Source organism: Rhinopithecus roxellana, chromosome 3 (genome assembly GCF_007565055.1).
Source record: "Rhinopithecus roxellana isolate Shanxi Qingling chromosome 3, ASM756505v1, whole genome shotgun sequence".
In the NCBI taxonomy this organism is placed as follows: Eukaryota; Metazoa; Chordata; class Mammalia; order Primates; family Cercopithecidae; genus Rhinopithecus; species Rhinopithecus roxellana.
The window spans coordinates 171851260-171995020 of record NC_044551.1 but is presented as its reverse complement, the minus strand read 5'-3'; the positions used below and the strand labels follow the sequence as shown (position 1 = coordinate 171995020).

General features: G+C 45.9%; 1 protein-coding gene, 2 long non-coding RNA genes and 1 pseudogene across 4 annotated transcripts in view; all 4 read left to right on the top strand.

Annotated features, from left to right (window-relative positions):
• Positions 1–5451: 5451 nt before the first annotated feature.
• On the top strand, positions 5452–6702 carry LOC104681933 (annotated as a pseudogene).
• A 53875-nt stretch (positions 6703–60577) lies between these two features.
• On the top strand, positions 60578–69057 carry LOC104681932. Of its 2 annotated transcripts, none has more exons than XR_004056422.1 (4): positions 60578–60640; positions 65499–65613; positions 65776–65949; positions 68344–69057. It is a non-coding gene; the product is annotated as an uncharacterized LOC104681932 (long non-coding RNA). The 2 variants fall into 2 exon arrangements; XR_004056423.1 differs by lacking the exon at positions 60578–60640 and adding an exon at positions 64854–64912.
• A 6937-nt stretch (positions 69058–75994) lies between these two features.
• FAM153B (family with sequence similarity 153 member B) lies at positions 75995–134167 on the top strand. Its single transcript, XM_030927833.1, has 40 exons — positions 75995–76143; positions 78278–78415; positions 81502–81560; positions 82700–82724; positions 84727–84797; positions 85238–85268; positions 86911–86978; positions 87447–87471; positions 90500–90570; positions 91035–91059; positions 92910–92980; positions 93445–93469; positions 95656–95726; positions 96485–96515; positions 98151–98215; positions 98684–98708; positions 101728–101798; positions 102284–102308; positions 104499–104569; positions 105327–105357; positions 107556–107626; positions 108386–108416; positions 110054–110121; positions 110587–110611; positions 113656–113726; positions 114184–114208; positions 115157–115227; positions 115666–115696; positions 117350–117411; positions 117879–117903; positions 121444–121514; positions 121973–121997; positions 123982–124052; positions 124482–124512; positions 126486–126553; positions 127023–127047; positions 131583–131620; positions 132036–132103; positions 132192–132288; positions 133701–134167. Exons 1-39 carry the CDS (start codon positions 76113–76115, stop codon positions 132274–132276), a joined length of 1992 nt encoding a protein of 663 aa, XP_030783693.1. The 5' UTR covers positions 75995–76112; the 3' UTR covers positions 132277–132288; positions 133701–134167.
• A 3162-nt stretch (positions 134168–137329) lies between these two features.
• LOC115896539 overlaps positions 137330–143761 on the top strand; it is a 10609-nt gene continuing 4177 nt past the window's right edge. The window contains exons 1-3 of the long non-coding RNA XR_004056448.1: positions 137330–137463; positions 138618–138751; positions 139499–139569. This is a non-coding gene — a long non-coding RNA (uncharacterized LOC115896539). The remainder of the gene's footprint in view (positions 137464–138617; positions 138752–139498; positions 139570–143761) is intronic.

The window sequence follows — 143761 nt, the reverse complement described above, 5'->3', positions numbered from 1 at the left end:
TTCCCATGACTACTGCTCATGAATTTCCAACCCGTCTCAATTCTCCCCACACCTTCTTGGCTTTAAACAGCATTATCAACTGTGAGTCTAGTTAGCGCTTCCTGGATGGCAGAGTCTGGTCCCTGTTCTCTACTACTTGACTTTGCAATGGAAGTAGCTACAGATGTCCCTTAAGAATTTACACTCAGGTCATGGTGGCTTACACCTGTAATCCCAGCACTCTGGGAGGCCGAGGCAGGAGGACTGCTTGGAACCAGAGCTCAATACCAGCTTGGGCAAAACAGTAAGACCCAATCTCTACCAAAAATAAAAATAAAAAATTAATGGGGCATAGTGGTGCATGCCTGTAGTCCCAGATACTCAGGAGGCTGAGGCAGGAGGATTGCTTGAGCCCAGGAGTTGGAGGCTGCAGTGAGCTATGATTGTGCCACTGTACTCCAGTGTGAGTTACAGAGTAAGACCCTGTTTCAAAAAAAAGGAAAGAAAAGAAAAGAATTCACACTCTATGGTGCCAGTCAAATCCCACACTAAAAAAGCATAATTACAACACAAATTCCCTATAGAACATAATACCAAAAACTGCTTGGTGATCCAGTTGTTTCAAGTAATTTCTCTTGCTTTAAAATTCACCTATGTGGCACGATCTCAGCTCATTGTAACCTCCACCTCCCGGGTTCAAGTGATCCTCCTGCCTCAGTCTCCCAAGTAGCTGGAATTATAGGTGACTGCCACCATACCTGGCTTTTTTTTTTTTTTTTTTAATTTTTAGTAGAGATGGGGTTTCAACATGTTGGCCAGGCTCAGGTGATCAGCCCGCCTCAGCCTCCCAAAGTGCTGGGATTACAGGCATAAGCCACCACGCCCTGCCTATGTCTTTAACATTTATCATAACAAGACAAAAACTAGTCTTGAGAAATCGTATCTAAAACAAGATTTTAGTTGAAAACATCATTCAAAGCAAAATAGGTCAATAAACTACTGTGACATGAAGAACTGCCTTGTGGGGCAGGAGGGCAGGAGGGAGGGAGGGGATGGGACAGAATGCTGACAGCAGTAGGTTAAGGTTCCAAGTGGATGTTTTGTTTTGTTTTGTTTTGTTTTTTGAGATGGAGTCTCGCTCTGTCCCGCTGGCTGGAGTGCAGAGGCGCAGTCTCGGCTCACTGCAAGCTCCGCCTCCCGGGATCATGCCATTCTCCTGCCTCAGCCTCCTGAGTAGCTGGGACTACAGGCGCCCGCCACCGCGCCCGGCTAATTTTTTGTATTTTTAGTAGAGACGGGGTTTCACCGTGGTCTTGATCTCCTGACCTTGTGATCCGCCCACCTCGGCCTCCCAAAGTGCTGTGTTTTGTTTTGCTTAAAATTGTAGACATGAACAACTCTGTGTCTAAAGTCAAAGTAAGCTTTCCCTAACCTACTGAATTCTACAAATTCTTCATTTTAGCTTTGAAAAATCTTTCAGAGGCCGGGCGCGGTGGCTCAAGCCTGTAATCCCAGCACTTTGGGAGGCCGAGACGGGCGGATCACGAGGTCAGGAGATCCAGACCATCCTGGCTAACACGGTGAAACCCCGTCTCTACTAAAAAATACAAAAAACTAGCCGGGCGACGTGGCGGGCGCCTGTAGTCCCAGCTACCCTGGAGGCTGAGGCAGGAGAATGGCCTAAACCCAGGAGGCGGAGCTTGCAGTGAGCTGAGATCCGGCCACTGCACTCTAGCCTGGGTGGCAGAGCGAGACTCCGTCTCAAAAAAAAAAAAAAGAAAAGAAAAATCTTTCAGAGTTTAGACTTTCTGGGGATAAGGAAATTTCAAGAAATCATGATAGTTTCCAGTAGACCCCAGAAAGGAAACCACATGGAATGTGAGTCAACTTTTCCCAGGTGATTCCTGGGGCCAGAACAGACAGCAAACACTTTGATAAAAATCTGCCAGCACAGGGCAGCCTGGAGAGGCGGTCCGCAGCTCTGCCACCCCAGGGGAGTCCCTGGACTCTGCTGTGCCTCCCCTGCCTCAAGCAAAATGAGGACATCACAAACCTCCCACAGAGGCCGGCTCTAAGGGATACACCGGGACTCCACACAGAGCTAAGCCCAGGGCTTGTGTTTTGCATAGTGAGTGTTCAGTGAGTATTTTCCAACTGATTTGCAGTGCTGCAAGGACAGGAGTCCAGTGTTACTAGGTCTGCCTATTTACCAAGAACCAGAAATGCAGATTTTATCTGGAATCTTTGTTTTTTAAAATGTCAGCCCATGTGAAATGTTTTGTAAAACATGAAGTGTCCAAACTAAATACACCTGCAGGCCAGGTCTGGCTCATAGGAGCTAGTGTGCCTCTCCGGTCTACACGAGTCACAGGTCCTGGATCATACGCAGGCCACACAGTCATCCTTCCCACAGATGTAGCTGAGGAAGCTCCTGTTGACATGCAACCGTGGACCTTCCCACACTGACACTGACTCGACACTGCCTCCCTCTCCTCCGCTCACTTAGAAAGGCCTGCACTTCATGCTTTAAGTGATCATTTTATTTCTTAAACGTATTCCAAACTTTTTTTTTTTTTTGAGACGGAGTCTCGCTCTGTCGCCCAGGCTGGAGTGCAATGGCACAATCTCAGCTCACTGCAACCTCCACCTCCTGGTGACTCTCCTGCCTCAGCCTTCCAAGTAGCTGGTACTACATGTGCCCGCCACGATGCCCTCCAGCTAATTTTTGTATTTTTAGTAGAGACAGGTTTCACTACGTTGGCCAAGCTGGTCTTGAACTCCTGACCTCAGGTAATCTGGCCGCCTCGGCCTCCCAAAGGGCTGGAATTACAGGCACGAGCCACTGCACCTGGCCCCAAACATTTCTCATCAAACACCATGTCTGCACTTTACACAAGTAGATTTTGATGTACAATGCCTTTGTAATAGTTTATTCTTTTATTTGATGAATATATTGAGCACCTACCATGTGCCAGGTATTGTTCCTGTCACTGAGGACACAACAGCGAGTGAGACAGATGCAACCCTGTTCTCAGGAGAGCACAGCCTCATAGGGGAAACAGGCCATAAAAGAGTCAGTGAACAGGACCACCTTGCACAGAGATATATGCTGCAAACACAATAAAGCAGGATTCAGAGAGACTTATGGAAGGAGGGGCTACTCAAAATTGCACAGAGAGGACCTTCCAAGGAGGTGCTATTTGAGTGAAAGCAGAGATGGCAAGAGGGCACCAGCCCCATGAAGGTCCAGGCAGAGAGAATGCCAGCTGGGAAAAGTCCAGTGCAAAGGCCCAGGGGCAGGGTAGTCCTGAGTGGCTGGCAGGAGATACAGTCAGAAGAGTCATGGGAACAAGCCAAGAAGGGACAGATAGGCTGAGGTCAGGAGGCTGGGCCTTAGTCTGAGTGTGATGAGCTTCTACTGGGGAGTTTTGAGCAGAAGAGTGTTAGGATCCCTTTGCGGCTTTTGTTGTTTTGTTCTGAGATGAAGTCTCACTCTGTTGCCCAGGCTGGAGTGCAGTAGCATGATCTCAGCTCACTGCAACCTCCACCTCCTGGGTTCAAGAGATTCTTGTGCCTCAGCCTCCTGAGTAGCTGGGATTACAGGCTTGCATCACCACACTGGGCTAATTTTTGTATTTTTAGTACAGAAGGGGTTTCACCATGTTGGCTGGGCTGGTCTCAAACTCCTGACCTCAAGTGATCCACCCACTTCAGCCTCCCGAAGTGCTGGGATTACAGGTGTAAGCCACCATGCCCGGCCACCTTTGTGTTTTTAGCAGCTTATTCCTGCTGCTGAAGGGAGGAAAGCCAGTATCCTGGCATGGGTGGAAACAATGTCTGTAGTGTCCTGGGTGAGAGATGCTGGTATCATGCACCAGGATGGATGGATGTAATTCTGGGCTTTCTCAAAACTCTACTATGTAAGACGAGGGTCATGCAAGGTTGGTTGGTTGGGTTTCATAGGATGGAATCTTGAAAGTGTGAAGGCCTGGCCCTTTAGGGACTTTTGAGGTCACTGTATACAAAGCCTTTGCAGACAACACAGTGAGGCCCACAGCAGAGAAGGAGCAGTACAAGATCACACAGCTGGTCAGTGGGGAAGGCCAGGCTGGGAACAGCATCTCCAGGCTCTGAAAACATACATTTTCTTTCCTCCCCCTCACCCCCTTTTTTTTTTTTGAGATAGAGTCTCATTCTGTCATCCAGGCTGGAGTGCAGTGGTGTGATCTCGACTCAGTGCAATCTCCGCCTCCCTGATTCAAGCAATTCTCCTGCCTAAGACTCCCGCATAGCTGGGATTACAGTGCGGCACCACGCCAGCTAATTTTTGTATTTTTAGGAGAGACAGGGTTTCCCTACGTTGGTCATGCTGATCTTGAACTCCTGACCTTGTGATCCGCCTGCCTTGGCCTCCCAAAGTGCTGGGATTACAGGCATGAGCCACCGCACCCAACCCTGAACATACATTTTCTAGTGGCCAAAACCCGGACAGTCTAGAAGAGACTCTTATATAGAACTGGACACCATGGTCTGCAGGTTTCTAGTCAGTAAAGCCTGCTCCAGGCCTTCATATGCTCATCACATCTTCCACTGTCACATTTTGGGAGTGTTTACCAACATCTTTCCACACTAGGCTCTGCCTATCTAACTGTCAGCGCTTTTAGACGTGGGCCCATCTCTAATTGCCATGGACTCCCCTCCACTCACAGTTATGTGATGAGGACATGCTGGCTGAATTAAGGTCAAAGACAGGGATGCTGCCTTCAGCCCCAGCGTCTGAGAACAAAGCAGGCTGGCCCTCTGCAGCATGATGACTGAGGCACAGGCTCAGGATTCAACAGAGTAAGGCTTTTCAGCAGATGAAGTAACTGAGCAAATCATTTACTCTGATTTGCTCAGTTACTTCATCTGAAAAATGGGGATAAATTACCTATTTTATAAGGCAGGGATTAAAAGCAATAGTGTATGTAAAGTCCTTCACATGATGGCACTCAAAAAACACTGAGTTGGCCGGCCATGGTGGCTCACGCCTGTAATCCCAGCACTTTGGGTGGCTGAGTGGGTGGATCACCTGAGGTCAGGAGTTCGAGACCAGCCTGGCCAACATGGTGAAACCCTGTCTCTAGTAAAAATACAAAAATTAGCCAGGCATAGTGGCAAGTGCCTGTAATCCCAGCTGCTTGGAAGGCTGAGGCAGGAGAATCGCTTGAACCTGGGAGGCAGAGGTTGCAGTGAGCCTGAGACTGTGTTGCTGTACTCCAGCCTGGGGAATAAGAGCAAAATTCCATCTCAAAAAAAAAAAAAAAAAAGCACTGAGTAAAAAGTGACAGTTGTTACAGACTGAAGCTCTGTTCATTTATCTAATTGCAAATGAACTGCAATCTAATTCTGAACATAAAGCAAGCCCAGGCTCTGCTGAGTGCCTTTCCCCCGTGGTCTGTGCAGCCTGCTACCTCCCTGAGCTGCAGTGAGATGTCCAGGGGTAAGGGGAATGAGACAAGAGTCGGCGAGTTCCCCTTGCTCGGCATCACCAGTGACTCAGGGCAGCAGCAGGCCCTCTTCTGGCTCTTCCTGTGTATGTACTTAGTCACACCCTCATCATCCTGGGCATCAGCTCCAACCCTCGCCTGCACACATGTACTTCTTCACCCATCTCTCCTTTGTCAACATCTGCTTCATCACCAACCTGATCCCCAAGCTCCTGGCCAACCATGTGGCAGGAACACGGATGATCTCTTTTTTTTTGTTTTTTTTTTTTTTTTTTGAGACGGAGTCTCACTCTGTCACCCAGACTGGAATGCAGTGGCCTGATCTGAGCTCACTGCAAGCTCCGCCTCCTGGGTTCACGCCATTCTCCTGCCTCAGCCTCCCGAGTAGCTGGGACTACAGGCACCCACCACCACGCCTGGCTAATTTTTTGTATTTTTAGTAGAGACAGGGTTTCATCATGTTAGCCAGGATGGTCTCAATCTCCTGACCTCGTGATCCACCCTTCTCAGCCTCCCAAAGTGCTGGGATTACAGGCGTGAGCCACCACACCCAGCCTATGGACACTCTTTTATCCCCAGTGCCTGACTCAGATGTGCTTCCTCATCTCCTTTGCCAACGTGGGGACACCTTTCTGCTGGCCATCATGGCGCTGGACTGCTATGTGGCCATCTGCAGCCCCTGCAGGACTGCTCCATCATCACCCCTGGCTCAGTCAGGGGCTGGCCACGCTAGTGTGGGCGGGCTCCAGCCTCATCTCCCTGGTCCACACGGTCTTCATGAGCAGACTGGCCTTCTGCTCCTCTACCCAGGAGATTTCACACTTCTACTGCGATGCCTACCCGCTCATGAAGATCGCCTGCTCACAAACACGTCAATCGGCGTGTATTCCTGGAGGCTGTGGTCCTGTTCCTGGCTCCTTGTGTACCCATCTTGATCTCCTACATCCGCATTGCTGCAGCCATCCCCCAGACTCCATCTTCCACAGGAAGGCGCAAGGCATGTTCCACATGTAGCTCCCACCTGTCTGTGGTCACCCTGTTCTATGGAACTGTCCTGGGGATCTGCATATGACCCCCAGACTCCTTTTCAGCCCAGGACACCATAGCAACCATCATGTACACTGTGGTGACCCCTATGCTAAACCCCTTCACCTACAGCCTGAGGAACAAGGAGGTTCAGGAGGCCGTGAGAAGCCTCTTTAGTGGGGGCTCACACCCATCACGGTGCTGGTGAGTGCTGGGCCGATGTCTGGGGAGGTTCAAGATAGGAGGAAACAGAACCTGACTCTGAACGTCACTTCAGCACCACTTCTTTCCACACACCAATTTAGACTATTTTTAGAGAAAGAGAAAACAAAACTGAAAAGAAGAAGAAGAATTAGAAGAGAATTTGACTATTGTTAGAAGAGCTATGCCTTTCTCTGGGAATCTAAATCAGCTGCAGGTAACAGAAAATCCCAATTACATCTGTTTAAACAAGACAGGGGTTTATTTTTGTCTTCCATAATGACAATTCCAGAATGGAAAGTCCAAGGCCAGAAACGTGGCTCCTTCTAGATCCCTCCTCCACCAGCCACAGAGTGAGGCTTTCAGCCCTGTGTTTCCAAAATGGCTGCTGGGGATCCCACCATCTCGTCCTGTCCCAGCGACAGGATGAGGAGAGGAAGGGCAAAAGGAGTTTATCACTTTCAAGGGGTTTCCCAGAATCCCCACTCAGCATCTTCTTTGCACATCTCAATGACCTCCTGCCTGCCAAGCAGGCTGGGGAAGGTCGTTGTCATATGCTGCTGTTGTTTGTTCACTTGTTTGTTAGGGCTAGACACGTCACCACTTCCAATGAAATAGAGATTCTCTTAGAAAGGAAAAGAATTAAGTGGATAATGGACAAAGGGAAGACATGTTGCAATACCTGACTTATTTTGCCACGTTCACAGATGTGAGGTCATATAGTTATTATAGAAGTTTTGTACATGGATTCCCTCTGGACTAATTGTGTATTAGGAGACAAACCAGATGGGTTTCCACACTCCTGAGGCTAGAGAATCTGAAGACAAATCCCACAGTTTTCCTAAACATCAGAGTGAGGAGACAAGCAGTGTGAGGAAAAGTGATGGGGAGATTTTGTGGCATTAACTTATTGTGAGACTACAAGTTTTTTAAGGAGGAGTAGATTTTATTTGAGATTTGTTTTTCCTCTGTGGGAATTTTTGTGGGTTTTCTGTTTGTTTGTTTGTTTGTTTGAGATGGAGTTTCACTCCTGTTGCCCAGGCTGGAGTGCAGTGACGTGATCTTGCACTCTGCCTCCTGGGTTCAAGTGATTCTCCTGCCTCAGCCTCCCAAGTAGCTGGGATTACAGTTGCACGCCACCATGCCCAACTAATTTTTGTGCTTTTAGTAGAGATGAGGCTTCACCATGTTGGCCAGGCTGGTTGCAAACTCCTGACCTCAGATGATCTACCCGCCTTGGCCTCCCAAAGTGCTGGGATTACAGGCGTGAGCCACCATGCCCGGCCCCTCCGTGGGAACTTAATATGGGGAAGAACTTATACTGTTCAAATTTTGCACGTTGTAATATTGATATAAACTGCTCTTAAAATAAAGCACCACAACACTCCAAATGTAATAAAGGAGACAATGAAGCATACAGTCAAATATCAAATATTTCACAAGGCTTTGTGGAACATGTATTTCTAGGTTCAATATCAAGAGCTAAATCAATACAATTTGTACAAAATCAGCTGCATGAGACTTTGTAATTGCTATGCCTTCTTAGTTTTTGTATTTTCTGATGTTTTGACATTGAGGGCCTCTATAATGGGAGAGGGACTGCCTCTCCCAGAGTTAGGTAATTCCTAGAGATAGAGATAGCACACAACTCAACTAGGGTGGTGCCTTTGACATGCAAGCTCATCATTCCAGAACCCAGACCACCCCCAGCTTCTCACTCTGGGCCAACACTTCCCTTCCACAATCATCCCAGGTCTAGGTATCAGGCCACTAGGTACAGATCCTACGCCCAGAGCTCACTGAAATTACTCAAACCAGCCAATCCTAAACCTGTGTAGCCTGCCTCTCCCATTCCTAACTGCAGAAACCATAACAAAGGCTCTTCCCCATGTTTTCTTCTTGCTTCCTCTACCTCCTGACCAATGCTAGCACTTCCCATGTGGCCCACCGTGGTGGCATGCTGTGCCTCCTGTTTCTAGCAATCTGTGACATAAAATCTTCTTCCTTCAAGACAGTCATTTCTGTGTCTGTGTGTCTTACCATACCTGATTAAAACAAACCGTGGGAATATTTTTATCCCAGTGTGATAGTTTGTTTGTTTGTTTTTGTATTTTTAGTAGAGACAGAGTTTCACCATGTTAACCAGGCTGGTCTCAAACTCCTGACCTCAACTGATCGTCCCACCTCGGCCTCCCAAAGTGCTGGGATTACAGGGGTGAGCCACCTCACCCAGCCCCGATGTGATAGTTTTAAAACTGAGAATATCCAGTATGCTTGGAGTGGTGAAGCAGGCACTTAAGGTGTGAATCAAAGATAAATCAAACTGTGACTGATGGTGATACAAACAGGAGACAGGGAAATACTGGGTAGAAGAGGGCGGCTCCCTGGAAAAGGCCCCACCCTCAAGCCTGAAGACCTGAAGCCCTAAGTGAGGACAGGCATTTCTGTTTTCCTGCCCAAAAAGTTGCCTTTGGGTCCACCATGCCCCCCACCCTGCACCCATATAAACCCAAGACCTTAGCGGGCACAGACACAAGTGGCTGAATGTCAAGAGGAGCAGAGGAACAGACCAGCAGACACCAGCAGACCAGCAATGGTGGAATGACACAGCAGAGAAAAGGAGAAGAGGAAGGATGTCTAGACACCAAGAGCAGTTCAGCTGGGGACAGTCGGGCTGACTCCAGGGGAAGACCACCTTCTCACTCCATCCCCATCCATCTCACTGAGAGCCACCTCTGCTACGCAATAAAACCTTGTAGTCATCCTTTCAGCCCACGTGTGATCTGATTTTTCTGGTACACTGGGCAAGAACTCAGGCTGTCACACTGGTCCCCTGCCCTTGCATTAAGGCAGAGGGTTTACTGAGCTGATTAACACAAGCCGTCTGCAGATGGCAAAGCTGAAAGAACACACTGTAACATATGCCCACATGGGCTTCAGGAGTTGTAGACACCCCACCCTAGGCACCACCATGGGGCTGGAGCCCAAAAGCACTCCCCACACCCTCTGCACCTGCCCATCTGCATGCTCCCACTTGGGGCTCCAGCAGCCACATCCCTGTTGCATGTCCTGCCAGGGGGATAAGGGACCTCCCCAGTTTCAATGGGAGAGTAAACTGGGACAAACTTTCTGTAAGAAAATGTAGCAATTTTTACCAAATCCATAAAAACCTGGCTCAACAAATCATATTTTAGGAATTTATCATTAAGAAAGAAATTTATCATTTCTCATTAAATAACAAGTTGTTATGATGTTCATTATACTATTTTGATAATAAAAAGATTCAGATGTCCATTGGTTTGAGAAATGTTAAATAAATTATTATTTTGTTCTTAAAAATCATGACAATCTATACTTACTAACACGGAAAGATGTCAAAGATACGCTCAGTTTTTTTAAAAAGCAAGTAAAAGGACAGAATAAACCACTCTTTGTACACATAATCATGCACAGAAAAATGTTCTTAATAGATATATATATAAAACATCTTAAGGATGAGTATCTCTTAGCAAAGGGTAATTTTCATATAGTTTCTGCATCCAAATATTTTAAGGGAGTGTTTTTTTCTCTTATAATCAGAAAAACAGCAGTTTCATTTATTCAAAAACATACAAAAATATTGAGGGTAGCACAGAGAAGCCTGTCACTTACATGGCTTGCCTGTAGTTTGCCTGACCCAGGAGGAAGGCCCAGTCGTGATAGGTGATGGAGCAGCACGTTAGTGGTGGGCTTGAGGAAGCAGTTCTACAAGGCAAGCCAGAATGGAGAGAGGGGTATCATGCAAAAGGTCAGAGGAGGGAGCTCCAGGATCAGCACCCCGCCAAAGCAATGCCTCACCTTGAAAGAGCAAATGGAATCAACGATTTTGGAACCCTGGAACCTGATTGGACCCTTAGAACAACCAGTGGAGTGCTTCACGAAGGGGGAGGCTACTGCACTTTGGTATGAAAGCAGCAAGTATAATCGGCTACCACCCCTCCTCCCAACATTTCTCAGCCCCACTGGAGGGTCAGGTTGCTGCCAGATCAGAAAGCCAGGACCTTGTCTTTCAAATCTAGGGGTTGTATAATACGTATTGGGTGATCTGAATAGTATTCTGAGGGACCAAAGCAGACATCAGCCTTGGTTTCATCCTGAGGAGAGAAGCCATTTCTCTTACTGTCTCCTGTCTCTGAAGAGGAGGAGGAAGTAAAAGTTGAAAAACAACAGGAATGAAGTCAGTGGCAAGACCAGCTGGTGCCACTGATGACCAGGCCTGAAGCTAAAAGATTAACCCCCCCCCCCACTCTAACCACATGTGCTCTCAATCTATCACGACCCTTTCACGTGGAACACCTTAGAGTTGTAAGCCCTTAAAAGGGCCAGGAACTCTGTCTTCAGGGAGCTTGGCTCTTCAGACGTGATTCTGCTGATGCTCCTGGCTGAATAAAAACCTCTTCCTTCTTTAATCCGGTGTCTGAGGCGTTTTGTCTGCGGCTCGTCCTGCTACATTTCTTGGTTCCCTGACGCGGAAGCGAGGTGGTTAACAGACGGTGGTCGAGGCAGCCCCTTAGACAGCTTAGGCCTGTCCCGTGAAACATCCCTGCGGGGGACTCTGGCCAGCTTGAGCGACATGGATTCTGAGTGCGCTCCCAGATAGGCAATTGCCCCAGTGGAAAGTCTCGTCACAGCAGTGCACAGCAGGACCCCGCAGAGGATTAACACAGTGGCTGAACACCGGGAAAGAACTGGCACTTTAAGTCTGGGCATCTGAAACTTGGTTAGACTGGTCTTTGGAACTTGCCCACTCCGTTTGAGTGGAAGCGTGGCCTGATCACCCACGGCGCGCCTGTACCGGCACTTTGGTTTTTGACTTGACTTGAATTGCTTGATACTTTGGTTTTGGTTTTGACCTGGCTTGGATTTCTGGATACTCTGATTTTGGTTTTGACTCTGGTTTGGTGTAAACTGAAAAAGTGTGTGTGTGCCCTTTTCATCCGTTCTTTATTCTGTGGTGTGCGTGTGGTGTAAGCGTGGTGTTCTGTCTCGAGGAAACGGGTCAGACACAAAGTGAGCCCACTCCACTAGGAACTATGTTGAAAAATTTCAAGGAAGGATTTAGTGGAGACTATGGGGTTCCTGACACCAGGAAAACTTAGAACTTTGTGTGAAATAGATTGGCCAACGTTAGAAGTGGGCTGGCCATGAGAAGAAAGCCTGGACAGGTCCCTTGTTTCTATGGACTGGTAAGTCAGGACACTCAGACCAGTTCCCATACATACTTGGTTACACTTGGTTACAGCTGGTGCTAGACCCCCCACAGTGGCTAAGAGGGCAGGCAGCAGCAGTGCTAGTAGCAAAGGGACAGACAGCCAAGGAAGGATCCTGCTCCACCCGACAAGGGAAATCAACTCCCGAAGTTCTGTTTGACCCAACATCAGAAGATCCATTGCAGGAGATGGCACCAGTGATCCCAGTGGTGCCCTCCCCTTACCAGGGAGAGAGGCTCCCCGCTCTTGAGCCCACAGTGCTTGAGCCTGTGCAAGACAAACATACCCCTAGGCCACCCAGAGTAGACAAGAGAGGAGGTGAAGACTCGGGAGAAACCCCTCCCTTGGCAGCTCGTTTACAACCCAAAACTGGGATACAAATGCCCGTGAGAGAGCAGCGGTATCCTGGGATAGATGAGGATGGGCACATGGTGGAGACGCGGGTTTTTGTGTACCAGCCCTTCACCTCTGCCGACCTTCTCAACTGGAAAAACAATACCCTGTCCTATACTGAAAAGCCACAAGCTCGAATTGATTTGCTCCAAACTATTATCCAGACCCATAACCCCACTTGGGCTGACTGCCACCAGTTGCTCATGTTCCTCTTTAACACAGATGAAAGGGAGAGAGTGCTCTAAGCAGCAACTAAGTGGCTGGAGGAACATGCGCCAGCTGACTACCAAAACTCCCGAGGGTATGTAGGGACCCAGTTCCCAGGAACCGACCCCCAGTGGGACCCAGATGAAAGAGAGGATATGCAAAGGCTGAACCGCTACAGGGAAGCTCTCCTGGAAGGATTAAAGAGGGAGCCCAGAAGGCCACAAACGTTAACAAGGTCTCTGAGGTCATTCAGGGAAAAGAAGAAAGTCCAGCACAATTCTACGAGAGACTGTGTGAGGCCTATCGTATGTATACTCCCTTCGATCCCAACAGCCCTGAAAATCAGCGCATGATTTAGTTAGTCAAAGCGCAGAAGGCATTAGAAGAAAACTGCAGAAACAGGCTGGGTTTGCAGGGATGAATACATCAGTTATTAGAAATAGCTAACCAGGTGTTTGTAAACAGGGACGCAGTAAGCCGTAAGGAAAACCTCAAAGAGAATGAACGCCAGGCCCGGTGAAACACTGACCTGTTAGCTGCAGCCATCAGAGGGGTCCCCCCAAAGAGGCAAGGGAAGGGGGGTCCTGCCCCTCCACACCTGTGGGTGTTTCTCGTCAGGTGGAACGAGAGACTTGAGAAAAGAAATGAGACACAAAGTATAGCGAAAGAAAAAGTGGGCCCAGGGGACCAGGCGCTTAGCATTCAGAGGACCCATGCCAGCACCGGTCTCTGAGTTTCCTCAGTATTTATTTATTGATCATTATCTTTACCATCTTGGAAAAAGGGGAAGTGGCAGGACAACAGGGTCATAGCAGGGAGAAGGTCAGTAGAAAAACATGAATAAAGATCTCCGTGACATGAATAAGTTTAAGGAAAAGTGCTGTGCTTTGATGTGCATATATGCAAACATCCTCATAAACATTTTCAGTGCACAAAGAGCAGCACTGTCGCTAGCACGTCCCACCTCCAGTCCTAAGGCAGGTTTCTCCTATCTCAGTAAATAGAACATACAATCGGGTTTTACACCAGGACATTCCATCGCCCAGGGACGGGCAGGAGACAGATGCCTTTCTCTAGCTCAACTGCCAAGAGGCCTTCTTTCCTCTTTTGCTAATTCTCCTCAGCACAGACCCTTTACAGGGGTGTCGGGCTGGGGGATGATCGGGTCTTTCCCTTCCCACAGGCCATATTTCAGACTATCACATGGGGAGAAACCTTGGACAATACCTAGCTTTCCTAGGCAAAAGTCCCTGCCGGCTTTCCTCAGTGTTTGTGTCCCTGGGTACTTGAGATTAAGAGAATGGTGATGACTTTTAACAAGCATGCTGCCTTCAGGCACTTGTTTAACAAAGCACAGCCTGCATAGCCCAAAATCTATTAAACCTTGAGTCACCACAGCACATGTCTCTGCAAGGACAGGGTTGGGGGTAGGATTACAGATTAACAGCATCTCAAGGCAGAAGAATTTTTCTTAGTACAGAACAAAATGGAGTCTCTTGTGTCTACTTCTTTCTACATAGACACAGTAACAGTCTGCTCTCTCTTTTCCCCACAGAAAGAAACTCAGCCTGGCTGTCAGAGTTTGCAGAGTAACCAGTGTGCTTATTGTAAAGAAATAGGACATTGGAAGAACAAATGCCCTCAGCTAAAAGGAAAACAAGATGACTCAGAGCAGGAGGCCCCAGACAAGGAGGAACGGGCCCCGCTCAACCTGGCAGAAGCGTTATTAGACTGAGGGGGACCGGGCTCAAGTGCCCCCAAAGAGCCTATGGTCAGGATGTCAGGATGACAGTCGGGGGTAAAGACATCGATTTTCTTGTAGATACCGGTGCTGAACATTCAGTAGTAACAGCCCCGGTCGCCCCCTTATCCAAAAAGACCATTGACATAATCGGAGCCACGGGGGTTTCAGCAAAGCAAGCTTTCTGTTTGCCCCAGACTTGTACTGTAGGAGGACATAAAATGATTCATCAGTTTTTGTACATGTCTGACTGTCCCTCACCCTTGCTGGGAAGGGACTTGCTTAGCAAGCTGAGAGCCACTATCTTTTTTACAGAGCACGGCTCTTTGCTGTTTAAGTTACCTGGAATGGGAGTCATTATGACCCTTTCAGTACCCCGGGAGGAGGAATGGAGACTTTTCTTAACTGAGCTGGGGAAAGAGATAAGACCAGCTCTGGCCTAAGTGGTGGCCAAGAGTGTGGGCAGAAGACAACCCTCCAGGGTTGGCAGTCAACCAAGTCCCCGTGCTTATAGAAGTTAAAGACTGGGGCCCACCCGGTTAGGCAAAAACAGTCCCCAGTCCCCAGAGAAGCTCTTGAAGGTATCCAGGTCCATCTCAAGCACCGAAGAACCTTTGGCATTATAGTTACTTGTCAGTCTCCATGGAACACTCCCCTCCTGCCTGTTTCCAAGCCAGGGACTAAGGACTACACGCTGGTACAGGATTTGCGCTTGGTCAATCAAGCTACAGTGACTTTACATCCGACAGTACCTAACCTGTACACATTGTTGGGGTTGCTGCCAACAATGCTGCAAACAGCTGGTTCACCTGCTTGGACCTGAAAGATGCTTTCGCTAGCATCAGATTAGCCCCTGAGAGCCAGAAGCTGTTTGCCTTTCAGTGGGAAGATCCGGAGTCAGGTGTCACTACTCAGTACACTTGGACCTGGCTTCCCCAAGGGTTCAAGAACTCCCCCACCATCTTCGGGGAGGTGTTGGCTCAAGACCTCCAGAAGTTTCCCACCAGAGTCCTAGGGTATGCGTTGCTCCAGTACGTTGATGACCTTCTGCTGGGACACCCCACAGCAGTCAGGTGCACCAAGGGAACGGATGCCCTACTCTGGCACCTGGAGGACTGTAGGTATAAGGTGTCCAAGAAAAAAGCTAAGATCTGCCGACAGCAGGTACATCACTTGGGATCTACTATCTGACAGGGAGAGCACAGCCTGGGATTAGAAAGAAAGCAGGTCATTTGCAATCTACCGGAGCCTAAGAGCAGAAGGCAGGTGAGAGAATTCTTAGGAGCTGTGGGGTTTTGCAGACTGTGGATCCCAAACTTTGCAGTATTAGCCAAGCCTTTGTATGAGGTCACAAAGTGGGGTGGGGGCAGGAACCTTTTGAACGGGGACCCCAACAACAGCAAGCCTTTCACGAGTTTAAAGAAAAAGCTTATGTCAGCCCCAGCCCTGGGGCTACCCGATCTGACAGTCTTTTACGCTGTATGTGTCAGAGAGAGAAAAGATGGCAGTTGGAGTTTTAACCCAAACTGTGGGGCCCTGGCCGAGGCCGGTGGCCTACCTCTCTAAACAACTAGACGGGGTTTCTAAAGGATGGCCCCTGTGTTTGAGGGCCTTGGCAGCAACTGCCCTGCTAGTATAAGAAGCAGATAAGCTGACTCTTGGGCAAAACCTGAACATAAAGGCCCCCCGTGCTGTAGTGACTTTAATGAATACTAAAAAATATCATTGGCTAACGAACGCTAGACTCACCAAGTACCAAAGTTTGCTCTGTGAAAATCCCTGTATAACCAACATTGAAGTTTGTAACACCCTGAACCCTGCCACCTTGCTCCCGGTATCAGAGGGCCCTGTCAAGCATGACTGTGTAGGAGTGTTGGACTCAGTTTACTCTAGCAGACCTGACCTCCAGAACCAGCCTTGGGCATCGGTAGACTGGGAATTATACATGGATGGGAGCAGCTTCATCAACCCACAAGGAGAGAGAGGTGCAGGGTATGCAGTGGTAACCCTGGACACTGTTGTTGAAGCCAGATCATTGCCCCAGGGCACTTCAGCCCAGAAAGCTGAACTCATTGCTTTAATTCGGGCCTTAGAACTCAGTGAAGGTAAGACTGTAAACATTTACACTGATTCTCGGTATGCCTTTTTAACCCTTCAAGTGCATGGAACATCACATAAAAAAAGGGCCTGCTGAACTCTGGGGGAAAGGACATAAAAGATCAACGAGAAATCTTGCAATTATTAGAAGCAGTATGGAAACCCCACAAGGTGGCAGTTATGCATTGCAGAGGACACCAGCGAGCTTCCACCTTGGTGGGTTTGGGGAATTCCTGCGCTGACTCAGAGGCTCGAAAAGCAGCATCTGCCCCCTTCCGGGCATCAGTCACAGCCCCCCTGCTCCCTCAAGCACCTGATCTTGTACCTATTTATTCTAAAGAAGAAAAGGACTTTCTCCAGGCAGAGGGAGGACAAGTGATGAAGGATAGATTCGGTTACCAGATGGGAGAGTAGCTGTGCCGCAGCTGCTAGGAGCCGCAGTTGTACTGGCTGTGCATGAAACCACCCATCTAGATCAGGAGTCACTTAAGAAGTTGTTAGGTTGGTATTTCTACATCTCACATTTGTCAGCCCTTGCCAAAACGGTGACACAGCGGTGTGTTACCTGCCAACAGCATAATGGGAGGCAAGGTCCAGCCGCTCCGCCCGGCATACAAGCTTATGAAGCAGCCCCCTTTGAAGATCTCCAGGTGGACTTCATAGAGATGCCAAAATGTGGAGGTAACAAGTGTTTACTAGTTCTCGTGTGTACCTACTCTGGGTGAGTGGAGGCTTATCCAATATGAACCGAGAAAGCTCATGAAGTAACCCGTGTGCTTCTTCGAGATCTTATTCCTAGATTTGGACTGCCCCTACTGATCAGCTCAGATAACAGGCCAGTGTTTGTGACTGACTTGGTATTGAGGATACCTTACCTTGTGGCAAAGGTATTGGGGATCACATGGAAACTGCTTGCCACCTACTGGTCTCAGAGTTCTGAAAAGGTGGAGCAGATGAATCGGACCATCAAAAATAGTTTAGGGAAAGTATGTCAGGAAACAGGATTAAAATGGATATAGGCTCTCCCTATGGTATTTACAATTACATGTACCCTTTCTAAAAGAACAGGATATTCCCCTTATGAAATATTATGTCATAGGCCCCCTCCCATATTGCGGGGACTTCCAGGCACTCCCTGAGAGTTAGGTGAAATTGAATTACAGCGACAGCTATAGGCTTTAGGAAAAATTACACAAACAATCTCAGCCTGGGTAAATGAGAGATGCCCTGTTAGCTTATTCTCCCCAGTTCACCCTTTCTCCCCAGGCGATCGAGTGTGGATCAAGGACTGGAACGTAGCCTCTTTGTGCCCACGGTGGAAAGGACCCCAGACTGTCGTCCTGATCACTCCCACCGCTGTGAAGGTAGAGGGAATCCCAGCCCAGATCCACCACAGCCGTGTAAAACCTGCAGCGCCTGAAACCTAGGAGGCAAGACCAAGCCCGGACAACCCCTGCAGAGTGACCCTGAAGAAGACGACAAGCCCTGCTCCAGTCACACCCGGAAGCTGACTGGTCCACGCACAGCCGAAGCATGAGGAAGCTCATCACAGGATTCATCTTTCTTAAATTTTGGACTTATACAGTAAGGGCTTCAACGGACCTTACTCAAACTGGGGACTGTTCCCAGTGTATTCATCAGGTCACTGAGGTAGGAAGCAAATTAAAACAATCTTTCTGTTCTACAGTTATTATGAATATATGGAAATGTTAAAAGAAACGTGTGTGTATAATGCCACCCAGTACAAGGTATGCAGCTCAGTTAGTGACCAGCCTGATGTGTGCTATAACCCATTAGAACTACTTGATCCTTGTTAGAAAACGGAGTATGTAACTCTAGGAAACAATGGAACTGGATTGGCAGGAAGACCTGGGTAGTGAAGCTGACAGTGAGAACTCCCACTAGTGAGTGAGGTTCTCAAAGGGGAGGAAGGAGGAGGGAAGTAATTTCTCTTACTGTCTCCTATCTCTGAAGAGGAGGAGGAAGTAAAAGTTGAAAAACAACAATAATGAAGTCAGTGGCAAGACCAGCCGGTGCCACTGATGACCAGGCCTGAGGTTAAAAGATTAACCCCCCACTGTAACCATATGTGCTCTCAATCTATCACGACCCTTTCACGTGGAACACCTTAGAATTGTAAGCCCTTAAAAGGGCCAGGAACTCTGTCTTCAGGGAGCTTGGTTAAGACGCGAGTCTGCGGATGCTCCCGGCCAAATAAAAACCTCTTCCTTCTTTAATCCGGTGTCTAAGGAGTTTTGTCTGCGGCTCGTCCTGCTACAATCCCACTTGGCTACAATAGCTTCTTCAAACCCCAATGGCATTTATCAGATGATTTCAAGAGATAAAGCCCGCTTTTGTCCTCTTTTTGGAGCCAGGCATTTAAGGGACTCTCATCAATTGATGCAGGTGGAGGGCCTACTGCGTTTATTTCCTTTTTCTCAGAGATTACTGTCCTTTACCTTTTGATGCCCAGTGTCCTGAAACCATCAAGTCATATATTCTGTCCATTTTCAGCCAGAAGATAAGTTCACTGTCTGTTACTCCATTTTAGCCAGAAGTGGACATCCAAATAATTTTTATTTTTTTGAGACAGAATCTCACTTTGTTGCCCAGGCTGGAGTGCAATAGCATGATCTCAGCTCATTGCAACCTCTGCCTCCTGGCTTCAAGTGATTCTCCTGCCTTGGCCTCCCAAGTAGCTGGAACTACAGGCATGTGCCACCAAGCCCAGCTAATTTTTCTTTTTGTGTATATGTATGTGTGTGTGTGTGTGTGTGTGCGTATATAGGTATGTATTTTTTTTTTTTTTTCAAGAGGAGACAGGGTTTCACCATGTTGGCCACGCTGATCTCAAACTCCTGACCTTAAGTGATCCACCGGCCTTGGCCTCCCAAAGTGCTGGGATTACAGGCATGATCCACCGTGCCCAGCCTAGATAATTTATTTTTGACAAATACCTCAATGCAATTAATTGAGGAAAATGGCAGTCATTGCAACAAATGGTGCTGGAACAACTGGATTTCACAAAGGAAAAAAGTGAACTTCAATCCCCACCTCATGTCATACACAAACATTACCTTGAAATGGATCACATGTAAGGGGCAAAACTATAAAGGTTCTAGAAGAAAACAAAGGAGAAAATCTTCACAACCTTAGTGGATGTAAAGGTTTCCTAAATAGGACACATAACTAATTTCTTCTATCAAACAAAAAAATGATACATTGGACTCTATCAAAATTAAAAATTTCTTTTCACCAAAAGATATCCTTGGCCTGGCATGGTGGCTCACACCCGTAATCCCAGCACTTTGGGAGGCCAAGGTGGGCAGATCACTTGAGGTCAGGAGTTAAAGACCAGCCTGGCCAACATGGTGAAACCCTGTCTCTACTTAAAATACAAAAATTAGCTGGGCGTGGTGGCAGGTGCCTCTAATCCCAGCTACTTGGGAGGCTGAGGCAGGAGAATTGCTTGAACTCAGGAGGGAGAGGTTGCAGGGTTGCAGTGAGCCAAGATCGCACCATTGCACTCCAGCCTGGGGGACAAGAGTGAGACTTCGTCTGGCAATAAAATAAAAAAAGGATATCCTTAAGAAAATGAAAAGGCAAAAAGCAAGCCACAGATCAGTAGAACGAATGCAAGTATATATGTGTATATATATATATATATAAAAAATACATATAATATAAAAATTGTTTATATAATGTATTCTAGGAGGATTTTTACTCAGAATATATAAACAATTCACATAAATAATTAAACAATGTAATAAAAATGGGCAAAGGACTCATTGCGATTTGGGTCCCTGAAGGACGTGAAGCTATGCCAACACTGGATATACACAGCGCCTGCTCACAGTCAACGATTGCTAGTAAAAGTTCACAAACAACATGAAATATTCAGTAACAGTGCACATACACCTGCTAATGTATGCAATCCAAACAGGCATTTCAGAGCAATGCTTATCTGTGATGCCCAGAAAAGACAAATATACTTGTCAAGAAAAAGTTAAGGAAAGTTTAACTATAAGTAAATCTGCCCAAAAGGTAGTTTAAGTTCATAGACTATCATGAGGTTCGGTTAAGCTGAATTGATGGCTGGGGAAATAGAAAGCCACAACTCTAACTAATTGGGGCCTCTAGCATCGGCAAACTCCTGACTCTCTTTAGATAGGCTGGTACCCTTTGCTGTCAACTAACCCACATTTGTAGAAATATTTGAAATTGATTTTTTTTTTTTTTTTTTTTTTTTTTGATAAGGAGTCTCACTCTGTCGCCCAAGCTGGAGTACAGGCGCGATCTCAGCCCACTGCAACCTCCACCTTCCGGGTTCAAGCAATTCTTCTGCATCAGCCTCCCAAAGTGCTGGGATTACAGGCGTGAGGCACCGTGCCTGGCCTGGAATTGATATTATTTTGATATTCTATTCTGGGACCCATAGAGTAGCAAGGTGAGTTCCACACTGATCCCACAGTCCGTCCCATTAGCCCCACGCCAATCCCACAGTCCGTCCGATTAGAACCACAGCTATCCCACAGTCTGTCCCATTAGCCCCACGCCGATCCCACAGTCCGTCCGATTAGCTCCACGCTGATCCCACAGTTCCTCCCATTAGTGGGTGAGATCAGATAGTGGCCAGGGGTGCAAAGCATGTAATCTTTGATGATCAGAGGACAAATAATTATTGCCTCATTAGTAGTGTAAAGGCTATATCATGGGCCAGGCAAGGTGCCTCACACCTGTAATCCCAGCACTTTGGGAGGCCAAGGCAGGTGTATCACCCAGGTCAGGAGTTTGAGACCAGCCTGGCCAACACAATGAAACCCTGTCTCTACTAAAAATACAAAAATTAGCCAGGGATTGTGGTGGGCGCCTGTAATCCTAGTTACCCAGGAGTCTGAGGCAGGAGAATTGCTTGAGCTTGGGAGGCGGAGGTTGCAGTGAGCCGAGATCACACCACTGCACTCCAGCTTGGGTGACAGAGCAAGACTCCATCTCAAAAAAAAAAAAAAAAGGAGGGGAGTGGCAACCACAAGGTGGTGGTTCCAGTCACACTTGGGCTCATCCCCATGTGAAAGTCTCAGAGAGTGGCACCTGGCAACTACATCTTACCCCCATCATTCCCACCCTGTAATGTGCAAGCCCAGAGGACCAGGCATGAGGACGAAGAGGAAGGAGGGCAGGAGGCCTAGGACACCATCGTGTGATGTGCTATATATGAAATGGCCGGGTCCTCTCTAACCTGCAATCCACTAGGAGAAGCACCCAAGAAGTCAAGAACTCTCCATGCAGGGCACACAGGAGAGAAACAGCAGACGTCTGCCGGCTGCACACAGTGCTGGGTGGGCTGCAGAATGGCTGACTCAAAGACCAACAGCTGCTCAGGGTGATGTGGCCCTGGCGTCACAGGTGGGAACCTGGCAAAGGTGCCTGAGCTTCTGTGGATGGGGGTAACCTGAACAGCCCAGCAAGAAGTCTGGCGAAGTTGGCTGGAATCTAACCAATGATCTGTGCTGCCAGTGTAAGGAAAAATGTTGCTGATGCAAACTAAGCAAAGTTTTCCTGAAGTAGTAATTAAAATAGGGTTTTGAGAGACTATAAAAATATTGACTGTATATTTTAATAATATGAACCAGAAAGATGTGAACACAACTTTGTTCTTTTCGGACTGGGGAGAGTTGTGCTTCCAGATTTGGAAACATCCTACTTTATTGCTGGATCAACATGGAGTATGAAAAAGAGTGATACCAGGGAGAATCTCAAATTTCTGACCCGACTAGCTGAAAGGACGGAGTTGTCATTAACTGAGATTTTTTTAAAAAGTAAGCCAACACCGGGCGCGGTGGCTCATGCCTGTAATTCTAGCACTTTGAGAGGCCAAGGCGGGCACATCACGAGGTCAGGAGATCGAGACCATCCCGCCAACGTGGAGAAACCCTCTCTATTTAAAAATGCAAAAATTATCTGGGTATGGTGGCACGTGCCTGTAGTCCCAGCTACTAGGGAGGCTGAAGCAGGAGAATCGCTTGAACCCGGGAAGGCGGTGCTTGCAGTGAGCCGAGATCGTGCCACTGCACTCCAGCCTGGTGACACAGAGACTCCGTCTCAGAAAAACAAAAACAAAACAAAAAAGAGTAAGCCAACACCAAGTCCTGGCCTAACATCAACAGGACTTCGGGTGATACTGACATGTCAATGTTGGTTATTCAGTTGTAACAAATGTACTTCTTTCTTTTTCTTCCTCCCTCCCTGCCTCCCTCCCTTCCTACCTTCCCTTCCCTCCCTCCTTTTTCTTTCTTCCTTTCCTTTCCTTTTCTTTCTTCCTTTCTTCCTTTCCTTTCCTTCCTTTCTTTTCTTTCATTTTCTTTCTTTTCTTTCTTTTTCTCTTTCTGTTCTTTCTTTTTCTTTTCCTTACCTTTCTTTCTCTTTCTTTCTTTCCCTTTATTTTTTTTTCTCTCTCTCTATTTTTCCTGGGTCTTGCTCTGTCACCCAGGCTGGAATGCAGTGATTTGATCACAGCTGTCACAGCGCTGATCTTCCACTGCTCAAGCAATCCTCCCGCGTCAGCCTCCTGAATACCTGGGACGACAAGCACATGGGGTCTCGCCATTTTGTCCAGCTGGTCGCAAACTCCTGGGCTCAAGTGAGCCTCCTGTCTTCGGCATCCTAAAGTGCTGGGATTACAGGCATGAACCACGACGCCTGGCCACTCAAACGTACCAATCTTGCAGGATGTTAATGGGTAGGCTGTGAGTGTGTGGGACGGGACTATGAGAACTCTGTACTTCTGGCTCCATTTTACTGTAAACCTAAAAACAGCTCTAAAAAATAAGATCTATTTTTTAAAATATGGGTAAAACTGATTTGGGAGACAAGACAAACTATCCTATTTTAAAAACATGTTCATTTTGAGATACCTAAAAGAGACACTTGTTAAAGTATGAAAGTGATCAAGGAAATGGGGAGATGTGAGTCAAAGGACACAAAATAGCAGATACGTGGGATGAAGGAGTCTAGACATCTAATGTACAACAGGAGGGCTAAGGTTAATACAATTGTACTGTACTAGGGATTTGTGTTCAACAGATTCTAGCTGCTCTTGTCACAAAAAAGTAACTGAGATGTGAAATGATAGATATGTTAATCAGTTTCGCTACAGTAACTGCTGTACTAGCTATATGTATACCATAACATGTTGTAATCCTCAAATGTACACAATAACAGTTATTTTTAGAAAACAAGTGATACTGTACTCTGGTTTGATATTTCTGTCAATTAATACTACATTTTGCATGTTAGGCACTGTCATACTGTTAGATAACACTGCTTACAAAAATATTATGGAAACTATGGAATTATTTTGACCCAAACAATGACCTAATTTTATTTATTTATTTATTTTTTGAAATGGAGTGTCCCTGTCTGTCACCCAGACTGGAATGCAGTGATGTGATCTCAGCTCACTGCAACATCTGCCTCTGGGCTCAAGTGATTCTCCTGCCTCAGCCTCGCGAGTAGCTGGGACTACAGGCATGCGCCACCATGCCTGGCTGAATTTTTTATGTATTTTTATTTATTTATTTATTTTTGAAGTGGATTCTCGCTCTGTTGCCCAGACAGGCTAGAGTACAGTGGCACAATCTCGGCTCACTTGCAACCTCTGCCTCCCAGGTTCAAGCGATTCTCCTGCCTCAGCCTCCCAAGTAGCTGGGATTACAGGCACACATCACCATGCCTGGCTAATTTTTGTATTTTTAGTAGAGATTGGGTTTTACCATGTTAGCCAGGCTGGTCTCGAACTCCTGGCCTCAAGTAATCCTCCCACCTCAGCCACCCAAAGTGCTGGGATTATGGACGTGAGGCACTGCACCTGGCCACAATGACCTAATTATTTAAGGAATAAATGGGATGTTAATGGCCCATTTTATAATTCAAATCCTGGTGATGGTGAGTATATTAACTTATATTCCTTTCTATGTTAAAAAAAAAAAACAACCAAGCAGTGTTATTATACTATAGTTTTGCAAGGTGTTGCAATTGCAGAAGCTGGGTGAAGCATACATAGGATGTCTTTGATTATTTATTATATCAGCATGTGAACCAACAATTATCTCAACATCAAAGTTTAATTAAAAAAAATTAACCAAAGATCAAGGGGATAGATGATAGGGACAGGTAATGAGTTAACAAAATCTTTTATCCATCTCTGTAAAACAATTTGACCTTCGGTTAGCTTACTATCCCAGTTCCCCTACCTACCAAGAAAGCATGTCAACTTGTTCCTCAGCAACTTATTTATAGCTCTGATTGCCTTGGTAACCCGCTAAAAACACTCATCAGTTTCACTACTAGGCAACACTGTTTATGACAAACCTGACTCCTGATTGGTGAACTCTATCTGAACTGGTCAAGTTCCTTGCAGGAACACTGAAAACCGCACTCACTATCTCACTATATTCATAGGTTATTATAAGATAGTGGGTCTGGTAGGGCTTAGGGCTTCAAAGCCAGTGTGAGTTCTTCTTACCTGAGCTGTCACTTGACACATCAGAAGAAAGAGCTGCTGAATACCTGTATGTGCTTTCTTTTCTTTTCTTTTTTTTTTTTTTAGACAGAGTCTCACTCTGTCACCTAGGCTGGAGCACAGTGGAGTGATCTTGGCTCACTGCAACCTCCACCTACTAGGTTCAAGCGATTCTCTTGCCTCAGCCTCCTGAGTAGCTGACATTACAGGTGTGTGCCACCACACCTGGCTAATTTTTGTATTTTTAGTGTAGGCAGGGTTTCACCATGTCGACCAGACTGGTCTGAAACTTCTGACCTCAAGTGATCCACCCGCCTCTGCCTCCCAAAGTGCTAGGATTACCGGCTAAGACACCACGCTTAGCTGTTTTGTTTTTTTTTTTAACTTAGATTTTCTTTTTTTGGAATCAGGGTCTGTCTCCATCACCCAGGCTGGAGTACAGTGGCACAATCATGGCTCACTGCAGGCTCCAACTCTTGGGCTCAAGCAATCCTTCCACTCAGCCTCCTGCATAGCTGGGACTACAGACACACGCCAACCCCACATCCAGCTAATTTTTAGGGGTGTGTGTATGTGTATATGTGTGTGTGTTTTAAAGACAGGTTCTCATTATGTTGCCCAGGCTGGTCCCGAGCTCCTAGGCCCAAGTGATCCTCCCTCCTCAGCCTCCCAAAGTGCTGGGATTACAGGTGGGATCCACAAGCCCAGTCTGTATGTGCTTCTTAAAAGACTACTCTCACTGATGGACAATGCCTGACACAGACAGTCTCACATGCTGTGTTCCCTGCATTTAATCCAAACATCATTGAAGCAATGTAATAGTATGAGGCAAAGTAATAGGTGAAATTGTGGCTGCTGAGCCACAAGATATTTCTGAACACTCAGTCAGGAGGATGATCACCCAAAAGTTGCACCTATCTAATCTTAGAAGGTCTAATCCATCATCTAAGCTCTTCATGTTAAGATGCATGGGTATATTTATTAACCATATTTATTAACCTCTCCCTCTTGGGACAGAAAACGCTTGCCTCAACTTAAAGACTGTTGTTCAGATTTGTCCTTCTTTGGAGGTCATAGCTGCCTGGTGTCTGGAAACCTTGGGAACATCCTGGCTTTGTTCCTGTAACACAGAATCCAGCGTTTTGTGAATGTGCTGCTTTAGGCATTCAGCTGCAGGGGAAGACTTTTAAAGGTTATCTTGAAATCTTTGCAGAGGATATTCTGTGGTTGCAAGACATTAACATAACACAATTTGCTGCTACTTGGTCTCTGCTAAACAAGCTATTGCTACTTGGTCTTTGTTAATGAAGGGAGCTCTTAACTCTTGTGAATTTGTCCTGCTTAAAATATAATTATGTTGCGCCGGGCATGGTGGCTCATGCCTGTAATCCCAGCACTTTGGGAGGCTGAGGTGGGCAGATCACCGGGTCAGGAGACCATCCTGGCTAAAACAGTGAAACCCCGTCTCTACTAAAAATACAAAAAATTAGCTGGGCGTGGTGGCACGCGCCTATAGTCCTAGCTACTCGGGAGGCGGAGGCAGGAGAATTGCTTGAACCCAGAAGGCGGAGGTTGCAGTAAGCCAAGATCGCGCCACTGCACTCCAGCCTGGGTGACAGACCGAGACTCCATCTCAAAAGAAAAAAAAAAGTCATATTATATCAAACTGGCAGCTAAGATTGAAATGTTGCAACCTATAGGAATCTTCACTGGAGGTGACTAAGACCAGCATGAGTCCGGGTTATTTGTACCACTAAGTCATATTTCTCAGACTGATGTATTGCCGAACCAAGAAATGGAAAGTATTAAGATAACGTCAATGATAACGTGAATGAGAGTAGAGTAAGTGTGGACCACTTGTTAGAATTGGCTTGATTATAAATGTGTTGCTCAAACCTAATAGCTTTAGTCTTCCTGAACATGATTAGATTTGGATTTCAATTAGTTATTAACTGGCATAAGTATAATGAAGTGCTGCACTGATTACAGGTTCAGGTTGTTTTTTGTTATATTATTAGACAATTCCTGTTAAATGTCATATAAGAAAAATGTAAAAGATAATTTCAGAATCGGAACCGTGGGATGATGTGGAATGTGACACACTGAGGTCTTAACTAGGACCATCTGAAGGCACAAGGCTGTGCCCGAGCTCAGGTTCACAGCCAAACAATGACAAACATATCAGAAGAATGCAGAGCCTCTCCTCTCGTAAATTACTTGAGATGAAAGTTCTTAACCAACATGAAATTACTGAACTGAGTTTGATAAAATTCAGCTGGGCCTTTCAGGGGCATTTCCCACCAGTAGAACCCTCATTTGGGAAAAGTAAATTTGCCAGCAGAAAGCTAAGAGAGGCTAAGTTGAGTTAACTTGAACAAGGGGCTAAGGGACAGTTTAAGTTTACATGGCATCTAGAGGTTTGATGAAATTTAATTTATAGCTGGGAGAATAAGAAATTGCTCTGTCTACTTGGGACATCCAGCATCACTGCAATTCTCGACTGTCTTCAGACCTGCTTGTATCCTTTGCTACCAGATAACCGTGTTTCACAGAGACTTCTAAGACTGAGTTGCTAATTTGCAAGAGATGAGCAGACACTTTGCAAAGGAATATATACAAATGGCCCGTAAGCACATGAAAAGGTGCTCAGCATCATCTGTCTTCCAGGAAATGCAAATTAAAACTACAGTGAGATACCACTATATAGTTAGGCTAAAATGAAAAAGATGACACTAGGATGTGCTGGTGAGTATATGAGCAGTCGGAACCCTCATACGCTGCTCTTGGGCCTGTACAGTGATACAGCCACCTTGGAAAACTATAGCAGTCTGGAATACAGTTAAACATCACCTAAAGCTACAGACAGAATGTTTGTGTCCCCTCATAAATTCTTATCTTGAAGCCCCAACTTCCACTGTGATGGTTTTGGAGACAGGTCTTGTGGGAGATAATTAGGGTTAAATAACGGAGGTCATGAAGATGGGGCCCTTGCAATGGGATTAGCCTCCTTATAAAAAGGAGACTCCAGAGAACTTGCCCTCTCTCTTCCTGTGTTGTAATTTCTTTCTAATGTGGTCTTGAGGTGTCTCTCTTTGGAGAGTAGCTATAAACGATAACCCTGCCCTCACAGGGCACCAAGGATGTTGCTCATAAATGTTTACAGTTTGCCCTTCATAGGATCCTTCTTGATCCTGGCAGATGGCCTCATGCCCAAGTGCCCAACCTGTGACAGATGCCCCCCTTTCACAGGAAGCTTGTATAAAGGGGAAGATGCTCTTGTAACTGGTGTCTGACCTGTGTTCAATTTATTCCTAACGAGACAGCCACTCTCTAGGGGAGCCCTAATGAGGGGGGTTGGGTTTGGGTGTGTCGGTCAGGTGAGACACAGAGTGTGTGCAATAAAACACATGAAATAGCAGGAGTAGCTGATTCCTCACAGATCCCAGAGACAGGAGGATACCGTGCCTTGCAGGGCCAGCAGGAACTGGGGAGCCATTCAGGATACCCATGTTTAGCCAGCAGGTGGGGACTGAGAGAGGACCTCTAGGACTAAAGCCTTTATTGGGGTCCAGGGTGTGACCCCAGAAAGTTTCCCGTAGGAAGCTCTAACTGATGTGTTTAGAGCAAGCAGGCACGAGCTCCATGTGGTCATGCTGTGACTGGAAAGTGGGCACTGTGGCATATCTGGGCAGACCACTCAGGGTGAGGGGTCAGAGGGTGAGTCAAATACGTTGTATCCAGGTGCCCTCCAGAGAGGTGGTCCCCAGGAGGCGGCTGGACATGGCAGATACCTGAGGTGACCACTTTGAGGAACTGGAAGGAGTTAAAGAACTGGAAACTGAGTTAAGGGTAATTATGCCATGCTTCTGGTATGGGGAAGCCCAACTTAAATTCAAAATGGGGGCTGGGCGTGGAGGCTCATGACTGTAATCCCAGCACTTTGGGAGGCTGAGGTGGATAGATCACTTGAGGTCAGGAGTTCAACACCAGTGGCCAATATGGTGAAATGCTGTCTACTAAAAATGTAAAAATTAGCCAGGCATGGTGGTGCACACTTGTAATCCCAGCTACTCGGGAGGCTGAGGCAGGAGAATCACTTGAACTCAGGAGGCAGAGGTTGTAGTGTGCCGAGATCGCATCACTGACTTCCAGGGTAGGTGACAGAATGAGACTCTGTCTCAAACAACAACAACAAAATGGATTCCATGGCAACATAAAATTGTAGGAATTCACTACACCATGCACCTACACAAAGAAGTCATGTGTACACACACAGGGAGACAACTTGTAGGCACAAACCAAGAGAAGAGGCCTCAGAATGAAATCCACCTTGCCAGCACCTTGACCTTGGAATGCCCAGACCAGAACTATGAGAAATTTCTGTTGTTTAAGTTACCTAGTCTATGGCATTCTGTTATGACCATGCAAGCAGATCAATATACCTAACCAACAACCAGCAATTCTGTCTTCGGTATTTGTCCAAAAGCGATGAAATCCATGTCCACTATAAGACTTGTACACTAATGTTCACAGCAGCCTTACTCACAACAACTTCAAAACAATGCAAATATCCATCAGTAAGTAACTGGAGAAACAAATTGTGTGTGCAGTGCAATATTCCACAGCAATGAGAATGAAACTACCGCTACACAGGGCAGCACGCATGAATCTCATGAGTGATATAATTTCATGAAAGACGCCAGACACAAATAAAGCACTGACTATATGATTCCATTCATAGGAAGTTTTAGAACTAGCGACATTAACCTATGGGGGAAGAAGTCAGTCACTGATTCAAGAAGTACCTTCTTGGAGAGCACCAATGTCCCCACGGAGAGCCGCCAAGAGTCACCAAGCAAAAAAGAGAAAGAGATGGATGGAAAGCTCCCAAACTGCAGGGCTCTTCCCACACAGAACCAGAACACAAAGGAAATGTGTGGACACCATAGAAAAGGAACCAACGCAGCAGATGTGGACAGGGGCCGGGAGGAGGAGGAACAGGGGTCCTGAGTGGGAATCGCTCCTCCAGGGATGCACGCAGTGGCCGTGCTGTGAGCACTCTCCCCAGGCCCCGCCACTGGACAGATTGTTTTCAAGATGTTGAAAGAACTTTTCTTAAAACAGAGAGAATGATCTATGGGTTTCAAAGTCAATGGTATCACATATTTCAACATTCTCCAGAAACCCGCCTCTCCTGGTAAATCCTGTCTCTGGTTATACCTCACAGACTCAGCCGGCCCCCAGGCAATGTCAAAGTCGGCTACCCCCGGGGAACTCAGTGAGTGTCTGCTCCCATCTTCTCCTTAATGAACAGCCAGTCTGCAGGCTTTAAATACAGCCTGCCACTGTCTGTTTAAATTGTTGCGTGTGTGCATTCACACACACACGTGCACACATACACACAATAGCTTCTGTCAGCTTGCAGGGACACCCATTTTGTAAGCAATGCAAATTAAAGCTGTGATCCAATCTGGGTGAACCTCCACCTCCCCGACTTAAAATCGAAGCAGAGTGTACTGCAGCCAGGAGCTGGGGGACGACGACACAACCTTTGAAGACCTGCCTGTAAAAAGAGTCAAGTCTTGTCTGTATTGGCAGAACTTAAAATTAAAAGGCAAGAGCCACAGCTCCCAGCAGCTCTTTAAAAAGTTAAAATTGGCTGGGTGCAGGCTGGATGTGGTGGCTCACGCCTGTAATCTCAGCACTTTGGGAGGCCGAGGTGGGCATATCACGAGGTCAGGAGTTCGAGACCAGCCTGGCCAAGATGGTGAAACCCTGTCTCTACTAAAAATATAAAAATTAGCTGGGCACGATGGCAGATTCCTAATTTTTAAAAATTAGCCAGGCATGGTGGCATGCACCTGGAGTCCTAGCTACTCAGGTGGCTGAGGTGGGAAGATTCCTTGAGCCCAGAAGTTCGAGGCTGCAGTGAACCTAGACCGTGCCAGTGCACTCCAGCCTGGGTAACAAAGTGAGACTTTGTCTCTAAATAAATAAATAAAGTGTCTGGAAATTGTCCTAAGGGCATACAGCAAATGAAGAAACATTTATTCAAGAAAATCTACAAAAATTCAGACAGAACCATGAGTATCTGTGATATTGAGCTACAACCCACTCCCTTCTCCTCTCTCCCCCAGCTCAGAGTGATGGAGGCTCCGCTCCAGGTAGGTAGGGTTAAGAGTATGTGGTTCCCTCCTTGCTCAGCTGCCACTCAAGGATAACCATGTCACACTGGGAGGCATGGGCTGCCAGCATTTCTTATCCCCTCCCTGAGGAGCCACAAAAATAAAGAACTGAAAAATACAGTTAAAGAATCATTAAAATAACTAAAATGTTACACTGGAAAATATTTACTGAGTGCAAAAGAAAGTAGTAAATAAGAGGGGAGAGAACAAAGAAAGACATGAGACATAGAAAACAAGAATGACAGACACAGATCCGACCATATAATAAAATCCTTGAATGAGAACAGATTAAACAATCCAGTTAGAAGGCAGACATGTCAGGCTTGGTTAAAAAACAAACTATATGCTGTCTACAGGAAACACACTTTAGATTCAAAGATACAAACAGGCTGAAAGTAAAAAGATGGGAAAAAGACATACCATGTAAACAGCAACCATAGCAAGCTGGAATGGCTATATCGATATGAGACAAAATAGACTTTTAAAATGTTACAAGAGGCCGGACGTGGGCCTGTAATCCCAGCACTTTGGGAGGTGGAGGTGGGTGGATCACTGGTCAGGAGTTCCAGACCAGCCTGGCCAACATGGTGAAACCCCATCTCTACCAAAAATACAAAAATTAGCTGGGTGCAGTGGTGGGTGCCTGTAATCTCAGCTACTAGGGAGGCTGAGGCAGGAGAATCACTTGAACCTGGGAGGCAGAGCTTGCAGTGAGCAGAGATGGCACCACTGCACTCCAGCCTGAGTGACAGAGCGAGACCCCATCTCAAAAAAGAAAAAAAAAAAAGAAAAAAAAGAAAAAAGAAAAATGTTACAAGTGATAAAGACAGACATTTTATAATGAATAAAGTGTCAATTCATCAGGAAGATATAATGGTTATAAACATATGCAACTAACAAAAGAGACCCAAAATATGATACAAAAATGAACCACAGAACTGAAAAGAGAAATGGACAATTGAACAGAATTGAGCAGTAATAGTTGGAGACTTCCATATCCAACTTTCTTTTTTTTCTCGAGATGGAGTCCTGCTCTGTCGCCCAGGCTGGAGTGCAGTGGCGCGCTATCTTGGCTCACTGCAAGCTCCACCTCCGGGGTTCATGCCATTCTCCTGCCTCAGCCTCCCAAGTACCTGGGACTACAGGTGCCCGACACCAGGCTCGGCTGATTTTTTGTATTTTTAGTAGAGACGGGGTTTCACCGTGTTAGCCTGGATGATCTCGATCTGCTGACCTCATGATCCGCCCACCTCGGCCTCCCAGAGTGCTGGGATTACAGGCATGAGCCACCATGCACGGCCTTCCATACCCAACTTTCAAGAACAGATACAACAGCTAGATGAAAGATCAACAGAGATATAGAAGATGTGAACACTGTTAATCCAACCAGACTAATAGATATCTACAGAACACTCCAACCAACAGTAGCAGAACACATGTTCTTCTCCAGCATGCATAGTACATTCTCCAAAATATACTAGGTGCTAGGCCGTAAAACAAACCTCAATAAATTTAGAAAGACTGAAATCATATAAAGTACATTCTGTGGCCACAGTAGAAATTAGAATTCAATAACAGAAGACCATTTGGGAAATTCACAAACATAGAACAACTAAATGTCACACTCCTAAATAATACATGGATGCTATGGTTTGAATGTATCTCCCAAAACTCGTGTTGAAAACTTAATGCCCAATAGAACAGTATGGGGAGGTGGGGACCAATGGGAGGTGTTTAGGTCAGAGGGCCTTGCCCTCATGAATGGAAATGCCACTATAAAAAGGGCCCATGGAAGTGGTTTCTCTCTCTCTCTCTCCGCCCCCACCTCCTGCCATGTGAGAACATGGTGTTTCTCCTCTCTGGAAGACACAGGGTTCAAGGCACCACCTTGGAAGCAGAGAAACCAGGCCCTAACCTGCCAGCACCTTGATCTTGGACTTTCCAGCCTCTAGAAGCTATGAGAGAATAAATTTCCCAGTCTCAGGTATTTGGGGTTTCACCATGTTGGCCAGGCTGGCTTCGAACTCCTGACCTCATGATCCTCCCGCCTCGGCCTCCCAAAGTGCTGGGATTACAGGTGTGAGCCACTGGGCCCATCCAGTTTTTTTAAATTTATTGAAACTTGCTTCATGACTGAGCATGTGATTGATCTTAGCGAGTCTTACCTGTGCAGATGAGAAAAATGTATATTCTGCGGTTGTTGAGTGGAGTGTTCTGTAGAAAACTATTAGGTTTAACTGGTCAACTGTTGAGTTTAAGTCCAATTTCCTTGTTCATTTTCTGTGTTAACGATCTGTCTACTGCTGTCAGTGGGGAATTGAGGTCTCCTACTATCACTGTGTGGTTGTCTAAGACATGTTGTAGGCCAAGAACAACTTGTTTTATGAATCAGTTGTTCCAACATTGGGTGAATATATATTTAAGATAGTTAGGTCTTGTTGGATTGTACCCTTTATCATCATATAATGGCCTTTATTGTCCTACTTAATTTCTATTGCTTTAAAGTTTTTTTTATCTAAGAATAGCAATACCTGGGCTGGATGCAGTGGCTCAGGCTTGTAATCCCAGCACTTTGGAAGGCTGAAGCAAGTGGAGCACAGGAGTTGGAAATCAGCCTGGGCAACATGGCAAAACTCCATCTCTACCACAAAATACAAAAATTAGCCAGGTGTGGTGGTGCATGCCTGCAGTCCCAGCTACTCAGGAGGCTGAGGTGGGGATCACTTGGGAGGTTGAGTGAAGCGAGCCATAATCACACCACTGCACTTCAGCCTCAGTGACAGAGCCCATCTCCCCCCCACCCCCCACCAAAAAAAAGAACAGTGACTCTTGCACGGTAGATATTCCTCCATCCCTTCCTTTGACCCATGGATGTTGCTGCTGTGAGATGAGTCTCCCTTTCCTTTGAGCCCGTGGATGTTGTTGCTGTGAGCTGAGTCTCTTGCACGGTAGGTATTCCTCCATCCCTTTCCTTTGACCCCGTGGACGTTGCTGCTGTGAGATGAGTCTCTTGAAGATCATGGGTCTTGCCGCTGGATCAGAGATTTAAGTGTAAGGCCTCACATCATAAGAACTCTAGAAGAAAACCTAGGAAATACCATTCGGGATATCAGCCTCAGGAAAGAATCTGTGACTAGGTCCTCAAAAGCAACTGCAACACCAACAAAAGTTGGCAAGTGGGACCTAACTAAACAAAAGATCTTCTTCATAGCAAAAGACACTATTAACAGAGTAAACATACATCTTATGAAATGAGAGAAAATATTCTCAAACTATGCATCTGACAAAGGTCTGATATCCAGCATCTACAAGGAACTTAAATCAATATACAAAATATAAATAATCCTATTAAAAAGTAGGCAAAAAACACAAATGAACACTTCTCAAAAGAAGATATACAAGCAGACACACATGAAAAAATGCTCAGCATCACTAATCATCAGACAAATACAAATCAAAACCACAGTGAGATACCACCTTACTCTTGCAAAAATGGCCACAATTAAAAAGTCAAAAAACAGTAGATGTTAGCAAGAATGTGGTGAAAAGGGAACACTTTTACTCTTCTAGTGGGGAATGTAAATGAGTATAACCACTATGGAAAACAGTGTGGAGATTCCTTAAAGAAATAAAAGTAGAACTACCATTCAATCCAGCAGCCCCACTACTAGGTATCTACACAAAGGAACAGAAGTATCATGTGAAAAAGGCCCATGCACATGGATGTTTGTACAATTCACAATTGCAAAGAGGTGGAACCAACTTAAGCGCCCATTACCAACAACTAGACAAAGGAAATGTGGTATATATACACCATGGAATACCACTCAGCCATAAAAAGCAACAAAATAAGGCCTTTTGCACAACTTGGAGGGAGCTGGAGGTCATTATTCTAAGTGAAGTAATTCGGGAATGAAAAACCAAAAATCATATGTTCTCACTTAAAAGTGAGAGCTAAGCTACACGGATAAAAAGGCCTAAGAATGATATAATTGACGTTGGGGACTCGGAGAGGAAAGGATGGGAGGGGGATGAGGGATAAAATACTGCATATTAGGTACAGTGTACACTGCTCAGGTGATGGACCCACTAGAATCTCAGAACACATCCGTGAAACCAAAAACCACCTGTACCCAAAAACTATGGAAATAAAAACAAAAATTTAAAAGTAATTATTCCTGGGGATCTGTTTAAAATGCACTCTGCTAATATTCCATGACCCAACTCTTTCACATTCCCATTCAAAACCCTGCAAATACTCAGAAACAGATTTAAAATCTCAAACCACTGCAAAAAAATTCGCTGGGCATCGTGGTAGGCACCTGTAATCCCAACTATTCAGGAGGCTGAGGTAGGAGAACTGCTTGAACCTGGGAGGTGGAGGCTGCAATAAGCCAAGATCACTGCACTGCACTTCAGCCTGAGTGACAGAGTGAGACTCTGTTTCAAAAAAACAAAAACAAAAACAAAAAACAAAAACTTAAAACAAAAAAATCCCCCAGAGACAATGACTGTTAACATTCCTGGCTGCCGTATTTTCTTCCTGTTCCTGTTCCTTTTCTTATTTTATTTTTTAGTTTAGTTTTTTGTTTTGTTTTTGTTTTTGTTTTTTTTGAGATGGAGTTTCAATCTTGTTGTACAGGCTGGAGTGCAATGGTGTGGTCTCACTGCAACCTCTGCCTCCCAGGTGCAAGCAATTCTCCTGCCTTAGCCTGCCCAGTGGCTGGGATTACAGGCGTGTGCCACCACGCCTGGCTAATTTTTTGTATTTTTAGTAGAGATGGGGTTTCTCCATGTTGGTCAGGCTGGTCTCGAACTCCCGACCTCAGGAGATCCACCCTCCTTGGCTTCCCAAAGTGCTGGGATTACAAGCATGAGCCACGGCATCTGGCCCCCTGTTCCTTTTTTTATATGGAGGTAACATTTTCTGCTCCACCTAAGGAAGGTCATGGCCTACACATGATTCTACATTACTATACTGAAATATTGTGACAGCCTGGCACAGTGGCTGATGCCTGTAATCCCAGCAATTTGGGAGGCCAAGGTGGTAGATCTCTTCATACGGGGGTTCGAGACCAGCCTGGCCATCACGGTGAAACCCTATCTCTACTAAATATACAAAAAAATTAGCCAGGTGTGGTGGCACATGCCTGTAGTCCCAGCTACTTGGGAGGCTGAGGCACAAGAATTACTTCAACCTGGGAGGCAGAGGTTGCAGTGAGCCGAGATTGTGCCACGACACTCCGGCCTGGGTGACACAGTGAAACAAGAAAGAAGAAAGAAACAGGGAAAGAGAAAATGCACTATCATGACAGGCATCATCACTCTCATTTCACCAACAGGGAAATTAAGGCCTAGGGCAGGTCAAAGGTCACAGAGCTAAGAAGGGCCTGAATTCACATTCACTGAATGTGAATGCAGGTCGCTGAGTCCAAGTTCCAGAATCTCACCACACAGGAACTTCTTTCAAGGAAGTTCATTCCCTCATTCCTGTACACATTCACTGAAGCATGCCATGGGCCTTGTGGGTCCTGGCCTGTGACAGACCAGGGGAGACAAGAGTAGAGACGTAGTCCTGGAATACCAAAGTATTCCATGGCCAGAGTAGCTGGCTGCAGTCCTGCCATCAACCAGCTTCCATTCTAAGGACTTAATGTCTGCAGCCCACGCCACCTGCTACCCGGTCTGGCCCAGCATGACTGAGTGGGGAAGGCGAGATGCCCCTTCAGAAGGACTCATCACTGCCCAGCTGTCAGCACCTTCAGGGTCCCCTCAGGTCTCAGATCGAGGTCACCCTCTTCCCTCCTGGCCAGTGACTGAGCAAGTGGTATCAGGGCCTTTTCTGTCTAACGGGGGACTCCTCTGTTAGGCACTTAGATCCAGAGCTCCTCTGCTGGTGCCCTCTGCCCAATCCCCTTCCTTCCCATTTTTTTTTTTCTTCTTGAGACAGGGTCTTGCTCTGTTGCCCGGGCTGGAGTGCAGTGGCATGATCATACCTCACTGCAGCCTTCAACTCCTGGGCTCAACTGATCCTCACACCTTAGTCTCCCGAGTAGCAGGGAATACAGCCACCATGCCTGGCTATTTTTTTTTTTTTTTCTCGTAGAGACAGTTTCACTATTTTGCCCAGGCTGCTCTCAAACTCCTGGCCTGAAGAAATCCTCCCACCTTGGCCTCTGCAAGTGCTAGGATTTACAGGCATGAGCCACAATGCGCAGCTCCCTTCCTCCCCTTTGCTCTCCTAACTCCATCTCAGCACCTGCCCCTGAGAACCAATGCAACAGGGCACTCAGTACATCTGTGAACCTCCCATCAGTCCTGTGGTGGACTAACCCGGGGACAATGGTCACTGTCCCCTCTGGTGCATTCTTTGTCCTCATCAGCCTAATAAGTTCCAGGGGCTGGTAGCTGGCACAGAGTAGGAGGCTGCACTCCATGACCTTTCTATGCTGCACCCAGTCCTGTGCCCATCCTGTCCTCAGACCTGCCAGGGCCATGACCAACCTGCCAAAGGTGAGGGGAACTGTGTGACCCAGCTCTAGAAGGAGGTGGAACAAGCGGAAGGTAGGGGAAGTTGCTGCCCCAGTAGGTTTAGAGGGAGGGTGGGGTGAGGGCGCGGCAAGGCCAGGCAGGTGAGGGTGTGTGGCTGAGGGTGTGTGAGTGCCTGTCTGGCTCTCCTGGGTGGGGCTGGATGAATGTTTGGGCACAGGCAGCGGCTGTCACATGGCCTGGCTGCGGGTTTGGGACAGAAGCCAGGTAGGTGGGCTGTGTCAGGCACAGCTACAAACTGTGCCAAGGAAGCGGCCAGAGCAGGGGCCCGGGAAAACTCCTGCCTTGGCAAAAGATACTGGGGACATGGGATGATTGGGGAGGTCTTCCAAGGCCCATGGTACTTCATGGAGCCAGGGCCCAGGGCAGGGTGGGCTGTAACCCTGGCTTGCCTGATTGGCTGAGCACAGACAGATGAACAGCCTGCTAGGTGGATGCCTAAGTGAGGGGGGAATGGGTGGCCAGGTGACTGAGACCCCCAAGACCAGGACCCCACTGTCAGGCCTGTGGCTTCCATACGCCTGTGGGAAGTGTTCCCCTTTGAGCACTGAGGCCATCAGCTTCAGCTTCACACCTTTTTCCAGACAAAGTCCCTCAGGTAACCTCAAAAGTCATTTGTCCTGGCCTTTCCCGGAAGGGAAAGGAGACGGGTGCCTGTGAGCAGTGGGCCCTCAGAGCTGGCAGACGGCACAGCAGAGAGACTGCCTGCATGTGGGAGGCCCCCAGCAGACCTTGCCCAGACATCAGCCCTCGTTTTAAACTGCAAAAGTATTACAATTTAGGCCAGGCGCAGGGCGCATGCCTGTAATCCCAGCATTTTGGGAGGCCATGGCAGGAGGATCTCTTGAGCCCCAGAGTTTGAACCTGCTGTGAGTTATGACTACACCACCGCACTTCAACCTGGGCAACAGAGGAAGACCCTGTCTCTAAAATAAATAAATAGGCTGGGGGTGGTGGCTCACACCTGTAATCCCAACACTTTGAGAGGCCAAGGCAGGTGGATCACCTGAGTTCAGGAGTTTGAGATCAGCATGACCAATATGGTGAAACTTCGTCTCTACTAAAAACACAAAAATTAGCCAGGCATGGTGGTGCGTGCCTGTAATCCCAGCTACTCAGGAGACTGAGGCAGGAGAATCACTTGAACCCGGGAGGCAGAGGTTGCAGTGAGCAGAGATCGTGCCACTGCACTCCAGCCTGGGTGACAGAGCAAGACTCCACCTCAAAAAAAAAAAAAAAAAAAAAAAAAAAAAAGATGGGAAAGCTATGTTCTTAACATTTTTGAAATGATAATTCATACTAAAAAATGTTACCAATACTAATGCACAAAGCATTTTTTAAGTTTTAGACTATTAATAAAAAATAAGACACTAAAACTGATTTTAAGTATTTGTAACCATGCTTAACATTGTTAACTTTGTATACCTGTGATGTAGCAACTAATTATACAAAAATTTAATAAATGACAAAATAAAATTTTGCAAACAGATTTGTAATAACCAGAAAGAAATCTGTATTGGCAATTAATGTAACATCATAAAAGTAATTTGTTATGGTCATCTGCTAAATACTAATGAATGTAAAATCTTAAAAGATTATCTTAATTATGACATCTTAATTTTTACTGGTTTTAAATACTATAAATATAATAAGGGGTTTCTAAATTTAAAAGAACGACTAAATTTTTCAGCATTAGTTCATGTTTCTTGTTGTACAATACAAGAACACCTTTCCTGTTAGATTAGGAACCCTCCCTTATTATCTCACTGAAAGGAGAATGCTGGATGGTGCTACAAAGGAGACATAACTGAAGGAATTGTTTTGTGGCTATGCATGGCACTTCCATAACTCAACTGAAAAAGGAGACAAAAACCTAGCGTTTTCTACCCTCAAGCTATCAAGAAAACATAGCCCAGTTAAGCTGTTTCTTCCACAATGGAGCGGGAGTCTATCCAGCAAGAGGCGACCATTCTGCCATGACCTTAGGGTGGAACTGTTCAGAAGTCTGCTAAAAATAAGCAGCCAACATAGACACATTTTTTCTCTAGTAAATCTAAAATTCCCTTTTCCCCCAGAGGCACTAGGGTGCCTGAGGGACATGTAGCAAAAGTGACCCCAACCACACCATGCAAACTAGCCAGGAAACCTTTTTGTCTTCACAGATCTGAGAGTCCCTGAGAACCCGGAGACAACACAGAGGCAGCGGTACACCAACAGAAGAGTCCCAGCATCAGTTCCTGGCCATAGAAGCCCTCCTGAGCAGCAGGCAAGACAGAACTCCCTTCAGCAATCAGCCTGCCAGAGAAGCCTCTGCCCCTGTGGCATGAGGATCCACTTCCCCCAGGTGACACCATGGGCAGGTGGGCTGAAGAAGTGGGAAGGTCAAATCAACTGGCCCAGCCAGGATACCTCTTTGATGATACAGGTGATACAGGTCTAAACCTCCTCTCTTCCACAGGAGAAACTAGGTGGCCCAGAGGCTGTCCAGAGGTGGGGATCTGCCACAGCAGCCATCTTCCTGGGAGGTTCCCTTTATTCCCCTTGGTGTACTCCCTCCAACACACACCTTACCAGGAAAGCACCCTTTGCCTTGCATGGGAAGGGGATCCCCCTACACCAAAATCCAGCCAAAGAAGCCTTTTGTTCCTTAAGGGATAAGTTATCAAAACAAAAAACAAGCAAAAAGATACACAAACAGTCACCCCCTAAATTCTGTTAAGAATGAGACAGTGCTGCCACCCACTCCTGGCTCAGGCACCAGCAAGAGGAGGGCACCCTCCGGAGACTGCAGAAGAATGGAGAGGACTCCTCCTTGCCCTGGCTGTACCTCCACCATTGTCACTGAGGCCTGCGGTACAGAACAGAACCAGCAGCTTCCTACCTACCCCAGGAAGGGCCAGGCCCCAAAGCCCTCCTACTCCCCCTTTCTGGCCACCAGACTTGCTGCTGCTACTACCATTAGCGCCGACACCAATACAAGCAGCGCTGCTGTCACCTTCCATGCACCTGCCCACCCTCCAGAGCTCCTACCACCTGGCCTCCATGGATGCCCTCCTACCACTCCTGTCGAGCTGTAGTCTCCATCGCCGCGGACTCCATCGCTGTCACCACAACCACAAGAGGTGAGCCACAGAGCCATGCCATCTGCAGGCTCCAACCTCCAGCTCACCACAGATGACTCCTACTTCACCAACCTGGCTTGGAGCAGCTGGACAGGCAAAGCCAGAAAAACCTACATCAGGATGCAGACAGTGGTAGTGTTAGAGCCTTACCTTGCCATGCTGGCTACCAGGTGGCAGGCGCCAGTTTCAGTGAAGGCACTCACACCCACCCGCCAAAGTCCAGCCTCTCCTCCTGGCCCAAGCTGGCTTCCTGACCTGGGGTGAGGATTGGAGACACCACAGTGCCTGGTGTTCCCTAGGGAGCAGGAACAGCAGAAACTCACACTCAGCCAGTCCTCCTCACCCAAGTATTGGTTCCCATTCCTGACTCCTCCACCCACAGGGCCCTGAGTCCCCGTAGTGCCTACTACTCCATGCCCAGGAGTCCCAGATGGTCTCCACAACACAGAGTGGGAGGGCGAGGGCTCGGGAACCATGGTGGGTGTGGGAGCCCTGCCATGCTCACAGGAGTGGTGCGAAAACTCTGTGCACTCGCCCCACTCCAACAGGAGCAGGAGGAGTTCACCCTCTAGAGCCCTGAGTCTGGGAAGAGGAGAAGGGCCCCTTCCTCGGAGGCCACCGCTGTCCTGGGCACTTCTGCAACTGCCACTGGCGGCAGCAGTGCAGACCCCATTAGCGCCCCTAACCTGGCCCCCACAGCCAGCAATGTACCCCCCAGATTGCACCCACAACACACCCAGAGACTACCGCAGGCAGTGTAACCCCGATAGCGCCCCCAAACCACCACTCAGCCTGGGGCAGCATAGCACTCAATGGTGTCCACAGCCCGTCCCCGCTACGGGTGTTGCAGCACCTAATAGCGCCCCAAACTGCCCCCCCCAGGGCCTCAGGCAGCACAGCCTGGGATAGCGCCCCCAATCTGCTCCCGTCGCGGGCAGTGAATGCCGGGGATAGTGCACCAACCAATCCCCCCACCCCAATTTCCCCCTTCCCCCATGAGCAGTGCAGCATTTGACAGCTCCCCTAAACTGCCCCTGACTGCCAGCTGGCATTGTTGCTGGCATTGTAGCCCAGGATAGCTCACCCACCCCGCCCCCTGCCTCGGGCAGTGCAGCAAATAACATCCCTAACCTGCTCCCCCGAGCCGCTGGCAGTGCACGATAATGCACACAACCTGCCTCCAACTCCTCAACCTTGGGCAATGTAGGCCCTGATAGAGCAGCCAACCTGCCCCCCCCACCCCACAGCAATGCAGTGTCCGATAGCGTCCCCCATCAGCCCTCTGCCGCAGACAGTGCAGCCTAAAGAGCACACCAAATATAACCCCCAATCCCTCGCAGGAGGGCAGTGCAGCCGCAGCGAGTGCACCTACCCCACAACCCTTCTACCACTCTAACAGCTGCAGTCTTGGTCGCCACCACCGACCACAGGCAGGGGAGCCTCAGTGGCTGAGGCTCCAGCCTCCAGCATGGGGCAGGGAGCACCCACTTCCTCTAGACTTCTAGCAGGTCAAGAGCAGCTCCCGCTGCCATCCGCCCTCCTACCGCTCTGGCCGCCCTCCTACCGCTCTGGCCGTGCTGCCATCTCTGTCGCCACTGCCAACCGGAGCGAGGCGAGCCGCAGTGTTGCAGGCTCCAGCCTCCAGCTCCCCCTTCTCCTGGTCTGCTAAGCTGGAAACACAGCAGCTCGGCAGACCCTTATAGGAAAGCCTAGGATGCCTCCACAGCATGCTCATGGGGGTACCCATAAGCTTTTTGGACTACCTGTTCTGATTGGATGAAAGAAAACCTCTAGGCCTTCTCTGATTGGATTTTATTTTCATACTCTGATTGGTTGTCCTAAGCCTTGCTCTCATCCAATCAGAACATGATAATAAAGTCCAATCACAGTAGGCCTCTGAGTTTTCTCTTATCCAATCCTGGAACATGTAGTCCAGGAACCGTATATGCGTAACCCCGGTATATAAAAGGTGCCGAAGGGAAGTCAGACCATTCTGGGCTTTTCTGTGTCTGCGTGCTGAGCTGCTCCGTGCCGGCTTAAAGGACCAGGACAAGGGTTAGCCACCGCCGCATGCTGGAGGCTGTGGCCGTGGCACCGCAGCTCGCCTGGCTGTGGTTGGTGGCAGCGACGGAGTGTGCAGTCTTGGTCGCCACCACCAACCACAGCTAGGGGAGCATCCCCAACCTGGGATGTAGTGTAGCTGGAGTGGTTAGGAAGGGGAAAATAGTTTTGGGGTAGATGGACGGGTAAAGAGGGTGGTTAGCGCCAACGGGAAAAGAGGATGGCAAGCAGAGGCGTTGCAAAAAGAGGTGAGGAAAAGATGGTGGGAAAAAAATGTTGGGGGTAGGTGGAGGGGAAAAACGGTGGTGAACAACAGGGTGAGAAGGTTTTGCGGAAAGTGGTGGGGAAAAGTTTTTGGGCAGATGGAAGGGGGAAAGAGAGGGTGGTGAGGGAGGAATGGGGGTGAACAGGAGGGAGAGAAGAGAGAAGGTTTGCAAAAATACGGTTGGGATAAAAAGAAAGGGAAAGAAGACGGCGGGTAAAAAGATTTTGAGTAGATGGAGCGGGGGAATAGGGTGGCAAGTGGAAGGAGAAAAGAGGGTGCAGAGAGGGAGTGGGAAGAGAGAGTGGCGAGCAGGAGGGAGAGAAGGTTTTGCGAAAAGGCAGTGAGGAGAGAAACTTTTAGGTAGATGGACGGGGAACAGAGGGTGGCAAGCGGGAGAAGGATAAAGAGGGTGGCGAGCGGGAAGGAGCAAAGGTTTTGCGAAAAAGCGGTGGGCAGAAAAGAAAGTGCAGAAGGAAAAGACGGTGGGAAAAAGGTGGGTAGACGGAGGGGGAAAGACGGTGGCAAATGGGAGAATAGGGTGGCCAGGGCGAGTGGGGAAAGAGGGTTGGGAAAAAGACCATGGGGGAAACAGTTTGGGGTAGATGGAGGGCAAAACGAGGGTGGCAAGCAGGATAGAGGGAGGAAGAGGGCAAGCGGGAAGCGGGGAAGGCTTTGTGAAAAGATGGTGGGGAAAAACTGGGGAGGTAGATGGGTAAAAGAGGGTGATGAGGAGGAGTAGGGAGGGAGGAGGCTTTGCGAAAAGATGGCAGGGAAATGTTTTTGGGTAGATGGAGAAGGGAAAAGAGGGTGGCAAGGAGGAAGGGAGAAAAAGACGATGGGGAAACAGCTTTTGGGTAGATGGAGGGGGAAAGAGGGTGGCGAGCAGCAGGAGTGGGAAGAAGGCTTTGGGAAGAGATGGGGGAAAATGTATTTGGGGAGATGGAGGAACAAAAAGAGGGTGATGGGAGCGGGAGGGGTGAAAAAGGGTGGCCAGGGAGAGGGAGAAAAGACGAGGGGTAAAGTTTTTCGGTAGATGGGTGGGGAAAACTGTAGTGAGCGGGTGAGTAGAGAAGGCTTTGCAAAAAGACAGTAGGGAAAAACCGGTGGGGAAAAATGTTTTGGGGTAGATGGAGGAAGAAAAAGGGTGGCAAAAGAGAGGGGGCCAAAGGCGATCGGGAAAAAAAGATGGGGAAATAATGGTGGGGGACAAAGGTTTTGGGTAGATCTTTTTCTGATTTTTAAGTCAGATTATTTCTATTTTTGCTTTTGAGTACTTTGAGTTCTTTATACGTTTTGTGTATTAACCCCTTGACTTGATGCATAGTTTGCAAATACTTCCATTGTCTGGTTTGTTTCTTCATTCTGTTGATTGTTTCCTCTGCTTTGCAGAAGCTTTTGAGTTTAATGTAATTGGATTTGTCTATTTTTGCTTTGGTTGCTTGTGCTTTTGATGCCTGTTTCAAAATCTCTTGTCCTAACCAATTTCATGAAGCATTTATCCTATGTTTTCTTCTCTAGTGGTTTCATAGTTTCAGGTTCTACATGTCAATCTTTGAGTAGATTTTTGTATATGGTAAGATAAAGGTCTAAATTTATTCTCGTACATGTGGGTGTTGTGTTTCCCTAGCAGTTTCCCAAAGGTGTGTTCTTGGTGCCTTTGTTAAAAATGAGTTGACTGTAAACGTGTGAATTTATTTCTGAATTCTCTACACTGTTTCATTTGTCTATGACTCTTTCATTCTTCTATGTCTGTCTGTCTGTCTCTGTCTCTCCTTGCCCCTTTTTTTTGCCAGTACCATACTGTTTTGGTAGTATATTTTGAAACCAGGTATTGTAATGCCTCCAACTTTTTTCTTTTTATTCAAGATTCTTTTATCTGAGGTATTTTGCATTTCCATATGAATTTTAGAATTTTTTTCCTATTTCTATGAAGAATGTGTTTCGTAATTTAACGTGGATTGCATTGATTCTGTAGATCACATTGGGTGATACAGATATTTTACCAATATTCTTCTAGTGCTTGAACATGGGATATCTGTCCATTTACATGTGTCTGCTTTAATATTTTTCATCTATGTTTTATAATTTTGTTGTGGGATCTTTAACCTTTTTGGTTATCTCTAGGTATTTTTTTGGTGGTAAGGGTAATGAAATAGCTTTCTTGATTTCTTTGTTGGGTGTTTCACTATTGGCCCATGCATGTGCTACTCATTTTTGTATATTGATATTGTGTATTATAACTTTACTAAATTTATTTATTGTTTCTGGTAGGTTTTTTTTGTATAATCTCTAGGGTTCTCTAAATATATGATCATGTCACCTGCAAACAGAGACAATTTGAATTCCTTTTTTCCCATTTGGATGCCTGTTATAGCATTCTCCTGTCTAATTGCTCTAGCTCAGACTTCCAGTACTATGATGAATAAAAGTAGTAAAAGTAGCCACACTTGTTCCAGATCTTAGAGGAAGAGCTTTTAACTTTTCCCCATTGTTTATGATGTTGGATGTGTTTTTGTCATATGTGGCCTTTGCTATGCTGAGATATGTTTTTTTCTGTACTCATTTGTTGAATTTTTATTATGAAGGAATGTTGAATTTTTATTATGAAGGAATGTTGAATTTTTTTCAGCATCCACGGAAATGATTTTATGGGTTTTTTTCTTGATTCACTGAATGTGATGTAGCACATTTGTTTATTTGTGTTTATTGAATCATCCTCATATTCCTCAGATGAATCCCACTTGATCATGGCAGATGATCTTTTTATTGTCTTGTCAAATGCACTTTTCATGTATTTTGCTGAGGATTTTTTGCATCTGTGTTCATCAGGAATGTTTCCCTGTGGTTTTCGTTCTGTGTTGTTTTTGGTCTGCTTTTTGTACCGAGGTAATGCTGGCCTCATAGAACAAGTTTGCAAGTATTCCTTCCTCTTCATGTTTTGGGGGAATATTTTGAGTAAAATTGGTATTAGCTGTTTTAAAAACATTTGGTTGAATTCAGCAGTAAAACCATAATTCTTGTGTGTTTCTTTGACTGGAAACTTTTTTACTGCTTTAATTGCATTGCTCATTATTGGTCTGTTCAGATCTTTTGTTTTTCTGTCATTCTGTCCACTCCAGCCCAGGGATGCAGGGGAAGCCCCAGCAAGTGACCACACCAGCTGCTGCCCTTCTCCCTGGCCATTGACACATCTCGTTCATCTCAGCATCCCCAGGTGTTACGAGGAGGGCGGTGTGTAGCCAGCCCTGGCCTGGGAATGCTAACCAACACAGGGCCCCTGGTGAGTCCAGAGCTGGGACTGCAGCTAGAACTTCAGGGCAAGAGAGACCCCATGCCCCTCACTTCCTGGTCCCAGTCCTGAGGTTCCAGGAGTGGGGCCAGAGAGTGGGCACCCGTGAGAGACTGGTGGCATGGGGGGGCTGTGCATTCTGCTGAGGCACGCTGTACCCACCGCTGTGCTGTCTGACAGGCCCCTGTCTCTCTTCTTGCTCCCAGGTGATAGCTGTGGTCATGGACATGTCCACCAATGTGAACATCTTCAAGGACTTGCTGGACACCGGCTTCAAGGAAGGCGGCCATGTACATCATCATGGATGAGAGTAAAGTCAAGTACTTTCTGTACATGTTTGAGTGGACTCACATGCGCCTGGGGCACCTCAAGGTGAGCAGGCTCCTCACTTGCCTATGTGACCAGATGGCAGGGGTCATTCAGTCTGTCAAACACGGCGAGTACCCGCCTGCTCTGGGTGGACTCCTGTGCCAGGCACTCAGAGAGTCCAGTAATCTTGTAGCCTCTGCTTGAATTCCCTGAGGGACTGGATACTCACCATCTCTGATGGAACAAAGATAAAATAAACATTGATGAGGTGCTTGCTCACCAGGTGCTGGAGCTCATGCCAAGGGCTGCATCATATGTTATTTCGGAGCAGCCCATGCCACATTGGTTACCTGTCTGCTTGCATACCTCTGGTCATAGTGTGCTCACTACATCCTCAGGTAGCTCATGGCCTATCTGGAGAGCTTCAGTTCCCAGGAAGTCCTTTCTTGGGTTAAGCCAAAACCTGTCTCCTTAGAATGTCCATTTACTGGTTTTAGGATCTGGCTCAGACAGAGGAAGCTCCCCCTCAGACTGAGGCCAGGGAAGGCTTCCTTGATGTCTGCACAGTTGAAGTAGGTTTGAGGCACAAGAGCAGAGTAGAACCTTTAGGGTGGGGAGAAACCACGGAACAGAGGTGGATCCGAGACAGCTGCCAGTGGGGTCAAAGTGGGCTGCAGGTCCCCAGCACTGCTTTACTGTGTGCCCCTGGGCATGTCACCTCCCCTTTCTGGTCTATACAAGATCTCATTTGTCCAACTGTCTTCTGTCCAGACACCCTGGCATTTGGCGTCTGGCTAATTTTTTTTTTTTTTTTTGAGACAAAGTCTTGCTCTGTCGCCCAGACTGGAGTGCAGTGGTACGATCTTGGCTCACTGCAACCTCTGCCTCCTGGGTTCAAGCCTCAGCCTCCTGAGCAGCTGGGACTACAGGCTCGCACCACTATGCCCAGCTAATTTTTGTATTTTCTGTAGATACAGGATTTCACCATATTAGCCAGGCTGATCTCGAACTCCTGACCTCATGATCCACCCGCCTCAGCCTCCCAAAGTTCTGGAATTACAGGCGAGAGCCACTGTGCCTGGCTAGTGTCTGGCAAATTTTTTGTATTTTTAGTAGAGACAGAGTTTCACCATGTTGGGCAGGCTGGTTTTTGAACTGACCTTGTGATCCATCTGCCTTGGTCTCCCAAAGTGCTGGGATTACAGGTGTGAGCCAATTGGCCCCTTTTATTGGTGTCCAGCCAATAAAAGCCAGTTTTAAAACTGAAAAAACAGCTTTGAAATTGAGGGCTGCGTTTTTACAGAGAATATTTTCCAGCATAGTGCAATCTAACATAGTAGCACTGTACCCTTCACTTTAACAGACTGTCTTTTATAATGGATGATTTTGTTTTACAATGTGAGTAACAGCACACCAGGGGCTGTGACAGCATGATCGTTTCTGTTAACATCTCTTTCTAATACTGTAGTACCACGTAAGCTGCATTTGACTTCTGTGGTTTCACTTACCTACAGATAATTCTGGTCTGAAAATATTAAATGAAAAATCCACAGATAAACAATTGACAAGTTTTAACTTGCGTGCTGTTCCGAGTAGTGTGATGGGAGCTCCTGTCATCCCTCTCTACTCAGGCCCACCCAGGACGTGAATCATCTCTTTGCCCACAACATCTACCTGCCTACCTTACCCACTTGTTAGTCACTTAGCAGCCCTCTGGGTCATCAGATCACTATTGAGATATCACGGTGTTTGTGTTAAAAGAGCTGTTGTTTTACTTAATAATGGTCCCAAAGTGCAAAAGTACAGATGCCGGCAATTCAAAAATGCCAAAGAGAAGCTGTGAAGTGTTCCCTTTAAGTAAAAATGTAAAAGTTAATCATAGGGCATGTGTGTATAGAAAAAAAGATAATCTATATTGAATTTAGTACTATCTGTGGTTTCAGGCATCCACTGAAGATCTTGAAATGTATCCCTGATGGATAAAGGAGGACTACTATATTCTGAATTGATTTTACAAGAAGAAAATTAATCATTCACAAATTATTTTAACCTTAGAATTTAAGTAAACGTGTCTATTCTCTACAAGATAAACATAAATATTGTAATAACCTATGGCCACTTTTTCTTATTTTTGTGCCATCTAAGTAATGACTGGTATTGATTTGCTGAGGTTCAAATTTTGAATTCTAGTTTTTCTTAAACATGACTCATTTTAATAAGAATATGTTCAACTCTGGTGTGCTTTATCAGTCAAAAATACAAATTAATTATGCAGAGAATATTATTTTCTTTTTTGAGACACAGTCTCCCTCTGTCGCCCAGGCTGGAGTGCAGTGGCGCAATCTTGGCTCGCTGTAACCTCCGCCTCCCGGGTTCAAGCAATTCTACTCCTTCAGCCTCCCGAGTAGCTGGGATTCAGGCATGCCTCACAATGCCCGGCTAACTTTTCTATTTGTATAAATTGTAAAATCTGGGACCTGGTATAAGCCCTGGGTGTCCCCCCTGGGCTTGATTTTAGCAGGGGCCTGAAGTTCTCCTAGCACCTGGTGTCCACCTGAGGCCTGGGTGTCAACCTGCGAGCAGATGTCCACCTGGGGCCTGAGTGTTTCTCGGTGCCTGAGGACTTCCTGGGCCCCGATGTCCACATGGGACCTAGATGTGCACCTGGAGTCTAATGTTCACCAGGAGCCAAGGTATCCACCTGGGGCCTGTGTCCACCCAGGGCCTGATGTCCATTTAGAGTCAAGTGTCCACCTGAGACTCTGTGTCCACCTGGGGCCCGGGTGTCCTTCAGGGGCCTGGTTTTGACCTGGGACCCGGGCATTTACCTGGGGCCTCAGTGAGCACTTGGGGCCTAATGTCCACTTGGATCTTGGTGTGCAGCCTAGGGCCTGATGTCCACCAGGTTCCTACGTATCCTCCTGAGGCCTGGTGTGTTACTGGGGCCTGATTTCTGCCTGGTTTCTACCTGGGGTGTGGGTATCCACCTGGTTACTGTTGTTTACCTGGGACCTGGTGTCCACCTTGGACTTGTTGATCCTCTAGGGCCTTGTGTTCACCTGTGCCCTGGGTGTCAGCTTGGTACCTGATATTCACCTGGGGCCTCCATAGCCACCTGGGGCCTGGTGGTCCCTTGAAGCCTGGAGTCCTGGGTCTTCATGTCAACCTGGTATCCACCTGGGTCCCAGGTGTCCACTTGGGGCCACATGTCCAGCTCTGGTCTGAGTGTCCCCATGGGGCCTGATACGCCCCAGGGGCCTAGGCATTTACTTAACGCCTGGTGTCCATGTGGAGCATGCCATCCTATGAGGATTGATACTCAGATGGGGCCTGGTATCCACTTCAGGCCTATTGTACTCCTGGAGCCTGAGTGTTTACCTGGAGTCTGATACCCATCCTGCGCCTGCTGCCTACATAGGGCCTCATGTTCCCCTCGAGCCTGGATGTCCACCTGAGTCCTTGGTGTCCTCTGTGGGACGGCTGTCCACCTGTGACTTTGTGTCCAGCTGTGGCCTGGGTGTGAGCCTGGTGCTTGATGGACACCTTGAGTCCATATGCACCTGGGGCCTTGTGTCTATCTGGGGACTAGTGTCTACTTGGAGCCTGATGTGTACATAGGGACTGTGTATTTATCTGGGGCCTGATGTCCATCTAGAACCAGAAGTTCCCCTGGGGTCAAGGGTGTCCATCTGGGGCCTAATTTTCACCAGGGGCCTAGGTATCCACCTGGGGCCTGCTGTCCACCTGGGGCCTCCTGTTCACCTTGGCCCTGATACTTACCTGAGGCCTGGACATCCACTTGGAGCCTGGAGTTCAAGTGGTGCCTGGTGTTCCACCAAGTTGCCTGATGTCCATCCGGAGCCAGGTTTCCACCTGGGACCTGGTATGTACCTGGGGCCTTGTGTCCACCTGGGGCCTGGTATTTACCTGAGGCATGGGCATTCACCTGGGGCCTGATGTTTAGCTGGGGCCTGGTGTTCACCTGGGACCTCCGAGCCAAACTGCAGCCTGATGTCCTCCTGGGGCCTGATATCCATGCAGGAACTGGAGTCCCTCTGGGACCTGTTGTCCACCTGGGGCCTGGTGTCACCTGCTGCCTGATGTCCAGTGTCCACCGTGAGTCCAGTGTACACTTGGGGCCTGATGTTTTCCTGGGGCCTTTGTGTCCACTGGGGCCTTATGTCTGCCTGGAGGGGATGTGTCCCCATGCACCCGCCCTCGTCCTGGGGAGAATGGGTAGGGAGTTGCTCTGGTCCTGCCCCTTGTCATCCAGGAACTGCCCCTCCTGCCCACATGGTAGGAAGGTGTCATCTTGGCTCAGGCAGGTCTGGGTTTTAAACTGCCCGTTTCGTGCTGGCAGCAGGATGGGGCGAGGCTCCAGGTCCCCAATTCCAGCAACTGATTTGGAAGCCCCCAGCGGCCTGCGGCACAACTTGGTGGAGGGGAGCCTGGGCAATTGTAGCTGCACCTGTTCCCAGTGCCGCCTCCAGATCTTCATACCTTAAGCAGTGACCTGGGCTAAGAAGTCAGTTTCCTGGATTGTGTCTTCAGGAGGACATGATTCTGAACTGTGAGGGGTGGGTGTACAGCAACTCTCCACAAACTTTCCCCAGGAATAGGGAGGGGTGCATGGTGCCACAGTCCTTTTTGGGTAGACATAAGGCCCCAAGTGGACATCCAGGCCTCAGTCAATATCCGGGACAGAAGTGGAGACCTAGGTTCCAGGCAGACATCAGGCCTCAAGTGGACACCCAGGCCTCAGTCAATATTCGGGACGGAAGTGGAGACCTAGGTTCCAGGCAGACATCAGGCCTCAAGTGGACAGTCCCAGGTGAACATTGGACATCAAACACCAGATTGACGCTGTCTTAGGGGTATAGCAGTTACCAGTTGGATTCCAGTTCCAAGTGGACATCAGGCACCAGGTGGACATCAGGTTCCCAGTTGACAAATAGGTTCCAGGTGGACACCAGGCTCCAGTTGAACATCAGGCCGTAGGTGATGCCCAGGCCGCACATTGACACCTGAGCCCCAGGCAGACATGAGGCCCCAGGTGGATAGTTAGGTTCCTGGTGAACATTAGGCCCCAAGTGGACACTCTGGCCCCAGGTGGATATATGGCCTCAGGTGGCCATCGCGTCCCAGGTGCACACTGGACTTGAGGTATGCATCAGGCACCAGGTTTACACCCAGGCCCCAGTTGGACAGAATGTCACAGATGGACTTCAGGCCCACGGAGGATACCAAGGCTTCAGGGGGACACCCAGGCCTCTTGTGGATATTAGGTCTCAGGTGAAAATCAGGCCCTAGTTGGATACCGAGTCTTCAAGGGGACATAATAATGCCCCAAGCAGAACTCAGGCTTTAGATGGATACCAGGCTCCAGGTGGCCATTCGGCCCCAGGATTACATCAAGGCTCCAGGTGGACACCAAGCCCCAGGGGTACCCCAGGTGGACATCAGGCCCCTGGTGGATGCCTACACTGAAGGTTGACATCAGGCCCCAGGTGGCTATGTAGGTCCTAGGTGGATATCAGGCATCAGGTTGACTCTCAGGACCCAGGTGAACGCCAAGCCACAAATGAACAGCAGGCCCAAGGGGTGGACATAGGCCCCTGGTGAACACAAGGTCCAAGATGGATGCCCAGCGTGATGCACACCTGCAGACCAGAGTTCACCTGGGGTCTGGTTTCTCCTTGGGGCTTGGGTGTTTTCCTGGGACCAATAACCTGCCTGGGGTCTGGTGTCTACCTAGGGATGGGTATTTACCTTGGGTCTGATGTCCACCTGGGGCCTGGTATCCATCTGAGGCCTGGATGCCCACCTGGGGACTGATGTTCACCTGGGGCCTTCTGTTTGCCTAGGGCCTGATTTCCATCCTGAGACTGGGTGTCCACCTGGGGTCTGTGTCCCCATGTGACTTGGTGTCCAACTGGGACATTGGACACCAGTAAACACCAGGCCCCATGGGGGTTATTATGGTACACCTGATGTACACCTTGAGTTCAGCGTCCACTTGGGTCCTGATAGCTACCTTAGGCCTGTTGTTCACCTGGGGCCAGGCGTTGTGCTGGGCCTTAATGTCTACTAGGAGCCTGGTGTTTACCAGGGGGTCTTGATTCCCACCTGGGGCCTGGGTGCTTACATGGGGTCTGATACCCTTCTATGGCTTTGGTTTCAATCTGACCTGATGTTCACCAGGCATCTAGGTACCTGCGTGAGGCCTAATGTCACCCTGGGACCTGATGTTCACCTGGGGCTTGGTGTCAACCTGGGGCGTGGGTGTTCACCTGAGGCCTAGTAATTTACGTGTGCCCTCCTGTTTACCGAGTTCCTAGGTGTCACCTTGTATCTTAATTTCTACCATGAGCCTGGTGTCCACTTGGAGCCTGGGTGTCACCCTAGGGCCTGAAATCCTGGGGACTAGCTGTCCAGTTGGAGCCTAGGTATCCACCTAGGTCTGAATTTTGCCTGGGGTCTGATGTCCATTTGGAGTGAAGTTTTCACTTGAGTCCTCGTGTAAACCTGGTGCCTGGGTGTCAGCCTTGAGCCTGATGTTCAGCTGGGGTCCTGTGTCCGCATTGGGACTGATTATTCACCCGGTGCCACGTGTGCACGTGGGGCCTGAGGGTTAACCTGGGCCTGATGCCCACCTGGGACCTTGTCTACCTGGGGCCTAGGAGTACTCCCTAGGCCAGGTGCCTACCTGGGTTATCATATCCATGTCGGGCTTGGTGTTCACTTGGGGCCTGGTGTTCTTCTGGGGATGGGTGTTCACCTGCAGTCTGATATCTACTTGGGGCTTGAGTATCCTCTTGGGGCCTGATGTTCCCCCATGACCTGGTGTACAACGGGGCCTGGGTGTCAGCCTGGCACCTGAGTTCAGTGTCCACTTGGGGCCTGGTATTTGGCTGGGGCCTGATACCCACCTGAGGCCCGGGTGTTTAGGTGTGGCCTGTTATCTTTCTGTGGCCTGGGTGTTTATCAGGAGCCTGAGGTTCACCAGGCCACCTAGGTATCCACCTGGACCAAATGTCTCTCTGAGGCCTGATGTTCATTTGTTGCCTGGTGTTTACCAAGGGCTTGGGCATCCACCTGTTGACTGATGTTCAGCTGGGGCATAGATACTCACCTGGGGCCTGACGTCTGCCTGAGGCCTAGTAATCCACATGGGCCTGGTGTTTACCGGAAGCTTAATGCTCACCTTGGGCCTGGTGTTTGCCTGGAGCCTTGGTGTCAACCTGGGGCTGGACATCCACCGGGGGCCTAGTATCCACCTGGAGACAGGAAGTCCAGTTGGGTTCTGATGTCCTCCTAGGATCATTCTCATGTATGGTGGATGAAATTTAGGGCCTGGTGATGAAATTTAAAAGAGAGCCTTAAAAGCTATCGAACCAAGTGAAGCAAGCAGAGGAAGGTCATTCCATTCCAGCAATGAGAAGAATGCGAGCCCAGTGATGGAGCCATGAGCAGCTCAGTATGTGTTGGGATCTGCAAGAGGGAGGGAAGTTGTGGGTACAATGGAATACCGGACCCAGGATGGGAGGATGCTTTTCATGCTGCCTTTTGCTTTCTCCTGGAACGTCATAGGAAGCCAGACTTCTTATTTGTAGGTCAGAGTTGAGTGTTATGTAACATCAACGTTTGCAGGAAATGACGTGGAAACACTTTTTGTAGACAGAAGAGACAGCACTTGCAAATATTTAGGAATGTAAGGGGGCATAAATTGGAAATAATTTTGTTTTTAAAACAAGTAGTTTTTATTTATTTATTTCTTTTTATTTATTTGAGACAGTCTTGCTCTGTCGCCCAGGCTGGAATGCAGTGGCATGATCTCGGCTCACTGCAACCTCCACCTCCCAGGTTCAAGCGATTCTCCTGCCTCAGCCTCCTGGGTAGCTGGGATTACAGGCACACACCACCATGCCTGGCTAATTTTTAGTAGAGCCACGGGGTCTTGCCATGTTGCCCAGGCTGGTCTCAAATTCCAGAGCTCAATGTGTTCCTTCCACCTTGGCCTCCCAAAGTGCTAGGATTACAACCAGGAGCCACTGTACCCGGCCAAGATGTTTATTTTTTAACCTTATGTTTGTCTGATGTCTGGGCTGTATGGGGTGTGGAAAGGGAAAGTGGTAGACATGTAATGACACAGAGGAGACTTTGACCTAAATGGTGAGACCCTGAAGTGTGGATGCTTTGGAGGAGAATAGAAATCAAAGGTTGATGATCGAAGTATTTACAAGTAACTATTTTCCATTCATTTATTTTTAATTTACAGTTCTGTATAAAATTGGAAGTAATATTATTTATGTACAACTACAATAGATTTTATCCTTTTTCTAGTATTTCTGCTATAGTTACAGAACCATGAGCGATCTCTGATCAACTGGAATGAAAATGTTCCAGCTGCTTATAAGGTTTTTTAAAGATAATTCTTTACAGCAGCCTTGAGGGGTGCAGGTTGGTGTGAGAGAAGAGTGAGTTAAGGGGATGATATGAATATCAAAGAGAAACTAATGAATAAAGAAGTCCAACATCAAGATTAGTTTCAGAAGAAGTAATTTTCCACTAAATTTTCAGATTTCCTTTTCACTTAGGAGTGTGGTTAATTAGGGAAGATATTTCTAACACCTGCACTTTTAGACTCATATTCATTACGCAGCATTGCAAAGCAGTCTTTCCTTCCCACAACCCCCAGTTCCAGGACAAAAAAAAAGTATGAAGGACAGTACCTCAGCAAACCCAGTCAGAATGTGCTATGTTTGAAAATAGCCATTTGTGGAGACCTTAGCTGAAATTTGGCTTTGAAATCATCTGGGGGCATTTCTGAATTCTTACCTGTATTAGATTCACTAGTTTAGATGTTGGTACCGTACTACCATAGCCACGCATCTAATGGTGGTAAACTTTCAGGTTGGATATAGTATGTTTACCAGAATTGACCTAGATTTGGCTGATCTTTGAGGAAATGTTCAGATAAAACCAGTTATGATTTCACTCTGTGCGAAAGAATAATGCATATGATTTTGCCATACGAATGTTTTCTTTACATTATTTACACAGATAATTTTCTATACTATCTGGGGGCAAACTGGGGAATTTGCAGTCCAATTGGCAGGTCCCCTCGGAGACCCACGGGCCGATGGCATTGGTGCAGAGTGACCAGGCTCACAGTGCAGCTTGTGGCTCCTGTCCAACTTGCAGGGGGCTCTTCCTCTACATCCCAGCTGCCGTTTTCATAAAACAATCCGTGGTGTCCGCTCTGAGACTGGGCTTCTGGTGCTCCCACTCGCATTGCTGTAGCAAGAGATCCATAGAATATTTTAAAATGTTACTTGCTATTTGCTTAAACACAGACCTTTCTAGGCTATTTCTTTTCCTTACTCCATTACTGAACAACTCTCTTACTTCTTCCTTCCCCTCCAGTATCGCTCCCAAGTAAGGGATTGGTTTTAGTCCCAGAACTGAAGTACCCTGAGCTCCATTCTGAGCAGCACTCTAGAGAGACCCACGTTTGATTTATATTTTGCATTTAACAAGTTTAGTGAGTAGTTATTTTTGCTGAATTTATGGGCCCTCTGTTTTAGATTTGCAAGACAAAAACTTTTACACATGTCTTTCTTAATGTTTTATTATAATGCAGACCTGTGCAGTGGTGTATGCTGAAGATACTGGAATGCCTATGTGCTCATCTACCAGAGGGTGCCTGATCAGAACTCCTCAGTATGACCAAAGAAAATCAAGTCAGCATTGTACTGCAGGAAGCTGAGGATCTCTCTCTGTAAGTTTTTCTTCTGTATAATTTGGTGTGTGCTTTGAGTAGACTCAGTGTGATCTTTAAAAAGATCAGGCAAGGCCAGGCGCCATGGCTCACACCTGTAATCCCAGCACTTTAAGAGGCCGAGGCGGGCACATCACGAGGTCAGGAGATCGAGACCATCCTGGCCAACATGGTGAAACCCCGTCTATACTAAAAAATACAAAAAATTAGCCGGGCATGGTGGTGCACACCTGTAGTCCCAGCTACTCAGGAGGCTGAGGCAGGGGAAACAGAGGTTGCAGTGAGCCGAAATTGCACCACTGCACTCCAGCCTGGTGACAGAGCGAAACACTGTCTCAAAAAACAAAACAAAACAAAAAACAAGGCAGTTCCTCAGAGAGTGCATCCAAGGTCAGAACGAAGAACTTTCTACATGGACACAACAAATCTTTATATCTGACCTACAGAATTCCACCATTGCAATGGACCAGTGACCTGACCTACAGAATCCACCATTGCAATGGACCAGTGACCTGACCTACAGAATCCACCATTGCGATGGACCAGTGACCTGAGCTACAGAATCCACCATTGCCATGGACCAGTGACCTGACCTACAGAATCCACCATTGCGATGGACCAGTGACCTGACCTGCAGAATCCACCATTGCGATGGACCAGTGACCTGACCTACAGAATCCACCATTGCAGTGGACCAGTGACCTGACCTGCAGAATTCCACCATTGCAATGGACCAGTGACCTGACCTGCAGAATTCCACCACTGCAATGGACCAGTGACTTCTGTGTTTTTTCCCGTCTTGTATTTTCCAAATGAAAAATTTTATTGGGACTATTTTGATTCTATGCCACTATTCTTTATTGAGTGTAACCCAGGAAGTCAATGAATGATTTTTCTTTTTTTTTTTTTTTCTTTTGAGATGGAGTGTCACTCTTGTCACCCAGGCTGGAGTGCAGATGCGTGTGAAAGCGTGAGACTCTGTCTCAAAAAAAAAAAAAAGAAAAAGAATTTGTTGACATCTTAGGTTATGTCCAATAAGGAATAGTGGAGTTTAATAGCGGCTAACGGCAACCTCCACCAGCGACTCTTCTCCCTCAGCCTCCCGAGGAGCTAGGATTACAGGCGCCCACCACTAATTTAGCCCAGCTAATTTTCATATATTTAGTAGAGACAAGGTTTCACCATGTTGGCCAGGCTAGTCTCAAACTCCTGACCTCAGGTGATCCATCTGCCTTGGCCTCCCAAAGTGCTAGATTACAGGCGTGAACCACCACCCCCGGCCTAACAAATGATTTTTCATAAGTCACTGGACACCAAGGAGCCACTTATAAACCAGATGGAATGCACAGCACATGGCCCACAGGACCCTCACTTTGGGTTGGATACAGTAACTGAATGGGACTTTGGTCTCTCTTGCTTGGGGCTGGGATGAGTGTGTCCTCTGAGAAGAAGGCACAAGGCAGATTGGGTGGCCACAGCTGTAAACTGGGGGCAAAAGCAGGCTTCTGTGAAATACTGTTCTTCTTTTCTTCTTTTAACAGAACCATCAATGTCTTGAGGTCTAGCTGGGCACATGGCTGCCCAGCTACAAACTAGATTTTCCAGACTAATTTATATCAGTTTTCTTTATTCCTGTGAAAGTTGTTTATTTGTTGCACTTACATACACCATTCTCAAATGACTAACAAGGCAGAAATGGTTAATACATGAAGCTGTCTACAGGCGTGATAGAATAAAAAGTTTAAAAATTATTTGGGTCAGGCTTAAATAACCTGAACAGGTTTTTTAAAAGTGTTTATCTGACAATATTCAACAAATAATTCTTCACTTAATTTCTTGTGGAAGCAATCACCTTAATATTATTCATTGGCCTTGATAAATGTGAACACTTCTCATATTTATGTAAATAATGGTCATGTGGCTTTCTTGGGATATCTAAATTTGTTAGATCTTAATATATGCTTATATATGTATATGTTACAGTTAGGTACATTAAATGTGTGTGTATGTAAGAGTTGGAATTTGAAAGAGCAAAATTTAACTAGAAAAAATAAGTTAATATCCAATAATAGTTGACTTGTCAATTAAAATAAGTAGTTATTATGAAAGAAAAAAAAGGTGATTTCAAATGATTAGGAAGAACTGGCCCGGCAACTAAGATAGTATGCTTTCCTTAAAAACAACAACAACAACAAAACAACAAAAAACTCATATAATGTTATGTGACAATTAAATACAGAAATCACAAAACTAGTGAAATTGATGCTGCCATTAAAGCAACATTAGTTTTGGGGGAGAAGAAAGAAGCCGAGAAGATAGTATCTGTGCACTTAAGATGGTCATGTCGTTTGATATATGTAAATACAAAGCAGCCTGAGGCCCACATCTGCACTATGCTGAAAAAGCTGACCAGCGTTACATATTCAGCCCTAGATGAAATACTGTATTTATTTTTTAAACACTGGTATGCATTGTTTTAAAAATGTATAAAATAACGGTGAAAAGTTAAAGAATCTTAAGAATGTCGCTAAATGTAAAAAACTTTTGCAAAGCCTTAATTTTTTATGATGAAACATATATTTTATCATCTTTTATGTATAATATGTTTTAATGCTTTTTTAACCCAATGAGGGTTTTGTGATTTTGATTTTACTATAGCGATTGTTTTATAAACAAAGAAAAAATTATGTCAGGATTGCAGAGATGGCAAACTGTTAAAATAGTTTGGGTATTAAATTATGAAATAATTGGGTATTAAATAATTCAAAATCCAAGATGTGCGATTGAACAGATCTGTAGGCATCTGTAAGTGCTGAGGTGAAAGTGTCAACCAAAGCAGTTAGATTGAACATTTATACCTGGAGGTCATCAATAGAGGAACTGGCTGTGGACCTTCACCTGTGCATCCCGTTTGCTGCTGTAGCGGTGTCTCTCTCTCTCTCTCTCTCTCTCTCTCTCTCTCTCACACACACACACACACACACACACACACTCTTATTTCTTAAAAATAAAGGATATTTCCTTCAATTTAGGCATTCTTAACTTGCCACCCCGGTGGCCCCTGCGTTCTTGGAGGAGGCCAAGAAAGAGCAGACCCTCAGGTGGCTGGCGATGCACTTGACCCTGAGGACATCAGGTCCCAGGCCCGCCAGCCGTCGCCGGTGCCGAGCTGCAGCTGAAGCCACCAGCCCAGACGTGGCGCACGGGCAGCAAGCGGCTGGACACCCCAGACCAGACCCGAGCCCCCAGCAGCGCGGATGCTGGGGCCAGTCGCCCAGGCGGCGAAGTCAGGCGATCAGCCCACCAGCAGCCGCTCAGTCTCGAATCTGTGTGGACTGCCCAGCGCCAGGGCCCAGGATCCGGAGAGGTGTCCAGGCGGAGCGGACCCTCAGACCAGGTAGAATGTGACGCCATTCAAGGGAAGCTCCGCCATCCCGCGCCAGTGCCAGAGGTGCAGCTGCAAACTGCCAGTCCTGGCACGGGAAGCGGTGGGGACAGGTGAGGGAAGGGGCAACCCGAGACTGTCCTTGCCTCTCCCGCTGCCTGACACCACCCAGGCAGCCCCCAGGGCCGGAGCCTCAGCGCTGAAGCCAGGCCATCCGTGAAGCCAGTCTGGTGGCCGCGGGGTGCCTGTGCCAGCCCCAGATCTTCCTGCGGACGATGAGCGGGGTGGGCGCATGGCCAGACTGGCCCTCCTCCTCAGGCAGGGCGGCCTGCGCGCCTGCGATTTTCCGCCTGTGTTCCTGGGGCAGCCCGGGCCGCCAGGAGAACCCGCGAGCCCAGCGGCGCCTGCCCCGGGCTGCAGCCCCACCTGTCGGCGGGCGCCGCCTGGGAGCGGCTTCCGGGAGCCGGGTGGCCCCCGCGGTGCAGGCGCGCGCCTAACGGCTTTGCGAGGCTCACTAGGTCTGAGAGGTCAGTAGGTCTGAGAGATCTGAGGCCGCGAGTGTACTGGCCCCCCTCCTCGGGCAGGGCGGGCTGCCCGCCTGCGATTTTCCGCCTGTGGTCCTGGGGCTGCCCGGGCCCGGCCGGGAGAACTCGCGAGCTCAGCGGCGCCTGCCCCGGGCTGCAGCCCCACCTGTCGGCAGGCGCCGCCTGGGAGCGGCTTCCGGGAGCCGGGTGGCCTCCGAGGTGCAGGCGCGCGCCTAACGGCTTTGCGAGGCTCACTAGGTCTGAGAGGTCAGTAGGTCTGAGAGGTCGGAGGCTGCCAGTGTAGCTGCTGAAGGGTGGACCGGGCTGGATCGCGGATTCTGGGCTAGATCGCAGAGGTTGGGTCGGGGATTGGGAGTTGATTGGGGATTTGGGGCTGGGTGTGGGGCGGCGGGCGGTGAAAAGGTGACAGGGAGCTGCCGCGGCTCAGGAGCCTGTGGTTGGGGGTCTGAGAAGAACTCACCTCCTTGAAGAAGTTCTGCGGCTTCGGGAGCCGCAGGGGCCAGCGGGCCTGGGCCCCATAGATTACGTCTGCACGGGTTCGGGGCACCGAATCTGGGACGCGGAACTGCGGAAGATCCACAGGGCGCTGTCGAGGGCGATGCCGCGGAGGTGGAGCGCTGCCTGGCGCGCAGGAGCAGAGACCTGGAAGCCTGGGACAGGCAGCACAGGGAGTGGGGGCTCGGCCCAGGGTGGGAGGGGGTCCCCGGGCCCGGCTTCCCGGCAGCCCCTGGGACGGGGCATTGGAGGGCGCCGGACACCCTCGGAGCGGCGGGGCCAAACGGAACCTCAGCTGCTCTGCATCCCTCATAATTCCCCTGCGGAGCACTTGGTGGAGAATGTTAAGTGATTTAACTCACAAAGCGAAACATATACAGTGTTTTTATTTTTAACGTACACGTTTAAATCATGGTGTTATATACATTATAGGAGGTGCCTAATGAGAGAACTCATTCACCTATCAAAAATACCTGGAGCGAAAAGTTCTCAGGTGAAACTGTTCGTTTTACATCCGTATCCACCTGTGCAGATCGGTTCTTTACTGAAGGTTCTTAGAGGGAAACTTAGAAGTGGGAGGTGGGTTCTGTGTTCTTGAATGGGAAGACACATTTTTTTTTAATGTGAACGCTTTCTCTGTTTGTCAATTTTGCATAAGACAAATGAAAACATCAAGGTTTTAACATTTTTGCATGACATCTGCTGTCTTTTACTATTGTGATGACATTTAAAACAAGTTTATAATGGAGTGAAAAAATACTTCCTCCTCTAGATAACAAAATTTGCTATTAATTTCTACAATTAATGGTTTACTAACAGCTGAGAAGACAAATAAATGCATGGAACAGAATAGGAAATGCAGAAACAATGTAATTATATAAGACATACATAAGGATTGATAATGTTAACAGTCATGAATAGGAAAGAATGAATTGTTAATGAAAAAATGCCTGCTGTTTGAAGAAAACTAGTGAAAGTTTATGTCACAAACATGAGTTCCTGATGGAGTACAGATTGAAATTTTTACATATGCAAATGAGAAAAGTACCAGAAGAGAACACACATGCTTATTTTACAGGTAAATTTTATGTTGACAAAGGCCTTTCTAAGAATGACCTCACAAGCAGGCATTCTGAAGGTTGATTTAGCAAAGTAAAAATTAAAACTGCCTGTGTATCAGAAAAAAAATTAACAAAATAAGAGAACATACTTGAAAAATATTTACTGTATTATATATATATTCAGATGAAAAGTATGTTTTCATTTTATAGGAATTATATTCTTATGTATCATATACATAGTACTGATATGTATAACGTATTACAGATATGTAAGTTATATATACACAGATGAAAAGTTGTATATATGTACATACATATATACTCATTAGATGAAAAGTGCATCTTCATTTTTTTTTTTTTTTTTTTGAGATGGAGTCTTGCTCTGGCACCAGGCTGAAGTCAGTGGCACCATCTCAGCTCACAGTCTCTACCTCCTGGGTTCAAGTGATTCTCCTGTCTCAACCTCTGAAATAGCTGGGATTATAGGCACGCCACCACCACACCCAGCTAATTTTTGTATTTTTAGTAGCGATGGGGTTTCACCATGTTGACCAGGATGGTCTTGAACTCCTGACCTTGTGATCTGCCTGCCTTGGCCTCCCAAAGTGCTGGGATTACAGGTGTGAGCCACCACACTGGGCCTGAAAAGTGCATCTTCATTTTACAGGGAATTCTTACAAATCAAATAATCAAAAACTCTAAAAGTGGGCAAAGTACTTTATTTTGCAGATCTACAAGTTACTTATGTACATAGGAAAAAAATCCTTTGCATTTCTGGTATAAGAATTTAAAAGAGGAATGAAACTGTTCTCTATCCACAATATGTGTGAGGATGTTTTATACGCTGCCTAAAGTTTAAGTTGCTGATTGCTTTTTAAATACATAACATGGTGGTGAGTACTAGATTTAAAAAATGTGTATGCCAGTTACCCTTCAATTCCATTTCACTGAATACCCTTGGGAAATAGAGATACATACTCTTTGTTTTTCACAGCACTTATTTTAAAAAGAACCCCTAGAATGGATCCTATAAATAAATTACAGTTGCATCCATAGGATGGAATAATATGTGACCACTGAAAGTGACAATAGATACAGAAGTATGTTGATGTATGAAGATGTATTTTGTTATAGCCAGTGAGGAAAAAAGAATCCATTTGATTATACATATACAGAAACAGACTATGGTCTTGTGTTAGCAAAAAATATGTACAAAGTATGATAAAATGTGTAATGTCTGGGCATTTGTGTTTTAAGTAAAGATTTTTTTCCTTTTTCTTAACTCTGATTGCTGCAGTGAACATATACAAAACTTCTAGTAAAAGTTTATTGTTAATGGAATAATATTTGGGAAGAGAGGAATATGAATTTTGCACAGATAAAAATAATTTATCACTTTCTATTTTTTACCATTATTATTATTTGTGTGTGTTGTTGTCATCTTTGAACTTGTAGCCTCTTCAGAAGTAAAAGGGAATTTTTTTATCTGTGTTTCCAGATTTTATTATGTATGTATTTTATTATGTACATATGTTTTTCTTATATATACATTCATTTCATATATGCAAACAATGATAGATTAATCATTCATTTTACCTGTATTCTTTAAAAATAAAAATAACAAAATAGTTACTATTGTGAAAATATTGCTTTATACGAGTTTATTTAAAAATATTGGCCGGGCGCGGTGGCTCAAGCCTGTAATCCCAGCACTTTGGGAGGCCGAGACGGGCGGATCACAAGGTCAGGAGATCGAGACCATCCTGGCGAACACGGTGAAACCCCGTCTCTACTAAAAAAAATACAAAAAACTAGCCGGGCGAGGTGGCGGGCGCCTGTAGTCCCAGCTACTCGGGAGGCTGAGGCAGGAGAATGGCGTAAACCCGGGAGGCGGAGCTTGCAGTGAGCTGAGATCCGGCCACTGCACTCCAGCCTGGGCGATAGAGCGAGACTCCGTCTCAAAAAAAAAAAAAAAAAAAAAAAAAAAAAAAAAAAAAAAAAAAAAAAAAAAAAATATTGAGCCCCCCAACTGTATTTATCCATTCTTTCATTCCATTTATTCATCGAACATTACCTGAGTGCCTGTTATGTGGCAGACATATATTGCTATCTCTCAGGAAATATATATATATATTATATATATATATATTATATAGCAGACATATTCTGCTATCTCTTATCCTTAAAAACTTCATATTTACCTGTCCTGCCTGCACAAGCTGAGAGATTTCAAATGGGAATATTAGGACTTCATCTCACTGACACTTTATCTCCCACCTTTCAAACAAAAGCATTTGTGAAGTTAGAAAATAGTAGAAGATAACCTTTAAATGCCCTTTCAAAAGTATCAGTCTTAAATACTAATAATTAATCATTGGAAAGTCTGATTTGTGTATATTTTGTAAATATAAGTAGTGAATAAAATGAGCCGTACCTATTCATTTGAATCTTGAGTTTCCTTTGGCTTCAGGTTGTTTGAAAATCAAAGAATTTGTTTAAAAAATGCATGATTGTTATTTCAGTGCCCTTTCCCCATAGTCCCTTTAAGAACTAAAATGTATTTAAGGGCCACTTACATGCCTACAACTGCCCTAGACCTGCTGAGTATACCGTATTCTACTTAACGTAAGGTCTCATGGATTGTGTGATGCCTGATTATTTTATATATCAGTAAGATCATTTTTAAAATGCTACCAATTATATTTGTAACAAATCATGAATGGTAAGTGGCATTCCAATATCATAAGTGTCAGAATGTGACCTACTCTTTAAGTAATCCTACGAAATAGGTATCATTGTATCATTTTACTTAATTAAAATGCTTTTGTTAAGTAGTAGTAATCATAATAATTATAATATCTAGCTGGGTGCAGTGGCTCACACCTGTAATCCCAGAACTTTGGAAGGCTGAGGTGGGAGGATCGCTTGATGCCAGGAGTTTGAGACCAGCCCAGGCAACAAAGTAAGAGTCTTACTCTACAAAACATTTTAAATTAGAAGCTGGGCATGCTGGTGCACATCTGTAGTCCCAGCTACTCAATGCCCAGGAGTTCCAGGCTACAGTGAGGCGTGATTACATCATTGCACTCCAGCCTGGGCAGAAGAGTGAGACCTAGTCTCAAAAAAACAAAAATCTAACAATTATTGAGTTGTTGCTGTAGGGACTTCTCTAAATACTTTACACAGTTTCTCATTTAAGCACCATGATGGTGTCCTATGAGATGGCTACTATTGTCATCTTTATTAATGAGGAAGTGGAGGCACAGAAAGGCTAAGCAATACCTGGTAAATGACAGTTTAACGTAGGACTCAAGCCCTAGTTGAACTGAATCCAAAGACTGAGCTCTTTCTATTCAAATACGCTGCTGTTTTCATTAAGGCAGTGAACAATAAGAGCTAATACATATTGTACCTTACTCAAGAAAAAGTAAGTATTTGTTTTCAAGGCAGAGGAAAAACATGCTCTTCAGTGTTTACAATTATGTGAATTATTGTGTGTTTTGAGATATTGCACTACAGTTTCCTAAAAAGTCCTCTTACTCTCATAGACTTGCTCTACATTTGGCCTGTGCTAATGCCTGTGTGGAAGTGGTCACTCTCCTGCTGAGCAGAAAATGCCAGACTGACGTTTGTGACAATCAAAACAGTACGCCTTTGATACAGGTATGTAGTAGCCAACTCTTTCAGCATGACATGGCTTTGATTTACATATATAGAATTAAAACAAATTCATCTCATTTACATGTAACTAGTTGGTATAACCTGTGGAATCTGTATTTTGAATTCTTAGAATTTACAATCTATTTCTTGATCTAATATGGGCAGGCTGTACATTGCCAGGAAGAGACTTGTGCCAACATTCTGCTGGAACATGGTGCCAATCCAAATCTTAAGGATATCTACGGCAACACTGCTCTCCATTATGCTGAGTGTAATGAGAGTACGTCACTGGCAGAAAAACTGCTTTCCCATGACGCAAATATTGAAGCACTGGACAAGGTATAGATTAACAACTTTCTTTTCAAAATATGTGTTTTAATCTTGACGTAGGTAAGGGTCCATTTTTTGTATTTGGAAGCTCAAGCATTCCCTGAATGCAAATGCAAATTAAGTTATTTTGAAATAACTTAGTTGTCTAAGATTTTATTTTAAATTTTGATACTTTTATTTTATTTATTTATTTTATTTTTTTATTGAGACGGAGTCTTGCTCTGTCCCCAGGCTGGAGTGCAGTGGCGCGATCTCGGCTCACTGCAAGCTCCGCCTCCCAGGTTCATGCCATTCTCCTGCCTGAGCCTCCCGAGTAGCTGGGACTACAGGCTACCGCCACCACACTCGGCTAATTTTTTGTATTTTTAGTAGAGACAGGGTTTCACCGTGTTAGCCAGGGTGGTCTTGATCTCCTGACCTCGTGATCCGCCCGCCTCGGCCTCCCTAAATGCTGGGATTACAGGCATGAGCCACCACGCCTGGCCTAAATTTTGATACTTTTAAAGAAGCATTAAAGGGCACGGCTTTTTAAAATGCACTTTGGAAAATATTTGTGAATTGGTTAAAGATAAAATCTTTTCAATTTTTTTTTTATGCAGGGTTTTTTATTTCCTAATTAATGTAAAACAACACAGGGAAGAAAATATGCCCTGGAAATAGGCTTTATCTTAAAAAACAAAACTAAAGCAACTTACAATAAATGGACATCTTGGCCGGGTATGGTGACTCACGCCTGTAATCCCAGCACTTTGGGAGGCCAAGGCAGGTGGATCACAAGGTCAGGAGATCAAGACCATGTTGGCTAACAGAATAACACCTTTTCCTTCCCACCATTAATCATTCACTGCCATTCAGAGAGTCTTTAGAAATTTACTTACAGGTAATCTTTCAATAAGTAGAAGCTGACCCTTTCATCATTTCATGTCCCGTTGTCACCATATAGGTGATTATATGTCAACAAGTGTTCATTACAAGTTGGGTTTTCTCAATTAGAATAGAAGCAAATCCTAAACTTTTTTTTTAGTTGAAGTTGTATTATGAACTATCCCAGTGTGTCTGTTAAGTTTATAGAGCTTTAGCATAACCAGGATGTCAGTTTTAAACAATGAAATCCACGAAGTTAATAAGAAAACAGATAGGAATTATTTAATAATTTAGTTTTGGCGGTCCTGTGTACAAACTATGTATTTGGTTAACAATCTGGGAAAATTATGTATAAATAGATTGTAAATGCATAAATGTTGGAAAAATTATTGAAGTGGGTATTATGAGTCTTTTTAGCAATTTCTATCATATATGAGGGCCTGAAATTTTTGTAAAACATATGATACTGGAGAAAGAAAATATTTTACATGCAAATAATTGGATTATACACAACCATTTAGTAACATTTTTATATTTGCTAGGAAGCAAATATAAAAACACAAGGGCTGTATTCTAAATGTGGTGCACAGATTTGTTTGTTTGCCTCTGTAAGTTGAGTCAACATGTAAAATTTAGAAGACTTGTGCAGAAATCGGGACTTCAGGCTTATGTTAAAAAATCAAACCTGGCATCCCCTGAGTTTCTAGCACTGTTGGGCCTGCTGTGCAGAGGTCGCCCCTCTACAGAAGGCATATATTCTCCAGCTTGCTACTGTGCCCACATTAATGCTTCCCTTTGTCAGTGAACCTTCCTTTGTCCTTGTACGTATTTGGGTTTACAATTCCTATGTTGTAGTATATTTTAATAAAGACTTCAAGGTTTCTAAGTCAGCGTGTATTTGCTTATAATACGTAGTCTATAGATTATACAAATTCCTCAGTTATGGGGTTGAATTTTAGAATTTAGAAGTTTTTAAAACTCTTTTTCTTTATCTATACCACAAATAATCATCTACCAATAAGAATGCCTAGAAGCCTTTTTAGGTTATTCCTGGTTATTGGTGGATAGTTTATGAATGTTGCAGACATTACATCTTTCTCCTCAGCAATCTTCCCTAAAAATGCAACTGACTTATTGGCTTTTGTTATGCTAGAGATAATCCATACGGATCGGTATGAGAGCTTTTATTGACAGGCCATTATATTTTTTTTCTGATTTATATTTTGCCTAAAATAATAACTAATTTTAAATACAATTTAAATAGAAACCAATAAAAATGGGTTTAAAAAGTAGAGTTGATTAGGTCCCAAGATTACCATTAGAATTGATAATAGAATTTCTTACGGAGCTTTGGGTTTTTTTAAGATTTATTTTTAAGTTTTTTAAACCTTTCTTACGCAGAACATACTAAGCTTTCTAACAGTTAAGATAAAAATCTATTCTCTTGTATTAGGAAAAAAAACCAATGGACTATTTAATAATAAAGAGAATAAGTGCATTTGCAGCCAATCTCTCCTAATTCAGAGCTTATTTCCTTAGTGACCCATTTGGAGCAGCAGTGCCTGACATTAGCACCTGGGATCCTGACACCATTGACAGAAGTGAATCAAGCAAGTTTGTACCACACATAGGAAACCTTCACCTCTTTGGGAAGCTCTGGCAACAGTATCTCTGAAACTCTTAATTCCTCAATTGTTAATGTTTGCCACAAAACTATTGTCAAATGGAGATTAGGTGAAGTTTAAGACATTTCTTGATTGTTGGACATGAAATAGTTTCGTGACTTCTCAAATGCAGACGGTCATGTAGTCTTTGTCTTGGGGTACTTCTGGTAAAGCAAATATTCTTTAAAATATAGTTTAAGAAACACTGCTCTAGATATAATAATTTAGATGATTAATTTATGTAAAAAAGCTTAAAGTATTTGCTACTATGTCTTAGGTCTTCGGGGCTATAGAGACAAAAGATACAGCCCTTGCTCTCAAGAAGCTCTTGGTTTCAGAGGGAAGCAATAAAATGATTACAATATACTATGCTAAGTGCTGTGCGAAAAGCAAGGATTCTTGGGACTGGTAAGTATTTGAAGTGAGTTTTGGCGATGACCACAGTTAATGTGGGGAAGCAGAGGAGGGCTGTTTGCAAGGCAAAGTGTAGTGCGTGAGGAAACAGAGGAGTGAGAAGGACGGAACTGCTTTTCATTTACTTCCTGTCTATATTGTATGTTGAAGTTCAAAGCATCTTAGAGCAGATTTTCAGTTCCGCTGAAAAATATGTAATTTTGGCTTAGCCCAAGTGTTCTCAGCCTGTTCTTTTTGGACCCAGGCCAGGTGTTCACAGCTGTCCTCACTGGCCCAGCCCGGGGTTCATTGCCACCCTCACTGGGCCCAGCTCAGGGGTTCACAGCTATTGACTTTGGGCCAAGCCCAAACACTCCAAGCTGTCCTTAGAGGGCCCAGCCAAGGTGTTCACAGCTGTCCTCATTGGTAGCTAGCCCAGGTGTTAGTCCTTGTTGCCAGTGGGCCCAGACCAGTGTTCACAGACATCCTCATTGGGCCAGCCCAGGAGTTCAATGCTGACCTCACTGGGCCCTGCCTAGCTCTTCATAGCTGTCCTCACTGGGCCCAGGCCAGGTGTTCACAGCCATCCCCGTCAAGGTCAGCCCAGGGGTTCACAGCCTTCCTCGTTTGTATGAGCTCAGTTTTTTTTATACCAGCAGTTATTCATAGCCATCAATATCAAGGCAAGCCCAGGAGTTCACAGTTCCCTTCAGTGACATCAAGCCCAGGGTTAAGAGCCATTTTCATTGGCCCCAGGCCAACTGTTCGTAGCTCTCTTCATTGTGGCCAGCCCAGGGCTTCACAGCTGTCTTCATCCAGGCCTCACCAGTGTTCACAGTGGTCCTCATCTAAGCTAGCCAAGGAGTTCTCTGTCATCCACATGACAGCCAGCCCAGATATCCATAGCTGTCCTCATCGAGGGCAGCCAGTTTGTTCACACATGTGCTTATTGGTGCCAGCCACCCTCATAGAGGCCATCCCAGGTATTGACAGCCATCCACACTGGGCCCAGCCCAGGTGTCCATGCCTGTCCCCATTGAGCCTAGCCCTGTTGTTCATAGATTTCCTCACAAGACTTCTTTGAGTTGTTTTCAGCAGTTTCCATGGTCCCAGGCCAGGGCTTCACAGATGTCCTCAGTGGGGACAGCTCATCTGTCCACTGTTGTCTTCATTAGGCCTGGTGCAGATGTTCACAGCTGTACTCATTCAACTCAGCCAAAATGAACAGAACTGTCCTCCTGAGTGCACACCAGGTGTTTCTAGCTGTCCACATTGGGGTCAGCCCAGGTGTTCATAGCCATATGTTCTGGACCCATCCCAGTTATTCCAGGCCGTCCTCTTGAGCCCAGCCCAGATGTCCACAGCCATCCTCCTTGGTCCCAGCACAGGTGTTCACAGCTATCTTCCTTGGCCCTAGGCCAGATGTTCACATTCGATCTCACTGGGCCCAGACCAGCTATGCAAAGTTTTTGCCTTGAAGTTGAGGTGTGTTGAAGTTGGGGTTCTGAGGTTGGATAGCAGTGTGCAGATGCAGGTGACTTGTGCCCCAGCACTGGGCTGCCTGGCTGTGCCCTGAGCTTGTCTGACCTTCAGTCTGTGCTGAGTTGGAACCTGCTCTAGAGGTTTCCAGATCTCTTCTTTTTACCCTCCACCCCAACAGACCCTCAGGCCTTTTCTGTGCTCACTTCCCAAGCTCCCCTTGGACTCTGCTCCAGAGTACAAGTCAACCCCACCTGGGACCTTGACTGCCACTTCACCCCCATTGCTCTTCTGAGCCTGTGATAATGATATGTCCAGACCCCTTTCTGCCCCAGAGCTGCAGTGGGTCTCAGAGGAACCCAGCTATACCCCACAGTCTACCCTGGGGAGCTGGAGACACATCTGATACTGTCACTGCAGCGGGTGCCCCATGTGGCAGCTGCTCTGCCGGGGCTGCCTGACCCATCCCCAGCTGTAACTCCCATGTCACTGGTATGCACAGGCACTCAGCTCTTTTGACTTTGTCACATCCACATTCTTGTTTGGTGGCACCAAGTCCTGGCAGGGCTGAGGGAAGGACCCTTCGAAACTCAGTTAGTTATCTGTGTCCAGCAAGGATAGGTGTGAGGCCTCACGCATCCAGCATCAGGGAAACCTCGTCAGGTGTTCCTCCCAAGCAGGTGCCCATTGCAGTGCCTGCCCCTGCCGATGGGCACTGCCTGAGCTAAATCCCTGTCTCACCTTCCCGGACCTTCACCTGGTTTCAGGGCTCCTCAGCCACCTGCATGTCACTGAAACGTCAAAGAGCTTGTGAGGAAGCTTCTGGGGCACCTGCCTTCTAGAGGAGGCTGAGGGCAGCTGTGGACAGATATTTATGGAGATATTTTTTACCTGGGCCACAAGCAGGTGGGTAAGTGGCACAGGGATGGCAGCTCAAGGTGCCCTGGCTTCTGTGCATGCCTGTCAGTGAGTGGAGGAGCCCAGGCCTGCCACCAGGTTCCGTCCTAGCTTATTCTCTATCCTCAGGGAATAATTCTCTGTGTCCTCAGGTGGGGTACCTACCCTGTCTCTACCTCAGTTTCTTCCTCTGTGAGACGGGGATCCTAACAGGCCCTACCTCTGACAGTGGTTTTGATGAAGCACGCGATGTGGGTGAAGCACCTGGAGCAGGCCCACTCTCGAAGAACGCACCACGGACTCTCAAGGTTCATGTTGAAAAGGGGCTGGGGCAGGGCAAAAGTGGGCAGGCCATTTCAGTTCCAGGTACCTGGGCTGACAGATTGGTTTAAATTAGCATGTGCCTTGCTGAGTGCACAGGGGACAGTTGTCCAGCCAAGAGGCACCAGGGTCAAAGCTGGTGATGCCTTGGCCTGGTCACCCTAGGTTAGGGCCAGTGCATGATGTAGTCAGCCAGGGGAGGGCTCTGGAGCTCTGCAGCCGAGGGGGCCTGGTGACCCTCTCAAGGTTATTCACCAGCCACTAGGGTGGCCTGCGCTTTTCTAGCCAGGCCTCACTCTAGGAAAAAAAAAATTGATTGTAACCTTGTTGGCAGTTTCCTTTGCGTAGAAGTGGGAAGCCACTGCTAGCGAGGCTGGTGATGAACTCCACAAAAGCTGGAAAATGTGGTTTGAGCAGGAGCGCCCGTTATCTTGGCCAAGCTGCTGCAGCTGGGCTGGCGGGTGTGGAAGTGTGGGTGGTGGTCATGGTGCTGTTTGGGGCCCAGGCCCCTCAGAGCAGAAGACCGGGCCTGTGTGCAGAAGGCAGCCTTGGGGTGCTGGCTCCCCTAGTGCCCAGTTGCTGATGAAACCTCAGCCATGCCCTGACCCCTTCCCACCCGTGGCAGAGGGCTGTGTGTCTTCTAAGGGTATCAGGAGGCTCAGGTCCTGGTCATGGTTCCACCATGAGTGTGAGAGGCAAATTCAGGGCCTCCATGTCTTGGCATGGAATGAGGAGAGGGATGTCTGTGTTCTGCAGTGGGTGGCTAAGGCAGAGTCTTGAAGGAAGAAGCCTCCAGGAAGAAAGGACGATGCAGAGATAGTGGCACCTTCAGGGCTAGGGCCAGCTCCCATCTCTGCTCCTCCTCCCGCTGCTCCTCCAGGCCACCCCTCTCCCGGCTGGGGGCCCAGGAGAGGAGTCTGAAGAGGCCCTGCACCTCACCCTGGGTCCCCTGCTCTACATTTTGGGAAGAAGGAATTTAAGTCTGGGACTCAGGCTGCACTGCCGTGGTAGTGACCATGGTAGTGGTGTCCTTATTGGACACCAGGGAGGTAGCCCTTGGCATTTATTGAGTGCCCAGTGTATGCACTAGGCTGTCCATGGATCTTCAGAGGCCAGTGTTTTCTTGATGGTCTGACAGAGGCTTAAACTGAGGGCACTAGGAATGGGACAGGCTGTCGGATTTTCCAGATAGAGGGACTGACTTGTAAGTGAGTGCAGCTGGGCTGTGTAGCCATGAACTGAGGCAGTTGGCTCCCAAAATGAGGCTCCTGTGGACCACCCAGTCCAGCCTGCCCCAGGCCTTTGCTCCTCACCCGCTCAGTGCCGGGCATTGGGCCATGACAGGCTGGGCGATCTGATGCCTTGTTATGCGCCTTCCTTTTATGTTTAGACACGGCCGCCCAGCCTGCCTGCTGCAGTAGAGATCGTAAGACTGACAGAATGGAAGCTTTGTGACACTAAGGTACCAAATTACAAACAGCACCTAAGGCCATTCCAGGCAAGGGTTGAGTCATACACGCCTCGACTTAAAGAATAAACTGTTCTGATTGCCACAGGGCTTTTTCTCTAGCAGCTAAATAAGCACTATTAAAACCATGGTAAGTCAGCACCAGACACTGACTACCTGGCCCCCAAACCCTGTTCTAGCAGCCGTAACTACAGCTCTGATGGGACAGGAGACTGTTTTTAGTAACTTTCTTGTATTAAGAGCCCACCCACCATGGACTGATTGTGGCCGGTTTACAGAGGCTGTGCACTTGAGTGCCTGTGTGTCCTGAAAAGACCTTTTGAGGTAAAGAGCCTAATTGTAATACATTTACATATTATCTTCACCCCAAAGTGAACATGGGTCGTGTGTTACATGCATGTTTGGTCGGTACACGTGCATCAGGACCGCCATCATGGATATTCATGGCTCCTCCTGTAACCTGTTGAAAGTTTCTATTTAGCCAGCTTGTCCAGAGTAAAGCTTCTGCCCCAACTCTTCCTCCTTCCACGTGCCAGGCTCTTACCTCGGTGGGAGGCACACTTCCCAGTCTGTGGGATGGCCACTTTGTGGGCCGTGTGCAACCTTTTATAAGAAATAAAGTCTCTTTGCTGAGCAGACGCTCTTTAGTTTAATTAGGTCCAATACCAAGCCTCAGCAACACGTGGTTTCCCCATGTAACAAGCCTGCACATGTACCCCGAATCTAAAGTGGAAGAAAAAAGTCTCCTCTCCATTTCCAAATGCATAAATCTTGTGAACAGAGTGAATGAAATGGTTTCTTTGTAGAGCAACATAGCAGGTCTACATTACCTTTTGTTACCTGTTACCCTGTAGTGCGCTTTGGTTGGTTTCTCTGAATATTTGTATTTACTTGTCAGTCAACTCACAGTGGCTGATGCATAAGTGAAATCCGCACTTAACTTACCCTTGGCCGGTGCCATAGAGTGACAGGCCCTTTATCACATATCTGAGAAGTATCTCTGTACTGGAGATTTTTAAGCTGGAATATGCATGTGGCTTTTAAAACATGTTTGTAGTTTCTTTGATATTCTCCTTTTGAGAGGTGGCGTCTCTGCCCACCCTCACTGGTTAATCAGTCTTGACACTAGTGCTTGCTTTTCACTGGCAGATGATGTGGAAGTGATGTTGTGTAACTTCCAAAATTATGTTAGAAACGCCATGAGTGTCTGCCTGCTTCACTTGGGACACTCACCAGTGAAGCCCGTGGCCACCAATTCCAAGCTCTGAATGTCCTGAGACTGCCTGCTGCTTGGAAGCCCAGGGAAGTCCTGTAAGTTCTCCAGCCAAGCCCAAGTTCCTCTGCAAACCTGTGCATGATGGCACATCCAGATGATTCCAACCCCCTGCTGTGAATTTAATCCCACTCCATAAGACTTCTCTGCAGTCCCCAGACATCAACAAGTACCAGTAAGCTCTCTTTTCTGTGTCCTGCCTGAATTCTTGTCCCTGTGAAGCATTAGCAAATTGAAATGTTTGTTTTCTACCAGCATTTGGAGGAATTAGTTCTTTTTGTTAAAAAGAAATCACAGTAAAGACATCAGGAATAAAACACTTGTAGGATGTTCACAAGGCACAGAATGCATACTGAAATCTGGACTTGTCTTCTCCTCTTCTGGGGCCTGCCAGCTTCTGCCTCTGGAAGTAACAACTGTTAAATTTCTGCACATCTTTCCAGATTTATTAATTGAACAATCATATAGCACTGACACCATGACAAAGCTTTGTAAAAGGGCTTTGGCTACCAGGGTAAAAGACTCATTTATTTTCATTTACTGTGAACACTTAGGTGGCACCAGGAAGGAAAGCCTTATGCTCATTCCTTTTTATTCTTCTTAACATATTATGTTTTTTAAAATGTCTTTTCTGGGGGCTGGGCACAGTGGCTCATACCTGTAATTCCAACACTTTGGGAGGCCGAGGTGGGTGGATCATGAAGTCAGGAGATCGAGACCATCCTGGCTAACATGGTGAAACCCCGTCTCTACTAAAAATACAGAAAATTAGCCAGGCGTGGTGGCAGGCGCCTGTAGTCCCAGCTACTCGGGAGGCTGAGGCAGGAGAATGGCGTGAACCCGGGAGGCAGAGCTTTCAGTGAGCCGAGATCGTGCCACTGCACTCCAGCCTGGGCAACAGAGTGAGGCTCCATCTCAAAAAAAAAAAAAAAAAGTCTTTCCCAATTTGGCATTAAGAGATATAAATCTGTGGTCTAGTATTTTTTAATTACGTTTTCTCTCTCTCTCTCTCATAGTTGTGTATATTTATATGTACACACCTGCACAATTTTCTATTCAGTTGTTGAGAATTAAAATTCTCCATTTATACAGGTAATATGTATTCCTTCCCGAATACCTTCAATTCCTTCCCAAACACCCCTTCAATTAGATAATCCCTGAAAAAAATTGCAACATCTATATTAATGCAGTTTTTATACCTCATCAATGACCCATTTGATGTAATAATTCTTAAAACTTGTGATGAATCAAGTGATGGAAATTTGTACTGAATCATTTCATATCTTTTTTATTACTATGAATTATATTCTTAGAGATTGGCTTTAAAATTGAACTTACACTAATGCATTTTAAATTTAATTTGGAACTAGTTTAGAATTGTTGAAGCTAGGACTCTTTGGTGACTCGGGAATAGTAGAATTGGGTGGGGATGGCATTTTACGTCCAGCCTGGAATCTCCCTTTATTCTCTATGTATTAGCTTTTCTTATCTTTACTCTGAAATTTTCACTATCAAATATATTGGAGAGGCAGATCTTTTTCCTCCTTTAATATTTGTTTCATACATACAGAATAATACTGTGTGTCTGGGATTCAGTTTTTGAAATGAAACATGGAGTCTAAGTGACCCCTTGTCGACGTGACCATGGACTGGTCTAGATCACAGCTATTGTGACACGTATGCTTGCGAAAATTCTACTGTGACCTGTCGCTGAGGTGACCTGATGATATAGGTCTTGCCTTTCATTTTAGCTGCCATTCTGGCAACTGAGCGTTGGCAGGAAACGCAACTTAGTTGTGTCAGAGGACTCACAATGGGAAACATTTGTCGTCGCTGCCTCAGCGGTATGTATGTTCATTTCTATCTTCTGACTGCAGTTTCTTCAGGTGGGCCAGTTTTCCTGTACATTAAATGTCATTCTGATTTTTATTTCCGCAACTCCCATTGTCTACAGATTTATAAATGTGTTTTAGAGTTTTATTACTCAATTTGTATTTTTTATTCTTCTATCAAGATTTTTGCCTCAAATATTTTCCTCCGGAAAAATACACTGTTTCCAATGCCATTTTTTTTTTGACAGGGTCTTGCTCTGTTGCCTAGGCTGGAGTGCAGTGGCATGATCTCAGCTCACAGCAACCTCCACCTCCCAGGATTAAGCAATTCTCCTGCTTCAGTCTCCAGAGTAGCTGGGATTACAGGCATCCGCCACCACGCCTGGCTAATTTTTGTATTTTTAGTACAGACAGAGTTTCATCATGTTGGCAAGTTAGGTCTTGAACTTCTGACCTCCTGATCCACATGCCTTGGCCTTCCAAAGTGATGGGATTACAGGCATGAGCCACAGCACCTGCCCACCCCTTTCACCCCCCGCCCCCCGGCAGAGTCTTGTTCTGTCACCCAGGCTGGAGTGCAGTAGCATGATCTCAGCTCTCTGCAACCTCTGCATCCCAGGTTCAAGCAATTCTCCTGCCTCAGCCTCCCAAGTAGCTGGGACTACGGGCGCCTGCCACCATGCCTGGCTAATTTTTGTATTTTTAGTAGAGACGGGATTTCACCATATTGACCAGGCTGATCTTGAACTCCTGACCTTGTGATCTGCCCACCTTGGCTTTCCAAAGTGCTGGGATTACAGGTGTGAGCTACCACGCCTGGCCTTTTTTTTTTTTTTTTTTTTTTTAAACACACTATTTCATAGACTAGATACAGCAGAAACCACTGAAAACCCAACTGGAGTGCCACATTTTCAGTTCATTCCCATTAATTGCTTGTTCAGGATGGTTCAGTTGAAGGGAATTTTATTCTTGGCACAGCCATCAAGTGTTTGTTAGTTTGGAATGTCCTAAGTTCCAAACTACTTTGGGGGCCAAGCAGAACTTGGCCCCTTGGTGTGGTCAGTTGGTCATGGAGAGCTGCTCACTGCCAGAGAGCTGACAATACAGGGTGCTGGGTAGGATGACCAGACATTTGCATTTGTTCCTCAGAGACGCTTCGTTTGCAGGAAAGTGCCATATTTTAGCCAAGGAGTTAAAACCTAGAGACAGGAGTTATGTTTTGTTTAATGATTTGAGCTTTTTTCTGGACTCAGCACCTCTTCCAATACCTCGACCTTCCTGAAGAGCCCTTGGTACAGGAGGATTGAGAAAGGGAGTGGAATGAGCTCCAGGTTCAGGGTCCGGGCCATGATTTAGAGGCCTCAGGTGTTCAGGGATCTCTGTCCCCGGAAAATCAACCACATTCCTGTCCCAGATCTATCATTCGCCAGTGTCATGAATCTGGGCAGGTCGCTCAAATCTCTTCAATTCACTTCCCTGAACTGTCAACTCTGAGTGGCAGCCCCTGCTCTGCTCATCTCTCTGGACTGATGTGGGCACCATGGGAAATTCGGACAGAAACTTTTCATGAGTTCTAAAGCATGAGACACATGTCAAGAGTGAAGAGAATTTTACCCTCCACTGTCCTGGAGTCCCCAATTCCTTCTCTATTAACCACTACCAAGGGCCTGGCTTGTTCTTCCAGACATGAAATAATCGAACACTCTATGGCACTTAGGAAGCACCCATCTTAAGGCTTTAAGTGGTCTGTTTAACTATTTTTACTCAACATAGGCCATTATCAACATTTCCACATTCAAACTAGGGATCGGAGGCACAGAGGGGTCTATAGAACTTCCTCAAGTTCTAGCAGCTTCTCAAAAGTCCTTGAGCTCAGATCCTATGCACCAGACCCTACGCTCTTGGTCCTCCAATCTACTACCTTTCTGTAATGTCTCATCTCAATACAGGCATTTGCCTGCACAGTTGTTAAGTGCAACCCACAGTGTAAGTCCTTTCTGAAGCCAAACTCAGATTCAGGGGGCTTTGCTCTGCAGATGACGAACAATGGAATCAAACATGTAAGCTGTGAATAAATAATGACTCATTTATCTGATCTTCTGCAGCAAGATATCAACAGCTGTCTTTATTTTAATTCATTTCCCAGCATGTTCCATCCTGGATGAAACAGTGGATCCTGGGGTGCCCAGGAAATCCCCCGTCAGACACCACCACAGGCATAAGAAGCGAATTCTCTGTCACTGGCATCGCAGGCATGTACACCCTGGAGTTGCATCAACGGAAGGTATCGTGGAAATTCAGTTGTTCAGTTCATTCATGATATGATTTCTAGATTCTTCAGTGTCTCATATTTCAGACAATTGTAAAATTGTGGTACTATATTTTTTATTCCACATGTGCATATTTAAATGTGTTAAGTCAATCATTAGTGCTACAACTACAGGAGTAAAGGTGTTTTTTCATTCCAAGTTTGGGTTTACTTTTAATAGTAAATAACATCTCAGTGCAAATTGTAGACATTTTGCTGATTGTTAAAATATTAACTAAAAAGGATCTTTTTCTGAGACAGTATTGCCAGGTTTGTAAAGTGATGGATATCACTTCAAACTGTTTGGAAGTAACCTAAAAATGGAGGAAGTGGTATTGAAAATTTCCATATACCCACCTCCCTCAGTTTTGTTTTGTGAGCCAATCTTAACATGAGTGTGATAACGCTTGTAACAATGACTTAGCCAATAGTGACACATTCTTATGAACAGAAGTCCAGGGTTAGCATCAATGGCTGAGCCAATAGTGATAGATTCTTATGAAGAGAAGTCCAGGGTTAGCATCAGTGACTGAGCCAATAGTGATACATTCTTGTTAAGAGAAGTCCAGGGTTAGCATCAATGACTGAGCCAATAGTGACAGATTCTTATGAACAGAAGTCCAGGGTTAGCATCAGTGACTGAGACAATAGTGACACATTCTTGTTAACAGAAGTCCAGGGTTAGCATCAATGACTGAGCCAATAGTGATAGATTCTTATGAACAGAAGTCAAAGGTTAGCATCAGTGATTGAGCCAATAGTGACACATTCTTGTTAACAGAAGTCTAGAGTTAGCATCAATGACTGATCCAATAGTGATAGATTCTTATGAACAGAAGTCTAGGGTTAGCATCAATGGCTGAGCCAATACTGACACATTCTTATGAACAGAAGTCCGGGGTTAGCATCAATGGCTGAGCCAATAGTGACACATTCTTGTTAACAGAAGTCTAGGGTTAGTATCAATGACTGATCCAATAGTGATAGATTCTTATGAACAGAAGTCTAGGGTTAGCATCAATGACTGAGCCAATAGTGACACATTCTTATGAACAGAAGTCCAGGGTTAGCATCAAGGTTCACTCTGTGTTGTCCAGTCTATGGATTTTGACAAACTCACATTGTCGTTTGTCACCCTGATGGAATAATTTCACACCCTAAACATGACCTAAGCTTGCACATACTACTTCCTCTCTTCTTTTCTGAGGATTCCTGACAACCATAGATGATTTTACTGCCTCTATAGGTTTCCTTTTCCAGAATTTTATAGAGTTGGAATCATAAGCTATGTAGCTACTTATGACTAACTTATTTTACTTAGCAATATACGTGTAAGATCTTTTGTATCATTTTGAAATTTAACAGCTTAATAATTCTTAGCAGTGAACAATAGCCCATTGGTGTCATCAAACAGTGTTAGCTGGTTCTGTCACCTCCTGAAGACCATCTCAGCTGCTTCCAGTGTGGGCAATTATGAATAAAGCTGCCTACATTCTTGTGCAGATTTTAAGACGAACATAATTTTTAAATTTAGCTGGGTAAATATGTAGAATTTTGATCACTTGCTGGTAAGACTATGTTTTCCATTGAAATTGTTAGGTAGAATTCACCAGTATAATTATATGGGCTTTTTTTTTTTTAAGTTATTGCTTACTGATCAAATTCTATAATGGATAGAAGCCTACTCAGATTGTCTATCTCTCCTTTGGGTAGTTATGGTAGTTTCTCTTTTTGAAGGCGTTTGTCCATTTCATTTGAGCCAGGAAATTTGTGGGCATAGACACTTGAATCTCACCAGTTGCCTACTTGGTTCTCTTCCAACGGTACTGTGCTTCCTGTCCTTCCTACTCTAAAACGTTTTAATAAACTTTCACTGCTGCACTTAAAAATTGCAGGCATAGATTTGTTGAAAGTATTCTGTTATTGGCCGGGCGCAGTCACTCATGCCTGTAATCCCAGCACTTTGGGAGGCTGAGGCGGGTGGATCATGAGGTCAGGAGATCAAGACCATCCTGGCTAACACAGTGAAACCCCATCTCTACTAAAAATACAAAAAAATTAGCCAGGCATGGTGGCGGGCACCTGTAGTCCCAGCTACTTGGGAGGCTGAGGCAGGAGAATGGCGTGAACCCAGGAGGCGGAGCTCACAGTGAGCCAAGATCACACCACTGTACTCCAGCGTGGGCGACAGAGTGAGACTCTGTCTCAAAACAAGAAAGTATTCTGTTATTATTTTCTTAATGTTCATGGGATAAGCAGGGATAATTCCTCTTCTATTCATATTATTTGTACATCATATCTTCTATCTTTTCTTTGTGATTAGCCTGGCTGCAGGTTTACCAATTCTATTGATCTTTTCTAAGAAGCAGCTTTTGAGCTTTTGGTATTGTTGAGTTTCTTTGTTTATTATTTCTATTACATTGATTTCTGCAAATATTGCTATGTTTTGGGGGATGGGGGTTGCCTTGTTTACATTACACTACACTTTTTTCTCTCGTTTCCTAAGGTGGAAAGTAAGACATCTGGATTTGGATTATGTTTAGTTTACTTCACAGAATTGTGAATGTCTCTAATGCCCCTGAAGTGCGCACTTGATCATTAAAATAATAAATATGATGTATTTTGGCCACAATACTGATTTTAAAGCCAATAAAATGGATGATAAGTGCAGGAGGAGCATATGTAGATCCAGGAAAGATAAATGATATTATAACATTTCAACAACAAAAAAAGAAAATTTACCAGGCCTCAAAATGCACAAGGGGGTGATGGGACACTGTCATGGAATCAGCAGTGCATCTGTGTGCTGCCCTGTGTGAACACTGCCTATTTCACAGTGGTGAGGTGGCTTAGCCAGAGAACCAGGCCCTGACTTCTGTGGCTTTCCTGATGGTCTCCTTTGCCTTCCCTCATCACCAAGGAGGGTGTCCCAGTGGCAGCCAAGTTTCTGCCCTTAACTCACCTCCTTTACACACGTCATCCCCCTATCCCCAGCACCCAAGGCTGCCTAAGGGATTCCTTCTGTGGAACCTACATGCTGGCAGTTACTCTGTGTTTCCTAGATCACAGTGAGAACCTGGCGCGGAAGCGTTCATCTAAGGACATCCCAGGTGTTCACGTGGTAAGTTCTTTATGTTTCTGAGATGGAAATGTTGTTGCTCTTGGTTCTTTTTTATTTTATTTGAATTGAGATATGAAAATCTTACCATGTGCATTATAGATGACTTAAAGAATTTTTTGGTGGGAAAATGTGAGGGTTCATTACCAGGTAAGAAATGATCTCAGATAGCATTCTTAGATGACACCTTCAGTTATGAACTGTATGGCAGAAAGAATTCTTTTAGGGGAAAAGCTTTCTTCTTACAACATTGTGACTATACATCCAAAACAATGTTGAAAGTCTTGCATAAAAATCTTGTGCCTGGGCCTGGCGCAGTGGCTCAAGCATGTAATTCCAGCACTGTGGGTGGCCGAGACGGGCGGATCACGAGGTCAGGAGATCGAGACCATCCTTGCTAACAGAGTGAAACCCCATCTCTACTAAAAAATACAAAAAACTAGCCGGGTGAGGTGGCGGGCGCCTGTAGTCCCAGCTACTCGGGAGGCTGAGGCAGGTGAATGGCGTAAACCCGGGAGGCAGAGCTTGCAGTGAGCTGAGATGTGGTCACTGCACTCCAGCCTGGGTGACAGAGTGAGACTCCGTCTCAAAAAAAAAAAAAAAAAAAAAAAAATCTTGTGCCTTTCCAGAAGTGTCTTCTAGGCTTTATTTTGAGACCATTGCCTCAACCACCGTCTCCCATCTGCTTTTCTAATGTCACCAAATAAAGACTTGTATGGTGAAACCCCATCTCTACTAAAAATACAAAAATTAGCCAGGCGTGCTGACCAGCTACTGTGCTCTCAGCTACTGGGGGGGCTGAGGGAGCAGGATCGCTTGAGCCCAGGAGATGGATGTTGCAGTGAGCCGAGATCATGACACTGTACTCCAGAGCAAGATTCCAGCAAAGAGAGAGAGAGAGAGAGAGAGGAAGGAAGGGAGAGAGAGAGAGAAAGAGAAGAGAGAGAGAGAGAAAGAAGAGAAGGAAGGAAGGAAGGGAGGGAGGGAGGGAGGGAAGGAAGGAGAGAGAAAAAGAAAGAGAAAGAAAGGAAGGAAGGAAGGAAAAGAAAAGAAAGAAGAAAAGAAAGGAAAAAGAAAAACCTGTGCACACAGGACACAGCATGGTCTGACCCTTATAGTGTTTTGTTTTTCTCTAAATGCAGGTGGACAAAGACACAGAGAAAAACAGTATGTATTCTGGGATCACTGCTATGCTGAGGAAAAATTCTGGTGTTGACAAAGGTAACACTTTCTTGCCTCATTTCTTCTGGAGAGCCACTCTGGTTTGAACTTCCTGCCAGAAATGAGGTTCAAGCACTTTTGTCTTAAAAAGTGAATAACCCAGTCAAGAAATGTGACCATTGACTCTAGTGCCTGGAAGGCACAGTGTCATTTAGATAGAAGAGGGTGTTGGGCATCAGGGTCGGGAGGTATGGAGGAATGAGTCAATGTGGACTGATTGTGAATGTCTCTGCAAGTTTCTGTGCTTTTCCCCAGAAAATGTGTTCCCATACGCAAAGTACAACACAAAGATTAATATCCTGCAAACGAAATTTCATCACCACTGCATTTTCCAAAAATCAACCCATTCATTCCTCACTACAGCTGTAGCTGAAGGTGAAGTTTGATATCCCCAGTCCTCACATGGAGATGATGTAGAGATGAATTTTCCAGGCTTTTGGTCTCCTAAATGGAAATGGCATAGATGAACTCGGGAATGGGTGGAAGGTTGATGCTGTGGGCTGCTAGTCTGAAGTTATCACATGGCCCTGGTGTAACTTGTCACCATATCAGAGAGTTCTTAGCATCTATGTGTGTATGTGGAAGCACATTGGCCTATAAAGATCTCTAGTACTGTATACCACAATAGAATGGTCTCAATGGTCAGCTGGTCCAGAGTTTGAGTAGGTTCATTGTATAGTGGACTTTGGTGCAGTCATTAATATGAAACATACAGAGGGAGCTGCCAGGCCTTTGGTCTTAAGTGATGGGGTATTCTTCAGCTCCTGGTCAAGTTCAGAGAACATTCAGGAACATATTCTATTGTATTTAATGAGATCGTCACCACAAAGGTTAGAAATGCTCCATTTCAGGAGCAAACATACCCAAGACACAGCACCCAACAAGATCTCAAGGACCCAATTGTCTGTTAGCCTGGAGCCCATCTCCTCTGCTGGAATCTTCTGCACAAGTGGGTAAGAGAGAGTCAGCGTCCCTACCTGCTGCCACCCATGAAGGGCTGTCACAGTCCTGGAGCCAGTGTGAGTATGACCAACAGCAGGCCCCATGACACACACACACAGTGTTAAAAGGAAGAGCAGGACAAATATCACATGCCAAGTAGGGATCGTCTTTAAATGGTAGGATCATTGAGTAGTTTCGATTCTTGGTTTAGTCTTCTTTGAAACAAAAGGTTAGTGAATACATAGAATATTTTGGCTAGAATTAAATCTCCTCTTTGAAGAAAGTACAAAATGTTCCAGCTGGGGACGGTGGCTCATGCCTGTAATCCCAGTGCTTTGGGAGGCCAAGGAGGGCGGATCACCAGAGGTCAGGAGTTCAAGACCAGCCTGACCAACATGGAGAAACCCCATCTCTACTAAAAAAATACAAAATTAGCTGGGCATGGGAGGACATGCCTGTAATACCAGCTACTCAGGAGGCTAAGACAGGAGAATTGCTTGAACCCGGGAAGTGGAGGTTGCAGTGAGTGGAGATCACACAGTTACACTGCAGCCTGGGCAAAAAGAGCAAAACTCCATCGCAAAAAAGAAAAAAAAAAACGATATAGAGGAATTGAAAAACACAACAGCAGAACATGTGGATCCTGGGGAGGAAATGACCTCAAGGGGATCAAGAAGGGAGGGCAAGTTAGCTCAGGTCAGATTAGGAAGGAGGAGCCCTTGATGCTGCAGGGAAACACTGTGTGGTGGGCCCTGTTTGAGATGGGTTATTTATGTCAAAGAGGTTGCCATAACTGCAGGACCAAGGCTCTGTCTTCTGTGGCTTTCCTGATGCCTTCCTTCACCATTTGCCTTCCCTCTCCACCATGGAGGATGGACCGGCAGCAGCTGAGTCTGTGCTGTGAACACACCTTTCCACACACGCCAGCCCCGTGTCCACAGCTCCAAGACCACCTGAGGAATTCACTCAGTGGATTTCATGTGTTTATAGTGACTCTGTTTCCTAGGTGACCTGAAACACCTACAGCAGCATATGCCAGGGCAGACATCCTCTGAGGAAGCCACAGGAGTTCACATGGTAAAGTCACTTTTTTTCCTCTGAAATGGAAATTTTATTTCTCTTGGTTTCTCTCCATTTCAACTGAATTAGCATGTCTAAATCTTAGCTGTGTACATTATAGGTGACTGACAGAATTTCTTGGTAGGCAAATGTCAGAGTTCATTATCCACTAAAAAATGGTTTCAGATGGCATCCACATTTACACACTGTGTGTCAGCAGGCATTTTCCTCAAGAGAAATGCCTTCTTCTTGAGAAGTATTTGGAACTGTCAAATAAAAACAATTGAAAACCTTGCACAAAAATTTTGTGCCTTTCCACGAATGTCTTCTGGATATCGGGGCCATTGTCTCAACCACTATTTACCATCTGTTTTTTTTAACATCAACAAGTGAAGAAAAGACCTGTGCGCACAGGACACAGCCTTGTCTGACCCTCATAGTGTTTTGTTTTTCTGTAGATGCAGGTGGACCCAGCCACACTGGCGAACGGTACGTATTCTGGGATCATCTCTTTGTTTACATTCAAAATCTTAGTGTTGCAAAGATGACACTGTTTCACCTGCTTTTGCTCAAGAGCCACTCTGGTTTGAGCTTTCTGCCAGAAATCAGATTTGGAAAGTTTGGTTTAAAAAACTACTAAGAGTCCAGTAAACAACTGTAACCATGGTACTGTCATCCCTGGAAGCAGCAGTGTCATATCAGGTGGGGTGGTACATCAGGGTTGGGAGGGACAGAGGAGAGAGTCTGTATGGAATGATTGTGGATGTCTTTGGGAGTGTTTATACGTTTCCCCAGAAAACATACTCCCATGCTCAAAGCACAACACGAGGATCAATGTTCAAGAAAATTTCCATCACCACTGCACAGTTTGCATAAATGAACACATTCATCCTCCACCACAGCTGTACCTGAACATAAGTTCACTATCCCCAGTCCTCAGATGGACATGGTACAGCGATGAATTTCCCAAGCTCTTGGTCTTTTAAATGGAAAAGGCACATGTGAAGTCGGGAATGAGTGAAAGGTTAATGCCATGAGCCACTACACTGAATTTGTCACAAAGCCCTAGTATATTTTCTTGCTAGGCCAAGTTATTCCAGCACTTCTGTGTGCATGTGGGAGAATGAAAACCTATTCAGATCCCACACACTATCATGACTGGATGGTGTCAGTGCTCAGCTCACCCAGGGTTGGTTTGAGCAGGTACATTGTACAGTGGGCTTCAGTGTGATCATTAACGTAAAACACACAGAGTCCACAGGCTTTTGATCTACAGCGGTGAGGTCATTCCTCAGCTCCTGTTCAAATGCAGACAATAATCAGTGGGATATTCTATTGTATTTAATGAGATAATCCCCACAAGTCTTAGAAATTCAGTGGAACCCAATCCCAAGATATAGCATCCAATAAAATCTCAAGGATCAACCAGGGTATTAGCCTGGCACCCACTTTCCCTGCTGGAATCTCCTGCATAGTGGGGCTGGAGAGAGTCACTGCCTGCTCCCCGCCCCGCTCGCTTTTCCCCATGACAGGATTTCCCTGTGCTGGAGTCAGTGTGAGCATGAGGAGCAATGAACTCCGTGGGGCACACATATCATGTTGAAAAGGAAGAGTGGAAAGACAAATAGCAGATGCTAAGTAGGGGTCATCGTGAAATGGCAGGATAATTGAGTGTTTTCAAATCTTGGTTTATTTGCCTTGTAACAGAAAGTAATGCAAACTTTGGCTAGAATTAAATCTCCGTTTACAAGAAAGGTTGCTTCTTATACACTACAAAATATTCTAGAATGGATGATATACAGAGCAGCAGCACATGTGGATTTGAGGAGGAAATGACTTTGGCAGGGATCAATAAGAGGGCAAGTTAGCTCAGGTCCAATTAGGAAGGAGGAGCCCTGAGAGGCTGCCAGGGAAACACAGCCTGCACTGAATGTTGTGCCCTGTTTGAGACTGGCTATTTCATGTTTACGAGGTGGCCTGTAGGTAGAAACCCAAAGGCCCTGATGCCCTTTCTTCCCTGCGTCTCTCCTGTGCCTGCTACCCTCCCCCAACACCCACCTCAAGCAATGTTCCTGAATTGTTCATGAGCAACACCACCATGGTGCTGACAGGTCACTCTGTATCCTCCTAGTTCTGACTGATACACTACAGGAGCTGTCCAGTGACAAGGGAGAGAAGGAGGACCCAGAGGATGTGAAGGTCAGGCCACCTGGATTTCTCTGAGAAAAACTGTTGCTTTCTTAGCTTTATCTTATTTGGATTAAATTAAGATATGAGAATCTGACAAAGTATATCTTAGATTAGTGACAGAATGTCCTTGGGGAGAATTGTAAGTGAGAGTCTGTCTTCACTGAGGCTTGATTGAACATGGGGAGAAAATGACAGCATCAGTCACACATTGTGGGGCAGTGATCCTTTGTCGTACCAATTTTGTTCTCTCTTCGGAGCAAAATCACTTACTTGCCAACCAACACAGGCTTGAGAGGAAACACGCTCTGAGAAAAATTTGTGTCTTTTATATGAGTCAATTTCTTCGTTCTTCTTTTGGGTTCCTTTGAACTCTAGTTTTCATCTTGTTTTCTAATGTCACTAAATGAAGAAAAGTCCTGTGCTCACAGGACACAGATTGGTCTGATGCTCATAGCAATTTATTTTCTGTCATTACAGAAATCATCGGGAGTTCCACCAGGGGGTATGTATTGTGGAGCCGCTCTCATGCTAGTGAGTCACCCAGATGATGAGGAATGTGCCACTGCCTCGCTGGCTTTCCCATAGACAGGCAGCCATAGCTGAGCTTCCTCTCATGAATGAGAACCTAGGCTGTGATGGGAGAAATGATGTTTATAGATAAGAAACAATGGCCACATTCTGCCACCCCTGGGAGCAACTGCGATCTCTGAAGGTGGGGTGGGATCCTGTGCACGGGGCCGGCTCATGTCTCTTGTGAATTCATGCGGTGCCACGGTCAGTGTCTGGGTGTGTGTGTTTGGGTTTCCGTACTACATTTCCCCAGATTTACTAGTGTCCACATTCTCAACAGAGATTTCCGTCACCATTGCAATCCTATTATAGGCACAGGAAGAAATGAACTTGTAAGCTTCCAATGTGTGCAGTTTATTTCTTTCACAGAACACTGTAATTAACCTAAAAGAAATCCTATCCACACCCAGGAAATTCTCACAGTGCACCCAAGGAACAGAACTGTGTCAGGATCTCTGCTCCTTTTATTTTTTCCTTCAGAATTCCCTGCTATACTTTATTTTCTGATAAACCTCACCTCTTCACAGGCCTTTCTCTTTCCTCCTGCCATTGGAGAGGTCATGACACCTCACTCTAACCCCTTCCCTCCTTTACAAGCCTCTTCTACCAAAGCCCTCAGAAGTGACCCTCCATGACCCATCTTGAGCAGGGAGAGTCGGGGGCTCCTTCCTGTGCATTTACACCCTGGTGCAGCCTCGTGCTACAGCCAGTTCTGCTGGGCAACTGAGAAGAGAGGAGGCTGCAGGTGGGGTTGGGGTGAAATCACCCCAATTTTCTCCATTGAGGCCTCATGTTGACCATCAGATAACATGGTTCAGAATAGATAATGCCAGGGTCATGTAGAGTTTCAGGCTTGTATCACTCAGCCTAGTCATGGTTTCTGTGTCCTCGGCTCAGAAACAACAACAAGAAAAGAGAACCAAAGGGTTTGCCCTAGGGTCTGAGGGGCAGGGTGAGCACTTGCCTTCCTAGCAGGATGGAGGGTGGCTCATGCATTACAGATGGGGAAAAACAAACTCGGCTGTGGTACCACAGAGGCTCCATGATGTCCCCATTGAACCAACTGTTGACAAAGGTTGGTTGTTTGCTCCTGAAGGCTTTTGCAAAAAACAAGTGGATGCAGCTGGTTTTGGTGAATCGGAATATAAACTGAACCAAATTATAGCTTGAGTTTTTTCTTGGAGTATGCATTTGGTGGAAACTTACTGTGTATAAATTAAATTTGATTGCTCTGTAGGTATCAATACTTACCCCACATTTTAAAACAATCAGGCTGTTGTGTTTTTAAAATGTCTCTCACTAACCTCAGAAACTGTGTCCTCATAACCCAATTCCCCTAGTCATCTTTATTGTCTAGAATATAGTTTTTTGTGGCTACTCAGGGGGCTTTCTGCTGACTGATTAAAGGTACAAATCAGTGTTACCCACAGTTGAGGTTCTAAGAATTCACAGACAGCTGCCCAGTGGGCTCTATGAGAGAGAGAGCCGGTACAGCCTTGGCCTGGGCCTGCAGAGGAACATGATTTGGAGGAGCAGAAGGAAGGCATGAGGGCAGCAGAGCCATGGGGAAGCCGAGGTGCGGCTTCAGCAGAGTCAGTTCCACATCATCACCTGGGCACGGGCGCAACGTTCACGCCTCATCTGAAGGAGGAGTTGAGCTCTGAATTCATGGCTGGCCTGAATATTGGCCATCTTCCTAAAATCCTGGACAGAGGTGCTACTTCCTTGTTTCTTGTCTTCTCCATCTCCCTGTGTATTGATGGCAAAGGCACCACTAGAAATTAGTGAGAGACAGAGAACAGGAGTGAGTGCCTGAAATGTTCAACTTAGCCCAGAGAGAACATGATCAGCAGGGACGGACTGGAGGGTCAGGTCAGACACGGAGTAGTTGCCACGCTTGATCTCCTTGTAGCTGGAACAATCAGCTTCTGGGAGTCGCCGAACAGCTGGTCTTTGTGTAGCTGCTATTGGCTCAGAGTTCCATTTTACTGGAGGGAGCCTCAGCTCCCAGGCAGGGCAGCTGCCCAATGCTAGTGTCACAGGAGGTGAGGAGGGGAACCTGCTCTAAGGCAGGCTGAGCTCAGCAAGGGGAGAGAGGCTGCTCTGGAGTTTAGGTGGTCCTCGCAACTTTCCCGTGTGACCCTTAGGAGATCAGTTTCTCTGTTTCTCTGGGACAGACTTGCGATCATCAGTCCCAAAGTCTGTAGTCTCCTACTCATAGGTGGAGGAATCCTGGCTATGGATGGTCACCGGGAGGGCAGGGACTGTGTCCTCCTCATTCTTTCTACTCCCAGAGCTCAGCCCTGGGCAGCCCATGTTGGGCCCCAGTGATGTTCTGATGCCTGCATTCCTGTTCTGAGATCTAGCACAAGTGTGCAAAGGCTTTCTGCTCATTTTCTATAGTCTGTGGGTTCCCACACTTACCCAGGTGCCTGTGTGGGTTGTAATCCAGGGTCAGGGGAGAAGAGCGTGGGCTCCTCAAACAGTGAGGTTTTCTCTTCTCTGCTCCTGCGGTTCTGCTCATGTCTTCTCCTGAAGTGTGCACTGAATGATGACAATAATACATTTTGTATGTTTTACGAAAACTGTGTCGGAAGTTCAACAAAATGGATGGAAAATGCAAGAGAAGCATATGTAGACCCAGGAAAGATAAATAACATTGTCACATTTAACCAGAAGAGTGGAAATTTCTCGGGCCTCAAAATGCATAGGGGAAGGATGAGACACTGTCATGGCATTGACAGTGCGTGTGTGTGCTGCCAAGGCTCTGTCTTCCATGGCTTTCGTGATGGTCTATTGACCTTTCTTCATCACCAAGGAGGATATTCTGGCAGGAGGTCCGTTTTTGCAGTTAACCCCCGTTGTGTACATGTGCCAGCCCCGTGTTTTTAGCGCCCGAGTCTGCCTGACAGATTCCTTCAGTGCATCCAGTGTGCTGACAATGACTCTGTGTTTCCTAGAGTGCAACGAAGGCTTGTTGTGTGAGCGTCCGCTCAAGATACCATCTGAGAGGTTATCAGGCTCATTGAAGGTAAAGTGTTTTTTGTTTGTCTGAGGTGGGAATTTTATTTCTCTTGGTTTCTATATAAATTGAGGTAAGAGATGATAATCTTACCATGTACATTATAGATGACTTACAGAATGTCTTGGTGGGCAGCTGTAAAGTGAGTTTGTTACCAGCAAGAATGAATTCAAGATGACATTTATAGATGACAGATTCACTTAAAAACTCTTCGGCAGTAAACATTTTCCACAGGAGAAGTGCTTTCTTCTTGAAAATAGTGGTGAACATGCAGTGAAAATAAACTTGAAAATCATTCACAAAACAACTTGTGCCTTTCCACATGTCCTCCAGGCTTTATTTTGGGACCCTCGTGTTGACTATTTTCACTATTTCCATTGGATTTTCTAACGTCAACAATGCAGAAAAAACCTGTGCACACAGGACACAGTGTGGTCTGACTCTCATCATGTTTTTATTTTCTCTAATTGCAGAAAAGAGTACACTTTGAGGACGAAGGTATGTGTTGTGGGTTCACTTTTTAAATTGTTTTTATTTTGCTTGAAATTCTGGGATGCATGTGTAGAATGTGCAGGTTTGTTACATAGGTATAAATGTGTCATGGTGGTTTGCTGCACCTATCAACCCCTCATCTAGGTTTTTAGCCCTGCATGCATTAGGTATTTATTCTAATGATCTCCCTCGTCTCGCCCCTCATGCCCCAGGGATTAGTTTTTTGCTAAGGAAATATCTTAGTTTTTCAGAAAGGTGGCACTTTTTAACCTGCATTTGGTGGAGAATTTCTCTGGAGCTGCCTAGGAGAAATGAGGTTTTAGACAGTTTGGTATAAAAAACAGTAAGACGTTGGTACAGAATTATGACCACCTTCCTGTAGTCTGCAGGAAGTGGTGTCCCTTACATGAAAGGGTGGTGTGCATCAGGTTTGGGAGGTATGGAGGAGAGAGTCTACAGGCAGTGATTGTGAGTGTCTTTGAGAGTTTTGTGCATGTCCAAAGCACTACACAAGGATTAATGGTTTTAAAAAAAATGTAGTGCATCACTCCCCTTGTCTACATGTGCCAGCCCCGTGTTTTTAGCACCCTAGTCTGCGTGACAGATTCCTTCAGTGCACCCAACGTGCTGACGATTACTCTGTTTTGTAGAGTGCGACAAAGGCTTGTTGTTTGAGCGTCCACTCAAGATACCATCTGAGAGGTTTACAGGCGCTGTTGAGGTAAAGTCTTTGTTGTTTGTCTGAGGTGGGAATGTTATTTCTCTTGGTTTCTATATAAATTGAGGTAAGAGACGGTAATCTTACCATGTACATTATAGATGACTTACAGAATGTCTTGGTGGGCAGCTGTAAAGTGAGAGTTTATTACCAGCAAGAATGAATTCAAGATGACATTTATAGATGACAGGTTCACTTAAAAACTCTTCGGCAGTAAGCATTTCCCATAGGAGAAGTGCTTTCTTCTTGAAAATAGTGGTGAACATGCAATGAAAATAAACTTGAAAGTCATTCACAAAAAAACTTGTGCCTTTCCACATGTCCTCAAGGCTTTATTTTGGGACCCTCATGTTGACTATTTTCACTGTTAGCATTGGGTTTTCTCAAGTCCACAATGCAGAAAAGACCTGTGCACACAGGACACAGTGTCGTCTGACTCTCATCATGTTTTTCTTTTCTCTAATTGCAGAAAAGAGTACACTTTAAGGACGAAGGTATGTGTTGTGGGTGTCACTTTTTTTGTTTTTATTTTGCTTGAAATTCTGGGATGCATGTGTAGAATGTGCAGGTTTGTTACATAGGTGTAAATGTGTCATGGTGGTTTGCTGCACCTATCAACCCCTCATCTAGGTTTTTAGCCCTGCATGCATTAGGTATTTATTCTAATGATCTCCCTCGTCTCACCCCTCATGCCCCAGGGATTAGTTTTTTGCTAAGGAAATATCTTAGTTTTTTAGAAAGGTGGCACTTTTTAACCTGCATTTGGTGGAGAATTTCTCTGGAGCTTCCTAAGAGAAATGAGGTTTTAGACAGGTTGGTATAAAAAGCAGTAAGACTTTGGTACAGATTTGTGACCATTTTCCTATAGTCTCTGCAGGAAGTGGTGTCCCTTACATGAAAGGGTGGTGTGCATCAGGTTTGGGAGGTATGGAGGAGATAGCCTACAGGCAGTGATTGTGAGTGTCTTTGGGAGTTTTTGTGCATGTCCAAAGCACCACACAAGTATGAATGGTTTTAAAAAAATGTAGTGCATCATTCCCCTTGTCTACATGTGCCAGCCCCGTGTTTTTAGCACCCTAGTCTGCGTGACGGATTCCTTCAGTGCACCCAAAGTTCTAATGATTACTCTGTTTCCTAGAGCGTGGCAAAGGCTTGTTGTTTGAGCGTCGGCTCAAGATACCATCTGAGAGGTTTTCAGGCGCTGTTGAGGTAAAGTCTTTGTTGTTTGTCTGAGGTGGGAATTTTATTTCTCTTGGTTTCTATATAAATTGAGGTAAGAGACGGTAATCTTACCATGTACATTATAGATGACTTACAGAGTGTCTTGGTGGGCAGCTGTAAAGTGAGAGTTTATTACCAGCAAGAATGAATTCAAGATGACATTTATAGATGACAGGTTCACTTAAAAACTCTTCGGCAGTAAGCATTTTCCACAGGGGAAGTGCTTTCTTGAAAATAGTGGTGAACATGCAATGAAAATAAACTTGAAAATAATTCACAAAAAAACTTGTGCCTTTCCACATGTACTCCAGGCTTTATTTTGGGACCCTCGTGTTGACTATTTTCACTGTTTCCATTGCATTTTCTAATGTCAACAATGCAAAAAAGACCTGTGCACACAGGACACAGTGTGGTCTGACTCTTCATCATGTTTTTCTTTATTCTAATTGCAGAAAAGAGTACACTTTAAGGAAGAAGGTATGTGTTGTGGGTTCACTTTTTTTGTTTTTATTTTGCTTGAAATTCTGGGATGCATGTGTAGAATGTGCAGGTTTGTTACATAGGTGTAAATGTGTCATGGTGGTTTGCTGCACCTATCAACCCCTCATCTAGGTTTTTAGCCCTGCATGCATTAGGTATTTATTCTACTGATCTCCCTCGTCTCGCCCCTCATGCCCCAGGGATTAGTTTTTTGCTAAGGAAATATCTTAGTTTTTCAGAAAGGTGGCACTTTTTAACCTACCTTTGGTGGAGAATTTCTCTGGAGCTTCCTAAGAGAAATGAGGTTTTAGGCAGTTTGGTATAAAAAGCAGTAAGACTTTGGTACAGATTTGTGACCATTTTCCTATAGTCTCTGCAGGAAGTGGTGTCCCTTACATGAAAGGGTGGTGTGCATCAGGTTTGGGAGGTATGGAGGAGAGAGTCTATGGGCAGTGATTGTGAGTGTCTTTGGGAGTTTTTGTGCATGTTCAAAGCACCACACAAGGATTATATGGTTTTTTTTAAAGAAAAAAAAAAAGAAAGGGTAGTCCATCACCCTGAACACTTTACATAAATCAACTCACTGATTCTCCACCACAGCCATCTGAAGTTAAGTTTAATATCCTCAGTCCTAAGTTACTGGTTATGCAGAGATGCATTTCTCAAAGTCTTGGCTTTCTCAGTAGAGGAGGAAAATGTGAAATCAGGAGTGGTTGATTCTATGAACTTCTATCCTGCATTGATCTCATAGCCGTTGTATAACTCATCAGCCTGGCAGTGACTTTGGGCACCTAGGTGTGCATGTGGAATGGAAGTACAATACATGTAGAAATTCTATACACTATTATCATAGAATGGTCTTAATGGTCGCATAACCCAGGATTAGAATGGGTATGTTTTACAGTGAATTTAGGTATGGTCAGAAATGTGAAACATACATGAAGAGGTCACAGGCTTTTGCTTCAGTGGTCGGTTTCTTCCTCAGCTCCTGTTTAAAAGCAGAGAATAGGCAGGGTGTGGTATCTCATGCCTGTAATCCCAATATTTTGGGAGGCCAAGGTAGGTGAATCAGTTGAGGTCAGGAGTTTGAGACCAGCCTGGCTAACACTGTCTCTACTAAAAACACAAAAATTAACTGGATGTGGTAGCGGGTGCCAGTAATCCCAGCTACCAAGGAGGCTGAGGCAGGAGAATCACTTGAAACTGGGAGACGGAGGTTGCACTGAGCCGAGATCCTGCTGCGCTCTAGCCTGGTCAACAGAGTGAGATTTCATCTAAAAAGAAAAAAAAAAAAGCAGACAACAATCAGGGACATATTCTACTATGTTTAATGACATGATTGCCACAAGTGTACCTGTGCCCTAATTCAGCCCACACATCCAATACACAGTGCAGAATAAGAACTCAAGGAAGAACTGGGGTGTTCTTCTGGTGTCCATCACCTCGGTGGGATTTCCTGCACAGCTAGTTTGGAGAGCGTTAGCGTTAGCCCCCGCCCCCCCACCTACTGCCCCCGGTGATGGGCTGTCCTAGTGCTGGAGTCAGTGTGAGCATGAGCAGCAGCTGACTCCAGGGACACATACGTTGTGTTAAAAAGGAAGAGTGGAAGGACAAATAAGCTAAGTGCGAGTCCTCTTTAAATGGTAGGATAATTGAATATTTTCAAATCTTGGTTTAGTTCTCTTTGAATCAAAGGTTCAGTGAAGTCATAATTTTTTTTGACTAGAGTTAACTTTTGTTGAAGAAAGCTGACTTTTATGTAGTACGAAATGTTTCAGGAGAGATGATGAACAGCAGCAGCAGCACATGTGGGTCCTTTGGGGGAAATGACCTCAAGGGGATCGAGAAGGGAGGGCAAGTTAGCTCTGGTCAGATTAGGAAGGAGGAGCCCTGAGATGCTGCAGGGAAACACTGTGTGTTAGGTGGGCCCTGTTTGAGATGGGTTATTTCACGTTGAAGAGGTTGCCTTAGCTACAGGACCAAGGCTCTGTCTTCTGTGGCCTTCCTGATGCCTTCCTTCACCATTTGCCTTCCCTCTCCACCATGGAGGATGGACCGGCAGCAGCTGAGTCTGTGCTGTGAACACACCTTTCACACATGCCAGCCCCAGGTCCACAGCTCCAAGACCACGTGAGGGATTCACTCAGTGGAGCTCATGTGCTTATAGTGACTCTGTTTCCTAGGTGAACTGGAAGACCTGGAGGAGGATGTGCCAGGGCAGACATCCCCGGAGGAAGTCATAGGGGTTCACATGGTAAAGCCGTCTTATTTCCTCTGAAATGGAAATTTATTTCTCTCGGTTTCTCTATGTTTCAATTGAATTAAGATGTATAAGTCTTACTGGCCAGTCGCGGTGGCTCACGCCTAAAATCCCAACACTTTGGGAGGCCGAGGCGGGCATCACGAGGTCAGGAGATTGAGACCATCCAGATTAACACAGTGAAATCCCGTCTCTACTAAAAATACAAAAAAAAAATTACCTGGATGTGGTGGCGGGCACCTGTAGTCCCAGCTATTTGGGAGGCTGAGGCAGGAGAATGGCGTGAACACAGGAGGCGGAGCTTGCAGTGAGCCGAGATCTCACCACGGCACTCCAGCCTGGGTGACAGAGACTGCCTCTCCAAAACATAAAACAAAAATAAAGATGTATACATCGTACCATGTACACTAGAGGTGACTGACAGAATTTCTTGGTGGGCAAATGTCACAGTTCATTATCCACTTAAAAATGGTTTCACATAGGTATCCACATTTACAACTGTGTGTCAGCAGGCATTTTCCTCAAGAGAAATGCCTTCTTCTTGAGAAATATTTGGAATTGTAAAACAAAAACAATTGAAAATCCTGCACAAAAATCTTGTGCTTTTCCACAGATTTCTTCTAGATATCGGGGCCATTGTCTCAACCACTATTTACCATCTGTTTTTTCTTTAACATCAACAAGTGAAGAAAAGACCTGTGCACACAGGACACAGCCTGGTCTGACCCTCATAGTGTTTTGTTTTTCTCTAGATGCCGGTGGACCCAGTCACACTGGCAAATGGTACGTATCTGGGATCATCTCTTTGTTTACGTTCAAAATCTTAATGTTGCAAAGATGACACTGTTTTGCCTGCTTTTGCTCAAGAGCCACTCTGTTTTGAGCTTTCTGCCAGAAATCAGATTTGGGAAGGTTGATTTCAAAAAATACTAAGAGTACAGTAAACAACTGTAACCATGGTACTGTCATCCCTGGAAAGCAGCAGTGTCATGGAAGGTGGGGTGGTACATCAGAGTTGGGAGGGACAGAGGAGAGAGTCTGTATGGAATGATTGTGGATGTCTTTGGGAGTGTGTGCATTTCCCCAGAAAATATGCTCCCATGTTCAGAACACAACACAAGGATTAATGTTCAAGAAAATTTCCATCACCACTGCACAGTTTACATACATCAACCCATTCATCCTCCAGCACTGCTGTACCTGATAAGTTCACTATCCCCAGTCCTCAGATGGACATGGTACAGAGACGAATTTCTCAAGCTCTTGGTCTTTTAAATGGAAGAGGCACGTGTGAACTCGGGAATGAGTGAAAGGTTAATGCCATGAGCCACTACACTGAATTTGTCACAAAGCCCTAGTATAATTTCTTGCTAGGCCAAGTTATTCCAGCACTTCTGTGTGCATGTGGGAGAATGAAAACCTATTCAGATCCCACACACTATCATGACTGGATGGTGTCAGTGCTCAGCTCACCCAGGGTTGGTTTGAGCAGGTACATTGTATAGTGGGCTTCAGTGTGATCATTAACATAAAACACGCAGAGTCCACAGGCTTTTGACCTACAGCGGTGGGGTCATTCCTCAGCTCTTGTTCAAATGCAGACAATAATCAGTGGGATATTCTATTGTATTTAATGAGATAATCCCCACAAGTCTTAGAAATTCAGTGGAACCCAATCCCAAGACATAGCATCCAATAAAATCTCAAGGATCAACTTGGGTGTTAGCCTGGCACCCACTTTCCCTGCTGGAATCTCCTGCAGAGCGGGGCTGGAGAGGGTCAATGCCCAGCCCCACCCCCTCGCTTTTCCCCATGACAGACTGTCCCAATGCTAGAGTCAGTGTGAGCCTGAGGAGCAATGAACTCCGTGGTGCACACATATCATGTTGAAAAGGAAGAGTGGAAGGACAAATATCACATGCTAAGTAGGGGTCATGGTGAAATGGCAGGATAATTGAGTGTTTTCAAATCTTGGTTTATTTGCCTTGTAACAGAAAGTAATGCAAACTTTGGCTAGAATTAAATCTCCGTTTACAAGAAAGGTTGCTTCTTATACACTACAAAATATTCTAGAATGAGATGATATACAGAGCAGCAGCACATGTGGATTTGAGGAGGAAATGACTTTGGCAGGGATCAATAAGAGGGCAAGTTAGCTCAGGTCCAATTAGGAAGGAGGAGCCCTGAGAGGCTGCCAGAGAAACACAGCCTGCACTGAATGGTGTGCCCTGTTTGAGATTGGCTATTTCATGTTTACGAGGTGGCCTGTAGGTAGAAATCCAAAGGCTCTGATTCCCTTTCTTCCCTGCGTCTCTCCTGTGCCTGCTACCCTCCCCCAACACCCACCTCAAGCAATGTTCCTGAATTGTTCATGAGCAACACCACCATGGTGCTGACGGTCACTCTGTATCCTCCTAGTTCTGACTGATATACTACGGGAGCTGTCCAGTGACGAGGGAGAGGAGGACCCAGAAGATGTGAAGGTCAGGCCACCTGGATTTCTCTGAGAAAAACTGTTGCTTTCTTAGTTTTACCTTATTTGGATTAAATGAAGATACCAGAATTTCACAATATGTATCTTAGATTCGTTACACAATGTCCTTGGGGAGAATTTTGAGAGTCTCTTCCCCACTGAGTCTTGAATTAAGACAGTGGGAGAAAATGACAGCATCAGTCACACACTGTGGGGCAGTGAGCCTTTGCCTTACCAATTTTGTTCTCTCTTTGGAGCAAAATCACTTACTTTCCACCCAACACAGGCTTGAGAGGAAACACCCTCTGAGAAAAATTTGTGTCTTTAGTGTGAGTTGATTTCTTCTGTTCCTCTTTTGGGCTCCTTTGAACACTGGTTTTCATCTTGTTTTCTAATGTCACTAAGCGAAGAAAAGTCCTGTGCTCACAGGACACAGCATGGTCTGATGCTCATAGCAATTTATTTTCTGTCATTACAGAAATCGTCGGGAGTTCCACCAGGGGGTATGTATTGCGGAGCTGCTCTCATGCTAGTGAGTCACCCAGATGATGAGGAATGTGCCACTCCCTCGCTGGCTTTCCCGTAGACAGGCAGCCATAGCTGAGCCTCCTGTGGTGAATGAGGACCTAGGCTGTGATGGGAGAAATGATGTTTATAGATAAGAAACAATGACCACATTCTGCCACCCCTGGGAGCAACTGCGATCCCTGAAGGTGGGATGGGATCCTGTGCACGGGGCCAGCTCATGTCTTTTGTGAATTCATGCAGTGCCACGGTCAGTGTGTCTGGGTGTGTGTGTTTGGGTTTCCGTACTGCATTTCCCCAGATTTACTAGTGTCCACATTCTCAACAGAGATTTCCATTACGGTTGCGGTCCTATTACAGGCACATGAAAAAATCAACTTGTAAGCTTCCAATGTGTGCAATTTATTTCATGCACAGGACACTTTAACCTAAAAGAAATCCTGTCAACACCCAGGCAAATTCTCACTGGGCACCCAAGGAACAGAACTGTGTCAGGATCTCTGCTCCTTTTATTTTTTCCTTCAGAATTCCCTGCTATATTTTATTTTCTAATAAACCTCACCTCTTCACAGGCCTTTCTATTTCCTCCTGCCTTTGAAAAGGTCATGACACCTCACTGTAGCCCCTTCCCTCCTTTACAAGCCTCTTCTACCAAAGCCCTCAGAAGTGACCCTCCATGACCCATCTTGAGCAGGGAGAGTCGGGGGCTCCTTCCTGTGCATTTACACCCTGGTGCAGCCTCGTGCTACAGGCCAGTTCTGCTGGGCAACTGAGAAGAGAGGAGGCTGCAGGTGGGGTTGGGGTGAAATCACCCCAGTTTTCTCCATTGAGGCCTCATGTTGACCATCAGATAACGTGGTTCAGAATAGATAATGTCAGGGTCATGTAGAGTTTCAGGCTTGTATCACTCAGCCTAGTCATGGTTTCTGTGTCCTCGGCTCAGAAACAACAAGAAAAGAGAACCAAGGGGTTTGCCCTAGGGTCTGAGAGGCAGGGTGAGCACTTCCCTTCCTAGCAGGATGGAGGGTGGCTCATGCATTACAGATGGGGAAAAACAAACTCGGCTGTGGTACCACAGAGGCTTCATGATGTCCCCATTGAACCAACTGTTGACAAAGGTTGGTTGTTTGCTCCTGAAGACTATTGAAAAAAAACAAGTGGATGCAGCTGATGTTGGTGAATCGGAATATAAACTGAACCAAATTATAGCTTGAGTTTTTTCTTGGAGTATGCATTTGGTGGAAACTTAGTGTGTATAAATCAAATTTGATTGCTCTGTAGGTATCAATACTTACCCCACATTTTAAAACAATCAGGCTGTTATGATTTTAAAATGTCTCTCACTAACCTCAGAAACTGTGTCCTCATAACCCAATTCCCCTAGTCATCTTTATTGTCTAGAATATAGTTTTTTGTGGCTACTTGGGGCTTTCTGCTGACTGATTAAAAGTACAAATCAGTGTTACCCACATTGAGGTTCTAAGAATTCACAGACAGCTGCCCAGTGGGCTCTATGAGAGAGAGAACAGGTACAGCCTTGGCCTGGGCCTGCAGAGGAACATGATTTGGAGGAGCAGAAGGAAGGCATGAGGGCAGCAGAGCCATGGGGAAGCCGAGGTGCGGCTTCAGCAGAGTCAGTTCCACATCATCACCTGGGCACGGGCGCAACGTTCACGCCTCATCTGAAGGAGGAGTTGAGCTCTGAATTCATGGCTGGCCTGAATATTGGCCATCTTCCTAAAATCCTGGACAGAGGTGCTACTTCCTTGTTTCTTGTCTTCTCCATCTCCCTGTGTATTGATGGCAAAGGCACCACCAGAAATTAGTGAGAGACAGAGAACAGGAGTGAGTGCCTGAAATGTTCAACTTAGCCCAGAGAGAACATGATCAGCAGGGACGGACTGGAGGGTCAGGTCAGACACGGAGTAGTTGCCACGCTTGATCTCCCTGTAGCTGGAACAATCAGCTTCTGGGAGTCGCCGAACAGCTGGTCTTTGTGTAGCTGCTATTGGCTCAGAGTTCCATTTTACTGGAGGGAGCCTCAGCTCCCAGGCAGGGCAGCTGCCCAATGCTAGTGTCACAGGAGGTGAGGAGGGGAACCTGCTCTAAGGCAGGCTGAGCTCAGCAAGGGGAGAGGCTGCTCTGGAGTTTAGGTGGTCCTCGCAACTTTCCCGTGTGACCCTTAGGAGATCAGTTTCTCTGTTTCTCTGGGACAGACTTGCAATCATCAGTCCCAAAGTCTGTAGTCTCCTACTCATAGGTGGAGGAATCCTGGCTATGGATGGTCACCGGGAGGGCAGGGACTGTGTCCTCCTCATTCTTTCTACTCCCAGAGCTCAGCCCTGGGCAGCCCATGTTGGGCCCCAGTGATGTTCTGATGCCTGCATTCCTGTTCTGAGATGTAGCACAAGTGTGCAAAGGCTTTCTGCTCATTTTCTATAGGCTGTGGGTTCCCACACTTACCCAGGTGCCTGTGTGGGTTGTAATCCAGGGTCAGGGGAGAAGAGCGTGGGCTCCTCAAACAGTGAGGTTTTCTCTTCTCTGCTCCTGCGGTTCTGCTCGTGTCTTCTGAACTGTGCACTGAATAATTACAATAATACATTTTGTATGTTTTACCACAACAATGTCTGAAGTTCCATAAAATGGATGAAAAGTGCAGGAGAAGCATATGTGGACCCAGGAAAGACAAATGACATTGTCACATTTCACCAGAAAAGTGGAAATTTCCCAGGCCTCAAAATGCATAGGGGAAGGATGAGACACTGTCATGGCATCAGCAGTGCGTGTGTGTGCTGCCAAGGCTCTGTCTTCCATGGCTTTCGTGATGGTCTCATTGACCTTTGTTCATCACCAACGAGGATGTTCTGGCAGGAGGTCCGTTTTTGCAGTTAACCCCCCTTGTCTACATGTGCCAGCCCCGTGTTTTTAGTGCCCGAGTCTGCCAGACGAATTCCTTCAGTGCATCCAGTGTGCTGACAACAACTCTGTGTTTCCTAGAGCGCGATGAAGGCTTGTTGTGTGAGCATCAGCTCAAGATACCATCTGAGAGATTCCCTTACTCATTGAAGGTAAAGTGTTTTTTGTTTGTCTGAGGTGGGAATTTTATTTCTCTTGGTTTCTATATAAATTGAGGTAAGAGACGGTAATCTTACCATGTACATTATAGATGACTTACAGAATGTCTTGGTGGGCAGCTGTAAAGTGAGAGTTTATTACCAGCAAGAATGAATTCAAGATGACATTTATAGATGACAGGTTCACTTAAAAACTCTTCGGCAGTAAGCATTTTCCATAGGAGAAGTGCTTTCTTCTTCAAAATAGTGGTGAACATGCAGTGAAAATAAACTTGAAAATCGTTCACAAAAAAAAACTTGTGCCTTTCCACGTGTCCTGGAGGCTTTATTTTGGGACACTCGTGAAAAAGGTGTTCCATCGTGAAAATGGAAATTTTCACTATTTCCATTGGGTTTTCTAATATCAACAATGCAAAAAAGACCTGTGCACACAGGACACAGTGTGGTCTGACTCTCATCACGTTTTTCTTTAATTGCAGAAAAGAGTACACTTTGAGGACGAAGGTATGTGTTGTGGGTGTACTTTTTTTGTTTTTATTTTGCTTGAAATTCTGGGATGCATGTGTAGAATGTGCAGGTTTGTTACATAGGTGTAAATGTGTCATGGTGGTTTGCTGCACCTATCAACCCCTCATCTAGGTTTTTAGCCCCGCATGCATTAGGTATTTATTCTAATGATCTCCCTCGTCTCGCCCCTCATGCCCCAGGGATTAGTTTTTTGCTAAGGAAATATCTGTTTTTCAGAAAGGTGGCACTTTTTAACCTGCATTTGGTGGAGAATTTCTCTGGAGCTTCCTAAGAGAAATGAGATTTTAGGCAGTTTGGTATAAAAAACAGTAAGACTTTGGTACAGATTTGTGATCATTTTCCTATAGTCTCTGCAGGAAGTGGTGTCCCTTACATGAAAGTGTGGTGTGCATCAGGTTTGGGAGGTATGGAGGAGAGAGTCTACGGGCAGTGATTGTGAGTGTCTTTGGGAGTTTTTGTGCATGTTCAAAGCACCACACAAGAATTATATGTTTTGTTTTTTTTTACCAAAAAAAAAAAAAAAAAAAAAAAGAGTAGTCCATCACCCTGAACACTTTACGTAAATCAACCCATTGATTCTCCACCACAGCTCTCTGAAGTTTAATATCCTCAGTCCTAAGTTACTGGTTATGCAGAGATGCATTTCTCAAAGTCTTGGCTTTCTCGGTAGAGGAAAGAAATGTGAAATCAGGAGTGATCGGCAGGTTGATTCTATGAACTTCTATCCTGCATTGATCTCACAGCCGTTGTATAACTCATCAGCCTGGCAGTGACTTTGGGCACCTAGGTGTGCATGTGGAAGTATAATACATATAGAAATTCTATGCACTGTCTATCATCATAGAATGGTCTTAATGGTCGCATAACCCAGGATTAGAATGGGTATGTTTTACAGTGAATTTAGGTATGGTCAGAAATGTGAAACATACATGAAGAGGTCACAGGCTTTTGCTTCAGTGGTCGGTTTCTTCCTCAGCTCCTGTTTAAAAGCAGAGAATAGGCAGGGTGTGGTGTCTCATGCCTGTAATCCCAATACTTTAGGAGGCCAAAGCAGGTGAATCAGTTGAGGTCAGGAGTTTGAGACCAGCCTGGCTAACACTGTCTCTACTAAAAACACAAAAATTAACTGGATGTGGTAGCGGGTGCCAGTAATCCTAGCTACCAAGGAGGCTGAGGCAGGAGAATCACTTGAAACTGGGAGACGGAGGTTGCACTGAGCCGAGATCCTGCTGCGCTCTAGCCTGGTCAACAGAGTGAGATTTCATCTAAAAAGAAAAAAAAAAAAGCAGACAACAATCAGGGACATATTCTACTATGTTTAATGACATGATTGCCACAAGTGTACCTGTGCCCTAATTCAGCCCACACATCCAATACACAGTGCAGAATAAGAACTCAAGGAAGAACTGGGGTGTTCTTCTGGTGTCCATCACCTCGGTGGGATTTCCTGCACAGCTAGTTTGGAGAGCGTTAGCGTTAGCTCCCCCACCTACTGCCCCCTGTGATGGGCTGTCCTAGTGCTGGAGTCAGTGTGAGCATGAGCAGCAGCTGACTCCAGGGACACATACGTTGTGTTGAAAAGGAAGAGTGGAAGGACAAATAAGCTAAGTGCGAGTCCTCTTTAAATGGTAGGATAATTGAATATTTTCAAATCTTGGTTTAGTTCTCTTTGAATCAAAGGTTCAGTGAAGTCATAATTTTTTTTGACTAGAGTTAACTTTTGTTGAAGAAAGCTGACTTTTATGTAGTACGAAATGTTTCAGGAGAGATGATGAACAGCAGCAGCAGCACATGTGGGTCCTTTGGGGGAAATGACCTCAAGGGGATCGAGAAGGGAGGGCAAGTTAGCTCTGGTCAGATTAGGAAGGAGGAGCCCTGATATGCTGCAGGGAAACTGTGTGTTAGGTGGGCCCTGTTTGAGATGGGTTATTTCACGTTGAAGAGGTTGCCTTAGCTACAGGACCAAGGCTCTGTCTTCTGTGGCCTTCCTGATGCCTTCCTTCACCATTTGCCTTCCCTCTCCACCATGGAGGATGGACCAGCAGCAGCTGAGTCTGTGCTGTGAACACACCTTTCACACATGCCAGCCCCAGGTCCACAGCTCCAAGACCACGTGAGGGATTCACTCAGTGGAGCTCATGTGCTTATAGTGACTCTGTTTCCTAGGTGAACTGGAAGACCTGGAGGAGGATGTGCCAGGGCAGACATCCCCGGAGGAAGTCATAGGGGTTCACATGGTAAAGCCGTCTTATTTCCTCTGAAATGGAAATTTATTTCTCTCGGTTTCTCTGTGTTTCAATTGAATTAAGATGTATAAGTCTTACTGGCCAGTCGCGGTGGCTCACGCCTATAATCCCAACACTTTGGGAGGCCGAGGCGGGCATCACGAGGTCAGGAGATTGAGACCATCCAGGATAACACAGTGAAACCCGTCTCTACTAAAAATACAAAAAAAAATTACCTGGGTGTGGTGGAGGGCGCCTATAATCCCAGCTACTTGGGAGGCTGAGGCAGGAGAATGGCGTGAACCCAGGAGGCGGAGCTTGCAGTGAGCCGAGATCTCACCACGGCACTCCAGCCTGGGTGACAGAGAGACTGCCTCTCCAAAACAAAAAACAAAAAAAGATGTATACATCTTACCATGTACACTAGAAGTGACTGACAGAATTTCTTGGTGGGCAAATGTCACAGTTCATTATCCACTTAAAAATGGTTTCACATGGTATCCACATTTACAACTGTGTGTCAGCAAGGCATTTTCCTCAGGAGAAATGCCTTCTTCCTGAGAAGTATTTGGAATTGTAAAACAAAAACAATTGAAAATCCTGCACAAAAATCTTGTGCTTCTCCACAGATTTCTTCTAGATATCGGGGCCAGTTGTCTCAACCACTATTTACCATCTGTTTTTTCTTTAACATCAACAAGTGAAGAAAAGACCTGTGCACACAGGACACAGCCTGGTCTGACCCTCATAGTGTTTTGTTTTTCTCTAGATGCAGTTGGACCCAGCCACACGGGCAAATGGTACGTATCTGGGATCATCTCTTTGTTTACAGTTCAAAATCTTAATGTTGCAAAGGTGGCACTGTTTTGCCTGCTTTTGCTCAAGAGCCACTCTGGTTTGAGCTTTCTGCTAGAAATTAGATTTGGGAAGGTTGATTTCAAAAAATACTAAGAGTCCAGTAAACAACTGTAACCATGGTACTATCATCCCTGGAAGCAGCAGTGTCATGTAAGGTGGGGTGGTACATCAGAGTTGGGAGGGACAGAGCAGAGAGTGTGTATGGAATGATTGTGGATGTCTTTGGGAGTGTGTGTGCATTTCCCCAGAAAATATGCTCCTATGTTGAAAGCACAACACGAGGATCAATGTTCAAGGAAAATTCCATCACCACTGCACAGTTTACATAGATCAACCCATTCATCCTCCAGCACAGCTGTACTTGATAAGTTCACTATCCCCAGTCCTCAGATGGACATGGTGCAGAGATGAATTTCCCAAGCTCTTGGTCTTTTAAATGGAAGAGGCACGTGTGAACTTGGGAATGAGTGAAAGGTTAATGCCATGAGCCACTACACTGAATTTGTCACAAAGCCCTAGTATAATTTCTTGCTAGGCCAAGTTATTCCAGCACTTCTGTGTGCACATGGGAGAATGAAAACCTATTCAGATCCCACACACTATCATGACTGGATGGTGTCAGTGCTCAGCTCACCCAGGGTTGGTTTGAGCAGGTACATTGTACAGTGGGCTTCAGTGTGATCATTAACGTTAAAACACACAGAGTCCGCAGGCTTTTGATCTACAGCGTTGAGGTCATCCCTCAGCTCCTGTTCAAATGCAGACAATAATCAGTGGGATATTCTATTGTATTTAATGAGATAATCACCGCAAGTCTTAGAAATTCAGTGGAACCCAATCCCAAGACATAGCATCCAATAAAATCTCAAGGATCAACTTGGGTGTTAGCCTGGCACCCACTTTCCCTGCTGGAATTTCTTGCAGAACTGGGTTGGAGAGAGTCACTGCCTGCTCCCCGCCCCCCTATGTCATTAAACATAGTAGAATATGTCCCTGATTGTTGTCTGCTTTTTTTTTTGCTTTTTTTTTTTTTCATTTTTTTTTTGAGACGGAGTCTTGCTCTGTCGCCCAGGCTGGAGTGCAGTGGCCAGATCTCAGCTCACTGCAAGCTCCGCCTCCCGGGTTCACGCCATTCTCCTGCCTCAGCCTCCCGAGTAGCTGGGACCACAGGTGTCCGCCACCTCCCCCAGCTAATTTTTTGTATTTTTAGTAAGACTCCGTCTCAAAAAAAAAAAATGAAAAAAAAAAAAGAAAAAAAAGCAGACAACAATCAGGGACATATTCTACTATGTTTAATGACATGATTGCCACAAGTGTACCTGTGCCCTAATTCAGCCCACACATCCAATACACAGTGCAGAATAAGAACTCAAGGAAGAACTGGGGTGCTCTTCTGGTGTCCATCACCTCGGTGGGATTTCCTGCACAGCTAGTTTGGAGAGCGTTAGCGATAGGCCCCCAACTACTGCCCCCTGTGATGGGCTGTCCTAGTGCTGGAGTCAGTGTGAGCATGAGCAGCAGCTGACTCCAGGGACACATACATTGTGTTGAAAAGGAAGAGTGGAAGGACAAATAAGCTAAGTGCGGGTCCTCTTTCAATGGTAGGATAATTGAATATTTTCAAATCTTGGTTTAGTTCTCTTTGAATCAAGGGTTCAGTGAAGTCATAATTTTTTTGACTAGAGTTAACTTTTTTTGAAGAAAGCTGACTTTTATGTAGTACGAAATGTTTCAGAAGAGATGATGAACAGCAGCAGCAGCACATGTGGGTCCTTTGGGGGAAATGACCTCAAGGGGATCGAGAAGGGAGGGCAAGTTAGCTCCGGTCAGATTAGGAAGGAGGAGCCCTGAGATGCTGCAGGGAAACACTGTGTGTTAGGTGGGCCCTGTTTGAGATGGGTTATTTCACGTTGAAGAGGTTGCCTTAGCTACAGGACCAAGGCTCTGTCTTCTGTGGCCTTCCTGATGCCTTCCTTCACCATTTGCCTTCCCTCTCCACCATGGAGGATGGACCGGCAGCAGCTGAGTCTGTGCTGTGAACACACCTTTCACACATGCCAGCCCCAGGTCCACAGCTCCAAGACCACGTGAGGGATTCACTCAGTGGAGCTCATGTGCTTATAGTGACTCTGTTTCCTAGGTGAACTGGAAGACCTGGAGGAGGATGTGCCAGGGCAGACATCCCCGGAGGAAGTCATAGGGGTTCACATGGTAAAGCCGTCTTATTTCCTCTGAAATGGAAATTTATTTCTCTCGGTTTCTCTGTGTTTCAATTGAATTAAGATGTATAAGTCTTACTGGCCAGTCGCGGTGGCTCACGCCTATAATCCCAACACTTTGGGAGGCCGAGGCGGGCATCACGAGGTCAGGAGATTGAGACCATCCAGGATAACACAGTGAAACCCGTCTCTACTAAAAATGCAAAAAAAAATTACCTGGGCATGGTGGAGGGTGACTGTAGTCCCAGCTACTCGGGAGGCTGAGGCAGGAGAGTGGCGTGAACCCAGGAGATGGAACTTGCAGTGAGCCGAGATCTCACCACGGCACTCCAGCCTGGGTGACAGAGAGAGACTGCCTCTCAGGAAAAAAAAAAAAAAAAAAGATGTATACATCTTACCATGTACACTAGAAGTGACTGACAGAATTTCTTGGTGGGCAAATGTCACAGTTCATTATCCACTTAAAAATGGTTTCACATGGTATCCACATTTACAACTGTGTGTCAGCAAGGCATTTTCCTCAAGAGAAATGCCTTCTTCCTGAGAAGTATTTGGAATTGTAAAACAAAAACAATTGAAAATCCTGCACAAAAATCTTGTGCTTCTCCACAGATTTCTTCTAGATATCGGGGCCATTGTCTCAACCACTATTTACCATCTGTTTTTTCTTTAACATCAACAAGTGAAGAAAAGACCTGTGCACACAGGACACAGCCTGGTCTGACCCTCATAGTGTTTTGTTTTTCTCTAGATGCAGGTGGACCCAGCCACACGGGTAAACGGTACGTATCTGGGATCATCTCTTTGTTTACATTCAAAATCTTAGTGTTGCAAAGGTGGCACTGTTTTGCCTGCTTTTGCTCAAGAGCCACTCTGGTTTGAGCTTTCTGCCAGAAATCAGATTTGGGAAGTTTGGTTTCAAAAAATACTAAGAGTCCAGTAAACAACTGTAACCATGGTACTGTCATCCCTGGAAGCAGCAGTGTCATGTAAGGTGGGGTGGTACTTCAGAGTTGGGAGGGACAGAGCAGAGAGTGTGTATGGAATGATTGTGGATGTCTTTGGGAGTGTGTGTGCATTTCCCCAGAAAATATGCTCCCATGTTCAGAACACAACACAAGGATTAATGTTCAAGAAAATTTCCATCACCACTGCACAGTTTACATAAATCACCCATTCATCCTCCAGTACAGCTGTACCTGAACATAAGTTTGCTATCCCCAGTCCTCAGATGGACATGGTGCAGAGACGAATTTCCCAAGCTCTTGGTCTTTTAAATGGAAGAGGCACATGTGAACTTGGGAATGAGTGAAAGGTTAATGCCATGAGCCACTACACTGAATTTGTCATAAAGCCCTAGTATAATTTCTTGCTAGGCCAAGTTATTCCAGCACTTCTGTGCGCACATGGGAGAATGAAAACCTATTCAGATCCCAAACACTATCATGACTGGATGGTGTCAGTGCTCAGCTCACCCAGGGTTGGTTTGAGCAGGTACATTGTACAGTGGGCTTCAGTGTGATCATTAATGTAAAACATGCAGAGTCCACAGGCTTTTGATCTACAGCGGTGAGGTCATTCCTCAGCTCCTGTTCAAATGCAGACAATGATCAGTGGGATATTCTATTGTATTTAATGAGATAATCCCCACAAGTCTTAGAAATTCCGTGGAACCCAATCCCAAGACATAGCATCCAATAAAATCTCAAGGATCAACTTGGGTGTTAGCCTGGCACCCACTTTCCCTGCTGGAATCTCCTGCAGAGCGGGGCTGGAGAGGGTCAGTGCCCGCCCCCACCCCCTCACTTTTCCCCATGACAGACTGTCCTCGTGCTGGAGTCAGTGTGAGCATGAGGAGCAGTGCACTCCGTGGTGCACACACATCATGTTGAAAAGGAAGAGTGGAAGGACAAATATCACATGCTAAGTAGGGGTCATGGTGAAATGGCAGGATAATTGAGTGTTTTCAAATCCTGGTTTATTTGCCTTGTAACAGAAAGTAATGCAAACTTTGGCTAGAATTAAATCTCCGTTTACAAGAAAGGTTGCTTCTTATACACTACAAAATATTCTAGAAGAGATGATATACAGAGCAGCAGCACATGTGGATTTGAGGAGGAAATGACTTTGGCAGGGATCAATAAGAGGGCAAGTTAGCTCAGGTCCAATTAGGAAGGAGGAGCCCTGAGAGGCTGCCAGAGAAACACAGCCTGCACTGAATGGTGTGTCCTGTTTGAGATTGGCTATTTCATGTTTACGAGGTGGCCTGTAGGTAGAAACCCAAAGGCCCTGATTCCCTTTCTTCCCTGCATCTCTCCTGTGCCTGCTACCCTCCCCCAACACCCACCTCAAGCAATGTTCCTGAATTGTTCATGAGCAACACCACCATGGTGCTGACGGTCACTCTGTATCCTCCTAGTTCTGACTGATATACTACAGGAGCTGTCCAGTGACGAGGGAGAGAAGGAGGACCCAGAGGATGTGAAGGTCGGGCCACCTGGATTTCTCTGAGAAAAACTGTTGCTTTCTTCGTTTTACCTTATTTGGATTAAATGAAGTTACCTGAATTTCACAATATATATGTTAGGGTAGTTACACAATGTCCTTGGGGAGAATTTTGAGAGTCTCTTCCCCACTGAGTCTTGAATTAAGACAGTGGGAGAAAATGACAGCATCAGTCACACAATGTGGGGCAGTGAGTCTTTGCCTTACCAATTTTGTTCTCTCTTTGGAGCAAAATTACTTACTTTCCAACCAACATAGACTTGACATGAAACACCCTCTGAGAAAAATTTGTGTCTTTAGTATGAGTCGATTTGCTCTGTTCTTTGGGGTTCCTTTGAACTCTGGTTTTCATCTTGTTTTCTAATGTCACTAAGCGAAGAAAAGTCCTGTGCTCACAGGACACAGCATTGTCTGATGCTCATAGCAATTTATTTTCTGTGATTACAGAAATCGTCAGGAGTTCCACCAGGGGGTATGTATTGCGGAGCTGCTCTCATGCTAGTGAGTCACCCAGATGATGAGGAATGTGCCACTGCCTCGCTGGCTTTCCCGTAGACAGGCAGCCATAGCTGAGCTTCTTGTGGTGAATGAGGACCTAGGCTGTGATGGGAGAAATGATTTTTCTAGATAAGAAACAGTGGCCACATTCTGCAGCCCGTGGAAGCAACTGCGATCCCTGAAGGTGGGGTGGGATCTTGTGCACGGGGCCAGCTCATGTCTTTTGTGAATTCATGCAGTGCCACGGTCAGTGTGTCTGGGTGTGTGTGTTTGGGTTTCCGTACTACATTTCCCCAGATTTACTAGTGTCCACATTCTCAACAGAGATTTCCGTCACCATTGCAATCCTATTATAGGCACAGGAAAAAATGAACTTGTAAGCTTCCAATGTGTGCAGTTTATTTCTTGCACAGAACACTGTAATTAACCTAAAAGAAATCCTATCCACACCCAGGAAATTCTCACAGTGCACCCAAGGAACAGAACTGTGTCAGGATCTCTGCTCATTTTATTTTTTCCTTCAGAATTCCCTGCTATACTTTATTTTCTAATAAACCTCACCTCTTCACAGGCCTTTCTCTTTCCTCCTGCCATTGGAGAGGTCATGACACCTCACTCTAATCCCTTCCCTCCTTTACAAGCCTCTTCTACCAAAGCCCTCAGAATTGACCCTCCACGACCCATCTTGAGCAGGGAGAGTGGGGGGCTCCTTCCTGTGCATTTACACCCTGGTGCAGCCTCGTGCTACAGCCAGTTCTGCTAGGCAACTGAAAAGAGAGGAGGCTGCAGGTGGGGTGGGGTGAAATCACCCCAATTTTCTCCATTGAGGCCTCATGTTGACCATCAGATAACATGGTTCAGAATAGATAATGCCAGGGTCATGTAGAGTTTCAGGCTTGTATCACTCAGCCTAGTCATGGTTTCTGTGTCCTTGGCTCAGAAACAACAACAAGAAAAGAGAACCAAAGGGTTTGCCCTAGGGTCTGAGGGGCAGGGTGAGCACTTGCCTTCCTAGCAGGATGGAGGGTGGCTCATGCATTACAGATGGGGAAAAACAAACTCGGCTGTGGTACCACAGAGGCTCCATGATGTCCCCATTGAACGGACTGTTGACAAAGGTTGGTTGTTTGCTCCTGAAGGACTTTTGCAAAAAACAAGTGGATGCAGCTGGTTTTGGTGAATCGGAATATAAATGGAACCAAATTATAGCTTGAGTTTTTTCTTGGAGTATGCATTTGGTGGAAACTTAGTGTGTGTAAATCAAATTTGATTTCTCTGTAGGTATCAATACTTATCCCACATTTTAAAACAATCAGGCTGTTGTGTTTTTAAAATGTCCCTCACTAACCTCAGAAACTGTGTCCTCAAAACCCAATTCCCCTAGTCATCTTTATTGTCTAGAATATAGTTTTTTGTGGCTACTCAGGGGGCTATCTGCTGACTGATTAAAGGTACAAAGCAGTGTTACCCACGTTGAGGTTCTAAGAATTCACAGACAGCTGCCCAGTGGGCTCTATGAGAGAGAGAGCAGGTACAGCCTTGGCCTGGGCCTGCAGAGGAACATGATTTGGAGGAGCAGAAGGAAGGCATGAGGGCAGCAGAGCCATGGGGAAGCCGAGGTGCGGCTTCAGCAGAGTCAGTTCCACATCATCACCTGGGCGCGGGCGGAACGTTCACGCCTCATCTGAAGGAGGAGTTGAGCTCTGAATTCATGGCTGGCCTGAATATTGGCCATCTTCCTAAAATCCTGGACAGAGGTGCTACTTTCTTGTTTCTTGTCTTCTCCATCTCCCTGTGTATTGATGGCAAAGGCACCACCAGAAATTAGTGAGAGACAGAGAACAGGAGTGAGTGCCTGAAATGTTCAACTTAGCCCAGAGAGAACATGATCAGCAGGGACGGACTGGAGGGTCAGGTCAGACACGGAGTAGTTGCCACGCTTGATCTCCCTGTAGCTGGAACAATCAGCTTCTGGGAGTCGCCGAACAGCTGGTCTTTGTGTAGCTGCTATTGGCTCAGAGTGGCCTGGCCCAGAGTTCCGTTTTACTGGAGGGAGCCTCAGCTCCCAGGCAGGGCAGCTGCCCAATGCTAGTGTCACAGGAGGTGAGGAGGGGACCCTGCTCTAAGGCAGGCTGAGCTCAGCAAGGGGAGAGAGGCTGCTCTGGAGTTTAGGTGGTCCTTGCAACTTTCCCGTGTGACCCTTAGGAGATCAGTTTCTCTGTTTCTCTGGGACAGACTTGCAATCATCAGTCCCAAAGTCTGTAGTCTCCTACTCATAGGTGGAGGAATCCTGGCTATGGATGGTCACCGGGAGGGCAGGGACTGTGTCCTCCTCATTCTTTCTACTCCCAGAGCTCAGCCCTGGGCAGCCCATGTTGGGCCCCAGTGATGTTCTGATGCCTGCATTCCTGTTCTGAGATCTAGCACAAGTGTGCAAAGGCTTTCTGCCCATTTTCTATAGTCTGTGGGTTCCCACACTTACCCAGGTGCCTGTGTGGGCTGTAATCCAGGGTCAGGGGAGAAGAGCGTGGGCTCCTCAAACAGTGAGGTTTTCTCTTCTCTGCTCCTGCGGTTCTGCTCATGTCTTCTCCTGAAGTGTGCACTGAATGATGACAATAATACATTTTGTATGTTTTACGAAAACTGTGTCGGAAGTTCAACAAAATGGATGGAAAATGCAAGAGAAGCATATGTAGACCCAGGAAAGATAAATGACATTGTCACATTTAACCAGAAGGGTGGAAATTTCTCGGGCCTCAAAATGCATAGGGGAAGGATGAGACACTGTCATGGCATTGACAGTGCGTGTGTGTGCTGCCAAGGCTCTGTCTTCCATGGCTTTCGTGATGGTCTATTGACCTTTCTTCATCACCAAGGAGGATATTCTGGCAGGAGGTCCGTTTTTGCAGTTAACCCCCGTTGTGTACATGTGCCAGCCCCGTGTTTTTAGCGCCCGAGTCTGCCTGACAGATTCCTTCAGTGCATCCAGTGTGTTGACAATGACTCTGTGTTTCCTAGAGTGCAACGAAGGCTTGTTGTGTGAGCGTCCGCTCAAGATACCATCTGAGAGGTTATCAGGCTCATTGAAGGTAAAGTGTTTTTTGTTTGTCTGAGGTGGGAATTTTATTTCTCTTGGTTTCTATATAAATTGAGGTAAGAGATGATAATCTTACCATGTACATTATAGATGACTTACAGAATGTAAGTGGGCAGCTGTAAAGTGAGTTTATTACCAGCAAGAATGAATTCAAGATGGCATTTATAGATGACAGGTTCACTTAAAAACTCTAGGGCGGTAAGCATTTCCCATAGGAGAAGTGCTTTCTTCTTGAAAATAATGGTGAACATGCATTGAAAATAAACTCAAAAATCATACCCAAAAAATCTTGTGCCTTTCCACATGTCCTGTAGGCTTTATTTTGGGACCCTTGTGTTGACTATTTTCACTATTTCCATTGGGTTTTCTAATGTCAACAATGCAGAAAAGACGTGTACACACGGGACACAGCGTGGTCTGACTCTCATAATGTTTTCCTTTAATTGCAGAAAAGAGTACACTTTGAGGAAGAAGGTATGTGTTTTGGGGGTTTTCTTACTGATTTTAATTTGCTTGAAATTCTGGGATGCATGTGTAGAACGTGTAGCTTTGTTACATAGTTATAAATGTGTCATGGTGGTTTGCTGCACCTATCAACCCCTCATCTACGTTTTTAGCCCCGTGTGCATTAGGTATTTATACTAATGCTCTCCCTCGTCTTGCTCCCCACACCCCAGGGATTATTTTTTTGCTAAGGAAATATCTTAGTTTTTCAGAAAGGTGGCACTTTTTACCCTGCATTTGTTGGAGAATTTCTCTGGAGCTTTCTAACAGAAATGAGGTTTTAGGCAGTTTGGTATAAACAAACAGTCTGAGACCAGACTGACCAACATGGAGGAAACTCGTCTCTCCTAAAAATGCAAAATTATCTGGGAATGGGTGTGCATTCCTGTAATCCCACCTATTCAGGAGACTGAGGCAGCAGAATCACTTGAACCCAGGAGGCAGAGGTTGTGGTATGCCCAGATCGCGCCATTGCACTACAGCCTGGGCAACAAGAGTGAAACTCCATTGCAAAAAAAAGAAAAACAAAAAAGTTCTAGTAGGAACAAAAAACACAGCAGCAGGACATGTGGATCCTGGGGAGGAAATGACCTCGAGGGGATAAAGAAGGGAGGACAAGTTAGGTCAGATTAAGAAGGGGGAGCCCTGAGATGCTACAGGGAAACACTGTGTGGTGTGCCGTGTTTGAGATGGATTATTTCATGTTGAAGAGGTTGCCTTAGGTGTCTTCTGTGGCCTTCCTGATGCCTTCCTTCACCATTTGTCTTCCCTCACCACCATGGAGCAGGGACCGGCAGCAGCTGAGTCTGTGCTGTGAACACACCTTTCCACACACGCCAGCCCCATGTCCACAGTTACAGTATCACCTGAGGATTCACTCAGTGGAGCTCATGTGCTTATAGTGACTCTGTTTCCTAGGTGAACTGGAAGACCTGGAGGAGGATGTGCCAGGGCAGACATCCTCAGAGGAAGCCACAGGGGTTCACATGGTAAAGTCATCTTATTTCCTCTGAAATGGAATATGTATTTCTCTCGGTTTCTCTCTGTTTCAATTGAACTAAGATGTACACATCTTACCATGTACGCGATAAGTGACTGACAAGAATTTCTTAGTGGGCAAATGTCAGAGTTCATTATCCACTAAAAAATGATTTCAGATGGCATCCACATTTACAAGCTGTGTGTCAGCAGGCATTTTCCTTAAGAGAAATGCCTTCTTCTTAAGAAGTATTTGGAATAATCAAATTAAAAAAATTGAAAATCTTGCACAAAAATCTGTGCCTTTCCACGAATATCTTCTAGATATCAGGGCCATTGTCTCAACCACTATTTACCATCTGTTTTTTTAATATCAACAAGTGAAGAAAAGACCTGTGCACATAGGACACAGCCTTGTCTGACCCTCATAGTGTTTTGTTTTTCTCTAGATGCAGGTGGACCCAGCCACACGGGCAAACGGTACGTATTCTGGGATCACCTCTCTGTTTACGTTCAAAATCTTAGTGTTGCAAAGATGACACTGTTTTGCCTGCTTTTGCTCAAGAGCCACTCTGGTTTGAGCTTTCTGCCAGAAATTAGATTTGGGAAGTTTGGTATCAAAAAATACTAGGAGTCCAGTAAACAACTGTAACCATGGTACTATCATCCCTGGAAGCAGCAGTGTCATGTAAGGTGGGGTGGTACATCAGGGTTGGGAGGGACAGAGCAGAGAGTGTGTATGGAATGATTGTGGATGTCTTTGGGAGTGTGTGTGCATTTCCCCAGAAAATATGCTCCTATGTTGAAAGCACAACACGAGGATCAATGTTCAAGGAAAATTCCATCACCACTGCACAGTTTACATAGATCAACCCATTCATCCTCCAGCACAGCTGTACTTGATAAGTTCACTATCCCCGGTCCTCAGATGGACATGGTGCAGAGATGAATTTCCCAAGCTCTTGGTCTTTTAAATGGAAGAGGCACGTGTGAACTCGGGAATGAGTGAAAGGTTAATGCCATGAGCCACTACACTGAATTTGTCACAAAGCCCTAGTATAATTTCTTGCTAGGCCAAGTTATTCCAGCACTTCTGTGTGCACGTGGGAGAATGAAAACCTATTCAGATCCCACACACTATCATGACTGGATGATGTCAGTGCTCAGCTCACCCAGGGTTGGTTTGAGCAGGTACATTGTACAGTGGGCTTCAGTGTGATCATTAACGTTAAAACACGCAGAGTCCAGCAGGCTTTTGATCTACAGCGTTGAGGTCATCCCTCAGCTCCTGTTCAAATGCAGACAATAATTAGTGGGATATTCTATTGTATTTAATGAGATAATCACCGCAAGTCTTAGAAATTCCGTGGAACCCAATCCCAAGACATAGCATCCAATAAAATCTCAAGGATCAACTTGGGTGTTAGCCTGGCACCCACTTTCCCTGCTGGAATCTCCTGCAGAACTGGGTTGGAGAGAGTCACTGCCCGTTCCCCGCCCCCCTCGCTTTTCCCCATGACAGACTGTCCCAATGCTAGAGTCAGCGTGAGCATGAGGAGCAGTGAACTCCATGGTGCACACACATCATGTTGAAAAGGAAGAGTGGAAGGACAAATACCAGATGCTAAGTAGGGGTCATCATTAAATGGTAGGATAATTGAGTATTTTCAAATCTTGGTTTAATTGCCTTATAACAGAAAGTTAGTTAATGAAATCTTTTGGCTAGAATTAAATCTCTTGAATGAAAGCTTTCTTCTTATTCAGTACAAAATCTTCCAGAAGGGATGATATGCAGAGCAGCAACACATGTGGATTCTAAGGAGGAAATGACTTTGGCAGGGATCAATAAGAGAGCACATTAGCTCAGGTCAGATTAGGAGGGAGGAGCCCTAAGAGGCTGCCAGGAACACGCAGTTTGCACTGCCTGGTGTGCCCTGTTTAAAATTGGGTATTTCATGTTTAGGAGGTGGCCTGGAGCTAGAAAGCCAAAGGCCCTGATTCCCTTTCTTTCCTGCCTCTCTCCTGTGCCTGCTATCCTCCTCCCACACCCACCTCAAGCAATGTTACTGAATTGTTCATGAGCAACACCACCAAGGTGCTGACGGTCACTCTGTATCCTCCTAATTCTTCCAGGTCATCTACTAGAGGAGCGATCCAGTGACAGCAGAAAGGAGGAGGACCCAGAGGATATGAAGGTCAGGCCACCTGGATTTCTCTGAGAAAAACTGTTGCTTTCTTAGCTTTATTTTATTTGGATTAAATGAAGATATGAGAATCTGACAATATATAGCTTAGATTAGTTACACAATGTCCTTGGGGGGAATTGTGAGAGTCTGTCCCCAGTGAAGCTTGATTTAAGACAGTGGGAGAAAATGACAGCATCAGTCACACATTGTGGGGCAGTGAGCCTTTGCCTTACCAATTTTGTTCTCTCTTTGGAACAAAATCACTTACTTGCCAGCCAACATGGACTTGAGAGGAAACATCCTCTGAGAAAAATTTGTGTCTTTTGTATGAGTCGATTTCTTCTGTTCTTCTTTGGGGTTCCTTTGAACACTGGATTTCATCTTGTTTTCTAATGTCATTAAGTGAAGAAAAGTCCTGTGCACACAGGACACAGCATGGTCTGATGCTCATAGCAATTTATTTTCTGTCATTACAGAAATCCTCAGGAGTTCCACAAAAGGGTACGTATTGCGGAACCCCTCTCATACTGATGAGTCACCCAGATGATGAGGAATGTGCCACTGCCTCGCTGACCTTCCCGTAGACAGGCAGCCTGAGTGGAGCTTCCTCTCATGAATGAGGACCTAGGCTGTGATGGGAGAAATGCTTGTTCCAGATAGAGCATGATGGTCACATTCTGCAGTCCCTGGGAGCAACTGCATTTTCTGAGGATGGGGTGAGATTGTGCACATTCAGTTGCTGCGTGTCTTTTTGAATTCGTGTGGTGTAACTCTTGAGTGTCCAAAATACATAATGTCAAGGTCATGTAGAGGCTCAGCCTCTATCACGCAGCCTACTTCTGGTTTCCGTGTTCTGTGCTCAGGAAACACAGCATCTTGAAAAGGTAACCAAAGTGCTTGCCCTAGGGTGTGAGCAGCAGGGCGAGCACTTGCCTTCCTAGGAGGATGGAGGGTGACTCATGCATTACTGAGGTGGGGAAAGACAAATGTGGCTGTGGTACAGCAGAGGCTCCAGGGTGTCCCCATTGGACCCACTGTGGACAAAGGTTGGTTGTTTGCTTGTTTCTGAAGGCTTTTGCAAAAGAACAAGTGAACGCATTTGGTGTCGGTCAATAGGAATGGAACCTGAACCAAGTACAGCTTGCGTTTTTTCTTGGAGTATGCATTTGGTGGAAACGTATGTGTATATATTGAATTTAATTGCTGTATAGGTTTCAATACTTATCCCACGTTTTAAAACAATCAGGCTAGTGTGATTTTAAAATGTCTCTTGCTAACCTCAGAAACTATCTCTTCATAACCCAATTCTCCTAGTCGTGTTTAATCTCTAGAATACAGTTTCTGTGTGGTACTCGGGGGCTTTCTGCTGAGTGATTAAAGGTAGAAATCCGCGTTACCGACATTGAGGCCCTAAGAATTCACAGGCAGCTGCCCACTGGGCTCTATGAGGGAGAGAGCAGGCTACAGCCTTGGCCTGGGCCTGCAGAGGAACATGATTTGGAGGAGCAGAAGGAAGGCATGAGGGCAGCAAAGCCATGGGGGATGCCAAGGTGCAACATCAGGAGAGTCAGTTCCACATCATCACCTGGGCGTGAGCGGAACGTTCAAGCCTCATCTGAAGGAGGAGTTGAGCTTCGACCTCATGGCTGGCCTGAACATTGGCCGTCTTCCTAAGAGCCTGGTCATAGGAGCTCCTTCCTTGTTTCTGGTCTTCTCCATCTTCCTGTGTGTTGATGGCAATGGCACCACCGGAAATTAGTGAGAGACAGAGAACAGGAGTGAGTTCCTGTAATGTTCAACTTAGCCCAGAGAGAACATGATCAGCAGGGACGGATTGAGAGTCAGGCCAGACACAGAGTAGTTTCCACGCTTGATCTCCCTGTGGCTGGGACAAAGAACAGCTTCTGGGAGTCTCTGGACAGCTGCTCCTTGTGTAGCTATTATTGGCCAAGAGTGGCCTGGCCCAGAGTTCCGTTTTACTGGAGGGAGCCTCAGCTCCCAGGCTGAGCAGGTGCCCAGTGCTGGTGTCAGAGGAGTTGAGGAGGAGACCCTGCTCTAAGGCAGGCTGAGCTCAGCAAAGGGAGAGGGGCTGCCCTGGAGTTAGGTTGTCCTTTCTACATTCCCATGTGACCCATAAGGCATCAGTTTCTCTGTTTCTCTGTGACAGCCTTGCAATCATCAGTCTAAAAGTCTGTTGTCTCCTACTTATAGGTGGAGGAGTCGTGACCATCTTTTTGTAGTCTGTGCAGGAAGTGGTGTCCCGTACATGAAAGAGGGTGGTGTGCATCAGGTTTGGGAGGTGTGGAGGAGAGAGTCTGTGGGAGGTGATTGTGTCTTTGGGAGTTTTTGTGCATGATCAAAGCACAACACAAGGATTAATTTATTTTTATTTTTATTTTTTAACTATTCCATCACCCTGCACACTTTACATAACTCAGCCCATTCATTCTCCACCACAGTTGTCTGAAGTTAAGTTTAATATCCCCAGTCATCAGATACTGCTTGGGTAGGGATGAATTTCTCAACGTCTGACTTTCTCATGTAGAGGAGGGAAATGGGAAATCAGAAGTGGGTGGAAGGGTGATTCTATGGGCTACTGTCCTGTATTGATCTCACAGCCCTGGTATAACTCATCAGTCTGGCAGACTTTGAGCACCTAGGTGTGCATGTGGAAGTATGATAGCGTATAGACATTCTAAGCACTGTCTGTCATCATAGGATGATCTTAATGGTTGCATAACCCAGAATTAGAGTTGGGATGTTTTACAGTGGACTTTGGTGTGGTCAGAAATGTGAAACACACATGGCGAGGTCACAGGCTTTTCGTTCAGTGGTCGTGTTATTCCTGAGATCCTGTTTAAAAGCAGAGAACAGGCTGGGTGTGGTGGCTCACGCCTGTAATCCCAGCACTTTGGGAGGCCGAGGCGGGTGAATCACTTGCGGTCAGGAGTTACAGAGCAGCCTGGCTAACAATGTCTCTACTAAAAACAGAAAAATTAACTGAGTGTGGTGGCAGGTGCCAGTAATCCCAGCTACCCAGGAGGCTGAGGCAGGAGAATCACTTGAACCTGGGAGACGGAGGTTGCAGTGAGCCCTGATCATGCCACTGCACTCTACCCTGGGTAATAGAGTGAGATTTTATCTCAAAAAAAAAAAAAAAAAGAAAACAAACCGGAGGACAATCATGGGCATATTCTATTATGTTTAATAACACGATTGCCACAAGTGTCACATATGCCCTAATTCCACCCACACAACCAAGACTCAGTGCAGAATAGGAACTCAAGGAGGAACTAGGGTGTTATTCTGACGTCCATCTCCCCGGTGGAATTCCCTGCGTAGCTAGTTTGGAGAGTGTTAGCGTCCCCACCTCCTGCCCCCCATGATGGGCTGTCCCGGTGTTGGAGCCAGCGTGAGCATGAGCAGCAACTGATTCCACAGACACATACATTGTGTTGAAAAGGAAGAGTCGAAGGGCAAATCTGCTAAGTGCGTGTCATCTTTCAATAATAGGATAGTTGAGTATTTTAAAATATTGGTTTAATTCTCTTTGAATCAAAGGTTCAGAGAAGTCATAACTCTTTTGACTAGAATTAAATTTTTTTTGAAGAAAGGTGGCTTTTTATGCAGCACAAAATGTTTCGGGGTGGGGGATGATGAACAGCAGCACCTGTGGATCCTGGGGGGAAATGACCTCAGAAGGGATCACGAAGGGAGGGCAAGTTAGCCCGGGTCAGATTAGGAAGGAGGAACCTGATACGCTGTAGGGAGGGTCGCCCTGCCCCATGTCCTGTGCCCTCTTTGAGATCAGCTGTGTCTCATTGCTGAACTTGCCTTAGCTAGAGGACCAAGGCTGTTTCCCATGGCTTTCCTCACGGTCTCATTTGCCTGCCTTCACCACCAAGGAGGGTAGGCCTACAGCTCCGTCTGTGGTAACCCACGTTCTTCACACATGCCAGCCTCATGTCCACACCACCCAGTACAACCCGAGGGATTTTCTCAGCAGAATCCGTGTGGTGACACTTACCCTATGTCTCCTAGATCCTCAAGAGGACCTCGCAGTGCAATATCCACATGAGACACCCGTTGAGAGGATCCTCCCTGTTATCAACGTGAGTTCTTCTTTCTTTGTCTGAAAGGGGAATTTCATTTTCCTAGGTTTCTTTCAATTTCAGTTGAATAAAGATAGGAAAACCTTACTACCATGTACATTATAGATGACTAGAGAATTTCTTGGTGGGAATTGTAAAATGAGAATTCTTTACCAACTAAGAACTAATTCAAGATGGCATTCTTGGATGACAGCTTCAGTTACAAACTATGTCAGCAAGCACTTTCATCAGGAGAAAAACCTTCTTCAAAATACTGAATTTACCACCAAAATTAACTTTAAAATCTTGCACAAAAACCTGGTGACTTTGTACAAGTGTTTTCTGGGCTTTATTTTTGTGACCGTTGCCTCCACCAGAATTTCCCATCGGGCTTTCTAATAGCACTAAGTTAAGAAAAGACCTGTGTACAAGGACAGCACGATCTTACCCTCACAGTGTTTTCCTTTCTCTAAACTCAGGCGGACACATTCACAGAGACAAATGGTACGTATTCTGGGATCACCTATTTGGTAAGGAAAATTCTTAGTGTTAAGAAAGGTGACACATTCTTGCCTGGTTTATCGGGAGAACCATTCTCGTTGGAACTTTCTATTGGAAATGAGGTTAGGGCAGAAATTACTGAGTGTACTGAAGAGGGGTGATCATCCTACGTAGTGCCTGTTAGCTGCAGTGTCATTTTTATGACATCGAATGAGGTGCATCAGGGTGGGGGGTATAAGGGGAGAGTCTGTGTAGAGTGATGATGAATGTGGTTGGGAGGATGTGTACGTTTCTCCAGAAAGCATGTTTCCATGTGCACAGCTGAACACAAAGATGAGTGTTGTAAGTAAAAATCCCATTAGCCACTGCACACCTTGCGTCAATCAGCCCATTGGTCCTCCACCACGGCTGTAGCTGAAGGGCAGTTGGATATCCCCAGTACTCAGGTGGAGATAGTGCAGAGATGAATTTGCCAAGCTCTTTATCTCCTCAGTGGAGGAGGCAGAGGTGAACTCAGGAGTGGGTGGAAGGTGATGCCATGGGCTACTACTAGGCAGTAATCACGTGGTTCTGGTATAATTTGTCATTATGGCAGAGAGCTTGAGCACCTAGGTGGCAGATGAAATCTCGATAGCCTTCAGAAATCTCAAACGCTGGCTCTCACGTAGGATTGTCTCAGTGGTCACATAACTCAGTGTAGGGATAAGTACATTTTACAGTGGACTTTGGTGTGGTCACAAATGGGAAACAGACATTGAGAGGTCAGGCTTTTGGCTGCAGTGCTGTGTTAATTTTCTCATCTGCTAGTCAAAAGCAGAAAATGATCAGACATGTTATATTGCATTTAATAAGATAATCTCCACAATCCTTACATGTGCTGCAGTTCAGCACTCACACGCAAGACACAGCACCAAATAAGAACGGAAGGAACAACTTGGGTGTTTTCCTGGTACTCATCTTCTGGCTGGAATCTTCTACACAGCTGGGTTAGAGAGGGTCACCGCCCCCACCTGCTGCCCCCCGGGTAGGCTGTCCTAGGGCTGGAGCCAGTGTGAGCATGAGCAGCAGCAGGCCCCACGGCACACACACACTGTGTTAAAAGGCAGGGCCGAAGGACAAACATCACATGCCAAGTAGGGGTCGTCTGTAAATGGTAGGATAATTGAGTATTTTCAAATCTTGGGTTGGTCCTCTTTAAAACAAAAGATTAGTGAATATAGAGAATATTTGAGCTAGAATTAAGTCTCCTCTTTGAAGAAAGGTTGCTTTTTATCTAGTACAAATGTTCTGTCCGGCCACGGTGTCTGACACCTGTAACCCTTGCATGTTGGGAGGCCGAGACGGTGGGTCACCTGAGGTCGGGAGTTTGAAACCAGAGTGACCCACATGGAGAAAACCCGTCTCTACTAAAAATACAAAGTTAGGGAGGCGTGGTGATGCATGACTGTAATCCCAGCGACCCAGGAGGCTGAGGCTGGAGAATCGCTTGAACCTGGGAGACTGACGTGGTGAGTTGAGATCGTGCCATTGTACTTCAGCCTGCTCGATAAGAGCAAAACTCCATCTCAAAAAAAGGAAAAAGTTCTAGGAGGGACAAAAAACACACAGCAGGACATGTGGATCCTGGGGAGGAAATGACCTCGAGGGGATCGAGAAGGCAGGACACGTTAGCTCAGGTCAGATTAGGAAGGAGGAGCCCTGGATGCTGCAGGGAAACACTGTGTGGTGGGCCCTGTTTGAGATGGGTTATTTCATGTGCAAGAGGTTGCCTTAGCTAGAGGACCAACAGTCTGTCTTCTGTGGCCTTCCTGATGCCTGCCTTCACCATTTGCCTTCCCTCACCACCATGCAGGATGGACCGGTAGAGGCTGAGTCTGTGCTGTGAACACAGCTTTCCACACACGCCAGCCCCGGGTCCACAATTCCAAGACCACCTGAGGGATTCAGTCAGTGGAGCTCATGTGCTTATAGTGACTCTGTTTCCCAGGTGACAAGGAACTTCTGGAGGAGGATGTGCCAGGACAGACATCCTCGGAGGAAGCCACAGGGGTTCACATGGTAAAGTCTTCTTTTCTCCTCTGAAATGGAAAATATTATTTCTCTCGATTTCTCTCTGTTCTAATGGAACTAGAATGTATACATCTTACCATGTACACTATAGGTGACTTAAGGAATATCTTGGTGGCCAGTGTCAGAGTTCATTATCAACTAAAACATGGTTTCAGATGGCATCCGCATTTGCACACTGTATGTCAGCAGGCATTTTCCTGAAGAGAAATGCCTCCTTCTTGAGAAGTATTGGGAGTTGTCAAAAACAACGGAAAATCTTGTAGAAAAATCTTGTGCCTTTCCACAAATGTCTTCTAGATATCGGGGCCATTTTCCCAACCACTGTTTACCGTGTGTCTTTTTAACGTCAACAAGTGAAGACCTGTGCACACAGGAGACAGCATGGTCTGACCCTCACAGTGTTTTCTTTTTCTCTAGATGCGCATGGACCCAGCCACAATGCTGAAGTGTACGTATTCTGGGGTCATCTCTTTGTTGAGGTTTGAAATCTCAGTGTTGCGAAGGTGGCTCTGTTTCACCTGCATTTGCTGAAGGGCCTGTCTTGTTTGAGCTTCCTGCCAGAAATGAAATTTGGGAAGTTTGGTTTAAAAAATAGGAAGAGTCAGGCCGGGCGCAGTGGCTTATGCCTGTAATCCCAGCACTTTGAGAGGCCGAGACGGGTGGATCACCTGAGGTCAGGAGTTTGAGACCAGACTGACTAACATTGAGAAACCCTGTCTCTCCTAAAAATGCAAAATTAGCCGGGCTTGGTGGTGCATGCCTGTAATCCCAGTTACTCAGGAGTCTGAGGCAGGAGAATCAGTGGAGCCCAAGAGGTGGAGGTTACAATGAACCAAGATTGTGACATTGCGCTCTAGCCTAGGGAACAAGAGTGAAACTCTATCGCAAAAAAAAAAAAAAAAAAAAAAGGACCAGAAACTCAGAGTCCAGTAAACGACTCTAACCATGGTACTGTCATCCCGGGAAGCAGCAGTGTGATGTAGCGTGAGGTGCTACATCAGGATTTGGAGGGACAGAGGAGCGAGTCTATATGGAATGATTGTGGGTATCTGGGAGTGTGTGTTCATTTCCCCAGAAAACATACTCCCATGTTCACAGCACAACACAAGCATCAGTGTTCAAGGAAAATTCCATCACCACTGCACAGTTTGCATAAATCAACCCATTCATCCTCCACCACAGCTGTACCTGAAGATAAATTTATCATCCCCAGTCCTCAGATGGACATGGTGCAGAGACGAATTTCCCAAGCTCTTGGTCCTTTAAATGGAAGAGGCACATGTGACCTCGGGAATGAGTGGAAGGTTAATGCCATGGGCTACTACCCGGAATTTGTCACAAAGCCCTGGTATAATTTCTTGCTAGGCCAGGTTGTTCCAGCACTTCTGTGTGCGTGGGGGAGAATGAAAACCTATTCAGATCCCGCACACTTATCATGACTGGATGGTGTCAGTGCTCAGCTCACCCGGGGCTGGTTTGAGCAGGTACATTGTACAGTGGGCTTCAGTGTGATCATTAACGTAAAACACGCAGAGTCCACAGGCTTTTGGTCTGCAGCGGTGAGGTCATTCCTCAGCTCCTGTTCAAAAGCAGACAATGATGAGTGGCATATTCTATCGTATTTAATGAGATAATCACTGCACGTCTTAGAAATTCAGTGGAACCCAATCCCAAGACACGGCATCCCATAAAATCTCAAGGATCAACCTGGGTATTAGCCTGGCACCCATTTTCCCTGCTGGAATGTCCTGCATAGCTGGGCTGGAGAGGGTCAGTGCCCGCCCCCCGGCCCCCTCGCTGCTCCCATGACAGGCTGTGCCGGTGCTGGGTGCTGGGTGCTGGAGTCAGTGTGAGCACGAGCAGCAGTGAACCCCACGGCACACACACTGCGCTGAAAAGGAAGAGTGGAAGGAGAAATCTCACAGGCTAGGTAGGGGTCATCTTTAAATGGTGGGATAATTGGGTTTTTTCAAATCTTGGTTTAATTGCCTCATCACAAAAAGTTAATGAAATCTTTTGGCTAGAATTAAATCTCTTTCAAGAAAGGTTGCTTCTTATTCTGTACAAAACCTTCTAGAAGGGATGATATACAGAGCAGCAGCACACGTGCATTCTGAGGAGGAAATGACTTTGGCAGGGATCAATAAGAGGGCACTTTAGCTCAGGTCAGATTAGGAAGGAGGAGCCCTAAGAGGCTGCCAGGGACACACAGCCTGCACTATGTGGTGTGCCCTGTTTGAGACTGGCTATTTCACGTTTACAAGGTGGCCTGGAGCTAGAAAGCCAAAGGCCCTGATTCCCTTTCTTCCCTGCCTCTCTCCTGTTCTGCTGTCCTCCTCCCCCACCCACCTCAAGCAATGTTACTGAATTGTTGGTGAGCAACACCACCAAGGTGCTGACGGTCACTCTGTGTCCTCCTAGTTGTGCCGGAGCATCTGCAGGAGTGGTCCAGTGACAGCGAAGACGAGGAGGACCCAGAGGATGTGGAGGTCAGGCTGTCCTGGATTTGTCTGAGAAAAACTGCTGCTTTCTTAGCTTTATTTGATTTGGATAAAATTAAGATATGAGAATGTGACAATATGTATCTTAGATTAGTTACACAATGTCCTTGGGAGGAGCTTGAAGTAAGAGTCTGTTCCCCACTGAGGGTTGACTTAATACAGAGGGAGAAAGTGACAGCATCCACCACACATTGTGGGGCAGTGAGCTTGTGCCTTTACCAACTTTGTTCTCTTTCGAACAAAATCACTTACTGGCCAACCAACATGGACTTGAGAGGAAACATCCTCTGAGAAAAATGTGTCTTTAGCGTGAGTCGATTTTCTCCGTTCTTCTTTTGAGTCCTTTGAACACTGGTTTCCATCTTGTTTTCTAATGTCACTGAGTGAAGAAAAGTCCTGTGCACACAGGACGCAGCAGGGTCTGATGCTCATAGCAATTTATTTTCTGTCATTACAGAAATCCTCAGGAGTTCCACAAAAGGGTACGTGTTGCGGAAGCCCTCCCATACTGATGAGTCACCCAGATGATGAGGAATGTGCCACGGTCTCGCTGGCCTGCCTGTGGACGGGCAGCCTGAGTGGAGCTTCCTCTCATGGATGAGGACCTAGGCTGTGATGGGAGGGATGGTTGTTGCAGATAGAGCGTGATGGTCACATTCTGCAGTCCCTGGGAGCAACTGCATTCTCTGAGGATGGGGTGAGGTTGTGCTCATTGATTTTGCTGTGTTTCTTTTTGAATTCACGTGGTGAGTGTCCAAAATACGTAATGTCAAGGTCATGTAGAGGCTCAGCCTCTATCCCTCAGCCTAGTCTGGTTTCCGTGTTCTGTGCTCTTGAAACACAGCAACATGGAAAGGTAACCGAAGGGCTTGCCCTAGGGTGTGAGCAGCAGGGCGAGCACTTGCTTTCCTAGGAGGATGGAGGGTGACTCATGCATTACAAGGTGGGGAAAGACAAATGTGGCTGTGGTACAGCAGAGGCTCCAGGATGTCCCCATTGAACCCACTGTGGACAAAGGTTTTTGTTTGCTCCTGAAGGCCTTTGCAAAAAACAAGTCAAGGTGGTTGGCTTAAGGTCATATGAAAATAAAATTAACCCAGTTCCAGATTGAGTTTCTTTCAGAGCCTGCGTTTGGAGGAAGTACATTGTATGTGAGTCGAATCTGATTGCTCTGTAGGTGTCCATACTTAACCCACATTTTAAAACAATGAGGCTGGTGTGATTTTAAAATGTCCCTCATTAACCTCAGAAACTGTCTCCTCATAACCCAATTCCCCTCGTCATCTCTAATCTTTAGAATACAGTTTTTGTGTGTGTGGTATTCGGGACCTTCTGCTGTGTGTGATCAAAGGCACAAATCAGCGTTACCAGCACTGAGGTTCTAAGAATTCCCAGACAGCTGCCCAGTGGGCTCTGTGAGAGAGAGAGCAGGTACAGCCTTGGCCTGGGCCTGAAAAGGAACATGATTTGGAGGAGCAGAAGGAAGGCATGAGGACAGCAGAGCCACGGGGGCAGCTGAGATGCAACATCAGGAAGTCAGTTCTTCATCATCACCTGGGCGTGGCCGGGATGTTCATATTCCAGCTGAGGGAGAACGGGTCAAGCTCCGACTTCATAGCTGGCGTTAGCACTGTCTGCCCGTCTTCCTGAGAGCCTGAAGAGAGACGCTACTTTGTTGTTTCTTGTCTTCTCTATTTCCTGTATGTGGATGGCAGTGTCACCACCAGAAATTAACGAAAGGCAGAGAACAGGACTGAGTTCCCGAAATAGCCAGTGTGGCCCAGAGAGGACATGATCAGCAGGGATGGACTTCAGGGTCAGGCCAGATACAGAGCAGTTCCCAGGCCTGGTCTCTCTGGCTGCGACAGAGATCACCTCTTACTTTTCACCTGCTTCTGGGCGCGGCATGACAGCTGGTCCTCATGTAGTTGCTGTTAGCCAAGTGTGATTTGGCCCAGAATCCTGCGTGACTGAGGGGAGTGTCAGCTTTCAGGCAGGATGGCTGCCCCACACTAGTTGCAGGGAAGGTGAGAAGGGACCCTGTTTCAGTGCTAGGTGAGCTCAGCAAAGGGAGAGGGGCTGCTCCCGAGTCCAGGTGGTCCTTGCACCTGTCCCTCTCACTTTGCCTGTTTCTCTGAGATAGTCTTGGAATTATTAGTCTCAAACTCTGTTTTGTTTTACTCATGTGTGGATGAATCCTGGCCATGGCTGGTCACTAGGAGGGCAAAGACTATGTCTCCCTCGTTCCTTCTCATCCCAGAGCTCAGCCCTGGGCAGCCCATCTTGGGCCCCAGTAATGTTCCAGTGCTTCCAACCCCTTTGCTGAGATCCAGCGCCAGTGTGAAAAGGCTTCCTGCTCATCTTCTTCAATCTATTGTTTCTCATGGTAATCTAGAAACCTGAGTGGGTTCTGATCCAAGGTCACAGGAGAACAGGGGGGCTCCTGAAGTCACCGAAGTTTCCCCTCATCTCTACTCTGGCTGCCTTGGTTCAGCTTTTCTGCTGCAGAAGATGCTCTCTTTCTGTTTACAAGTCCTCCTTTGCTGGACCAGGCGTTTTTATTCTTGTTGTGGCATCCCTGCACATCACAGGGGACCTGGAGCTTGTTCCTGTGTCCCTGAAGTACCCATCCATGAATGATCAGATCAGAGCAAACCACTCTGCCAGGAATCAGCAGGGGGGAGAGTCACATCTCCCTCACCTTTGGGTTTAGACCTGTGCATTCCAGTGTGGTCCTCCGTGGCATATGTGCCCATTCATGTTTAAATAAATGAAAAATTCATAACCTCCTCACAAGAGCCATACTGTAAGTTCCCAGTTGCCAAATGTCTGCTCTTAAGAGAGCATCTCCATTCTCCCTGAATCACCTGGGAAGGAGCTGCTGTGAGTCTGGCCCAGATTCTGTTCACTGCGCTCACCTGCCTCAGTGCATGTGCATCAAGGCTGGAATCTCGGGTTCTCAGATTGGAGGTAAGAGATGCTCTGAGCCAGTGTCGGTGAACAGTTGAAAGGGATTGTTCGGGTTCTCTCTCTCACCTGAAGGCTCACAACTGTGACCAGGGCCTTCCTAACAGCCCCTGAGTTCACAGAGCCCAGGGAGGTCACCGTGGATTGAGCGGTAGTGCTGATGTTTGTGTCTCTGTGCTTGGGCTCATGGGCACCACCTCTGGATCCATCCAGGAGGAAATAGACTGGTCAGGTAGGGACCAACACTCCAGGGTTGACCAGCGAGGAGGGTTCTTGGGGATTGGGTGACACTTGTTTTGGAGCCTGGGATGGGATCTATGAAGTCACCAAATATAAAAGGAAGTAGGTGTAGAAGTGTGATTTGGTTTATGTATCTTAATGAGAAAGTCGTAAAAGTTTTGTCCTCATGCGCTTTGTGCGAGTTGTGTTTGTCACCATCATTTCTTGCTCTGGTGTTTAAAGATTACATTTTGCAAAGACCAGATCATTCCTGCCTTTGCCACAGCAAGCACCAGAGCCCTGGGTTTGATGGGGCAGCGTTTTGTTGTGAATAGAGATGACAGGATGAGTATGCAGGTGTAATGTTGAGTGTGGGGTGGGACACAGCCCCTCACAGGTGCTACGTGATCCTGAAGACAAAGTCCTTCATACGTGTGCCAGGAGCTGAAAGGAGCCCACCCTCTTTCTCTACACTCTCAGGACCTGCAACGGCACCTTCCTGTCCTGTCCTCACCGTCTGCTCCTGCTCTAAGGGTGCTCCCTGGGTTGGATGACACAGGGAGTCCTTCCTCTGGGATTCCTGCGTGTGCCCCGGCATCCTGGAGTCCTGAGGGCGGAACACATGACTGAGCACATTTTTGGCCTCCACTCCTCACCCAATCCCATCCAATCCCAAATCCATGGGCTCTGAATGAAACCTACATTGGCTTTCATTGGAGAGGCCCGAGTCCAGCTGTGGCTCAAGGCCCTCTGTGGCTGGCAGGAATCCTCGGGGATATGTGTGGAGGGGCTGCTGTGTTGCTGTAGGCAGTGGCTCTCGCCCTCCCTGTAGTCTGGTCCCTGGAATCCACTGGGCCCAGGGCAGAGCCTCTGGGCAGCCACCACATGGGCCACTTGTCTTGTGACACCCTCCTGTCTGGCCCAACAGCCTTATCCTGCTCCCCACACTCGAGTCAGGCCCAGCTTGTTCTCTGTGTCAGGCCTGTCAGGTGCCCTCCCACCTAGTCTTCCCACAGCTCAGGCAAACCCTGGGAGGCCCCCTCATTTCTGTGCTGACAACTGCTGGCCTCACCTGCAGATTAAGGCAACTGGGACAAGGGGCTGTACCTTGAATTCTGTTCCATTGTTTCCAAATATTCAGAAGCTGGTGGGATTCTTTTGAAGGCTGAATATTTTCCAAGTCTCTAAGGTCATTCCAGGCATAGAACAGTCACTGTATCTGTGACATCATTCATCATCAGCTCCCACAGGCCCCAATACAACCCCAGGCCTGTGGTCATCAGTCATGATCGCCTCCCATGGGCCCCAACACAACCCCAGGCCTGGGCAGGTGCTGCTGACCCAGGGTGCGATCCGTGTGTTGACTGGAGGCTGGCAGTGCAGCCTTGGCCTTCTTTCCGACGTTCTGTTGGAGAAGAGTGGGACGGGTGGAGGCCCACAAGGAGGAAGGAAACGGGATTCATGAGGGAACAGAAGCAGGCCCTACAGGAGGAGGAGGGAGGGATTCCATGTCATGCACAACGTTGTGAGGAGGGCGGCCACCTCTTGGAGGAACAGAATGACACGGCTTCCCCTCCCTGGCTCAGTTATGGAATGTGAGGGCTGGGAAAGCGTGTGGGAAGCCAGAAGTCCCTCCCTCGTAGCACAGAGGAAATGATACGGGCTGTGGAGAAGGCTCCAGAAACGGGCACATCAGAGGCTCTAGGGTTGTTGGCTCCACAGCCCCGGGACAGCGGAGTCTGAGGGATTCTCTCGACTCTAACTCTCCCCTTTCCTTCTTATGGCCGCCCCATCACCGCTGCTCCTCTGGACACTGATACTTGCTTCCCAGAACTGGGAGACTCCACCATTACAGGCAGCCACCAGCAGGTAACTGATCTCCTCTTATATGCTCTCTCTCTTTTATCCTCTTTCTGACTCCTGAGCTCCTTTCTTAGCTCTGGTCCTTTTCCTCTTTTCCTCTCTTGTGATTGTTCTGAAGCACCTGGTCTCATCCCACAGTTGAGGTCCTCGGGTCTTCAGTGTGGATAAAACCCCACCCCAGCCCTCCTGCCCGCTGCCTTGGCATTGCCCTGTTTACTGGCCCCCAGGCTGCAGCTTTGAATCTTGCTGAACAACCCTTCAGGGTCCAGGGAGGGGCTGGGCTGGGGTCAGATGAGCTGGACCCTACCGTGCCGGAGGGACTCCCAGTGACATCTGGGTCTGCTCTGGGCACCCCCTGCCCAGATAGGACTTTTCCTGCACTGGCGTCTCTGGACATACACAACTGTTCTCCTTCTCACAGATGTCAGCAAGTCCCTCCTCTGCACCTGCAGAAGAAGCAACAGAAAAGACAAAAGTGGAAGAGGAAGTGTGAGTGTGCGGCGGGCAGAATGATGAGGGAAGCAGACACGTGCCCGTGTTCTTTATGGCTACGCTCACTTTCTTGTTGTCCCATCAGGAAAACCACGAAGAAAACCAGGAAGCCCAGGAAGAATACCTGGTGGAATGTCCTGAACTGTTGGGACATTTTTAATAGATTTTAGAGACCTCTGAAGGTAAGTGAAGGATGCCCTGAGAACATCCTCCAGGAAACAGACACCCACTCCATAGCAGCCCTGAGCCTGCTGGGCCGAGCCCTCCACAGCCTCCTTAGTGAGGGAGACACTGAGGTGCTGGTTGGGCCACCATGTGCAGGATACCATGGGCTGTGCACTGTGTTATTTGTCTGCAGTGACACTTCAGCTCACCAGCATCTCATTTGAGGGGACCCAGCTCTGCCTCCCCCAGCCCCTTGAGGCCAACAGGGAGCATCACTAGTTCATCCTGAGGAGACACTAGGGTTGATGAATCGCCCCCAGTTCAGGCCTCCTGGAAAAGGTGTGAGAGGGATGGAGGTTCCCCCAGGCTCCTTGTCACACGAGCAAGCAGCCCACCCGGCCCAGTATTGCCCAGTACTGAGGCCAGTGGGCACTCAGTAGGTCCTGGCATCAAGCAGGGGACACGGCAGGATCCAAGAAGCACTGAAATGGGCCCAGCCCCAGGGGTTCTTCAGCTTCTGTGGAGCCCTGGGGGTCAGGGGTGGCCTCATGGCCCCATTTTTCAAGATGAGGTTGAAGACTTCTATATGTAGAGAGCACTGGCTTGGGCATTAGTCGTTCTGTATCTGTCCCAAATGCCAACAAAACAGACCCCTGAAGACATTTCAGGGCCATGCTCACTTGGGAGGAGTTGAGGGCATGATTCAGGGAACCTCTGTTTTTTAAATATTTTCCCATCTTGAAATAAGGTACACATATGAATGTGTGTGTGTGTGCATATACACTGTTTTTCACTTTCAAATGTATGTCTTCTGTAACCCTTTTATGCTAGAATACACGAATGTGAGAAATTTATGTCTTACCAAAGCATAATTTTAAAAATTGCAATGCAAAGACAAGTCCAGTGGGGATGTTAGAAAGACCCCAGGTCTTACTAGGCAATACCAATGACGTGCTCCAGGCAGCTATGCGTATTCAATGTTCAGCTCTTCTGTCTGGATGGCACAGAGGATCTGGGTGGCAAGGCAGGGTCACCACCCCACCCTGTGTCATGAGACCTCCTGCTCCTCTTAGGGCCCAGGGGCATGGGACTCTGCCTGTTGATCCTGGAATCCTCAATTTCCCCCTGTTTCTGTGTCTTTTACTCTCTGGGGAACCAGCCCCCTGAAGGTGCCTGTGTGAGTGCCCAGGTTCAGTTCTTCCTCCATGACACTTACAGACACTCTCTGTGGACAGATAACCCCTCAGCAGAGAGCAGCACACAGGCCTCTGCCTTGGCATCTGAGTAGACCTGACTGTGGGGAGCTCAGGGGCCCAAGGTCACCTTCCAGGGCCCGAGGAGCTCTGAGACCTGCACAACCCCAGGGAGCCCCTCCTCCCTCCACTTCTGTGCCTCCCCAGTGACCCTTGCACCTCTGTCTGTGTTGCAGATTCCACGAACACCAGGCAGGGCCCTGATGTGGGGATGTCAGCCTGGCTCAGACTTCATATGGATCGTGATCATTTTGGGAACTGTGCTACTCCAAAAACTTTTATAATCTTTGCTCAATTTGTTTTTAAACATTTTCCTGGCTGGGCATGGTGGCTTATCCCTGTAATCCCAGCACTTTGGGAGGCCGAGGCAGGTGAATCACCTGAGGTCAGGATTTCGAGGCCAGCCTGGCCAACAAGGTGAAACCCCGTCTCTACTGAAAATACAAAAATTAACTAGGCATGGTGACGCACTCTTGTAGTCCCAGAGGCTTGGGACTTGGGAGGCTGAGGCAGGAGAATCGCTTGAACCCGGGAAGCAGAGGTTGCAGTGAGCTGAGATCATGCCACTGCACTCCAGCCTGGTGACAGAGTGAGACTTCGTCTCAAAAAAAAAAAAAATTCTGACTTTAACCTCTGTTTTTTAGAGGGCACAAATTGTTCTTGTGTTGTTACTCTGTGACATTTTTTTCCTGAAGTTATTTTCCAATTGTTTTCATTCTTTCCGAAGTTTTGTTCACTCAGTTTTGAGTTTTTGTAATTTTGATAGACTTCTTTTGTGCTTTCATTTTCTTAATGACTTTTACGTCATTTTTAAAACACTTCCATAGTACGGTAAGTTACATCAAGATGGACTGTTTTTATGTTTTGTAGTGGTTGATATTCTGGATGTATTTTACATATGTAAGTGTTAATGGCCTGGTTCAGTGGCTACCACCTGTGATCTCAGCAGTTTGGAAGACCAAGGCAGGAGGATTGCTTAATCCCAGGAGTTTAAGACCAGCCTGGGCAACATAGTGAGACCTCATCCCTACAAAAAAAAAAAATTATTTGATTAGCTGGGCATGGTGGCATCCGTCTGTAGTCCCAGCTACTTGGGAGGCTGAGGCAGGCGGATTGTTTGAGCTCAGGAGGTTGAGGCTGCAGTAAGCCATGACTGCACCACTGCACTCCAGCCTGGGTGACAGAGCGAGACCCTGTCTTAAAAAAAAAAAAGTTTATTAATATTAATACCAGTTAGAAATCTAGTTGTTCATTGCAGAACTAAACCAGTTTATAGCAGAAATGAGCACTGGGAGGGAAATGTTACTCCAGGCCTTGAACCCTTAGCCAGCAGCTGTGTGTCCTTCAGGGTTCTGTGGTTCCTGGTCCCAGAGAAATCACTTGCTCCAATGTAACGAGTAAAGAGTTCTTTAGGTGATGGCTGCTGGGCCCAGCTTTGCTGTTGTCTTTGCTGTCTCATAAGCCTCGTGTTGCTCAAGTTCAGTTGTGTATTAGTACACTAACTGTACTGTGAGCTTCTCCAAGCATGTGCAAGCAATTTGAGAGGAGCCTTTTAAGGATGTTTTATTGGGTGGGTCAGGTAAGGGAAATAACATGGGGGCAAGAAGGAAAGTTATTAATTCATGTGAAACTACCAGTCCTTCATCACCTAACTTGTGATTTACAGACACTGAGCACATTGCAGGTTGAGAAGTATGCTTGGTCCTTTTTGTAGCCTTATGCTGTGCTCTTAAAAGGCGTGAGTGTGCTGCTTTTTCTCACCATTTTGTTTCTTGTAGATTGTTGTCCTTGATGCTGGAAAACATTTTGAAGACAAGACTCTAAACAGTGACCTATGCCACACTAGTTTATCGGAAAATGAGAAACTTACATTACTGACAAGCTTGGAAGTTTCTTCTGTCCTGCAGTGGCCTGCGTTTCCCTGGTCTTTACCTTGCCACTCTGCTTTTTTCTCCTTTTTTGTGGCAGCAGTTATGATGCCAACTTTTAGGGTTTCTTCGTCCTCCTCTTTTCTTCCTACCTGGCAGCATTCAAATGGCCACTTCTATTAAGTGATGGAATTCAAGAATTTATTTATTTATTAATACTGATATGGTTTCACTCATCCCTCAGTTTAGGGTACAAAGTAGTCACCTAGAGGTGCCACTCAATCTATAGCATGGTGTTTAGAAATTGAGGGAGCCAGGGAATATTTAGCCTCTGCTCTCTGAGACCTCAGCCAGGTACAAAGAAGAGATGCAGAACCTCATTTCAGGTTGTATTATGTACACCAGCAGCACCAAAATGTGCCTGGGAATCACAGGGGTCAGAAATTTACCTCTGAGGCAGGTATGGCTGAAGCTTTATGAAAAGAGATGGGGCCTGTGCCAGGCCTAGATGTGGGCAAAGGAGGATGTGTCAGGAAGCAGAAACAGTATCAGCAAAGGTGCTGCTGTGAGGCATGTGGGCAGTGTTTGGGGAACAGCAGGGGCTTTCTATGTCAGGTTTACAGCATCTGTGGGAGGCTGCATTGGTAAATAAGCCCAGAGAAGTAGGCTGGAGCTACTTAAATTACAAGTATACATGGCTTCGAAGGCCAGCTGAGTGGTATAAATAGAAACTATAAATAGTATCACATTTATTGAGGACAGCTTTTGCTACCAAAACAGTTTTTAAATTTTTTTGGATTGTGTAATTGGTGGATAAAGATTTATTGACCTAAATGTATCCAATCTTAGAGTGTTTTATTATGCCAGATTATTGGAGGTGAAATGGCTAAGTCAAAGGTGATGATTGTTTTTGAGACTCTTAATGTTAATTGCAAAATTAACCTATAAAAAGGCAGTGCCAGCTTCGACCATGACTGAGAGCTCTAGTCTTGTCCTTGCTGAGCTGGGTGTTACAACATTGAAACCTTCTGCAGTGTCCTCCCTCCCCCTCTGTCTCTTTCTCTCTCTCTCCTCCCTTCTTCCCTTTCTTCCTTTTACATCTCTTAGGATAGGCTCATCTGTACTTTTTTGATAGAGGTAACCATTTGCCACACCATTTTCTGAAGGGCCTGCTGTCTTCCCATTCATTTGTGATGGCACATTTATCCTACCCTAAGTTTTGATAACATGTCAGAATCTTTCTGTCCTGTCCTCTCAAAGAGGTTAAATTTTTTTATAATGACTTATAATTGTCTGAAGTTATAATAGTTTTCTCATGTCAAATATAAAAACAGGCCAGTTGAGGTGGCTTATGCCTATAATCCCAGCACTTTGGTATGCCAAGGTGGGTGGAACGCTTGAGTCCAGGAGTTCGAGACCAGTCTGGACAACGTGGGGCAACCCCATTTCTACAAAAAAAAAAAAAAAATTATCCAGGCCAGGTGGTGCACACGTGTAGTCCCAGTTACTCGGGAGGCTGAGGTAGGAGGATGGCTTGAGCCTGGGAGGTGAAGATTGCAGTGAGCTGAGATCACACCACTGCATTCAGTCTGGGCAACAGAATGAGACTCTATCTCAAAAAAAAAAAAAAAAACATTGTGTACTTTATGGACTCATTTATGTCTGATGGGTATTTTCTATTACAAATTGTTTAGTCACTACTTTAAAGCCTGTGTTATTTTTTTCTTAATTTTATTGACTCATTTATGTCTTAGTCTTTTTTATTACAAATTGTTTATTGTTTAGTCACTACCTTAGAGCATGTTTTATTTTTTCTTAATTTTATTGACTTATTTATGTCTTAGCCCTTTTTATTACAAATTATTGTTTAGTCACTACTTTAGAGTCTGTTTTATTTTTTCTTAATTTTATTAAAGGACGATATTGATGATGAAATATCTTACAAAGATCATTTAGAGGTTTATTTTGAACAACTGACAATTCCAGGAATGATGGAATAAAACATATGAAGTAGAAGAACTGGAACCTCCAGAAAAAATACTTCAAGTTACCTACAAGTGATCTTAGTCAGGTATGTTACAGTCTTAATGGCTTTTCAGAAATTTGACAGAAAATTACTATTGATTTTCATTGGATGTTTACATGAATTTTAAGCCTTTGGTTTTCTTTTTAACTTGATTTTTTACAGGTATGAATTGATAAAAAATGCCTGCACTTTCCCTCCTTCCTATCTTTCCCTTGCCTACAGAAAATTAAAAGGCAAAACAATGGACATTTACATATTCTTCATTCAGATTAACCAGTGGCTAGCATTTGCCACCTTTGCATTTTCTTTCTGTTTCCATAAGTACGTTCTTCTCTGAATCATTTGAAAGTAAGTTGCAGAGAGCATGATGTTTTGCCCCAACACATCAGCATTTATCTCTTGTGAATAATGACATATTTCTACATAATTGCAATTGTACCATCTAACTATAATACAGCAATTTGATGTGCAGCCCATATTCAGATTTACCAAGTTGTCTCCAAAATATTCTTTATTTTTGTTTTAGATCCACAGTTTAATCAAAGATTAACCTTGCCTTTGGTTGTCATGTCTCTCTATTCTTTTACTTTGGAGTAGTTCTTTCAATACATGAAACATTTTGAAAAATCTAGGCTCTTTGTTTTGTACAGTGACCCATAATCTAGATATATCTGATTGCTTTTTTCTTCTCCTGGCTAGAATAGATTGAGCATTTTGGCAAGAATACAGATTAAACAGTGTTCTCATGAGTGGATCCAGATTAAACAGTGAATAATCCCTAATCCAGATTAGGCAGTGTTGGGTACTTATTGCCTCACACCAGGAGATTTTGAGTCTGTCCCACGATTGGTGATTCTATGTTTAATAATTTTGGTTGAGGTGGGGTGGTGTCCACTGGACATCTCTTTGTGAAGGTAGCTTTTCCCTTTTGTTCTTAGTCATCTGTGGGATGAGACATCAAAGCACTGTGAACGTTTTATTCCCCGGCAACCTTCATGAGCTGGTTTCAGCGTCATTGCTGAAGCCTCTTGGAAACATTGATTACACCCGTGGTTCCAATGGTGATTTTTCTCATTCCTTTTATATTGATTACCTGCCTCCTTCAATGAAGTAGATGTTGTCTCTTCCCCATGTTTTACCCTTCAAAATGTTTAATTTTAATTTAAGTGATTAATACAGCTAAGTTATTCTTTCAACAGGCAAATGAAAACAGTAGCCTAAAGTGCTGGTTTCAACCAGAAAGTAACAGCTATGATTTCTCATGGCTCACACTCTTCTGAAACGACTCAGGAAGAGGCTGAGAAAGGCCATGTTGTTTGTCTACCTGGGACTAGTGAGTAGAGAAATAGGATTCCTTTGTTCTTAAATTCTACTTTTGACTTTACTTTTAAAATATAATTTCTTTCATATGATTTAGCTCATACCTATAATCTTAGCATTTTGGGATGCCAAAGAGGGAGAATCACTTGAGCCCAGGAGTTTGAGACCAGCCTAGGCATCATAGGGAGACTCTGTACAGACACACACACACACACACACACACACACCGGGAATGATGGTATGCGACTGTGGTCCCAGCTACCTGAGAGGCTGAGGTTGGAGAATCATTTGGGCCCAGGAGGTGGAGGTTCCAGTGAACTGTGATTGCGCCACTGCACTCCAGCCTGGGTGACAGAGCAAGACCCTGTCTCACAAAAGAAAAAGAAGAAGAGACCATCTATTAGTCTTCTTGATTTCTGTCAAAATATGATATGTGATAGTTGATAAGCTTTATGCATATGTCAATCTGTGGCCATTTAATTTTGGGTTAAGGACTTGTTCTATTATAGTACAGTAATCATTTTACTAATTAATGACTATTTGTCATTAAAAACAATATATTTAGTTTTAATACAGTTGAGTACTCACACATTTCTGGGGAAACTTGGTCAGGACATTTCAACTGAGAATTGTCAAACAGGCATGCTGCTCTGTGGTGCAGCTCTTATGCAGACAACTCCCTTCATGTAATTTAGTAGGAAAATGATAGAAATACTTGTAAACTATAAAGTAAAGCAGAATTCTGGTTATTGAATCACAGCATCTACTGAAAGAAGTTCTCAAGTTCTGATTGAGTTCTAAAAGTTTTTTGAAGATTGGAATTCTTCATATGTAAGTAAAACCAATTTCTGATGACCCATTTCTAGTCCATCTTCTAAAGAAGTATTTAACCTGGGCCATGCGTGGTGGCTCATGCCTGTAATCCCAGCACTTTGGGAGGCCAAGGCGGGTGGATCACAAGGTCAAGAGATCAAGACCATCCTGGCCAACATGGTGAAATCCCATCTCTACTAAAAATACAAAAATTAGCTGGGCATGGTGGTGCGTGCCTGTAGTCCCAGCTACTCAGGAGGCTGAGGCAGGAGAATCACTTGAACCTGGGAAGCAGAGGTTACAGTGAGCCGAGATTGCGCCACTGCACTCCAGCCTGGCAACAGAGCAAGACACTGTCTCAAAAAAAAAAAAAAAGAAAAGAAAAAGAAAAGTATTTAATCTGAGCTGGGCATGATGGCTCACTCCTGTAATCTCAGCAATTTTAGAGGCCAAGTCATGAGGGTTACTTGAAACCAGGAGTTTGACACCAGCCTAAACAACAATAGCAAGACCCCATTGCTACAAAAAAAAAAAAAATTTTAAATTAGCTGCGCAGGAGGCTGAGTTGGGAGGATCACTTGAGCTTAGGAGTTGGAGGTTGCAGAAAGCTATGATCATGCCACTACACTCCAGGCTGGATGACAGTGAGACCTTGTCTCTGAAACATAAACAAAACTAACAAAAAAAGTGTTTATAGGAGGCTCCCAGCAATCTTAGCCTGAAGCCATGGAAGAAGCAGCAATCTTAGCCTGAAGCCATGAAGGAAGGCGTAGTGTGAAGGCAAGTGCAGAGTGGCCTCTGGCAGCTGAGGATCAGGACAGGATGTGGAATGAACATCTGTATCAAAGCTTTATTGCTTGGATTGGGAAAAAAATTCCTATATGTAGGTCAGCCTTAAAGTATACCCTTTCATAAAATATTATCTTTCCCATATTTTGAGGCCATGCAATTTGTGCTACCTGAAGAAACAGTATTGTGTCCTTGATTTGATGAGATCAGTAGCTTTCTTAGCTTATTGAGTGACATCTACAGAACTCAGAAACAGAGGCTACATATTAAGCGAATTTATATCTTTCTTGTTATAGTATTATTGTGTATAAGAAATAGAGATGGCCGGGTGCATTAGCTCACACCTGTAATCTCAGCACTTTGGGAGACTGAGGTAGATGGATCACAAGGTCAGGAGTTCGAGACCAGCCTGGCCAACATGGTAAAACCCTGTCTCTACTAAAAAAAAAAATACAACAATTAGCAGGACCTGGTGGCATGTACCTGTAATCCCAGCTACTTGGAAGCTGAGACAGGAGAATTGCTTGAACCCGGGAGGCAGAGATTGCGGTCAGCCAAGATCGCACCACTGGACTCCAGCCTGGGGGACAGAGCAAGACTCTGTCAGAAAGAAAGAAAGAGAGGGAGGGAAGGGGAGGGAGGGGAGGGGACAGGGAGGAAGGGGAGGGGGAAGGGAAAGGAGAGAAGAGAAGAGAAGAGAAGAGACAGAAGAGAAGGGAGAGAGAAGAGAAGTGAAGAGCAATGAGAGTGAAACTTCAAAGAGAAGAGAAGAGCAATGAGAGTGAAATGAAATCTGAAGGAACAAAGGAAGGAAGGAAGGAGAGAGAGAGAAAGAAAAAGAAGGAAAGGAAGAAAGAAAAGAAAGAAAAAAAGAAAGAAGAAAAAGAAAGAAAGAAAGGAAAGAAGAAGAAGGAGGGAGGGAGACAGAAGGGAGGGGAGGGGAGGGGAAGGGAGAGAAGAGAAGAGCAATGAGAGCGAAACTTCATCGGAAGGAACAGAGGAAGGAAGGAAAGAAGGAAGGAGAGAGAAAAGAGAAAGAAAGAAAAGGAAAGAAAGAGAAGGAAAGAGGAAGGAAGGAAGGAAGGAAAAAGGAAAGAAAAGAGAAAGAAAAAGTGAGGGTTTGTCCTCCAACTGATGTCAGCTGGGGGGAGTTTCAGGTGCATGGTGCTGTCAGGTGTTCAAAGTGCTCCTTACCTAAAAAGGAAAAATCACAAAAATGAAATTATCAAGGGAATTTTAGGTATCAGCTTTATATTTGTGTAAATTATTTGTAGAGTTGGATTTTAAGAGTTTTGCCTCCTTCGCAATTCTCCCATTGTGTTTTTTTTTCTTTTATGTGTATCTTATTACCTATTGTTACATAAGTATTCTTCACCTATTAGAATCTGTCATTGTCGTCTGCTCCATTTCTTCAGCAGTCAGGACCATCCATGGTTTCCCCACCATCCAGCATTTTCTCCTAATACTGTTACAGTTTTATTAACTATGACGTGAGTTTTGCATATGGGTTACTTTTTTCTCACTTAGACCCACTTTTCCAGTATTTACTAAAAGAATTCTTACTTTTTTGCTTTATTCTGTACATCTCTGTTTTGCACATATTAAATATATTTGTAACTTTAAATTGTAAAATATATGTAACATAAACTTTACCATCTAATCATTTTTAAGTGTACAGTTCAGTAATGTTAAGTACATTTATCAGGGCTGTTCAATGTTTTGGCTTCTTTGGACCACATTGGAAGAATTGTCGTGGACCACACATAAAATAGGCTAACACTAATGATAGCTAATGAGCGAAAGAAAGACAGAGAGAGAGAGAGAGAGAGAGAGAGAGAGAGAGAGAGAGAAAGAAAGAAAGAAAGCTGTATGCATAAATCTCATAATGAGTTTTTGATTGTTTGTTTTGACATGAACTTTGGTGGACACCTTTCAACCCTAACAGTCAGATCTAAGATTCTTAGTTGAAAGGATTTCCCCACTCAGTACTTTGAATTAATCAACCCTACTGCCTTCTGGCCTCCCAGGTTTCTGGTAAGGAATCTAGTAATAATCTGACTGAGGATCCTTTGTATGTAAGAAGTAGCTTCTCCCTTGTTTCATTCAAGGTTCTTTGTCTTTTGATACCTTAATTATAATGTGTCTTGATTGATATACTTTAAATTTATCCTATTTTGAGTTTGTTGAGCTTCTTGGTTTCTGTGAAAGTAAGTTTTTATAGAGACAGGGACTCATGGCCAGGTGCAGTGGCTCACGCCTGTAATCCCAGCACTTTGGGAGACCAGCCAAGGCCGGTGGATCACCTGAGGTTGGGCAGGTTGAGACCAGTCTAACCAACATGGAGAAACCCTGTCTCTACTAAAAATACAAAATTAGCTGGGCATGGCAGTGCATGCCTATAATCCCAGCTACTCGGGAGGCTGAGGCAACAGAATCGCTTGAACCCAGGAGGCAGAAGTTGCAGTGAGCTGAGATTGCACCCTTGCAACAAGAACAAAACTTTGTCTCAAAAAAAAAAAAAAAAAAAAGACAGGGTCTCACTCAGTCACCCAGGCTGAAAGGGCTCAAGCAATCCTTTCACGTGGTCCTCCTGAGTCGCTGAGATTGTACCTGTGCACCACCATACCAGCTTTTCATTTTAATTATGATTTTTTCATAAAGACAGGGTCTCACTATGTTTCCCAGGCTGACCTTGAATTCCTGGCCTGTAACAACCCTTCCACATTGGCCTCCCAAAGCACTGAGGTTACAGGTGGGAGCCACCATGCCAAGCCTTGGATATTTACAATGTTTTAAATCAAATTTGGGAAGTTTCTTAGATTGTCATTATTTCTTCAGATGTTCTTTTATTCCCTCTGTCTGTTCTGTGATTCTTACAAACTGTTGTTGGTCCACTTGATGCTGTCCCACAGGTTCCTTAAGCTCAGTTGATATTCCTGCAACCATTTTCTTTCTGTTTCTGACACAGGATTATTTCAATTGTTTTGTGTTCAGATTTGCTAATTCTTTCCTCTGCTTAGTCAAATCTGTTTTTAATCCCTTCTAATAATTTTTTTTTTTTTTTTTTTTTTTGAGACGGAGTCTCTCTCTGTCACCCAGGCTGGAGTGCAGTAGTGCAATCTCAGCTCAATGCAACCTCCACCCCCCGGGTTCACACGTTCTCCTGCCTCAGCCACCCAAGTAGCTGGGACTATAGGTGCCGGCCACCTCTCCCGGCTAACTTTTGTATTTTTAGTAGAGATGGAGTTTTATCATGTTGCCCAGGCTGGTGTCAATCTCCAGACCTCTTGATCTGCCCGCCTCAGCCTCCCAAAGTGCTGGGATTATAGGCGTGAGCCACTGTGCCCAGCCCCTTCTAGTAAAATTCTTTTATTTCAGGTATTTTAATTTTTAGTTGCAGAATTTCTTTTTGATTGCTTTT

Bases quoted from the DNA above. Each gene is read 5' to 3' on its own strand.
- FAM153B (XM_030927833.1), top strand. From the start codon at position 76,113: ATGGGAAACATTTGTCGTCGCTGCCTCAGCG. The intron at 81,561-82,699 runs GTAAGTTCTTTA...CTCTAAATGCAG, and splicing joins ACATCCCAGGTGTTCACGTG to GTGGACAAAGACACAGAGAA. The intron at 110,612-113,655 runs GTATGTATTGCG...TGTGTTTCCTAG, and splicing joins GTCAGGAGTTCCACCAGGGG to AGTGCAACGAAGGCTTGTTG.